Genomic DNA, 108,131 nt, shown 5'->3' on the forward strand with positions numbered 1-108,131 from the left:
GTCGAACATAGTCAAGGACAGCAAAAAGTCCGGTCTTGCAACTTCGCAGAAAACAACTTCATCGGTTGCAACTAGGTCGTCTGCAAAAGCCAAGAGCTATGATGCCAATAGGGCTGAAGGATCCTCTAACCAGGATATAACTACAAATTTAGATGCTAGTGCAGGTATGTCACTACCTCAACCCAGCTTGACTTTGGACAGCATAAAGGACTTAGTGACTGCAATGATGAATAGGCAACAAACAGAGATTGTTCAGTCTCTTTCCAATCAGGTAACTTCGTGGGTCGAGAAGAGTGTTGAGGTTAGTCTTGCTCGTTTAAATATTAATCAGGCTCCACAGATTGCTAACGCATCTTCGCCGGTAGTCAATAGAAACCGTCCCTCTATGCTGAATGTAGGTGAGGTTGAGCAGAGGACATTAGAGCAGTTGCTGGGGTTGCCATATTCAAATAATGAACAGGTGAATAATGATTCTGGTAGAAGTAACCATGATGGTAATTCTGCAAGCCGATCTCGATTTAGTGCCCCAAATTTAAGCCATGATTTAGCCTTTCGTCCTGATAAGGTTAGCCAAATAATTGCCAATTGGAAGATTAAGTTCAATGGTAGTTCGAACAGCTTACCTGTTGATAATTTTATTTATCGTGTTGAAGCCCTAACTAGACAGACATTAAATGGTGATTTTGACATCCTTTGTCGTAGCGCAAGTGCACTTTTTGAAGGCAAAGCCAGTGACTGGTTTTGGAGGTTCCACCGTACTGTACGTGTTGTTCAGTGGTTCGATCTTTGTAGAGCATTACGTCAGCATTATAGGGACTCCAGAACTGATATTGACATAAGAGAATTAATACGCGACAGGAAGCAAAAGCCAAACGAACCGTTCGACACTTTTTATGATTCAGTCATAGACTTGGTCGATAGACTTGATAAGCCCCTTGATGATAAAACGCTGGTTGAAATCTTACGTCGCAATCTACAACCAGATATCCAGCATGAAATATTAAATATGTCGATTAGCTCGGTTGGTCAATTGCGTGAAATTTGTCGGCGTAGGGAGTTCTTCCTACAGGATATGAGTCGTAAGCATGGATTCTCCGGTAGCAGGCATAATCATTTTTCAAAGCGTGCAGCAGAAGTTGAATTCAATGAAGTTAACGAGCCTGAATTACTTGAGTTTGAAGAAGTTTCGGAGGTCTCATCTGTGTGTTGGAATTGTAGGCATACAGGTCATAGATACCAAGAATGTTTAGCTGATCGCAGTGTTTTTTGTTATGGTTGTGGTACTCCACAAGTATATAAACCCAATTGTAGGAAATGTAATGACAATCCAAAAAACTTCCAGAGCTCTGCACTGAGAAGTGCACCCAGACCGAAAACTTGTCAACAATCCTCACAGACCATGTAAAAATATTTTCTCGTTCAAATTTTCCTTCGGATACTCAACCTGAGGAAACCCATAATACTGAATATTCAAATAAAAATTATGATACCCAGGATAATACTGTGATTCAAAGTACTTGCCCTACTACTACAGGACCTCGTCCAATAATACCTTTTCATGTGAGGTTAAAAAATTATCTCAAGGTCAGAGACAGGATATTCAATGAAGAGCCTAGGGTTGCCAGGTCAAGCAAAAGGATGAGAAAATTTTGGAAAATTGTCAAGAATTTAAAATGGAACTTTAGTGTTTCAGTACTTGAGAGGCCAGGCGATGTTCGTCCTTATGCTGAGGTGCGTTTGTTAGATAGAAATGTGATAGGTCTTTTAGACACTGGTGCCTCCGTGACGTGTCTTGGTGCTCAAGCCGCTATAGATTTTCTAGGATCTCAGATTCCTTATAAGAAATTAAACACCACTGTCAATACGGCAGATGGTAAACCTCAAAGGATTGCGGGTGTTTTTACGACTGAAGTGGTTTTTAGAAATAAAAGTGAGCCCATTACTATTTATGTGGTTCCTAATTTGTCACAGGATTTGATACTTGGCATTGATTTTTGGAGGAAATATAACCTTCTTCCTCAGTCTCTTTTAAATGGAATTTCCAGTTTATCGTTCTCAGTAGGCGATGCCCAAAATTTAGACCAGAAATATCTCTCGGTGGATCAGAAGTTTCAGCTGCAATGTGCTATTGATTTATTTCCTTCGTTCGCGAAAGAGGGCCTAGGGAAAACGAATGTTATTTGCCATACTATTAATACGGGTGGTGCAACCCCGATAAAACAAAGGCATTTCCCTGTCTCTCCGGCGATTGAGAAGCTAATCTACGAAGAGCTTGATCGCATGTTGGCTATGGGTGTAATAGAGGAGTCCACTAGTCCTTGGTCTTCACCGATTGTTTTGCATAGAAAACCAGGCAAGAATCGCTTATGCTTGGACAGTAGAAAACTTAATGCTGTTACAGAGGGGGATGCTTATCCACTTCCACATATCGATGGTATCTTGAGTCGTTTGCCTAAAGCTGAATTTATATCCAGCCTTGATTTGAAGGATGCATTCTGGCAGATACCGCTAGATGAATCGTCGAAAGGTAAGACTGCATTCACGGTTCCTGGGAGACCCCTTTATCATTTTAAAGTTATGCCATTTGGCTTATGTAATGCCCCGCAAACCATGTGCAGGCTTATGGATAGGGTGATACCGGCATCTCTCAGAGCTGAGGTTTTGGTCTACCTGGACGATCTTCTAGTGGTATCTCCCACATTTGATCGGCATCTAGAGGTACTCAAGGAAGTGGCTAAGTGTCTTCGTAATGCTGGACTTACAATAAACGTAGGAAAAAGCAAATTTTGTATGACAGAAGTCCGATATTTAGGCCATGTAGTTGGGGACGGGACCATTCGTACCGATCCAGGAAAAATTTCGGCCATTACTGAATTCCCGGCACCGAGATCGGTTAAACAAGTCCGACGATTTCTAGGTATGTCAGGGTGGTACAGAAAGTTCATCAGGAATTACGCTGCTATTTCTAGTCCCTTAACTGATTTGTTAAAGACTAATCGAAAATTCGTATGGACCGAGGAGGCCCAAAAATCCTTTGAAGATTTGAAATCCATTCTTAGCTCAGCCCCTGTTTTGCACAGTCCTGATTTTTCACAGCCGTTTTTTATACACTGTGATGCCAGCAAAACAGGAATAGGAGGAGTCTTGGTGCAAAAGAATGCGGAGGGCGATGAGTTTCCTGTGGCGTTTATGTCTAAGAAACTTAACCAAGCCCAACGTAACTATAGTGTCACTGAACAAGAATGCTTGGCAGCAATGCTTTGCATTAAAAAGTTTCGAGCTTATGTCGAGGGACATGAGTTCACGGTGATTACTGATCACGCCTCTCTTAAATGGCTCATGTCCCAAACTGACTTAAGCACGCGGCTAGCTAGATGGGCCTTGAAGCTTCAAGGATACCGGTTTAAAATTGAGCATAGAAAAGGGTCGCAGAATATAGTTCCTGATGCGCTTTCGCGTACGAATACCGATGACTTGTCCGAAATATGCGGTCTGTCCGAGATAAGAAATGAACGCGGGGTTTTTGTTGATTTAAAATCTGAACATTTTTCCTCTGACGACTACAAGGACTTATTGAGAAGGGTTGAAGATAATATCGATTCCACTCCCGACTTGAAGATTATCGATGGTTATTTATACAGACGAACGGAACACGCCGTTGGAGAACAGCTTGCTGATGACATGATTTGGAAGCTATGGATTCCTAAAAGTATGGTTCCAGAGGTATTGCAGAAACATCATGATGACCCCTTGTCTTCGCATTGTGGGATTAATAAAACATTGGAAAGAATTCGCAGATACTATTTCTGGCCTAACTTAGTTTGGGATGTTAAGAATTATGTTAACTCGTGTGAAGTTTGTAAGAGTACAAAGCACCCTAATGTTGTTATGAGACCACCCATGGGTGACACTGGTTCATCCCATAGATTCTTTCAGCGCTTATATGTTGATTTCATAGGACCTTACCCTCGATCCAGTTCAGGGAATATTGGAATTTTTATTGTCCTTGATCATTTTTCAAAATTTTGTTTTCTCCGCCCGGTTAAAAAGTTTACAGCTGATGCTGTTATTAAGTATATGGAAGAAGATTTGTTTCACACATTTGGTGTACCAGAGAGCGTTATCTCGGATAATGGAACGCAGTTCAAAGCAAAGAAATTTAATGATCTTTTGAATTTTTATAAGATTTCTCATACTTATACCGCAGTTCATTCGCCACAGGCTAATGCCTCTGAACGGGTGAACCGATCCGTCATTTCTGCTATTAAAGCATATGTAAAACCCGATCAAAAAAATTGGGATGAAAAACTAAGCCACATTGCGTGTGCTTTGCGTTCGACAGTACATACTGCCATTGGGACTTCCCCTTATTTTATGGTTTTTGGTCAAAATATGGTGACTAATGGTTCTATTTACCAACTGCTAAGAAAACTGAATGCTTTAGAGGATAGGGCGATACAATTTAATAGATCGGACACCTTTGATGTTGTTAGATCTAAAGCTGCTAATGTGATGAGAGTGCAACAGGATCGTAATGAAAGACAATACAACCTACGTTCGCGTGAAGTGTCATATAATGTTGGTCAAGAGGTGTACAGGCGAAATTTTAGCCAAAGCAGTTTTGAAAAAGGATACAATGCTAAACTTGCACCTACGTTTATTAAATGCAGGGTTCGTCGTAGAATTGGTACTTGTTATTATGAACTTGAAGATCTTCAAGGCAAGTTGGTTGGTACATATCATGCAAAAGATATGAGGCAATAGATTACATCTCCATGCGGTATCAGACTTAATCTCCAATTTGTCCATTAAGCCTGATTTTGGCGGGGGGTATTTGTAGTGGCGCATGTCGATGTACCCAATATGAATATATTTCTTGGAATTGGCCCGCCTGATAATAGATATGGACATTCCTGTTTTTTTTCCAACCCCAACGCGAGTTAACATACAATGTGGATGCTAGAGTATTTTTGTTGTTGTGATTGCTTGTCTCATGTTGTTCCCTTATTGGAACATATTTGGAGCTTTGCCTATGCTGTTTTTCTTCTTCTTCTTCCTTGTAGCACTGTTACAGTTGGATTCACTTACATTGACCGCTGTTGATGATTCAAAGCTTAGTGTGATCATGTGTTATAATCACTTAGCTAACAGAGACGCATCATAGGCGGTAGCCTAGGGGAAGCGTTACAGCCTACGAACCGGTGAGCGTGAGTTCGAATACCGGCAGCAGTGTTTCTTTATACATTTATATTTTTTATTTATTTATTTTTTTTCTTTGTTTGTTTCATTTCATTTGTTTTCTTTTTTTTTAATCATTTGATCACATCAAAGTTCAAATGAGTTGTTTAATTTTTTTTCCTTTTGGTTTTCTTTTTTTTGACAACTATTGGATAAGGTGGAAAATGGTTTTGGTTGTTAACATCCACACATATAAGTCCGACCAAATCATAGGTTTAGAGCACTTTGTCTCCATATTGAAAAGTTGCTATAATTTCCCCTTAGCCATAGTGGTGAATGTTAACTTCTTTTCTATGTTCTTTGTAGCTTTTCTTTCGCATTGGAGTTCCCATACACTCACAAATGGATTATTATTGTATTTGTGGCATGTATGTAAAAGAAGACATTTTTGGTTTTGAGAATTTTAATTTGTGGTAGTAATTCAGCAATTTGCCCCATTGTTTAGGTCAAGGCTACAAAAGGTGGTAGCAGACTGATTTGAGATCCATTTTGCTCCAACCTTGCAACCGTGTGCACCCAAAAGTTTAAGTTTTTGTGTCGTAAAGGACTTGAGATTCTTTAAAAGTGTAAAAGCGTTATCCTTGCTTTAGTAAAAAAGGGATTAAATTTTTTTTTTGTTGGTGGCAGTTCTCCTCAATTTTTATTTTTTTATTGTCCTGCAGAATCGATGTTTATTTATCAAATCGCGGGTAAATAATTGTTGCAAGTGTTGGTTTCCTGCATTTTCTTTTTGCTGAGGGTTTTATCCCCAAAGCTGGAGTGTTGGTCCCCTGTGATCATTTAACTCCTGGATTAATACATTTGGTAAGGTTGCATTTTTTCTAAACAATTTCTCAATTTCTTTTGAGAACTCATTGTTCTGTGGGCCTTGTTTCTCTGATTCTAGGATTCCCCCTTTCCCTGTGCTCATATGGATTTCTCTGTTTCAGCTGTGCAGATTTGGCTGCCTGAGAGAGTCTAACAGAAGTCTTTTCATTTTTTTTGATCAGTGGATTCTGGTGTTTTAAATGGATCGTTTGTCTTGGTTTCAAGTACAAGAAAAAAAAAGAGCCGTCGGGATTGGTGCAACTCATTTAGTTTTTGTTTTTCGGGAATCGAAACAAACGCGTTTTGGTTGAAAAATCACTCTCGAAAAGGAAAAAAAACTCTTGCGTGCTAATTCTTAGGTTTTGTAACTTGCTAAAAAAAAGACCTTAAAAAAATAATTATTTTTCCGTATTTTTGCCCATGTAATTTGCCTCAAGTGTTATATAGTTTAATTTTTGCTCATTTGTAAGGCAGAGATGGAGAACCGAATCGGAAGTGAAACAAAAAGTTAATGCCTAATTGAGAGTTTTTTTTGGTAAAAGTAGTTTGGCAATCCAATGTTTTAGAAAAAGGCGAATATAAAAAAAACCGATAGAGTGAATCGTATCAAATGTTAAAGACTATATTGAAAAAAGTGATTTTTTGTGTATGCCGCGTATTTTGTTAAAAACTTGCAATTGGCTGGAGTTTGCTGGTTTGTTTTAATAACCCCTCACCCCTCGAAAGGCCTTTCAACGTGGGAGCTCCAACAAAAACCAAGTAAGTGCAAACTGTTATACTACCACTGAGCAAAGCCAAACAGATTTATTTTTTTTCGGAGAGTGAGAGAGATGCCGTTACCTCTCTCAGGTAATTTTTGTCAAATTAAATAATTTTTTTCTTTTAAATTAATTTAAAAATGTTTTAAATCTTCCCCCATAATTTTTAAATTGGAATTTTTGCAAGTTGGCAACTTTCAGATGATCTGTTTGTGTTTGTTCAGTTAAATATCCTGCATATACATATATATCTGATTCTGTGCTGGTGGATATGTCAATGCTAAAGTGTTAACATGCTATTGGAACCTCTGTTAACTATGTTGATTCGCTGTTAACAAGACTCTCAGAAAATGTTCTTGGGTCTGAAAAGCACTGCTTCGATTGAAATAGCTTTGATACATTTTTTTTGGCAATATTTTTTATATGAATGTACGTTTTGTGCCTTTTGATCATTGACATATCTAGCCCAGTATGCCTATAAAATATTGTTTTTACATTTGATACCATTTTTATTGAAATTTGGCTGCATATTAGTCAAAACTTCGCGATTTAAAATTAGTTTTTCGTTTTATACAACCGAGTGGGTTGTGTTGATGTATGTGTGATTAGAGGAAAAAAATGAAGTAAGGGAAAAAAGGGGTCAATGCACTCACAGCTGTTTTACTTTAACAGAAGTACAAATGGAAATACACTCACACAGCTACATATCATTTTTTTCATAATGAGCCTTTTAAATGAAGTTTGTTTCACAGCCGATTTAGTTTTTTTTCTGCCGTGCTATGAATTCAAATAAACTCGCCTATTGATTCTTATTTGATATATTATATAAATATTTTTTTTCATGCCGTGTTTTTTTTTACCCTTCTTGTTAAGTTTTGAGATTTAATTTAAATGATTAGTTTTTTTTTAAGAGTTATGAAAATAATTTTAGTAAATTAAAGGATCAATTTAGATATACAAAAAAATTGGTTGTTAGCCTTGACTTTAATATTTCTTTTATTATATTTTTTTTGTCTGTTTTTAAAGTATGATGTGATTCATCTCTATAGTGAGCGACCGGATTTGATAATGAACTTTTTCTTAATAAATTTAATGAATTTGTTAAATATGGAGTAAGCCCAAACCTTTGAGTTTGATTTGTAGGGTCGGTAAAGGAAGGTAGGGCAAATATTATGGGTTTACCAACCAAGAAGCGATTTCTTTGGATGCTTTTGGTAAACAGGAAGGGAGGGCATGCTGTGCAGCTTACACCTTAGCACAGCCGATCGAATGATGTCGGAAATAGATCCTCTGGTGTTGTGACCCCCTTATACTTTGTGTATTTGTCTATTCTATCTGACTTTCTTTTGTTTTGGTTTTGCTATCATTCGTGCACGCATTAACATTAAAGCTGGTAGTTGGTAAAATTAAACGATGAACATTGGCAAGATCCCCCCCATCCGACGAGCAATAAGGCCGGTGAAATATGCGTGCCATGCCGTTTTGTTTCATCTATAGACATTTATGTGGAGTTTTGCTCAGACTAGACCCTTGCACACTACAGCCATCTTTCATGCTTCTCCAGTTTTTTCGCCTACATTCGTCTTCTTGAAGAAAAAATAAAGGAGTTTATGGAATTGAATGTTAATTTTTTATAATTTGTACTTATCGCTTATTCCTGTGGCATTCGCCACCAGATCCCACGTCTGCCTCAATGCATTGCAGTTACAATGCCCTTTTTCTGCTTTCCCCATTAAATTTTATGTCCTTCTATGGCTTCTATTAATTTTTTTTTTGTCACTCAAATGCACTTTACATTTATTTTCCATTAAAAAAAACGATGAGCAATTCAAAATTAAAATCAAAAGACAAAGCTTCTATTAAAAATTAAATTAACGATTTGTTGAAAGCAGCTGATTGTCACTTTTCGCTGCATTTACTATCCATGTACATGTAAAACCTACGAAATTTGAATTGTTGCTAGCAACATGTTGAAATCATTTCGTAAAAAGAACTTAGTACTGCTTATTTGGAAAAACTTCATAGTCATTTCGCAAAAGTTTTTTTATAGGGCGTTTGGACAGTTGTTCGGACGAAAACCGGAAGTCACTACTAGACTTAAGAATTAATGATCTGTTTGGATTTGGTGCAGAATACTTATAAATGTTATTAAGTTTTTAATTCTCATCTTTATTTCTCTTTCGATACGATCTTTTGCAATGGAAAAGCTAGAAGATAGCACAACACCTACCATAGTATGAAAATACATGCATTACGGCAGGCTTGGAATCTGTGGATCAAAAAAGATGGGTCAGCACAGGAACATCTAAAGGGGGTGTACTGTCTTCTCTAATTTGGAATATAGCCAAAAGGTATTTACCCGGTAAATACCAAAAGATATTTACCCATGATTTTAAAATCGTTCTTGGTGATTTTAATGCGAAGATAGAGAACCGAGGAACCAAATTGATTACGTTGTGATACATGGAAGGCATTCATACAGCGTGTTAGATGTACGATCGATCCGTGGAGCGAATATAGATTCGGATCATTACCTTCTTGCAGCAAAGGTTCGTCTCCATTTGAACATGGCGAGGAAAGTACGATTTGACGCTGCACGGAAGCTTGACATTGAAAAGCTGCAAACACAACAGATGGCAGCGGCATACTCCACTCGACTGACCCAACTGCCTTATGAAAGCACTCCATGTTCCGATGATATAATGGCGCAGTGGCAAACTATTACCCACTCCATGGAAAATGTCGCGAAATCAGTACTTGGATACCGGAAGCCTTCTCCAAGAAACCCATGGTACGACCAAGAGTGTCGAGATGATACTGAAGCCCAGAATGCGGCACATAGAGCAACCTTGCAATCAGTGGCAACGCGACAGATGAAGCAGAGGTATCGGGAGAAAAGGAGAGAGAAGAAACGTCTTTTCCGCAGAAAGAAAAAGGAAATGGAAAGACGTTAATTTGTGCGAATTGGGATGTACAGGAGTCAGAATGAAGTCCAGAAATTATATCAAAGAAATAAACATCAAACCGATGGCTTTGGTGCAGCCACATCCTCCTGCAGAGACAAAGAAGGAAATCTGGTAACTGACACAGACAACATGCTGAGGATATGGAAAGAACATTTTACCCAACCGCTAGTGTCCGAAGTTGACGGTGAAGAGGATACCGCAGAACCAATCAATGATGATGGTATAGAATGTTTACCTCCAAGTCAGAATGAGGTCCAGGTAGCAGTGACCCGACTAAAGAACAACAAGGCAGCAGGAGCCGACGGATTACCCGCTAAACTATTTAAGACTAGCGGCGACACGCTGATAAGGCGTGTGCATCAGCTTATCTGCGCAATCTGGCTAGAAGAACGCATACCCGATGATTGGAACCTCAGCATACTATGCCCCGTACACAAGAAATGAGACAAGACGGAATGAGCCTAATACAGAGGAATAAGTCTCTTCCCCATCGCATACAAGATACTCTCGAGCATATTGTGTGAAAGATTAAAACCTAAAGTCAATGCAATAATTGGGCTCTACCAACGCGGCATTAGGCTTGGTAAATCCACGATGGACCAAATATTCACACTGCGCCAAATCCTGGAAAAGACCCGAGAAGGACAAATCAATACCTATCATCTCTTTGTTGACTACAAAGCCGCTTTCGATACTCCTTTACATTCGAAGGTATTTCAAGTCATGTCCGGGTTTGGTATTCCTGCAAAATTCTTCAGGATGACATTTGCTGATACGCGTTCCTCAGTAAGAATAGGAAAGAATCTCTCCGAACCATTTAATACCAAAAGAGGTTTCAGAAAAGGAAATCGTATGATCTCTTTAATATCCTGCTGAAGAAGATTATACGAGATGCAGATGTTAATAGATATGGCACACCAATCACAAGAGAGCACATGCTTCTCGCCTATGCCGACGACATCGACATCATAGGTCGGTAACCGGAAGTAGTACCTGCTGCCTTTGAAAGAATCGAAAGAGTCAGTGAAAATGGGTCTGGCAGAAAATGGAGAAAGACGAAATGGATGGTTTCAACTCCCAAAACGCCTTGTACAACCGAGCAGATCAAGAAAATGGAGAAAGTTGGGAACCACAACTTTGAGAAAGTCAGTAACTTTATCTACCTCGGCACCGCCGTAACCGAAACGAATGAAACCAGTTTTGAGATAAAACGAGGAATAATACTGGCAAACAGATGCTACTTTGGACTAAATTGGCAGTTTAGAAACAAGGCCACCTCTCGACAGACGAAGAATTCACTATACAAGACACTGATACTACCAGTGTTATATAGTTCTGAGGCATGGGTACTTGTGAAAGCAGATGAGACATTGCTTAGAGTACTTGAAAGAAAGATTTTTCGTAAAATATATGGACTAGTTTGCGTTAATGGAGAATATAGGCGACGTATAAACCACGAGCTATATTAGCTGTATGACGACGATAGCATAGTTTCACGCATCAAAATACAACTGCTGCGTTGGCTAGGTCATATTGTCAGAATGGATGAAGAAGCTCCAGCAAAGAAGTCCTTTGAAGGCAAACACGGTGGTACACGAAAACCGGGACGAACAAAAGCCCGATTGAAAGATCAAGTGGTGGGAGACACCTTGAAACTTTGTGTCAGAGATTTTATAATGAGCGCAGAAGATCGAGGCGCTTGGAACTCTATTCTACGTTCGGCTAGTGGAACAAATGTTCTGTCATAGCCAATTAAAGAAGATAATTATAAATCGTATTAAGTTTATAATTCCATCTTTAGTTCTCTTTTGATATGATCTTTTTGCAATGGAAAAGTAAAGCTAGAAGATAGCACAATCATAGTATGATGAATTATGCATTTAACGATTACGTTCATCATCGTATTCCAGGCTTCGTAGAGTCGGCGGTACCGGTTAAAAACTCATTCTATATCACCCTGGGGTAAAAACTCAACCCCGGACCTACTTTTGGATTACTTCGAGACGAACTCCCTAATTTGGTGCTTAACCATCTCCTTCACATATTGTCTGATTTTGTGTATGTTACTAGTTCGCTCCATTTTTCGTTGTTTGATGTGTTATGGTTATTAACTATAATAATGTTATCGGTACACTATCGGTCTATTGGCCGCCTAGATCGTGCGATTTAACGCCTTTAGACTATTTGTGAAAGCTGATGTCTGTACAGACAAGCCCGCTTCAATTGACGCATTGGAAGACAATATTGAAGCATTTATTCGTGGGATACCGCCCGAAATGTTGAAAAGAGATGCCATAAACGGACTAAGCGGATGGAACATTTGAGGCGCAGTCACAGTCATCATTTAGACCGTACTATCGATTCAGATAAAGATTTCATGCATTTTTCTAATTTTATGTGTGTTTTTGAAAAACTTTCCTATAGCTTTTAAAAATTACCCTTTAATTTCGAATACTATTGCAGGCCTTCAACTTTAGGTTGCGTCTGCGTGGTAGAGGTCCTTCGATGTTCGGCATTAATCGCCCTAATGGTGCAGTTATCTTCGCCGTTTTTGTTGCCGCGAACTGCATCTGGGTTGTAAACGTCAATTTGGTGGTGTTTTTCACAAAATTTTCAACACAATTGATCGTCATTTCGCAAGGCGGATTTAAAAGGTGGTCTCACGCGAACAGCTGTTAACATCCGGCCAGCTTCGACTTGCCTACTTGCATGAATCTGATCTATGCCACTTTTACTATATTAGGAATACCAAGCAGGTGGTATGTCTTGGTCTACGGTCTTTGGAGATTACCGTTTTAATTAAATACGCCTTGAATTGGAAGTAAAACAGTAAAAACTTAAAAATTTATATTATTATTTCATTTTTACTTTGGTTTTTTATTTTTAAGCAAAATTATATGACTTGTACTGTTTATTCGATATGTTCTACTGTATAGTACAAAAATTTAAGATTTGTTACCCTGCCACTAAATATTAGCAATATCTACACTCTAACTTATTACAACTCAACAACTCCATAAACTCTCACTTGAAATCCATGGGAACAATTTTAATTCCACTTCAAATCGAATAACGGACTATAAAGTATAGTTGCCCTGCCATTGAATATGAGCAAAATCTACACTATAATTTATTACAACTCCATAAACTCCCACTTGAAATCCATCCAACCGTTTTCATTCCACATACAGTTCAGTACGTATACTACAACAAATTGTACTGTATAATACAAAAATTAAATATTTGTCACCCTGTCGTTGAATATTAGTAACTTCACCCATCTACACTTTAAATTATAACAACTCACAACTCCATAAACTCCCACTCGAAATCCATGGGAACCGTTTTCTTCCCACTTTTCCAATCGAACAATGGACCACGGTACATCATGTGTGGAAACTCCAGCTGCTCCCGAATGGCTGTCCAAATTAGAGGATAGGAGAGAAAAGCTAAAATGTTCAAAGTTAGGCCACGAAGCTGGCGCTGGAGCCCCATGCAGTGTGTGCAATGATAAATGTCCCGGTTTGGATTTACATTTTTGGCGAAAAGTTTGCCGAAATTGTAAATGCAGAAAAGATCAACATATGTGCCAAGACGATGACTCGTCAGGGTGGGCGCAGTTTGAAATTCTTGGCCAGATACGTTCCAAGCCAGCGTGTAAGTACGACGAGAATTTGTATGTACCCTTGTTTTTCGATAAATTTTATTATAATTTTATTTGCCAGTTATTAAAATAAAAACGCTAAGCCAACAGCCTGTCAAAGTGGATTGGATACCTCCAAATGTGGCTCCCGATGTATTAGCTGACTATTTGGATAAATTAGGTACCAAAAATGTGCCCGTGGCCGGTAGTGAAGCCGCTGCGAAACGTAAACAACAGTTGGAGTTTCAAGTTCCTCCACACGACTTGGATGCCGGTTTTTGTGACAATCTTACGGAGGCCGAATCCAATCAATTGCTGCAATATGTGCAAAAAATACGAGAACACTGTGTGGGCCAGGGTAATGTTGTAAGAGTGGGTAACTATGCGCACGCCACAGTATCTAAAATACATAATTCACCCTTAATGGGAGAATCATCCATATTTGACGAAGAGAAGTATTGTAAAGCCATGTCTGCTTTAAAAGAGCCACCTGTCTCCGATCCAGTATTATGTGCCTTACTCAGTAATGACAAATTGGCAAAAGCTATAGTAGAACCGGTAATTTGCGCATATCCAAAAATATTTGTTGCCTTCTCTGAACCCTTATCGGAGGGTCCGCCATTGAACAAGAGCATTACATTGTCTCCGGTAACGAAGCAAAAACTAAATGGGCTCAATGAAGCTGCAGTGGAGAGTTTAGTTTTAAATGGACCAATTTATGACAAAATATTTGCCGTTTTAAAAGTAAGCTATGACAAGATAGTTAAAATAATTCCTTCCTATTCCAAATTTGATTATTACTTTTGTTTTCAGAAACAGAATTTGGATATATCACGTGACCCACGTTTAGGTCCACTTGTGGACTTACGCAAAGAATATGTGGCAAATCCTGCGGTCAAAAAAGATATTGATTCCATGGTCTATATGCCTAATTCATTGTCCTACAGTTCACCTCTGAAAACTCCTTCTAAATTTATAAATGACTTGGCCTTTAACTCTCCTCTTCCTCTAAAGGGTTCTTCATCCAATAAATTAAAATTTGGATCTCAAATGCAACAGGAGACCCCAATGCGAAAAGTTCATTTTGGGAATATATCAATGGCCAATACGATTCCGGATTTTTTGCCAACAAATGTAGATTATGAACGTGACCCTATCTTTGCCAATATTATTCATTCTGACTCTTTGAAGAATGCCATACAAAGTGCCAATCAGAAATTTCGTTCACCACTGCCGTTAAGTATGGGTCAGCCCAAAGGCGATTCAGATATATCTGAAGGCGATCTAAGTGATGCAACTAAGAGAAAACTTCAATGCTTGGGTATCAATCATAAAGAAATGTTGCAAAGTGCTGTCCTCAATGCTCCGTTTTATGAGAGGCTTTTTAAAAATCTAAATGATATGAAAATAAATTACTCCTCATGTCAACAGCTGAAGCCATTGGAGGAATTGTCAATGGCATTACGCACTGACCGCCCTTTGTACGAAGAGGTCCGTGAATATGTTACGGCTTTACCCGGAAGCTTAGACATTGCGTATGCTCCAATAAACATCAATTTGGGACAGGCCATGAGTATTTCCCGCAGTACTGACTCTGGATTTGAATCTCCCAGCCACAGTGCAACTACAAGTTATAATCCTTATGTGGATGATATGAAAGCTCTGCCTGGAAAGCTTGTGAGTGTGCCAGGAATCCAGGATATGAATATGTATCCATCGGTGGCACCATCACCAGAAGCTCTTCAGATGAATATGCACAATTTATCGCTGCAGGAAAGCGATGCCAAACAAGGTTTCTATTATTGGGCCTTTATTATTTAGCCCCACTATAAAATTTATTTCGTTTCCTAATGCCCTTTCATTGCAGGTGCTGGACCCTTGTCAAAGGTTGCTCTTAATTGTCGCCATTGCAGCAAGCCTATTCATTTTGGCGAAGTAGCCGTTAAAGCCGAACGAGCGGGTAAAGAAATTGCCTGGCATCCAGACTGCTTCCGTTGTCACGAATGCCAAGAGTTATTGGCCGATCTCGTTTACTTTTTCCATGGCGGTCAAGTTTATTGTGGTCGAGATTTGGCTCTAAAATTGAAGATACCCCGTTGCAAAGCTTGCGATGAACTTATATTTACAAAAGAATACACAGCCGCTGAAGGTTCTACATTCCATATTAAGCATTTTTGTTGCTATCATTGTGACGAGCCTTTGGCCGGACATCAGTATGTACCAGATGAAAAGACTAATATGCCACTTTGCCTTAAGTGCTATGACGAACATTTTGGAAATCCATGCCAGAGATGCCTACAAATCATTGGTCCCACAGAGAAGGGTGTTTCCTGGAACAATATACACTGGCATGATTCATGCTTCCTTTGTGCGGGTGCCAAGTGTGATAAGTCATTGATTGGAGGGCGCTTTTGCGTTAAACAAAATATGCCTTTTTGTAGTCCGGCCTGTGTGCATAGTAAGATCAAATAGAAGCTATCGATCGAACCACTGACATTTATGCACACAAACACGCACACAATTATTTGTGATTAGTATTATGTGAATGAAAGTAAAAGTATTTTTATACAATCATATACACAATTTATAAATATTTTACACATTTTTATACATACATAAGTATTCGAAGAAGGCACAATATTTGCATATGTATATTTACACTTTTTTTAAATAATTATATACGGCGCACAAATAACAATAAAAGCAAAAGTTGGTGTTTAATAATCCACCAGGCTAAAGGTTCGCGAAATGAATATGAAGAAGACGTATGTAGGTAAAAATCCTAGAATTATTGTTGTTGTTGGAGCAGATTATTGTCTTCATGTTGTTTTAGATATGCGGAGGGGTAGCGGTCCTTGGTCAGGAATGATCCTGGTACGTAGCCCCGACTGGAGAGAGGATCATCCCTTATTTGCCTGCTGGAGGCTCCCGATTGTAGTTCTGAGCCGGATCTGACTAAGGTTGTGCATATGAGAAATGAGAACATACCCCGTCGCAGTTCATAGGCCAACATTCTTGCAGATATGGATGTTAGACAACAGCGTGTCGCTAAGCTGGCGAGTCCGCACTGGTCTTTGTTAGGACCTCAATTCTTACTTTGTCCCAAATTGCAGTAGCATGTTAGGTGTTTTTTTTTTCGGATAAGTTGGTGTTCTAATCGCTGTGCAATCGACTCTTGCATTCAGCTGCTGATATACTTCCAGCACAATCTGACAGCATCTCCCAAGCTATCCAGACGCTCCTTGCAGCTCCCGATAAGCTTCATCTTCACATGATCCGCAGCCAAAACCTTCAGGCCGGACTGTCCACATATATTGTGATAGTCTTACAGGGCCGGCAACGCCGAACCATGATCGAAAAAAGGCAGTGCACCCGTTTATGCGACTCCCTTGGACCACCTGTATAAACACGAGGCCCGAGAGGGGCGGGACGCTTTCAGCCCAGGCTGATCCCTTTCAGCAGAGGTCTCAGACCAAGATCGCACGGGGATAAAACGACTCCCTGTGGTGTCCTTCTGGTTACAATCTTGCTAATCAAGTCCTCAGCTAGAGAAGCATTGATTATTCTGCTTTTCAGCATAGCATCAATCCAATACTTGAGGAGAGGTGGACCCTAATCGGGAACTAAAATGTTGTCTAGACCCGCTTGATCTAGAGGTTCTATCTTGTAGCGCTGAAGCTCACGCTCTTGATCATGTAGATCTAACCTTAAGGCTTCTGTGCGGAGGATATCTACGATAACAGCCTAAAAGGTATTGCTTAGACTTCTGATTGACAGACGTCCGGCGTTCAGAGATTATGAAGTCGGGTGGTCGGTCGATGGTGAAATTTTTGGGAAGGTGGTTTTGGGATCCCAAAGAAATGATGGCTTGCCAGGATTCGTCACTCAGGCTATCAGGAGATGCAATGGAAATGTCTCGCGAGCTGCTGCATATCGTAATTCTAGTGGGGGCATCCTCGTTCACCGTGCAAAGCGTGGAGCCTCTCCCATAACGAACACGTACACAGCTCTTGCCGATCACGATACCATCGTGTCAATCCGGTGAGTACAACCGAAAACCATAAGATTGCAGTCAGTGGTACGCACCGATTCAAGGTTATAATTCGTCCGGGCGCTTCTCAGCAGGCCACTTAATTTGATCACCTCCACATTTGGACAATTTTTCGGCTTGCCACATTTTTTGCACCAAACATTTTTGTAGCCTCCTCCACAGCCAATTTACTAAAGAATGACGATTTTGGAACCATCTTTGCCCGAAATGGGTATCTAGGTATTTTGGTTAATGAATACATGTAGCCTTTTCTTTTGTTTTTTTAAGGACAGTTTTATCTGCAAAACCCAAAATTTTCCTTTTCAGAAAATTGAAAATTTTAAAATCGGACCACAAATCAAGATTTGATTTGGGGGCCTGCCAAGAGGTGCCCGCTCAACCTTGGGCCTTCAAATTCTGCGTATAATTACGGTACGACCTGAACTAGTTCCATTCAAAACTTCAAAGAGTTGCATCCGTTCTCCCACCCAACCCGTTCTTAAATGGCAGACTTTTTACTATTTTTTCGATTCCCTAATCAAACTAAATTTGGGTTAGTTTTTCTATAACGTAGTACTTCGTCGGTCCTCAACTGCTACATTATAGAGAAGTTTGAATGAATTTTCAACTGTGAAAAACGAACATAGTACCAGCCTTAAGAATCAAAAAATGGAGCAACTTATAGTACGACTGCGTCCGCGTCCCTTAAGTCAAGTGTTGCCCCTCCACCCCATCACCTAGATTGTAAGAGAGAAAAAAAAACATTTTTTTTTACTTTAAATTGGTTAGTTGATTTTGGTGCTTTAATTCATCGCAAGTTTATTTGATTTTTATTTGTATTTGAAAATGTTCAATTCTCATTTATTCCTTAACAAACAAAATCACATTTTACCAAAACTTAAAACTAATGTAATGTTTATCTATACTTAAAAATTATATATGTATGTATATATCATTATACATGCATGTATATATATATATATATATGTATACTCCTTTCGCTGAAGAAGAATAAGAGAGAGAATGGGATGGGCGGGGATATGGATGGGGGGATACGGGCGATGACGGATGTTTGGCTGATGTATGTCGTTTTGTGGTATGTATGTTATGACAGTATGGAGGAAAGGGATGTGGGTGGATAAGGGTGTTTGAATGGTTGCGATTACTACATGTTTAGTTTAGTCTATTTCTTACTTGTTTCTATCCCTATGCTCGACCTGATGCTGATGCTGCTACGTTTTCTTTTTTCTTTTGAGGACGAAACTCAAATAAATTTACGCATTATTATTTATTAATTATTTTATATATATATATATATGTTATTAGTTTGCATTGAATTGTTTTTGTTTTGTTTTGGAATTTATGAGTAGACTGCAAGAGTTCTTTATAGTTTAGTGTGTATGATGAATTGATTATTTGTTACTTTTCCCGTTTGTTTGCATTGGGGATTAATGCACACCAAGAAGGAGTTGGTGTTGGTTGGTATGGGGCTGGCTTGTTGTTTGTTTGCAAACTGAAAATGAATTTTCAAAAACCTATTGCCGAGCCTATATAGAGAAACAGCTATGGAAAGCTGGCTAGCTAGAGAATTCAAAACGAGAATTGACCGACCACATTATTTTGGCACTGTTTTTGGTTTTGCTTCATTCTGCAGCAATCAAGCATTGAAAATTCATTACACTTGGCTTTTGGAAAATGGTGAAATTTTAAATAAAACTTTAAATTTATGTGGTGTTTTCATTTAAAAAAGACAAGCAGTTTTCATAAATATTTACTCTCTTTTTTTTATTATGGTAAGTATCCTTATTTGATTTGTATTCTTCTTTGTTCTTCATTCTTCTTTTTTTTGTATTTTTATTATATTCTTTCTACATTTGTGTTTTGTTTATTATTTTATTTTAATACTTTTGTTACTTCATTAGTTTGTTTTTTTTTCTTCTTTTCTATAGCAGTGGCTGAAAAGAATTTGTTCGCTTTTTAGTATTTTTTTCTCATTCTATTGCAGTGCAACCAAAACAAAAAACAATGTGAAAAACAAAAAAGTTTTAAACTAAAAAGAACATATTAAATAAAAAAATGTATGATATATATATCTAATAATAATTAAATAAAAACATACACTAAGAATTAAACTATTACACACTAAATAAAATTATAATGAATAATTCAGTTTTGTTTTCTTGTTTTTTTTTTTTTTCATTTATTAAATCATAGTTATTTAAGGTAACTCTGCTGAACATTTCAAGGATGACGACGAGGCACACAGACGCAATTGTTTGTTGTCGTTGTGGTTCTGTTCCTACCAGAGAATATGATCAAATTGCCTTTGCATTGATGCTTGGTTCACAACATCAAAGAAATTTTTAATTGAAATCGGTGCTACGAAATTTCAATTAATACTTTCTAGTTTTGTTGCACACATCTTAAAGCTATTCATTCGGAAAGAGTTTGGTGATTAAGATTAGTATGTGAAGAGATGAAGTGTATGAAGAGGTGACGACCGTCGGCCAGCAGCTAACAGCAGCTGCTGATGATGCATTGATTTTGGCATTGTTTGTGGTAGAGGCTTAGTGATGAGCTCATCAAAGAGACATGTTTTGTGTGGTAGAAAAGACAAATGTTTCAAAACGTTTTCTGGCTTTATTCTGCAGCAGTAGGCAGTCATTTTGATAATCACAAACTATACAGCAGTAAAAAACTTTTTTTTCATCATATATTCCCCGCCAAGCAGTCCGTCGATCTCCAGTTTGTTTTTCTCGTTTTTTTCCTATATACAGTGTATCGCACTTCTAGCCTTTGAACATATTTTTTTGGGCTATTAGATGTAATACATTTTATTTACCATCACCAGCGTCTGTCAACAGTTTGTGTAGGCTCCTCGTGTATAGTAAAGTTGTGTCATACGCTCCGACAAGGTCGTATATAAATTGCTTATCAACTCCATGGGAACGCGGGACCACGCTTCACGTATGCGAAATATCAAATCGTCCTTGCGTGAAAATTTGCGGCCGCCATCGAATACCTCTCGTATAAGCCAGCCCCAAATGCCTTCCATTATATTTAGGTCATGCGCCACCGTGGGCCATTTTTGTGTCTTAATGCTCTCTGCATTTAACCACTCCTGCACCGAGGGCAATGCGTTTGTTGTCCAATTATGATCTTGCAGGAAAAACTCACTATTGCCTCCTAATTTCGAAACAATGTTGGCTCTTTCCCTAAGTATTGTTTCGACACACGATTCTATTTTGAATTTCGCCGTAGATACCTCTAAATGGATGGGGCCACCAGCCGTTAACACTAGGTAAATGTACACTGAATTGCCGCGGGGTCTTTGGGAGAGCGTGCGTTCATAGTTTCGTAGGTCATGAAAGTAATAGGAGAAACCATCGGGGCCATCTAAATTAAATTTGCGCTCATCTTGAAAGACCACACGTCTCCAATGATCCTCAGTCCAATTAACATGTGAGTTGGCGAACGAAAGCCGCTCTGTTTGATGAAATTGCGAAAGGACAGGTTCGATTTTTAACTTTTTGGCACCACTAACAACGCTACCGCGTGAACTTGAGCCTGTGGAGGAGGATGAACCGCTGCTGTTTGAGCCGGAGGAAGGTGTAGTTCGGGCGCTGGCATTTGTTCCTGGTGGCGATAAACTTGATCCTGTGGTATTTGACTGCTGAGTGGGAGCGTGACTAGATGCTGTCCCTCCTCCAGTGCTGCTGCTGGCTGCTGAAAAATTTGAATTCTGATTGAGAGCATGTACCGGAACTGAATGGCTGTAACTGTTGTGGGTTGTAGTGCTGTGGGTGTGGGCGTGGGCGGGTGGTGCAGGTGTGCTGTGCTGTTGATAATATGGATGATGAAAACTGGCTGCATGCTGATGATGATGTATAGTGGGCTGTTTCAGTTGTAATTGTTTAAGCTGCGTTTGCGATTGCGCCAGCAAATGATGATGTGCATGGTGGCTGTTATGGCTATTTGTTACACCAGTTACACCATTATTGCTGCTAACTACTACACTGACGCTGGCAGGTTGGCCATTATTGTTGTTGTTGTTGCTACTACTATTATTATTGTGTGTGGTGCAAGGGGTTACCGCTGCTGCTGTTGTTGTAAGAAATGTTGGAGTCTGGGGATGCGAACGTTGGATATGGATCTGAGACGTTACAGTAGCTGTTGCCGAAGTCGCTGCCACCGCCGCTGCCGCTGCTGCTGCTGTACTTGTGTAATTTCCAGGATGTTTAAGATAGTATTGCAGGGCCATCAAGTTGGCGTCCTCGGTTGAGGCGCCCAAATTCGCAACTTTTGGATCGTAAATCAGCTTACGAAAGTTTTGAATATCGTCTGAGCTTAGGAGTAACGTTTTCATTTGGAGTTTTGCCTGGCGAGGTATGTGGTTGGTAATGAGTTAATAAATGTTTAAAATCGCAAAGGATTTTAAACGAAAATATTGATAGGCAGCTTTGCCGTCAATTCTTCCAATGATTACTTAAAGTTATCTGTTGAAGGATTCTATTTTGTAAAATGTGTAATGTGGATTTGTTTGGCACAAATTGCTTCTCAATTTTTAACTTGTTTTCTCTTAATACAAATGTGGGTTGGTTTTTAACTTCTGGGAAGAATTGATTATTCCAAATTTCTCGAAATGCAAGCAGATGTTTTAGATTATATTCGATTCAGTCAGTCGCCTTCGTTCGATGCAAAAGGAACATAATATTATTTGCAAAAATTCTCTACACACGTCGCAGTCGTAGTCTGCCTTATGGCTATAGTATGTGTGTGTGTGTGGGTATGTGTGTATAGTTTGATATCGAATTTGGCAATTGGCAATGCTGTGTTGTCGCTAACGTACCTCGTCGTCAGTTGCGACAATATTGTTGGATTTGGTTTGTTGTATTGAATATTCAATATAAATTTTGTTTGTTGTTACGTGCACCCCAGAGCTGTCTAGTGGTACGGCTGTATGGCTTTGTGTGGTTGTTGCTGCTGCTATTGTTGTTGTTGTTGGTTTTTCGTTTTATAGCTTAGTTGAATTTCGCAAGTTTTTCTTGTTGTTGTTTTATTTGTTGTTATTTTGTTAATTTTACTTCTCTCGGAATGTTTGCTTTACGTAGTATAGTGAACTAATATGAAATGAAAAAAGGAACGAATGAATAAAACGAAAACGTTGAAACAGCAACGACAGCAAATCTCACAACATGCGTATGTTCATTGTGCTGACAAACTGGTTCACTCGCTAGCTAGCTAGCTGGCTGGTAGATATAGGTAGGTAGGTAGTATGACAAACTACTGACGGAATGGCTGACTAAGTTGTGTGGAAGAAGAGAGCCGAGAAGCGTGCACGATTGCACGCACTTTCACATCGATTAACTTGATTTGCTGCCGTGTTGTTCTCCCTTTACAGTGCCTTATCAATATCGGAGTTTACACCGCACTGCGCTGCACTGCTCCGCTCTCCGAATATTTGAAATATATGCTTGAGAGTTTTATTTTTAAGTGAACACCACAATCAGCTGACACCAATGTTGTTCAAGCTGTTATATGCGTGAGCAGATCTTTTTTGTTCACTTAAATGTCTGCCTCTCTCTCGCTCCGAGTTTATTTCTTTTGTCTCTCGCTTTGTGTGTTTATGATGTTATTGTCTCAACTTCGCCGTTGTCTTGTATCTTGTGGATGGATATTTTTGTTGTTGTTGTTGTTGTCTCAACTTCGCTGAACCTTGCTGCAGTTTATTTATAGTATGACATTTCCCTGTTCTGCAGTCTTCTTCGTCATTGTTAGCCTTTTCTTCTTGATGTTCCCTTCGTCGTCGTTGTTGTCGTCGCCGTCGCCTTCGTTGCTTCTTACCTAAAAAGAGTGTAAAAATACGGAAAAAATCAATGATGTGTATAAGATTGTCTGGCGTTTTACATTGCGTTCTTCATGGCATATCTTTTGCTCTTTCTTTAGTTTTTGTTGTTGCTGGTTTTCTTTTTGTATTTTTGTTTGCTGTTGCTACCAAAAATAGGGTGAGAAATCGCTCATACATACTGTTGGGATGTGAAAGTCGAAAGGATTCTCTAAATTTGATATCTAAAAAATTTCGCCAGGTGCTCAATGTATTTGTTTACAATAATAATAATTTTATACCTATGTAGGTAGAGATGTACATAAGTATGTATGTATGTATATCAACGTGTGGAAGTTTAAAAATGTACTGAAAATTTATGTTTCGGGTTCATTGAATACATACGTAGGGTGTTTAAAAACTAGCAAAATAATATAATGGTGGCATGTATCCTTAAAGTTCAGTTCATTTTCCATTTTCTCAAGCGTTTACGTTTAAACCAGTCTCTAGCACATAAATGATGATGATGAAAAACCCAATATGGGTTGGCTGAGAAATTCCTAGTTACATTGGAGGTAATAGGCCAGTAGAGTAAAGCCGTAAAAGCTTTTGATATTCTCTGGCTAAAACATTTAATGATATTTTCTACATAACACCCCCACCAAAGATCACCATTTTATAAATTTTCTGTACCATAATACCTAATGGTTGCCGCTTTAACTTTTGGTAAAAAGTAAATTTTATTGGAATAAATGTAAATATTACCACTCAACATTAATTTGTATACCCTCCACCATAGGATGGAGGCATATTAATTTCGTCATTCTGTTTGTAACTTCTCGAAATATTCATAAAGTATATTTATTCATTTTAAGTCGATCTAGCCATGTCCGTCCGTCTGTCTGTCGAAGCACCCTAACTTTCGAAGGATTAAAGCTAGCCGCTTAAATTTTTGCTCGAATACATACTTCTTATTAGAGTAGGTCGCTTGGGATTGTAAATGGGCCATATCGGTCCATGTTTTGATAAAGCTGCCCCATAAACCGATCTTGCATCTTGACTTCTTCAGTCACTTGAGAGCGCAATTCTTATCTGATTTGGCTGAAATTTAGCATGGGGTATTTTGTTATGATTTCTAACAACCGTTTTAAGTATGGTTCAAATCGGTTGATAACCTGATATAGCTGTCATAGGAACCGATCTGGAGTCTTGAGCCTCTATAGGGGCTTTTGCAATTCAAATCCGATTTGGCTGAAATATTGCATGAGGCGTTTTGTTATGATTTCCAACAACTGTGCTAAGCACGGTTTGAATCGGTCTATAATCTGATATAGCTGTCATATAAACCGATCTTGAATCTTGACTTCTTGAGCCACTAGAGAGAGCAATTCTTATCCGATTTGGTTGGAATTTTGCAAGAGGTATTTTGACTTCCAACAACTGTGCCAAAAATGGTCTTAATTGGTCCATAACTTTATATAGCTACCATATAAACCGATCTGGGATCTTGAGCATCTAGAGGTCGCAATTATTATTCGATTTGGCTGGTATTTTGTACAACGACTTCTCTCATGAACTTCAACATACGTTTCAAGTATAGTCTGTGTCGGCCTATAGCTTGACACCGCTCCCATATAAACCAATCTCCCTATTTTACTTCTTGAGCGCAATTTTTATTCGAATAGGCTGAAATCTTACACAACGACTTCCAATATGGTCTCCAACATTCATTCAGTTCAATTATGGTCCGATCCATCTGTCTGCCTATCCATGCTAATTTGTGTATTTGGAAGGGCATCGTTTTTGGTCTAGAGACAAAGCCTTTTGGAATTGGAAAAAGTCGCTTCAGTTTTGGATATTCCTTCCATAAATATGTTCGTCCGATTTGATCTAAAACTGCAATAGTTCCGGTTCTCACGAAATTTAGCAAAAGGAATTCTCCTATGAATCTCCACATTACTGTTGAATTTGTTAGAAATACAGATATTTATTTATCGGCCGATTTCAACTTCTAGAGCCTTTGCAAGCACATGTATCAACCGATATTCTCAAAACTTTGCACTACGCTTTCTTCTACGACTACAATCCCATGGCAGCCGGTTGTACGTACCGGATTGACCCGATAAAGTCCTTCATCGGCATAGGCTGCCGCCTCAGTGTACAACACACTGCTACAACAACAACAACTACCACAAAACGTATTTATCGAAATCTGTTCAGATTTTGATATAGCTCTCGTATATATATTCGTCCGATTTGAACTATTATTGCAATAACGTGGTCACTTGTTAACCGATTCGCATGAAATTTGACACAAAGGATTCCCTTATGAGTCCCGATTTGGCCCGAATGGCCGTAGTAACTAAAATTTTCAACCAATCGGCACAAAACATGGCACGGAATGTTTAAGATATCTGCAAGATTTCATCAATATCGTTTAAGATTAGGATATAGATCCCATATATATTTATCGCCAGATTTGCAGTAGTAACAACAATTTTCAAACGATCTGTTCGAGAAGGGGCGGTTTGTTTTAGATATAGCTCTCATATACTTATATCTATTAGCCAAATTTATAACTGTAGGATAGGTGTAGGGTATTGTATAGCCGACTCCGCCCAACTTTTGCCTTTCCTTACTGTTTTTTTTTTTTCCTTTAAAGTTGTGTCAACCAAAAGGGGAGTATAGCTTTTGTATTAAGTTACCACCTGATTATAGGTATTTTGAAGGGAATGCCACCGTAGTAGTTAAGAGATTGAAATGTCCACCGGAGACTACTCGGCAACAAAAAAAGCTCCGTTATTATTGAGCTTATACTTGAATCGGACAGCACTCATTGACATGTGAGAAGTTTGCCCATATTCCTTAATGGAATTTTCAGGCGAAAATTTGCGATTGTACCTCCTTTACAAAAATGTTTATATATGTCAACATTGGATGGGATCATACTAAACAAATCATTCCGTGTGAAACACATCGAAATGTTTATTTGCAACTCACCACCACTTTTATTGGTGGTGAGTTCCTAAGACTTGGCCCGAACTTAGCATGTTTCTATTTGTTTTCTCTTGAACCTACTTTTAGGGCGCCGGACCCAAGGTCTAACCTTGGATGTACCCAGTCGCTATAAGTGTGGAGGCTAGAATCTTCCGTCTCCAAGAGGCAAGTATACGGAGCTGCAGACTCTATCCCGTAGGTCATACGCTGGCCTAGGATTCGAGATCCGAGCTCCTTTAGGGAAGCACATGCATGTGGACTTCTGACATACGTGATTGCTTCCAACTATACTCCTATACCGTCTGTAGATCTAATCTTGGCACTTCTACCTACTTAAAATGGCTATAACGGAACATTTGTCCGAACGTAGAAATCGTTCCAAGCGCCTCGGTTTTTCTGCACTCCTTCGAAAACCTGTGACACCAAGTTTTGAGGTGTCTCCCAGCACCTGATGTTTCTATCAGGTTCTTGAACGTAACGGTTTGTGTGTACCACCGTGATCGCCTGCAAAATATTTCTTTGATGGGGCTCCTTCATTCATTCTGACAATATGGCCTAAGCTATCGACGTCATACAGCCCATAGAGATCGTGGTTCATACGACGCCTATATTACACAGGATTTTTTTTCTCAAACACTCCAAGAACTGCAAGTACCCATGCTTCGGATAGTATCAGTGTCTTGTATAGTGTAATTTTCTCTGTCGAGAGGTGGCTTTGCATCTGTAGCCAATATTATCCTTTGTTTTTTTCTCAAAACTGGTGTAATTTTTTTCAGTTACGGCGGTGCCGAGGGAGATAAAGTTGCTGACAATCTCCAAGTTGCAGTTCTCAATTTTCTTTATCTGATCGGACTAACGGACTTATCTGGTTCTTTCAAAGGCTGTAGTTACAACTTCTGGTGACCGAACTATAATATCGATGTCTTCGGCATAGGCGAGTAGAATGTGTTCTCTTGTGAGTAATGTGCCATGCCATTAAAGAGATCGCGCGATAGGCTGCATCCGTGTCTGAAACCTCTTTTGGTATTAAACGGTTCGGAGAGATTTTTTTTCTATTTAAATGAGGAACAAGTGTCATACTGCAAAGTCGTATCAGTTTTGCAGGAATACCAAACTCAGTCATGGCTTGAAGTTAGCTTGAAAATATAAGTCTGTCGAAGGCGGCTTTGTAGTCAACGAAAATATGGGTGGTTTTGATTTTTACTTCTCGGCTCTTTTACAGGATTTGGCAAAGTGTAAATATCTGGCCTAAAGCCACACTAAAGGGTCCCATTATTTCGTTGACTTTAAACATTATTTTTTCACACAGTACGCTCGATAGTACGCATCTTGTATGCAAGGTGGAGGAGACTTATTCCTCTGTAGTTGGCACATACCGTCTTGTCTTCTTGTTTACGGGACATAGTATATTGATGTCCCTATCATCCGGTATGCGCTCTTCAAGCCAAATTGTGCAGACAAGCTGATGCATACGCCTTGTTAGCATGTCCCCCTCCGGTCTAAAACAGTTCCGCCGGTAACCCATCGGCTCCTGCTGCCTTATTGTGTTTTCAGTTGAGTTACTGCTACGTGAACCTCGTTTTGACTAGTTGGTACACATTCTATTACATCATCAGGGATTGGTTCCGGGATATACTCATGGCCACCATCATCAGATACCAACAAAAAGGCGATAGGTGTTGATTTGTCCTTCTCGGGTCTTTTTCGAGAATGCTTGGGTATAGCAATGGGCTAATACTGGCTTCCGGGTGAACTCACCTTTAAGGTGGGCTACCCTCAGCCTATACCTAACCACACTCACGCAAAGATCGCTCATGGCGATTATTTTACAAGTTAAACTTGAGGTTTTCTATTACAACTCTCGTGCTTCGCTCTATTGAAAGTGGCATAAGTAGAGATGGGTGATGGGTAAGTACCCAAAAGGTATTTAGACGGTAAATTGGGTAAATATCCAAAAGGTATTTACCCGGTAAATTAGGTAAACATCTGGGTATTTAATAATAATAATTTTGCAGATATCTTGGGTATAAACATATTTTCCAAATAATTTTTGATGATTTCCTATTCTTTGTGTATAAGCCTGTTCTTCTGATCTCATAAAATCGGATTTTAGTTACATAAAATCGCTATATAGACCGATCTCCAGACTTAAAGTCTTGAGGCAATAAATTGGTAATTTTTCATCTGATTTCGATGAAATTTGGCACAGTGAGTTCTAGCAGACGCCTACCCATTTCTGTGAAGTGTGTTTCAGATCGGATTATATTTGGATATAGTTGCACTTAGACCGACCGCCCGATCTCTCAATATATGGTATTGAAGCCATAAAAGATTTTTGCCCAAATTCGATGAAATTTGGCACAGTGTGTTCTGGTAAACCCTAACCCAAATGTCAAAACCCAGTCGAATGTAGTCCAGATAGGACCATACCCAAGCCTTGGGTATTTACCCAGCAGAAACCCATATCTAGGCATAAGCTCAAGAAAATCCTCTTCATTGCGCTACAACCTTTTCACATTCTTATATTTTTCAATACTTAATTTTTTGTATGTTTGTACGTTTTGTTTAGTTTTTGCCCTCCAATCATTTGTTGGCTAAGATGACATTCTATGTACTGTAAAAATAACAGGTCAAATATTTTCTCGACTGAAAAAATTATCTTTCCTTTGTTTAAAAGATTTTTTTTATATAAAAAATCTCTTTTTCCTACTCTAAGACAGGGATGAGCCATGCACACACATACAAATAAATATGTACTCGGGTTTGTTAAGTAACGGGGGTTAGTTGATTCGAATGCTTTGCTGCTTGTGAAAACAATTTATATGTGTGTATGATTTTACCTTAGTCCTCTGATGCACCTGACCCTTGCTATTGTTTCAAAGGTAAAGACGTTGCAAAGATCTTCCCGCTAACAGGGCAACAAAACTGAAATGTAAAAAAATCGGGGTCATGTAGCTTCAAACTACATAATGCAAATAAAATAAAAACCGGCTGAGCCAGGTGATTTGAAAAGCGTAGGTCGTGATTTGAAAAGCGTAACTTCGATATAAATACAACCTACCAATATATGACCTTTGAAGTCTTTGTAGCCAAAGGTATCTGAGGATGACCTGCATAACGCGGAGGTCGAAACGCGTCATACCATGGTTGGTGTTGGGGTACCCTTTGGTAAAAATGTTCGATGGTGTAGAAAGAGAAATGAACATGTCATGAAAAATAAATCTCGCCCTAAAGCCTAGTACTGACTCCATCCGCAGCGAAAATGCCTATAAAATTATTGCGAAATCCGACGGACTCGTTTCTTTGTCAGAACACAACAAAAGTCAAACAAGAACACACAACAAAGACAACATCATTGAAACAGAGTTGATTGGTGCCCATTTCGTGAGCATTTAATTACATTGGCCATTAATTGAAGCGAAATTTGTATTAGCACAGCGACATGTCGCTACTATGTTGCTAATGGAACTCAGTACCACTTCTCCGATATGTGTTCTTCGCCACCATTTTTATACCCACCACCGAAGGATGGGGGTATATTAATTTTGTCCTTCTGTTTGCAACACATCGAAATATCCATTTCCCCCCATATAAAGTATATATATTCTTGATCGGCGTAAAAATCTTAGACGATCTAGCTATGTTCGTCCGTCTGTTTGTTAAAACCATGTTCGTCATGTCCGTCTGTTTGTTAAAATCTTTAAAAATAGGGATATTGAGCTGACTTTTTGCACAGATTCTTTTTTTGTCTATAAGGAGGTTAAGCTCGAAAATGGTCTATATCTGAATATATATTGATATAGCCCCCATATAAACCGATCGGCCAATTTAGGGTCTTGGGCCAATAAAAGCCACATTTATTATCCGATTTGGCCTAAATTTCGGACAGTGAGTTGTGTTAGGCCCTTCGACATTTTTCTTTAATTTGGGCCTGATCGGTACAGGTTTGGATAAAGCTGCCATATAAACCGATCTCCAGATTTAAGGTTTTAGGCCCATAAAATGCTGATTTATTGTACGATGTCGCCGAAATTTGGGACAGAAGGTTGTGTTAGGCCCTTCGACATTCTTCTTCAATTTGGCTCAAATCGGTCCAGATTTGGATATAGGTTTTGGGGCCATAAAAGTCGCATTTATTGTCCGATTTCGCCGAAATTTGGGACAGTGACTTATGTTAGGCTTTTCGACATCCGTGTCGTATATGGTTCAGTTCGGTTTATTTTTAGATATAGCTACTTAAAAAACCAATATGCGCGGCATCTCTTTTTCGGCAAACAAAGAATATTGAATAAGAACTGTTGTGCTATTGGAACTATATCAAGTTATATTCCGAGTTGGACTAAAATGAATGCTGAACATTGTAGAAGTCATTATGTAATATTTCAGTTCCTTCGGATAAGAATTGCGCTTTGTAGGGGCTCAAGAAGCAAAATCAGAAGATGGGAGCTGTATCAAGCTATTGATCGATTCAGACCATATTAGAAATGAATGTTTAAGGTCATGAGAGAAGCCGATGTACAAAATTTCTGACAAATCGGATGAGAATTGTGTTATCTTGAGGCTCAAGAAGTCAAGATCCCAGATCGGTTTATATGGCAGCTATATTAGGCTATGTACCAATTTGCGCCATACTTAGCAAATTTATTGAAAGTAACATAACAAAACACCTCATGCAAAATTTCAGCCAAATCGGACGAGAATTGCGCCCTCTAGAGGCTCAAGAAGTCAAGACCCAAGATCGGTTTACATGGCAGCTATAGCAAAACATGGATCGATTTGAACCAAACTTAGGGAAATTGTTGGAGGTGATACCAAAACACCACGTGCAAAATTTCAGTCAAATCGGACGAGAATTGCGCCCTCGGACGGAAGGACAGAGGGACGGACATGGCTAGATCGACTTAAAATGACATGACGATCAAGAATATATATACTTTATGGTATCTCAGTCGCATATATCGAGGTGTTACAAACAGAATGACGAAATTAGTATACACCCATCCTACGGTGGAGGGAGGTTGTTGTTGTTGTAGCAGTGTGTTGTACACTGAGGCGGCAGCCCTTGCCGATAAGGGAATCCATCGGGTCAATCCGTTACGTACAACCGGCTTCCATTGGATTGGAATGTTCATGAGAAAATTTACATTTGCTATCCGTCTGAGGACACATTTCAATATTTAGCTTGATTATGCATTAAAATATGTATAAATATTAGCTAACCGTATGTATTAAAGTATCAAGCTTTAAGTACACATCATCTGTAATAACGAAAATATGCATTTTAAAACTTATACATACCCATAATGCATGCATATGCACATATATATATATATGCTATTTACATGTTTTATGTACTTTCTCCATAAACCGTGAGTAACTACAGTGCGACCTGAAATAATGCAACCTTAATTATAGATCTACCACTTCCGCAAAATTCAAGTTGCTGATTCATTTTGAAATCGAATTACACCCATATGTGCATATGTTCATAAATATGGATAAGACATTTGATGTTATTCCTCTCAGAATTTCACGTCTCTTAATTTTTTTTTCATTTTGCAATGTTTCTCATTATCAAGTTGTAAATGTGCGAATGTAACTCGTTTGACGATATGTAGTATTCATTATTTTCCATTGAAATTTACAAAACGAATACATCTACAGAAAAAAATTAATAAAATATTTAAATATATATAAAGCCTAACGTCTCTGTGAGGAGTAAAACTTCAAGACCTCATTGTGTTATTGCTTACACTATGGAACACAAAAAATACGGGAAAAAACTGATATATTACCTCGGGAAATAAACTTAATACGTATTTACAAAATTTGCAGGATGTGAGAGATTTATACGGAAGATTGATTCAAGGCATGGCACAGCATTTGAACCGCCCGTGGTATATGAAGAAAGATTAAGAAACCGACAATGCCTCTGCCGAATTTGATAGCCTACCTTCGATGTGGTCGAATTATATGTCTTAAAATGTCTCACCGTTTCTAAAACAGTCTAGTTTGTTCACAGCGATAAGCAGTCGAAACTCCGTAGAGTGAAACAGAGAGTTTCCCAAGGTGTTGTGATCAGTGTTGACGTTGTTGGAAGGTTCGTACCAGAATTGGTAGGTTTTTATTCTCTTGGTAGGTTGGTAGGTTCACCTCAATTTTTGTTAAGTTTTCCAACATGTAAATATCATGTTGCAATGCAAATTTTGCCCATGAACATTCCACTAAGGAACAGGGGCAAACTTCTCACATATCAATGAGTGCAGTTCGATTCAAGTTTAAGCTCAGTGATGAAGGGCCTCCCTTTTATAGCCGAGTCTGAACGACATATCGCAGTGCGATATCTCTTTGGAGAGAAGTTATAGATGGCATAGTACCTCACAAATGTTGCCAGCATTAGGAGGGGAAAACCACCGCTAAAAATATCTTCTGATGGTCTCGCCGATTGTGAGCTGAGACCACATGACACACGTCACCTATTTAACTGCCCAGCCAGGCCAACTCGACCCAGACTCAGATCCCTCTGAACGCATTCCACCTTAGTCGCAGAGTTCCAGGATCTGGATATTTTGCCAGGATTAGGAGTGGAAAACCACCGCTGAAAATTTTTTCTGATGGTCTCGCCTGTTGTGACCTGAGACCACACGACACACGTCACCTGTTTAACTGCCCAGCCAGGCCAACTCGACCCAGACTCAGATCCCTCTGAACGCATTCCGCCTTAGTCGCAGAGTTCCAGGATCTGGATATTTAGTAAAACCAAGCGAAATATAAAACTCAACACACTGCTACAACAACATAACTCCTGTCAGCAGTCTGAGGTCATGCTTTCTCAGTGATAGGTTAGGTGACCACCTGATCAGCGTAAAACTCATCGGCAAATCTTTCGCACGGTCATCGTAGAAAGCATCCATGCTACCAAGGTTATGGGAGTGTTTTGATTCAGTGGCACAGTCAAAACTCATTATAGATCCAGTTGTTATTGTTGTTTCTGCCATGGGATTGCATAGCTCCCGGTTTTTACTAGCTTGTTGGTCACCTCTCCTTGGTGGCTCAGAACTAAGGGGAGACTGATAGTCATACCTATGCTTCGAAGAAACTCTTTACTTCTCATAACCAAACTCCACACCTGACTGTGCACGTTTATCACGATAATCCGATCGGGCAAGGATCGCGAAACCTACTATTGCTACTATTTTTACGTCGCTTAAAAATTTATGTAGATTTTCTAATTACAAATTCATGGGAATTAACCAATACACAAACTTTCCTGACACACATTTTATAGATCAATCAAAAGGCATTAGAAAAACAAGATTAGTTTTGAAATGCATTTACAGGAATGGTGGATGAAATTTCTTGTTTGAATGTGTAGCGATATAAGAACTACATGCCTATCCAAATTATAAAAATTACCCCTTTCACAAAGAACATGCTTTGTTTTCAGTTCTTCTTTTCAAAATATAAGGCGGTAACAAAGGTTGCGTAGAAATGAAGCGTGTACCATAAAAAGGGAAGGGAATCAGTTAAAGGATTTAAGTATTCCCAGGTACGCTACGGTTTATTTTAAAGCTTCCTAACACACTATTCCCAGTCTAGTCTAGGGCCACATGAGAAAAGATAGCAGATCTTGGAATGGTCTATCGAGTAAAGTAAGCCTTTGTTCCTCAAAGATTTCTTCATATGCAGTTCGATTATGGCCATTTATGAAAAACAAAACATGGAAAAAGATTGCTTTTCCAAATTTGGTCAGAAGACGGGTGTTGAAAAACTTTATCCTGTGGTTTAAGACATAATTCGCAGTAAAACTCTCGACTAGGCGGATAATGGCTTTTAAAAAATGCTTATGGTAAACAATGTGGCCATCATCCTGGCACGGGATAGCTGTGAGCACCACACAGGCTGGAACATTGAGGTCTGTTCTGTGTAGTATTCATTGCTGTCACGAGAAGCTTAATTGCGTGCTACCGGGCGTGTCCACAGGTTGCGGATAGTGGAATGCTTCATACGGAGCAGCTGCAACGGCAGTTGCGGACAATCAGCGATATCAAGCGAAGAGTGCCAGTAAGAGGCCGGGTACCACCGGCTCTTGCACAAATACTGAGTGCCTATGATATGACAAGGCGGGTTATTGGCACCTTTAAAAAAAAATAACAAACTTGTTCCCCCAGCGATCGGTCCTTTAGACCGGAAAGAGCTTGCTCACCTACAGGAGCTTCACGAGGGTCGCCACCTTCACATGGAAATGTGGCTGCAATAACGACAACATGGGCCGATTCCGACCATACTTGGTTTGGATGTTGGAGTCAATAGTAGAAGTCATTGTGCAAAATTTCAGACAAATTGGATAAGAATTGGGTCCTACAACGATACAGAACTAAAATCTGGAAATCGGTTTATATAGGCGCTATGTCAGGTTATGAGCCGATTCAAACCATATTTGGCAATTCAAAATTTGACATGCTCGAGGTGACCAACTTTCAAGCCACATATATCAGCCCTTAGAGCTACTAGGGTCTCCAAACTTTGAATACTTATTGAAACACAGGTTAGGTTAAATTTAGTGTATACATCTTCATCCGTTCAAAAATTCTAGATTTATTTCCAAGATTTTTCGATTTGGAAACACTGTGGGTTCTGGCTTGTTGTCCCCTAAGCTTAGCCAAGCATCGAATTTTAGTTTTCGCAAAGAATTTTTATCAAATTCAACAATGATAAGTAGGGACAAATCGGTTTTGCGTTGCTAAAATAATCACACCTATATCGAGGGAATAACCACTTCTAAAATCGATATTGCATTAAAATTTACAATAGCCAGTTGTTTCAATTTTCCACATAATATCTATTTTTCCAAATCTCATCATATTGTTTAACTGCAAAATATTTTATCACTTAGATTATAAAGTTTTCCTTAATTGATTTAGTTTTTTCTCATCTACAAACACCAACAAGATTCGATGTCATACAAAGAAATCTACAGCAGGTGATAAATCAGCTGATTCGAACAACAACCATCGTCACTAAACGACTAGAAACAACAAACAAACTTGTAACGTATGCAATATATAGCGGATATAATGCTGACTTAAATGCCATGTCGTACTGTATTTACAGAACTCTGGTTTCCCCTTTCCTATTTTGTTATCTTGAAAATAAATAGGTATAGCATAGTATTTGTATATAAATGGTCCTTGGTCCTTCCGTGTCAAATACTATGTACACGAAAGTTATGTATGTACATCTGCTATGTACATAACGGTATGTGATGAACATTAACAAATTAATGTGTGTGTCTGTGTCTTTTTTTAATAAAAGGACGCAAAAATCAATTTGATTGTTTGTTCTGACAAAGCAACAGCAGTGGCGCAGAAAAATGCTGTCCTGGCATGATATCCGTACTGTGAAATAGCATCTAAACATTTGGATGGATACATACACTTGCTGCATCATACAAATTCGAATGCAGCAGGCTGGCTGGCTGCTGGGACTCAAAGAAAAGGAAAATGCAACGTCTTCGTTTTGCGTGTGTGTGTGTGTGTATGAGCGTATGTGCAGTGTACTGTAATCAATACAATTTCAGTTCCTAAAAATATAGATTTTTTAACTTCGTTTAAAATTGAATCATTCAATCGTAAGCAGTTCGCTTGCCATACGAACTTCTTGCACACATACAGTACAAATTCTCTAGAATAATGGATTGGGGATTGGACGATGGTGGTGGCGCTGATGGCAAATGATGACGACGGTGGTCTTGCCATTTTACACAACGAACCGAACATAGATTTTTTAACGTACAATGGATGGATGGACTGGTGAGCACTGACTGACTGACTGGTTGGTTGGCTAGCACATCCACAAAATGTTCATATATATACATTTAATTTCAGTACATATGTATAGCGAACATTTATTAGATGGTAGCTTTTAGCTGGTCGAAGTACATAGTGTATGCATTCTAAATGTCCAAACTACAGGTTCGTTTATTTTTTATGTATGTAATGTCCTTCTACCCAACTACACTGCTTGCCAAGCTCCCACAATCACTCTCCATAGGGAACCATTCACAATGATTTAAGCTAAAATTCATAAAAGATGTGAAGAACCTTTACCTGGATCATAGAGAACCCCTTTAATGAAACAATTTTTGTAGAAATGACGATTTTTATAGTAAAATATTAAAGACCCTTGACAACCACTGTTCAAACTACAAGAGTATTTGCTGATTGATGCCTCGAAACCTCCAAGTACAAATTCAATTGATTAAAGAAAACCTACGATCCGTGTAAGGAAAGAGTTGCGACATGGTTTTCTCCATCGAAAATTTTTGTTTGTATTTTAGTGTCATTTTTTACATGGAAATTGTAAATGTCATTTGAACTCGCCACTCGTCGTTATTTTTCTGCTGTTTTATTTTTACACACGCATATACATCCTTTCCGTATATACGTACACCCATACATACACACACAGTTTTATACATACACATACAGCTAACGCATCATTTTTTGTTCAAAATTCAACTTTATGCCTACTTCCTTCCTTAGGCTCTTGCGATTTTATTTTTGGTATTCTTAAATTCAATTTGTTGTTTTGAGATTCGTTTTTCCATGTACAATTATTTAAATAAAATTGCTCAAAAAATTTTCTTTGTGAAATTTCATCTTTTTTCTCTTGATTACGCCATTTTGAGATGGTCGTCGTGTTGGATGTCTATAAAACGTGTTTTTTCTCAATTACTTTTTCAATTTTCCGTTGTCGAAACGCTGTAATCGTGTGCAGGAGATTTTTTAATGGATTATACAAATATTCCTTCTCCTCGCGCTCGCGACCGTGGATTTAATTAAATAAAATTTTTAAAATATTAAGAAAAAAATATCCACACAAAGGGCGAGACAATGATACTGTTACTGTGGTGGTAGAAAATGGTCGGAACTCAGAGTTGTTATTTTCGGCATGATATTTGTGCTGTGTTTAATATTGTTTCAAATGCAAATCTGTTTTCATGGGATGTTCGCACATTTTGATTGTATAAATCAGGGTATTTTGTCACATTCTTTTATAAATACATAACTTCATGTAATACTATATTCAGAACAAAGCAGTTTTGAGCAAACGATTCCCTTTATAAAGCGCTGAAAACGACTCGTTTTTTCCTTTACAATTTATAAGGGCCACAAGAACTAGTCATTCAATGCATGTGAGTCGAAATAAATACTTAAATTGTGCTAAACAAACACAGCCTGAATACAACATTAATGTTAAACCCCGTTTACACTGCTCATTAAATCCGGATTTAAGTCTCTAGTCAGCTGATTTTATAAAGGGGAAACAGATGATCGCGCCATTAAATCCAGATTTATACAGCAATGTAAACGGGGTTTACAATGCACTATTATCAAAGCGGATTTGAAAAGGTGATCTCAAGCAAACAGCTGTTAACAGCTGATCAGGTTTGATGGTATTAAGATATCAAATGTTTGTTTTCATTCTCTTTATATATCTTCTTTCTCGCATATTCTCTGCTCCCCACACGTTTGCACACACGCACACAAGCTTCTTTGTGTGTGTTGGCAAAACGTGGATCAGCTTGATGACAAAATGACGGATTGCACCATATGATTTGTGGTTGTTGTACAAATGAGGCCACCTTTGATTGTTTCGCCATGCACTACTGTTAGCATTTATTTTTTCATGCATTATCTGTAAAATTTTGTTTATTTTATAATTTTATTTTTGAAAAAAAAATCGATTTTTTAACATTATTCAGGGTTGTGTTTATTTAGCACAATTTAGGCATTTATTCACATAATATGAATGACTCGTTTTTGTCGTTTTGTCTTTCAATGCATTATAAAGAGAAAACGAGTCATTTGCTCAAAGCAGCTTTGGTCTGAACAAAATTTAAAAGGTTTCCAATCAGAAATTTCTTTCAGGCATTATTGTTCAAAAATTCTATTCGGACAAGGCATGTGTTTATTCCAATATCAATTAAAAATACCCGGTTTGATTGAATTGGATTCTCTAATACAACAGTGACTCCAAGCGGTGAGTTATCTCATATAAAGTTGTATCCATCTAGCTTAATTCATCTACTCCTTTTTAGATGGCATTCTTGTATGAACCCGATATTGATTTTATTGCCACACAATGTGTCTTTAAGATCTATTTGACGGCTGATGTCAAAAATTGGTCTCACATTGAAGGTTAACTAACTTTATTACACAGTCGCAAAAACTCAGATTTGGCTTCGGTCCAAAGACCGATGTTAGAAGAGTCTGAGAGGAAAATGTTTACCTCTTGCTCCAGCGTCAGCTCTTTGTGTTCGAGGAAAGAAACGCCTGTTTCAAAAACTGATCAATTATTTGAAATCTTTGTTGCTGTACATTATGCTGCACTGGGCGTTGTTGGAAAGAGTTCAATCTGGGCATAGCATGGACATGCTGACTGCCTTGTTCACATTGGCCTTCGCAAAGATAAACCGTGCGACCACCTGCCCAATGATTATAGGCCAAGTAATCCCTCTTTTTTTCGTCTTGAAGACACATTAAAGACTGTTGGACCCGTTAATCACGAATCTTCTTGACCCATAGCTGGTGAACAGCTACCAGCATACCTTCACCAAGGATTGCACGATTGATAGCCTTTCCGACGCGTTGGGTAAAAAAGTATAAATCTCCCCTCTTCTGGTGAATCGGATTTATGCTATGCCGATTGTCCGGAACTGCAATTGCAGCTACTCTGTACACGAAGGAAAATTAAATGCTCTACAAAATTTAATGAATTATAATATGAGACGGAATTTTCATAGCCTTAAGCCTACCATTATATCCATTTACTACGCTTTTAACTTACACACATTGGATTTTATCTATTAAACATCTGACCCAATGTAATTTGTATAAATAATTTAGATACTATTTATTTCAAATAATTTTTTCCCAGATCACACAATGTAGTACAATTTAATCGGTTGGATTCTGTATGACAATCAATATGAAGTCCTTGTCAGGTGCAACCATAATTTCATGTTTCTTTGATCGTACACGCAAAAAAGTTAAATCATTTGATGGATCCAAGTCACGTACAACACTACGAGCCTTATCGGACAATTGGCTCATCAAACCAGCATATTGAACAGTGGTGGTATTATCCAATGTGGATTTTACTGGAATACCTGTAATTAGAATGTATTAATCAATGCCTTAAAAAAGCCAATAATAATTTTGTTCTCTATTGGTGGTTACTATGGTATTAGTCATAGACCAAGCTTAAACAAAAAAAAAGTATTGCTATTAATATGGAAATGATGAGCACCTACCTTCGTTGTTCACCACAATTGTACCGACAACACCTTTATGGGCTTGTATGCGCTTTAAAGTTTCTTCCACTTCTTGTGACTATTGAAACAATTTGGGAAGATTTTTAACATTTTATTACAGGTATTGGCTTTTTCTTACCATTTTATTTTATACGAATTGCTGTGGAAAAACAATACTAATAGTCTTGTCTTCGAGTCTTGAGATGACAGCTGAAAAGTTGTTTTTTCTGTCGTCATACGGCTGAATAACGAATAATTGTTGCTTTGAATAACCATGTTTTCAGTTAGTCTCGTCGTTTTGTTATTAAATATTCTGGTGCGACTTATTGTACAATAAAGCGTCGATGAATTTCAATCTAATATTACGTTTACGTTAGGAACAAATCTAAATCGATAACATGCAATAATACATAAAAGGAAACGAGTAATAGTGTGCACTGTAAAGCTATGTATTCTGATCAGCTTTTCAAGCGGAATGTTGTCAAACTCCATATAAGAAACGTCGATGAAACGTTGGATGAAAATAGGCTGAAAAGTAGTACTCTGTTTATAGTGAGAAAAATGGCAAAAAACTGCTATAGTGGCAAAACTTAAAACTATTTTCGGCACCATTTTAGTTTAATAATTAATAACCGCGAAAAACATGTGTTTTCACCGGTGAAAAACATGTGTTTTCACCGGTGAAAAACAAACATAGTACACGTGAACAGTTGTCAAACTCCATATGAAAAAAACGTATAAGCTAAAAACAAGTGAAATAATTGAACGCCGTTTTTACGCTAAAGGCTGGTACTGTATTCGCTTTTCGCGATATTTTTCGCCAATTACTTTTTTTAGACAAAAGATTTTAAAAACGAACAAGGTACATATGGGTTAAAAGGAGCATCTAAAAAAATAATTAATCCTGGTGTAACATGAATGATGAAAGATTCAGATAGCACAACAAATTTCATGAAATTATGTTTAAAAAAATTATGATATTTTGGTAAAGTTTTTTTCCCAACATTCAACGTACACTGAAATTCTGTCTAGAAAATTTATTTGAACAAATTGTGCATCTCATCGCCATGTGGGAAGATACCATCGTGGCCCTAATTTGAGTTATAACGTATACAGAGTGACTAACGAGTAATCAAGTACTAAATACTTAATAAATACGTTCACCACGGAAAAAAATTATCGTTATCTCTCAGTGAGTAAACTTAACAGGCCAAGTGCGGACACAGAAAAACAAAACAAATTTAATCATAACAATTTTACGATTTGTGGTTTAAAATTAAAAGTGTACAAAGTAACTCAAACGTTAGAATTTAGTGGTAGTGAGTTAGATATGAGTGCAAACATTAAAGAAAACAATAATTAAAAATTTCAATTAATAATTCAAAACAATATCAATCTTTGAAGGAATGAACGATTAATTTATTTAGCTTAATGTAATACAAACCTTTTTTCATGATATTTACGACTCGAAAATTTCTGACATACCTAATTTTTGGTTTGTTTTCATTTTTATTTTGGATACTATTCACAATTTCATTTTTGTGTTTTGTGTCCTGTGTATATTTTGAATTTATTTATCAATTTTGCATTATTCATAACCGAAATATTAAAAGAGTTCTAAAGCTTCCTAAAGCAAACGACATAGCTTCGGCAGTTTTGCATTATTTTTCTATGCGTGGTCCTACATCCTCATTCCTTCGTTAGGCTGCTAACTAAAATGGAGCTTACGTAGTTGACGACAGCCAGAACAACGCCCGCTGTTATCGTTTCTATATGCACCATAATATATTTTAGTACACATAAAATACTAATTATTAAAAGAAAAATGTTGAAAATTATGCAGTGAAAATAAAACGAAACATTATAACACCAAAAAATAATTCATGTTTTTCATATAGGACTTATCTTGGAATCGCTGACGTTCGGCTGTGGTTTGACAGCCGTCAAAGAGATAAGTTCTTTATTAGGTTCAGCCTAATTCGCTGATTGTCAAACAAACAAAATCAAAATCGCAAAAAAATAAAAGTTGTTATTAGTTAGCTTTAGTAGCTACTACAAAAAATAAAAAATAGTAAAAATACCGAGAAATACCGTAAAATCTGCATAATACCTCTTTGTGAATAATGAAATGTGCATTTAATCATTTTACAAACCGACAAAATAACGTCGACATCAAAAAGTGAAGACAAACTTGTGTACAGGAAAGTTGAAGTTGAAGGTGGAAAGCAAGACAAGTGTGTAGTGAGTGTCGCGGAAAAAGTGAAAGAATACAATTCAACGGACGAGACAGGTAAATTACATCAAGCAAATGGATTCAACATTAATACTTACGCCAGAATTTTAATATAAAGCATCACATATGGTATAATTGGCAGTTTATAGTAGTAAGAACATGTCATTATTGTACTGTTCCAAATTTGGAAGAAAAGAAGTTCTGCTTCATTCATAAAAAGCGGGGAGTGACGGCAGCTGCCCCTCTCGCTCTCTGCGTCGGCGGTGTAATAGTGATGTTGCGCAGTTTTCATTTCTGTCTCTCCTCTCCTCGTCCCATTTATCTTCTTTGCCCAAACAACAACGCCGACCAACCTTAATAAACAACAAAACAATAAAAATTTTTTCTTTGAGCCATGAAGAAAAGTGCCAACCACAAGCTCCTACTAACTATAGAGTAGTAGCAGCAGCAGCATGCAGGTTATTAATCTCCCCAGTTTCCCTTTATGCATTTTCCATGGCTTCGACTTTGTCTGCTGACATGGTCTAGATAGATTTTGCCAAAGAAATGTCCAAACAATTTTTATGGGATAAAAAAAGAAAATGAAATCATTAATGTGATGTATCGCCATCGCCGCCACCGCTACGACAACAACACGAATACACCTTTCACGTACACAATACATGTCTATTGGTGTGTGTAGGTATACATGTGCCAATGTATATGTTGTGTTTAGAGAAAAGCGTTGGGGAACAGCAAAAGGCATAAGTGAGACTGGATGTTTATATCTGGTATGATTTTTTTAAGTAAATAAAAATCTATTGCATATTTGCCTTATCAGCAAAATCAAAGCGTCTTATCCATGGGACAGAACATTGCAAGAATAAATGAACGAAGATGTTAGTTGGTAGAAACAAGTTTTACGAGGCCACGGATGCTTCTTTGCCTACAAGTACATACCTGAAATGAATGTCAGTTGTTTTAAATTCCTGCTTGCTATAATTCTTTCCATTTCAGGACAACGAAGAAAAAAATAGTTTCTAAAAAAAGAATAGAGGTACATATTTGAAATATCAATGAATTACCCCATTACTTACACTCAACTGATTTCTTATCAGGCATGTGTATGTTACCTAGTATAAAATGTAATCCTCAATGAAACACGAAACGATTCTAAAGCAAAAAATGATCATTGTTAAACAAAATAGAAAGAAAAAGGGTGATTGACTAATGATTTCATATTTGTAGACAATAAGTCGACAGAAACTAAGAGAAAACAAAATGACTTTAAAAAGGCAATGTAGCCGTCTTATGGCCTCGTTTCAGAACATCAGAAAAAAATTTGAACGACATCATGTGTCGCCTTAGGTATATGATCTGAATCCTCTTCCATTCCTACCAGATTTCCTATCGTCGCCTCAATTATACCTGGTCCTATCCTCTATTCATTCTCCCATTGCCTTAAGTCTCATAGCCGCAGTGGATGCCTCACACTTTATCTGCATGTCTGTGTATTTATTCCATGGTGTCTGAGGGATTACACAACCCCCCAAAACTACCCATCAGGGCATATTTACCGGCGCGGGATAGCTGTGAGCACCACGCAAGCTGGAGTTCGGATCTATGTGGTGTTCATTGCACTTACGAGAAGCTTAGCTGCGAGCAACCGGGCGCGTCCACAGGTTACGGATAGTGGAATGCTCCATACGGAGTAGCTGTATTTGCAGTCGCGGACAATCAGCGGTATCGAGTGGAGATTGTCAGTGATAGGTCGGGTGGCACCGCCTTTTGCATAAATGCTGAGTGCCTATGATGCTCGATATGACAAGCGAGTTGTGTGCGCCTTTAAATAACCAATGGCCACCCTGTTCCTGCGACGATCGCTCCTTTGGACCGGAACGAACTTGTTCACCTACAGGAGTTTGACGAGGATCGCCACCTCCTGGTGAAAATGTGGTTACAACAACAACAACAACAAATTGGGACAGTATGAATATCAAATGAAAAGTGTTTGGAAGTTGAGTACACATCTGGTATAAGAATTTGCTCCAAGATGTCTACGGGGTCCCCCAAACCCCAAAAAAACCTTAAGCGGACATGAATGTCCAACGTCACAAAATGGGTATCAAATGAAAGCTCTTTGGGAGTTGACTACGAATCTGGTATAGACATTTGGGAAAGAATATAGGACCGGCCCACCAACTAAATATCCTCAATAGAACGTGTATTTCGAGCGGGTTAACATGTGAATTAAAACAAGTAAAAAGGCGTTAAGTTCGGCCGGGCCGAACTTTGATTACCCACCACCTCGGGTATATATGTAAACCACCTTTCATCAAAATTCGGTGAAACTTTCATACCTTATGCTCCATATCAGTTATTGGACCGATTTGGACCAAAGTCTAATAAGTACAGTAGCTATATCTAAAAATAAACCGATCTGAACCATATTCGACACGGATGTCGAAAGCCTATCATAAGTCACTGTGTCAAATTTCAGTGAAAGTGGGCAATAAATGCCTCTCTTATGGGCCCAAAACCTTAAATTTAGAGATCGGTCTATATGGCAGCTATATTCAAATCTGGATCGATCTGAGCAAAATTGAAAAAAGACGTCGAAGAGCCTAACTAAACTCACTGTCTCAAATTTCAGCGACATCGGACAATAAATGCTTCTTTTATGGCCCCAAAACCTAAAACCTAGATATCGGTCTATATGGCAGCTATATCCAAATCTAGACCGATCTGGGCCAAATTGGCGAAGGATGTCGATGGTTCTAACACAATTCACTGTCCCAAATTTCAGCGAAATCGGATAATAAATGTGGCTTTTATGGGCCTTAGACCCTAAATCGGAGGATCGGTCTATATGGCAGCTATATCCAAATCTGGACCGATCTGAGCCAAATTGACAAAGGATGTCGAAGGGCCTAACACAACTCACTGTCTAATCGGTCGGCGGATCGGTCTATATGGGGGCTATGTGCAAAGTTTCAGCTCAATATCTCTATTTTTAAAGACTGTAGCGTGATTTCAACAGACAGACGGACGGACATGTCTAGATCGTCTTAGATTTTTACGCTGATCAAGAATATATATACTTTATAGGGTCGGAAATGGATATTTCGATGTGTTGCAAATGGAATAACAAAACGAATATACCCCCATCCTTCGGTGGTGGGTATAAAAAAGTATGTGAGTAGAGTTCGAATCTAATGTTGATATAAGGATTCAATAATTTGGGTCACCTCCAGCCGTACTGACGTTCAGCAGGACATGTTTATTGCAACAATAAAGAACTCAAATAAATTATCTTTTAGGTTCTAGCGTCGGGTTGACCGACCTTCTCCTCCCAATAAAAACAACACTAAACTGTCGTATAGGACGAACGAAAATATATTGTACTCGAATAAAAAAATGTGTCAGAGGGCAAACCCCGTCCCCCTATCCTACAAAAAAAAAGAATTAAAAATTATATATGAAGGCCGATCAGGACAGAAAAGGACGGCAATAAAACGTTGTTGTTGTAGTAGTGTGTTGTACAATGAGGCGGCAGTCCTTGCCGATGAAGGACTTCGTCGGGTCAATGCGGTACGTACATCCGGCTGCCATGAGATTAAGCAATAAAAGGTCTTTGGTAGTAGTGTACACTTTTGACCCTCAAATTGGGACTGACACAGGAGAATCTACGGAACTCTAAAAATGTGGTATCCAAAGTATGGTATTGGTAGTGGAAATCGAGCTCTAGCACGTTGCTGATATTATTTTAGCGTCCTCCCCCTAAACTCCCTTCAAACCGGCCGGCAAAAATTAATAGGTATTTGATATAACCACTTTTCTCTATAATGAGAATAAAAGAGAAGCTTTACAATGACGGATATGGTAAATTTTTAAAAATTCGGTCAACATATCACAACAAAATCAAAAATGCAAATGCATATTTTGCCTATGAGCTAAGGAACAGGTGCAAACATCTCACATATTAGTGAGTGCAGTCCGATTCAAGTTTTAAGCTCAATGATAAGGGGCCTCGTTTCTATAGCCGAGTCCGAACGGCGTGCCGCAGTGCGACACCTCTTTGTAGAGAAGTTTTACATGGCATAGTACCTCATAAATGTGCCAGCATTTTACATGGCATTTTACTTCACAAATGTTGCTAGCATTTTACATGGCATAGTACTTCACAAAATGTTTTCTGATGGTCTCGCCAGGATTCGAACCCAGGCGTTCAGAGTCATTGGCGAACATGCTAACCTCGCTACGGTGGCTTTCCCAAATGTCTGGTTAGTAATATTTAGTCCAAAATCCCTTTTTCATATTATTATTTATATTAAATTTTTCGTACGTATCACACGATGTGTGCAAAAACAACAGCTTTTAGAGTTGCCATATTTGGAAAAAAAACTTGAGAGTAATAGCGTGTAATATCAGCTTAAGTTGGATTCCTCAATTCAAATTCGGACCCAGCTTTAAAAGTAATTTAACATTACATAAACAAGGGCTGCTAGAATTAAGGTAATTGGATGCTTTCGAAAGCAAAAAGCACAAAAAAAGTTATTATCAACAACCCAGTTAACATGAATAAACTGACGTCACGTTATGTCATTATAAAAAAGTAGGAGGAAACTTAACTAACGACATGCAAAAAACTATCAATCTTCCGTTCCTGCATAAGGGGAGCACGATTAAAGCAAAATTCTACATTTGCCAAGAACTGTCGCATAATATATGCTAAATAATAAGTGAAAGGGACAAACATTCATATTTAGGGGCATAACAATTACCATTCTTCCAGGCATTTAGAATATAATGACATACCCAAGTGAAGAGCATGCATAGATGCTTGTATTCGTGTGTGTTTGTGTATGTTCTGCTAACCACCCTGCAAACATTTTGAAGTGAATTTCTAACTCTGTTCCTGAATTGGAAATTTTTAGAAACTTTCGTATAATAGTTTGTAGAGATTTCACGGTTTAAAATTACAAAATATATTTCTTTTGCAATTTTATCATTAATGTTAGATTAAAATAAATTTTTTGTTGATGCTTCTGACGCTAACTCAAAACCCCGAATTGAAAGAGAAATAAATTAGAAAGAGAATTAAATAAAAGCTTTGTCTTAAAGGACGTTATTAAGTTCATTCACTGTGGAAAGTTTCCACAAAATATTGTTTCAATTACTGTAGAAATCCTTAAAAATGCGGGTTTTACAATAAAAAGACATATAGGCAACCCTATAATATGTTTTACCAAAAACATTTATATTTATAAATTGTGTAGCTTGGGTATTGTTATCATAAATAAGTAAAAGCTTGCTAAGTTCGGCCGGGCCGAAATTTATATACCCTCCACCATGGATCCCGGTATCTCTTTTTAATCAAACATATGACAAAAGAAAAGAAATAGGGAGATCGGTTTATATGGGAGCTGTATCAGGCAATAGACCGATTCAGACCATAATTGACACGAAGTTCATAAGAGAAGACATTGAAAAAAATTTCAGCCAAATCGGATAATAATTGCGACCTCTAGAGGCTCAAGAAGTTAAGATCCCAGATCGGTTTATATGACAGCTATATCAGGTTATGAACCAATAAACACCATATTTGGTGCAGTTGTTGGAAGTCATAACAAAACACCTCATTCAAAATTTCAGCCAAATCGGATACGAATTGCGCTCTCTCAAGATTCAGGATCGGTTTATATGGCAGCTATATTAGGTTGTGGACCGATACGAAACACAGTTGTTGGAAGTCATAACAAAACACCTCATGCAAAATTTCAGCCAAATCGAAAAGCAGTTGTAAATTACGTTCAAAATCGAATTTAAACTTTTTTAGTCCCTACTTAGCTTCTAGTGGAGTTATAAAGTGAAGAGGCATGTATACTCCCGTACCGCGACACTTATTAGACCAAAAGGCGATATCGCCTGCGATGTTTCCCACTTCTTTGTGTGTCAATTTTGTGACTCGCGCGATTAAAAATGTTTGCAGGGCATATACACATGGCAGTCATTCAACAGCTTGACAATCGCTGCAAAGTGCTAACAGCATGTATGCATGTTGCTCGTCCTTTGTATTAGTAAAGGGTGATTTTTTTGAGGTTAGGATTTTCATGCATTAGTATTTGACAGATCACGTGGGATTTCAGACATGGTGTCAAAGAGAAAGATGCTCAGTATGCTTTGACATTTCATCATGAATAGACTTACTAACGAGCAACGCTTGCAAATCATTGAATTTTATTACCAAAATCAGTGTTCGGTTCGAAATGTGTTCACCCTCTGTGCAGACACAAATGTAGCCCGAATTAGAAGGGGATAAACACCGCTGAACATTTTTATACCCTCCACCATAGCATGGGGATATACAAATTTCGTCATTCTGTTTGTAACTTCTCGAAATATTCCTCTGAGACCCCATAAAGTATATGTATACATTCTTGATCGTCATGACATTTTAAGTCCTTCCTGGTCTCTGTACCAAAGCGATGTGACTGTACCAAAGTCATTGGTTTAGTTCATTCTTTAGGAGAATTTTCGGATTTCATTCTGAAACCTAGTACCGAACAACTCAAAACGCATTATAAAAAGTAATCCGGTGAAAAAGCTTTATCGAAATAACGTCCGATTTCGACCAAATTCGACAAGGATATTGTGAGGTCTAAGATGTACAAGTCATTGATAAATTTTGTAGAACAAAATATTGGTCTTTTTGGTAGCCATATCCAAATATAGACTGATCTGAACCATATATGACACGGAAGTCGAAAGCCTTACATAAGTCATTGTGTTAAATTTCGGAGGAATCGGGTTATAAATGTGCTTTTTATGGGGCCAAGATTTCAAATCGAGAGATCGATCTATATGGCAGCTATAGTCAAATCTGAATCGATCTGGGCCAAATTAAGAAGGGCTGTCGAAGGGCCTAACACAACTCCCTGTCCCAAATTTCGGCGAAATTTAAGGTTTTATTGTCATAAAACCTTAAATCGAGAGATATGTCTTATGGCAACTTTATCCAAATCCGGACCGATCTGGGCTAAATTGAGAAAGTATGTCGAGTGGCTTAACACAACTCACTGTCCCAAATTTCAGCAAAATCGGATAATAAAAATGGCTTTTATAGGCCTAAGACCCTGAATCGGCGGATCGGTCTATATGGGGGCTATACCAAGATATAGTCCGATATAGCCCATCTTCGAACTTAACATACTTATGGACAAAAAAAGAATCTGTGCAAAGTTTCAGCTCAATATCTCTACTTTTAAAGACTGTAGCTGTATATACTTTATAGGGTCGGAAATGGATATTTCGATGTGTTGCAAACGGAATGACAAATTGAATATACGCCCATCCTTCGGTGGTGGGTATAAAAATGGTGACGAAGAAAATGGTACTGAGTTCTATGAGCTAAATAATAGCGACATGTCGCTGCGTCAGTATAAATTTCGAAATAGGCACCAATCAACTGTGCGTCAATCCGTTGCCTTTGTTGTTTTTTGGATTTTTGTTTGGGTTCAGCCGAAGAATAGAGTCCGTCGGGTTTTGTAATAATTTAATGGACATTTTCGCTGCGAATGAAGTCAGTACTAGGCTTGACTCTTTAACATCTCAATTCGTTCACACTCATGTCTTTCTATTTCTCTCATTTTCTGTAAGTTTCTTCACTTTCCTTTACTTGGTACCCAACGTTTCCCTCAAATTAAAGTGCTATCACACGACATGTGCGTTACATATGTGCTGTCTGTATCCAGAAAACTTTAGAGTGCGCTCTAATTGGCATGTATTCTCATATGTTTTTTATTTTTTATAGACATGTGTTTACATGTATATTCGATGCAAATGGAGCGAGCTTTGATCGAAAAACTTGCATATTTTTTCGAAAACCATTATTCATATTAAGCTTTTCGTACGTAGCTCACGGTGTGTACAATTTTCAAAGTTGCTGTCTTTGGAAATACATATGACAATATATATTGATATCATTATATCGCTCAATTTACACTTATAGTGTAACTGTAGGGTATAATATAGTCGGCACTGCCAGACTTTCGCTTATTTGTTTGTCATTTATTATTTATACCAATTAATGTTATCTTTAAAAAAATTTCATAAACAAATTAAGAATAGTTAAACTTTGTATGGGCGAAAAATCTTTAATGTGTTGGTGGGATTTGTTCTTGGTTGCCTCTTTAAGGTATTATTTTATTCGATAGACATTTTTGTATCGTTTGAACCTTTCCAAGGTCATACAGCTGTCTAAGAATACCGTTTGTTTATTGAATTCAATGCTTGTTTTAGTTCATTTAAAGGGATTCTTTTTCTTCATTATTGCTGGGCTTCTTCTGCACTATTATGGTCTACATTTATGCCTACCTACTATGTATTTATAAATCATTATAGTAGATTGGGCGAAAGAAACGATTTTATGTATGCCTTCTACGTCATGTTTTTAGCAGACACATTAACATATAGCTAAATACTGTGTGAATCACAATGTGTTTATATGAAACTTATACTAATTAGATACAAGATCAAACAGCGGGTCATTTCATTTCCATGGTGGAAAGTACACCTGTTTCCACGAAATAATTTTGCACACCCAACCACACGCATGTACAACGGACTATCATCGTCAGTGTTATATTTCGCAAAGAGTTTAAAACATCTGAGATTAACCAGTTGGCTTGATGGCGCTGTTGAACATTCCATAGCGGCATCACCATAGCCATGCTAATATTATTTGTGTCTAATAGCGTCGTCGTAGTCGCATTTTGTTTAATTCTAAAATTGGCGATTACTATAAATGATGTCACCATCTATTTTGATTTTTTTTGCCTTTTGTTTAGTCAAAATTCAAAAAAAAACCAAAAAGAAAATAAAATATTTCTAATATTTTTGCGTTATATTTGCTTGTTTTGTTTGAACGAGCTCTCGCGCCTCTTTGTTTACGAGCGTTTGTTTGTGTGTTGGCGGTAATAGATGTTGGTGGTGGCTGTGTGTAAACTCGCACATATTTTCTACAGTAATCACTAATCATCATAATAAAACAATAACAATGATGTGCATTCAGAATGCATGCGGCATGCTAATAGGTTTTTGTTCCATGCCAAATAATAACAACTGGGCAAGGGTCAAAAGTTTCAAAGAATACAATTTTGTACACACAAACTAAAAATATTGGGTTGCCCAAAAAGTAATTGCGGATGTTTTATATAGTCGGCGTTGACAACTTTTTTCACAGCTTGTGACTCTGTAATTGCATTCTTTCTTCTGTCAGTTATTAGCTGTTACTTTTAGCTTGCTTTAGAAAAAAGTGTAAAAAAAGTATATTTGATTAAAGTTCATTCTAAGTTTTATTAAAAATGCATTTACTTTCTTTTAAAAAATCCGCAATTACTTTTTGGGCAACCCAATACATATACATATCAATTTATTTGTGGTTATGTTGTGCCAAGCATATATGAAAAATTGCCTGAACCCACCATTTAAAGGATTTCTTATCGATATGGCAAACTCGCTTCGTAAAAGCTGTTTAACGGTAATTACCACAAGTAAACAGGGTTCTGCCATTTAAAGGTTGTCTTATAATGAAAACTACCGATCCGGCAACCTTTTTTTTAAGCTTTGTTTAACGGTTGTTGTTGTTTGAAGAAACAGGGAAAATTAGTTTTTTTTATAAAAGAGAACCTTCGATTTCGTCTAAAAACACTAAATAATTAAATGTGGCCTCGCAAAGGTCTCTTGATACAATGCGGCAATGGATAAATATAAGCATCACATGGACTGGAACTTTGAGCTCCGACCAGTGTGGTGTTCATCGTTATAACGAGAAGGTTAGCTGGAGATACCTGTCGTGTTCACAGGTTGCCGATAGTGGAATGCAGATACGGAGTAGCTGCAATTGCAGTCGCAGAAATCAGCAGATTTGAGTAGAGAGTCTCAATGAGAAGCCGGGCGGCAACGGCTCATGTATAAATACTGAGTGCTTATGCTCAATGTTGCCTTTTTTCGTAGGTTCCTACCAAAATTGGTAGGTTTTTATTTTCTTAGTAGGTTGGTAGGCTTACCTCAATTTTTGGTAGGTTTTTACCAACATAAAAATTACTTAAATTCATTTTACCTTCCGTCGTTTCTGTGTATTCGTTAAGAGTGCAGAATCAAACCATGAATGTCGAGAAGGTAAATACTGTTACAACGGGTCTCATTGCTTTAAATTTCCAGAAAAGGGCGTAATATCTGATATTGACTGTAACTGGTACGAATGTTAAGGGAACTCTTCCAAAGTTTGTAAATTCTGAATAAGAAATAAGGCTTTTGTGCGTTCAATGCCTTCATTTGGGCAACAGCATACAGACCTGGTCCATACTCAGATGTGGAAGGGTTCATGCAACTCATTCTAACGACGTTCAAGGCAATAATACAATTGTTCATGGAAATCAAGGCAATAATACAACTTTTATGAATTTAAGAGGAACGAGCTTGCTCGCCTATGGAGCTTGACGAGGATCGCTACCTCCACATGCGAATGTGGCTACTACAACTACAACAACAACAGTAAATGTGTTTTTAAGTATTTTATGTTAGAAACTAATGTAACAGAACATCCATCTTGGTTAATATATTCATTGTGTATTGTAAATATTTTATTTAGCATCATTTAACACATTAAAATCGACAACGAAATAACCTTATTAAACTGATTTTTTCATATTATTTAGAATGAGTAATGATGCTCTTTGAACGTGACAGCAAAACAAAAGTTTTCTTGGTCAAAAACGTACAAATAATTTCATATGTCAAAACAAAACCTATTGTTTTAATGCTTATGCCTTTGGTCTATGCACAAATATTTAAACCTTCCGAGAAATACCTACGAGGTCTGATCGAAAAATAATCGCTATTTTCAAATTTAGTGAGTTACGTATGTTCGATTTTCGTTTTTTTTTGTTATGCTGGTACATATGTCTGTTATATATGTTGGTAGTATTAGCCATTTTGGATTGTCAGTTTGTCATATTAGTCGTGTTTTGGTTTTTCGATTTTCTCTATTCGAAAAAATGGATCAAAGAAACTGTAGGTTAACCAAAAAGCGCGTTTCATTAGTGTTTCAAGGATTGGAAAAAACGGAAAATATTGGCAAAATACTTTGAAGGCACACAAGATACCTCTATACTTTGTTGGTTTTCAGATCATTACTTGGTTGAGTTACAAAAGAAAGGACGATGTTAGTATTACTTTGAAGGAGACTAGGTAGTTATTGATAATTGTTTTGCTGGTTGATCTGCGAATTATTACCAATTCCAACAATGTTTTTCGATTAAAACTTCTTTGACAGTTATAGTTTCGGCATGATGACCAGAAAGATGCCATTTGGCTTTCCTTAATTTATTTACTTAATCTTTTACGTTATTACACTAATTGGGGCATTTCTACTTTTCATGTTTATGTATTTGTATATTTTTTGTATTATGTATTTTGTATATTACAGTTATAATTTGTCTTTGTCTCTTTCATAACCTATTCCTTATTTTTATCGTATTATATTTGTGTACGCGTACTCAAAAAATTGTGCAAATTTGTACAAATTGTTACTGGAAGTCGTTCGCGTACTTTAGCGGGAGAGTGCGTGAGAGCGAGCACATTTTTGAGTGTTTGGTAATTGAGAGCTTGCAAATTTCTACTGGAGTTTTTTTCCAGTAGAAATCTTCAGCATCGAACAGTTGTTTTATAAAATTCTGATGTTTAATTCAAATAAAAAGCAAAAGATAGTAAAGGCTGTTCTTACTCTTCTGCAAATTTTTACTGGAAAAGTACTCGAATTTCAGGCCGATTAGGCTTAGTATTACTGAATTTGTAAAAATTTTTAAGTAAATACTATTTTTTGATCAGACCTCGTATGTAGGTATGAAATGAAATACACAGCGATATTGTTGATATGCACAGACGTACCCACAGATGTTTGTAGTGGGTTGTGGTGGCTACACACTTTTTTTTTGTTACATAAATGGTCATGCCAAGATAAGATTAGAAACTTGTTGTGATAAAACAAACGCCCAAACGTCGTCCCACGTCTTTAATGAACATTTGATCGAAGCTCTACCAAATGGACAAACAAATAAACCTTTCAAGTATGTGTACTCGTCGTTTAGTGTACATTAATTGGAAGTCTATTATATGTAGATCAAATCATGTTCCACTTTAATTATAGATCACATCTGTTCTCAATGTTAGAATGCCAAAATGCCGAGTCTAATTGTTACTTCATCTAGGGGGTGGGGTTTCTTGTTAGCATGGCAACTCATTAAATGTTTACTGCTTGTGAGCAAGTGTGTGTAAGCATTTGTCAAAGTAACGTTTCGATGGCGTGTAACATCTGTGAAATTGGGTGAGCAATATAACAATTAATTTTTGTTCGATTTGCCAGGTACGATATGATGATGCTCATTTCATTGGAAACGTAAAATATAAACAAACGAATGCGACCGCAGCGGAAACAATGTGCGTGCCAGCCGCGGTGTATTTGATATGGTAGCCAAACTATTGCCGAAAGATAACTTGATAAATAAAAATATTAAATTTTATAAAAGCTTGCTATCTATCTACTTGCCAAAATGCTATATACAAATCGTGAAAAATAAAATCAAATTAAGAACCTTTTTTTAAAGATATGCAATTTTAGCCAATCAATCCATTTTGGTTTCGGCTGGCACATTAATGGTTTATGTATGTATGCGCGCAGGTCCAATAATATACAGTGATAAATTGCGAAAACTGAATTTTACATTTCTGTCTCAAGTGAGCATAGTAGTGTGACCATTCTACTTTAGTTTCTTTCTTAATATAGGTTTGAATTTTACCATCTTGTATATTTATACATACATATGTACCTAAAATTCACAACTCGCTCTACCGCCCTTCAATGTCTTCTTTGTAATGAAAGTCTTGTGAAAGGTAGAAATATTACAAAAATATGTCAATTGCATAAAATATAATGCGATTTGCATTTGTGCTGGAGGTCTTACTGGTCTACATTTAGACATGTGAATATCTATATTCACACATTCATGCAGACATACACATGTATGTAAATATAAATGTTCAAACAACATTAACGAACAGACATCTTTTCACACAGTGTTCAGAATCGTTTGTAATTGTAGGTATACACAAACAAATTGCAAACTATGTATAGGTACCATTCATACCACCAAGCAATCGATTTTGCACCCACCATTAATTAATGCAAGGAGAAATGCAATAGCAAAAGTTTCTTTTATGATTAGTATTAGAATTATGATTTGAGTAAGTTTTTACCACTCAATACTAGCACTGACTTCGATTGTGCGGAAAATGTTGCTAAACATCAATTAAATTTTGTGAAATCTCACAATGTTTCCAACGGTGTTGCTAATTTGTTTAATTGTAATTAAACTTTTTTATTTGGTGTGTAAAGCGTTGTTTTTAGTAGAATGTTGACATCATTGTTATCATATGACTGTCAACCGAGCTAAAAAAATGTTTCCTACAAACTGGTTGTTTTAAGTACAAAGCCATCCATGTAGAAGTTGGAATGTTGGATTTGAAGTTAAATTTCCTGTCTAGCCAAACACACAGGTATTTTGCGTTTTCAGTAAATGGGACATTCTCTCCTCCAAAGAAGACAGATGTCACTGTAAGTAACTTGTATATTTCCTGCTGAAAAGACCTACTTCTGCCTTGTACGGATTTACGCCTACACCACTTTCGATAGACGATTTCGCTGTCGAACCTAGAGCTTCCTGAAGACATTTCTACTTGGGGCGACTACATGGCATTAGCATTGCCAAACTGATCTTTCGTGGCGACTTAGAGTTTGTCTTCTCGGCGAGGAAGCTTTGGCCTGGGGACGCCCCGAACTGAATATGAATGAGAGCACTGGATCAGAGGTTTTTATTGAATTCGTAGGAATTAGGGAGTCACATAGACTTCTGGTCGGGTGTAGTGTCTTTCATATCCCCAAAATCTCTACACAAAATAAAAAGACAATATTTCTAAAAAATTGGAAACTAACAATTTTTGTAAAAAGATGATTGTCATTGTTCGCTGCATTTAATAGACATGTACATTTAAAATCTACGAAATTTGACAATGTTGCCAGCAACATGATGAAATAATTTTGTAAAAAGAACTTAGTACTGCTTATTTGAAAAAATTCGTAGTCATTCCATAAAAGTTTTTTATAGTGCGTTTTGACAACTGTTCGGGCGAAAACTCGAAGTCAATAATAGGCTTTAGTGTCAAAAAAGGACATTTTTACCTGTAGACCAAAATGGTAGGTTGACCAAAATTTTTGGTAGGTTTTTCCAACATATAAATACCAAGTTAAATGCCGAAAAAATCGGCATAGTTCACTTTGTGTTGTTTCTGAGTATTTGTTAAGAGTGCAGAATTAAGCTAAGGATAGCAAGGGGCAAGGGAGTTAAAAAGGGTCCCATTGCTTCAAATTTCCAGAAAAAGGGCGCAAGTTCTGATATTGACCGTAACTGCTGGTACGGGTGTTAAGGGATATATTCCAAACTTTGTAAATTCTGGATAAAAAAATGAGGTTTTTGTGAGTTCAATGCCTTAAGTCGGAAAACAAGGCTATGTGGGAGCTGCATTCAAAATTTGAGTATAGACTCAAAAGTTGAACGGTACATGGATCTCGGTGTAACGGCGAATATGGGAAGTAAAAGCGCATTACTGAGCTCAAACACTTAAATCGGTTCATCGCTTTGTCCAAACTCGGCACGGTTGCATTGAAATCGGAGCAAAATACTACTTTATGAACTTAAGAATAGGCCATCTTTGAACTTAAGGCTGTAGAGTGATTTCAGACAGACGGACATGTCTGGATTTTCGTTATTCATACGCGACGAACTAGCCTTTGTAGCCTTGAAAATGAATAAGTTCATATGTTGCAAATGGAATGCCAAATGACCAACTCTTCGGCGGTGGGTATAAAAACATATAACCCATTTTTGGCTAGTAGAATTTTTGGTAGGTTTTGCTCGAGTTTGGGAGGAAATAATTTTCTTGAGTGGCAACACTGGTTAGCACCATTGTGATTACTCATCGAAGATGAGTAGAGGAGAGGATTGAAATTGTGGTTCTTAGATTAGTGTTGTTGTTGTTGTAGCCACATGTCTATATGTGGAGCTGGTGCTCGTCGTCTAGCTGCTATAGGTGAGCAAGCTCGTTCCGGTCTAAAGGAGCGATCACCGCGGGAACAGGGTAGCCATTGGTTATTTAAAGGCACCATTAACTTGCCTTGTCATATCGAGCATCATAGAAACTCAAGATTTATGCCAGAACAGGGATCTGGGTGCCGCCCGGCCTCTCACTGAGACGTATAGACTATTCCACTATCCGCAACCTGTGGACGCGCGCTGTAACTCGCCGCTAAGCTTCTCGTGATACAAATGAACACCAAACAGATGGGAGTTCAAAATTCCAGCCTGTGTGGTGCTTATAGTTATCCCACACCTGGGTTCCAAGATTCATCCAATAGATGTGAGAATGAGAGAAAAGAGAATTCGTACAGCACTAGACTTGCAGTGCTGCCGGTTATACGTAACGGATTGACCCAATGGAGTTCTCCATCGGCAAGGGCTGTGGTCTCAGTGTACAACACTGAGTAGCGGACAATCAGCGGTATCGAATGGAAATTCTCTGTGAGAAACCGACCGGCACCGACGGTGATGCTCGATAAGACAAGGCGATTTATTGACCCATTTAACACTGGAAAGAGCAAACATTTTTAACATTAACCAAAGTGACAGATATAATTCTTTTGTGGAAAACTTATAAAATTTTAAATTGTTGTTTTGAAACCTACAAAATTCATAAAAAAAATTAATTTAGATTATTATTAAAAAAAAATTAAATATGTTAAATTCAAAGTGGCTCTAACCACTCTTTTTGACCGGCATGGAATTTGTAGTGCTAAATAACCGAAGGGCATTGGCCCACGACCGGAAAAACGATCGGTTCTTATGGACCGGAACAAGCTATTTGCAAATTTGGCTACAAAAACAACCAATCACTCAGTTCAAAAAATTATTTTTTTTTTTTTCATATTGAGAGAATTCGAAATACTTAAGGGGAGTATTTCACACATACAGTCACATTTTTATTTTGGTCATCACTGATTAAGAATAAAAGCTTTCGAAAGTTTTACATCGTATCCCTCGTATGCTGTATTTGCTTGTATATCCCTAACTGCCGTACTGCCATATCCAACGAAGAAGGTGAAGAAGTCAGCAGTACTTCGCAACACTAAGTACTTCGGACTAATTTTCTTTCTTTTTCTTGTATTTTTTTTTTTTTTTTTTTTGATTAATCAGGGCACAATTAGAAATGCTTTGTCTTTGCGTTTTCTCATTACAGTAGACGCCAGCAACTGCGGCAGCAAGCAATGGCAGCATTAAATTGGGAAAATCTAAGGCAGGCATGAGCAATATTTCCACTGCTTTGTTTTTGTTGTTCTTTTTGCTTTTTAAAGAGAAAATTTTCTCATTGTTGTAATGAAGTTGTCTGTAAAGAACATGGGTAAGGGACGATGGCAACGATGTCAACCTAATTTCACAACATACTGTATAGGTGGGTGACATGTGCGAGGAGGTCTATTATGGGCGATGGATGTATGCATTTGAGTGGAACATTACAAACAGACACATACAAGCATACACGCACACACACACACCAAGATATGGCAATACCCACCCACCTACTTTAGGGATAATGGGAGAAGTGTTTTTAGGTCAAATTACATGCTGCGCGAAGTTCGTATCTGTAGCGTTGACTATATGCGTGTGTGTGTGATTATTATTAATGAATGAATGACTATAATTAATATCCACAAAATTGCATATATTACAAGTATTCATACTGCTTTAAGTATGGTGTTAAAAATAATTCCTCTTGCCTGCCTCCTCTGGCCTAAGGTTGCATCATAAAATAAAAGTTGTGTTCTTTTCTTTACCAAATTACTAAGCAGGCACTGTGACTATCACATATAACTTACACATATATGATTATTATACTGGATTTGGCGACGTCAGGACTGTATTCTTCATAACTATGCAAAGAGCAAAAGACACAAATTCGCCATATAAGTACATATGTATATAATTTGAAATATATTTCCACAAACACAAAGCCCATACATACATATATTGACGCGTGTATCAAATTTATTGCTATAAATAATAGTAAAATATTTTTTTGCTAGGAAAATATGTAAAAATCCATTGGTTTTTCTGGTGAAAGGACATGCGAATTTCAAAAATCTGTTTAAACCACAAATTCCAAGGCCTATCATCAACCGTCAACGTTGTTTTGTTTTGAATTGTGAAAACAGCTGTTGTTGTTTTTCGTACACAAGGCAAACATTGAAAACTTTGCCAAAAAGTGGCAACTGTCAACGGGTGGGTATGATTTATTGATGGATGGGTGGAAACTATCCTGCAGTTGATTTCAATTGTAGTCGGTAAATATATTTGGTTTTCTTTAATCGAAAGCGTAAAAATCTTAATGTTATTCTGAAAACACGGTTCCTCTACAAAACGATTTCGATATCCGAAAAAGTCAAATACTTTATGGCTACATGGCACATCTGATGTATGGTCATTGTAATAGTATTGGTGAAAATAAAGGTGTATGCGCCACATGTGACACAATGGACAACCCCAAAATATAGAAGGCAACACCCGTATGTAATATGAGCCAGCTCCTTGGCGATGGAAAAGTGGATAGAATATAGAAGCATACAATAAAGGCGACTAGATTTGAAGAGGTTTCGGAAACGAGATGTTCAGCTGAGAGCGTCCACAGTTTGCTGATAGTGGAATGCTCGAAGGGCGCCGTAGCTCAGAGGTCTCTTATGATGCTGAACCACTGCATTCGAATCCTGGCGAGAACATTAGAAAACAATTTTTTTTCAGCGGTGGTTATCCCCTCCTAATGCTGGCGACATTTGTGATGTATTGTATCATTTGGTATGGCAGCACAGCGACATACCGTTCAGACTAGGCTATAAAAAGGAGCCCCCTTATCATTAAGCTTGATCGGACAGCACTCATTGATATGTGAGAAATTTGCCCCTGTTCCTTAATGGAATGTTCATGGGCAAATTTGCATTTTGCATTTCTTAAATGCATCTGTATACGGAGTAGCTGAAACTACAGTCGCGGACATTCAGCGGTTGGCACCGACTCTTGTTTTAATAATGGGAGCCTGTGATACTCGATATGACAAGGCGAGCTATTGGCGCCTTAAAACGCGGCGATTGCTCCTATGAACCGGAACCAATTTGCCCACCTATGGTGCTTGACGAGGATCGCTACCTTCATATACAAATTTGGCTACAATAACAATAACAACAGTTTTCGGAGACAGCACTTGCGGTCGAGTGCGGGACACAGGTGCCAGAGGGGATCTTTGGTAATGTCATCTGAGAGTTCATGGTACACGTATGGCTTAAGGCTAGAGTGAAGAACCGGGGTACATTGAGGACTCAGAGCCCGAGTTCTGCTTGCGGCTGCCCAACCATAGTACAGTTCTGAATCCCATGGCAGCTGGTTTTACGTACCGGATTGGCCCGATGGAGTTCTTCATCGGCAAAGGCTGCCGCCTCTGTGTACAACACACTGCTTCAACAACAAGGGTCCTGACGTCAGAAATCCGGGAGATTCTGCCATTAGGCAATTGAACAACGTTAAGTTCACGCACCCACGGTCTTGTAGTGTAACAAGGGGATTGATGCCTTCTCTTAGTAAGGCACAGTCTGCATTATCTTAGTTCCGGTGGACTTTGGGGTATACTCTAGAACTGGTCATATCGAAGAGGTTGCCCGACCACTGCAGTGTGTATCAAGCGGAGATCCTTGCATTTAAGGAAGTGGTGGAATGGCTACGATATTATGTCTTTACGACGATTGGCATAAATATCTTCTCAGACAGCCAGGCAGCCATTAAATTCCTAGAGAGCGTATTTTTGAACACAAATCCCACCCTCGTCTGTCGCAGATCTCTCGACAAGATGGCTGAACAGTTCAAAATTCACCTATTCTGGGTGCCGGGCCACAAATATCCCAGGGAATTATAAAGCGATCGACTTCGCAGATCTCTCAACGAGATGGCTAAACAGTTCAAAATTCACCTGTTCTGGGTGCCGGGCCACAGAGATATCCCAGGGAATTGCAAAGCGGACGAGGAACTACCTAACACACTCTAGGGACACTGGAATCTGTGGGTATTCCTCTAGCGACATGTAAGCTAAGTTTTCAGGACCAGGGTCGAAGGGTAACGAATTATAGATGGTCACAAAGAGGGGGCTGTGAGCATTCCAAAACTATGTGGCCTCATTGAAGAGGTCTACTACTTTGCTGCCATTGGCTAGAACAGATGTGTCCGTCATGACAGGTTACTGTCTAATCGGAAAACATGCTAACAGAGGTTGCCAGCAACGACTTTTGCAGAAGCTGTAGGGACATCGAGGAAGAAGAAACTATAGAACACCTTCTGTGTGTGTGTCCCGCACTAGTAGTTAGAAGGAGTTTCACTTTAGGTTCCCATTTCTTTGGGAACCTGTCTGATTTGGCGGATGTGAACATTCGCAAGTTATTGGGCTTTTTTAAGCGACCTGAATGGTTCAACGGTAGGAACAAGAAGGTATCTTCCTTCTTCTGTTCCTGTGGTATCACAATGGACGAAAACGTCTAAGTAAGTCTGATAGCAGACTGCCACTTAAACCTAACCTAACTTTATACAGTGGTCGGGTAACCACTTCGATATGACCAGTTCTAGATCTTTAGAGTACACCCCAAACGCCCACCTGGTCGTTTAGTTTGGAATCATTCGTATTGAAATCTATGTAACTTCTGTTACCAGGGATATCGTAGATCCAATCGGTTCTATTAGTAATTTTTATCAAAAAGCGGCTCAGGAAGGCTGTAATCCACACTGCCTGGAACATCGGATATTGTATCAAGTATAACACAGTATCCGTAAATCTTACGTCAGTGGTCGCTGCAATTTGGCTAGCCACAATGTCCAGGGGCATAAGATTAAATTCAGTGCATCAGATGGTGTCGTCCTAAGTGCGGCTGTGATGTACAAACAAGCCATTCTTTGAATCCGGTTAAGTATTGAGCAGTAGGTAGATTTTGAAGCGTCGTCCACCAGACCACAACACCATATAGCATAATAGGTCTGACAAATGCAGTATATACCCAATGCATGACACGCGGTCTAAATCCCCAATGAGTGGGTAGGTTCCGCATTTATTTCGTATGAAATGCTGGAATTCATCCACCTGAGATCAGAACTAAAAGTTTATGACCTTTAATGGAAATGTGTAGCTTTTAGCAGTGGCTTATGGGGTGTTGAAAAAAAAACAAAAATAAGCAAATGTAACAACGTGCAGCTACCTATTTGCCTCTCTTCAGTTTAAGATTACTTGGCTCAAAGTGGTTTGATAAGTTTCTTTTTGTTTTTGTGTTGTTCACTGCTGTATGGCTGTATGTATTTCCAATTTTATATTGGCCCTGTTCCACTTTCCTGCCATACATACATATAAACAATAGAAAATGGTAATAGAAATGTGTGTTTTTTTTAGCTATTTGCTGTTTGTCGTCGTCTGCGACAATATCATTTGTAAGGCTCCAGTGAGTCATGAGACACATATACTACAATCCCTTCCCTTCCGCCCTTTGATGGTGATGGGACATATAGAGTTGTGAGTTGGTTGTGTGTGTGTGTTTGTGTTTAGTTTGATGTGTGCCTTAGGACTTTAATGGAAACATTACATAAAAAACTTTCTTCAATAAGGACTGACATTGCACAACGACGTCTAACCAAACAATTTACAATATTCTTTACTTTCTAGCTACTGCAGCTCGTAATTAGTATCCATGATGGAGCTAGAACCACGGGTGGCTTTATTGCAAGATTTACGTTTGCAGACATTTGATTCGATACGTTTTGCCTCATATCGCACCGCTTCGAAATTGCGTTACATTCAAAAGTCCACAAATCTGCACTTGGTCGATATTTGGAATGTGATTGAGGCATTTCGAGAAAATGGTCTAAACACTCTGGAGCCCCAAAGCGATGTGAGTGTGGCGCGTCTGGAGACATTGGTTTCATCACTATATCACAATCTGAACAAACGACTGCCAACGGCACAACAGGTTCCTGTCGACTCAAAGGCTGGTTTGTTACTTAATTGGTTGTTAGCAGCATATACCACCGATAATTCGGGGAAAATTCGCGTTTTCTCCATAAAGGTGGCCCTGGCCACCATGTGTTCTGGCAAGTTGGTGGATAAACTAAGATGTGAGTTTTAAATATAGACTTATTTTGGTATAGAAACTGAGTGAATCTCTACTTTATATCCTTTCCAGATATATTCTCACAGATCTCAGATGGTGCTGGCCAATTGGTTAATTGGAAATTGGCCGAATTCTTGAAAGAGGTTCTTGCTTTACCTGCCGCTGTTTATGAATCTCCCACATTCCACTATAAAGATGGCCTGGAAGAGCAAATATTTCCTTCGGAAAATAAAATTACTGTGAATGATTTCATGGCAACACTTATGTCCGAGCCGGGGCCATCGTGTCTGGTGTGGCTGCCGCTTTTGCATCGTTTGGCCACGGTTGAAACAATTGTGCATCCCACAATCTGCTCTGTCTGTCACAAGGAAAACTTTACTGGCTTTCGTTATCGTTGTCAGCGGTGTCACGCCTACCAATTGTGCCAGGAGTGCTTTTGGCATGGCAAGACATCGCTGAATCATCAAAACGATCACGAAGTCAAAGAGTACTCAAGCTATAAATCACCCAGCAAGCAGATTGGCCACTCGTTGCGCAAAAGTTTCCGATGTGTGCCCGAAAAGACGACCCAAGTGTTGCCACGATTTCCAGAGCAGCCGGAGAAGACATTGAATTTGTCGCATATTGTGCCACCCTCACCATTGCCTTCGCATAATGGTTTCGCTGATCCCTCACTACTGCACGGGTTGGGTGGTCCTATACCAGGCGGCGGAGGAGGAGGTATTGGTGGTCTTCTGTTTGATCGTTCCAGTACTCTAGACTCAAGAGCCACCGGTCGCAGCATTGACAGTGCAAATGGTACTTCCACTTCGCGTGTAGCTGCAGCGTCCGCCAATGATGAAGAGCATCGTTTAATTGCCCGCTATGCAGCTAGATTGGCTCAAGAAAATCGTGCGGTAAGTAGTATCTCTGAAGGGTTTGTTACACATACTTTGGAGGGCAATCTTGATGGTTTATGCGATGTTTATAACACAATCATTAAAATCTTGGTTAAGGGTTAGTAAGAATATGGTGCGAACATTCGACCAACGGCGAAAAATTGTTTGACCCATATAAAGAGACTAGCTGAACCGGGCCCGCTCCGTCGCTCCTCCCTCCATCATAGGATGGGGGTAAACTAATTTCGTCATTCTGTTTGTAAAATCTCGAAATATGCGTCTGAGAACCCATAAAGTATATATAATCTTGATCGTCATGTTATTTTTAGCCATGTCCGTCCGTCCGTTTGTCTGTCGAAAGCACGCTAACTTTCGAAGGAGTAAAGCTAGCCGCTTGAAATTTCGCACAAATACATGTTTTGATATAGCTACCATATAAACCGATCTTGGGTCTTGACTTTTTGAGCCTCTAGAGGGCGCAATTCTCGTCCGATTTGACTGAAATTTTGCACGTGGTGTTTTGGTATCACTTCCAAAAACTGCGCTAAGGTTCTATGTTTTGGTATAGCTGCCATATAAACCGATCTTGGGCCTTGACTTCTTGAGCCTCTAGAGGGCGCAATTCTCGTCCGATATGACCGAAATTTTGCTCGTAATGTTTTGGTATCACTTCCAACTACTGTGTTAAGTATGATTTAAATCGGTTTATAATCTGGTATAGCTGTCATTTAAACCGATCTTGGATATTGACTTCTTGAGCCTCTAGAGAGCGCAATTCTCATCCGATTTGGCGGAAATTTTGGATGAGGTGTTATGTTATGACTTCCCATAACTGTGCTAAGTATGGCGCAAATCGGTGCATTACCTGATATAGCTGCCATATAAACCGATCTGGGATCATGACATCTGAGCCTCTAGAGGGCGCAATTCTCATCAGATTTGGCAGAAATTTTGTAGAACGTCTTCTCTCATGACCTTCAACATACGTGTCTTATATGGTCTGAATCGATCAATAGCTTGATACAGCTCCCATACAAACCTACCTCCCGATTTTGCTTCTTGAGCCCCTACAAGGCGCAATTCTTATCCGAATGAACTGAAATTCTTATCCGAATGAATCTGCAATGTTCAGCATTCATTTATGGTCCAAATTGGACTATAACTTGATATAGCTCCAATAGCATAACAGTCCTTATTCAATATTCTTTGTTTGCCTAAAAAGAGATACCGCGCATAGAACTCGACAAATGCGATCCATGGTGGAGGGTATATAAGATTCGGCCCAGCATCGCGTCTTATTCTCGTGTATCTATATATCATTTATTTGACCCCATATTGCCATGGGCTTCGTTTTCTAATCTCAAATACCATTATTGCAAAAGTCAGCAAATATGTCCAGTTTGGGGTATGGGCCCCAAAAACTATCAATATCGAGCTCCACTGTCTTGAAGATCCAAATTGTCTTGGCGAGCAAACACGTCCTATTTGGGAGTTGTTATGGTGGGGGGGCCATCCCCTAGACAGTTGGTCCCGAATGTTGATATCATATTCATGGTCTACTTCCAAGTACCTTTCATTTGAGCCCCATATTTCCATAGTCGGCAAACATGACCGTTTTTGAGTCTATAAGGAACACACAAACAAACAAACCGACAAACAAACACAAATTGATTTTTATATTGGGTTGCCCAAAAAGTAATTGCGGATTTTTTAAAAGAAAGTAAATGCATTTTTGATAAAACTTATTGGGTTGCCCAAAAAGTAATTGCGGATTTTTTAAAAGAAAGTAAATGCATTTTTAATAAAAAGCTTAGAGCTTCTAAAGCAAGCTAAAAGTAACAGCTGATAACTGACAGAAGAAAGAATGCAATTACAGAGTCACAAGCTGTGAAAAAATTTGTCAACGCCGACTATGTGAAAAATCCGCAATTACTTTTTGGGCAACCCAATATATAAGATTCTTTGTTGTCATGACATTTTCAGTCTATCTAGCGATGTTTGTTCGTCCCTCCGTCCAAATCCATGCCCACATTGGCCCATGTTTAAATCTAGCTCCCATATATACCGAACTCTTTATTTGACTTCTTGAGCTGTTAGATGATGAAATTGTTATGCGGTTGGATTGGTGTTTTTTTATGAGTTCATTAGCTTAGAAAGACCTCTGAAAGACACGATAACCCCATATAAACCGATCTTCCGATTTGACATCTTGAGCCGCAAGAGGGCGCAATTATTATCCGCCAAATCTGTTTTTGTTTGACTGGCCCAATCTGCCTATGAAAATTCGTCTTGAAAAATGTGATTCATAGTGGAGGTGGTGAAATAAGATTCGGCCAGTCCGCGTTTTACTTGTTACATTTCAAATTTATATCCCCAAATAGATTGAATATGGTGCGAACATTCGAATCAAAATAACGAAATCGCCTTTGAATTTAATAAAATTTGACTTATTCTGTTTTCTTTTCTACAGCCCAGTAATTCAAGCAATACCGACAACATAGCCTCGGACAACTCAAGAGCTCAACGCGAACTTATATCTCAATTGGAGTGTAAAAATAAGGAAATAATGCGAGAAATAGCTAGACTCAGGCGGCAGCAGGAAGCTGAACAAATGGCTCCAGAAAATCCAGCACTGATAAATGAGCTGAGAGCTCTGCGCCAAAGAAAGGGCGAGCTGGAGGGACATTTGGGAGCCCTACAGGATTCGCGACGCCAATTAATGGAGCAATTGGAAGGTCTCATGCGCATGTTGAAAAATCAACAGACCTCATCACCCAGATCAACACCAAATTCTAGTCCTCGCTCTGGTAAATCGCCACCCATGCCAATAGCCGGCGCCCCAGTGGGCAGCGGTGGTCTCAACGCCTTGGGCACCTCACCCATGGGCTCTTTGCTCAATCAAGTACCGCCTCATTCAATGCTAGCAGCTGGCAATGTTTTGCGTTTGCAGCAGCAGGCTTCTCCCATGAATCAAAACCAGTTCGGTCCAAATCCTCTGGATCCCATGAATGTCGGTGAAGTACGAGCAGGTGGTTTCAGTAGCAATGGTAGCGGAAGTGAGTATAGTATTGTTGATATGTTATAAGTTCTTTTTTGTTCTCGTAAATTATATATTTGTATTAAACGAACAGCAGGAAATGTTAGGGTGAGAAAAGGGACATATTTGGATAATTTCAAAGTAGAAGAAAGTATTTTAAAATTTTCTGCTTTGCTTACTTTCACCAGTTATTTATTATCAAACAAGAAGTTTAGCTATTATTTCTTGTTGATGTTGATGTTTAAATTGCACTACTTAATGTTTTTACCTCAAAGTTGATACCACCGAATATTTTCCTAATGACAAAAATGAAGAAAATCTTCAAGCCGAGTTTAATGCCTCAAACGATGAAGAAGCACTTCCTTCCATAGATATGTTGTCGACACTTCTTAATGATCTGAATACAGGTAAATAATTGCAAATGCCTTTTGCGCTCATCTGCTATGTAATAGTTGACTTTGATGTAATCATTTCATTATGCCCATTCTTTCCTATTTAGTGCCTTGATTTGCAACAATAAAAAAATCAAATGAAAACTCTCTTCATTCTATGGTGTAGAAATAGTTTTCGAAAAGTTTTATTCCTGACTAAGAAAGGAGTCGTAATTTTCCGAAAATTGAAGTGAAAATTGGGTGAAGTTTTCGAGATTTTTAAATTTTGGAATGTTTGTTAACTATTTTTTCAGAGATAGGATGGGGGTGAACAAAATTGTCATTCCGTTTGTAACTCAAAAAATATTTGGGAGAGTTGTTGTTGCAATTCTAATTATAATACGGTATAATATAAGGTGATTAGTAAACCGGTTTAATCTTAAACCCGGTTTTCTAACTATTCAAAAAATTAACTTTTTAAAACAACCGGCTTAAGTTTTCGAGATTTTTAAAATTCAGTGTTTTTTTCTATAAAAGTAGGTTAGGTTAGGTTTAATTGGTCCGTTGTGATACCACGGGAACAGAAGAAGGAAGATGCCTTCTAGTTCCTATCGTTGAACCATCCAGATCGCTTTTAAAAGCCCAATAACTTGCGAATGTTCACATCCGCTAAATCAGACAGGTTCTCAAAGAAATGGGAACCTGTCTGATGTCCCTACAGCTTCTGCAAAGTCGTTGGTGACAACCTTCAGTCTGTCAGCATGTTTTCCGATTAGACAGTGACCTGTCATGACGGACACAATGATTGAGACGTCTGTTCTAGCCAATGACAGCAAAGCAGTAGACCTCTTCAAGTCTAGATGAGGCCACATAGTTTTGGAGTGCTCACAGCCCCCCCTTAGTGACCATCTATCATTCGTTACCCTTCGGGCCTAGTCCTGAAAACTTAGCTAACATGTCGCTAGAGGCTTACCCACAGATTCCAGTGTCCCTGGAGTGTGTAAGGTAGTTCCTAGTCTCGCAAGCTCGTCCGCTTTACAGTTCCTTGGGATATCTCTGTGGCCCGGCACCTAGAACAGGTTAATTTTGAACTGTTCAGCCATCTCTTTGAGATATCTGCGACAGTCGAGGGCGGTTTTTGTGTTCAGCAATACGTTCTCCAGGGATTTAATGGCTGCCTGGCTCGCTGAGAAGATATTTATGCCAATCGTCGTAATTCCTTAATTGCAAGGATCTCCGCTTGATACTGCAGTGGTCGAGTAACCTTTTCGATAAAACCAGTTCTAGATCTTTAGAGTACACCCCAAAGCCCACCTGGTCGTTTAGTTTGTAACTATCCGTATAGAAGTCTATGTAACTTCTGTTACCAGGGTTATCGTAGTTCCAATCGGTTCTATCAGGTATAATGGTATAGTAATTTTTATCAAAAAGCGGCTCAGGTAGGTTGTAATCCACAGTGCCTGGAACATCGGATATTGTATCAAGTATAACACAATGTCCGTAGCCGCCACATGACCAATGAGAAAGCTCCCTTAACTTCACGGCAGTGGTCGCTGCAATTTGGGTAGCCACAATGTCCAGAGGCATAAGATGTAGCTTTAAATTCTGTGCATTAGATGGTGTCGTCCTCAGTGCGGCTGTGATGCAAAAACAAGCCATCCTTTGGATCCCGTAAGTATTGAGTAGTAGGTGGATTTTGAAGCGTCGTCCACCAGACCACAACACCATATAGCATAATAGGACTGGCAACTACAGTATATACCCAATGCATGACACGCGGTCTTAATCCCCAACTGGGTCTCTTGCAGGTGTATAGGGCAAGAGTGGCCTTTCTTGCCCTTTCCACAATGTTAGAGCTCCCATACAAACCGATCTCCAGATTTTAAATTTAAACTCAATTTTAATCCGATTTTACTGATATTTTGCTCATAGCGTTTTCAAATGACTTCCAACATCAATGGTAAACAGGTTCTTAATCGGTCTACCAACTTCTTACATAGATCCCATATGATCCGATCTCCAGACTTGACTGCTTGAGGCCACAGAAGATGTAATTAATATCAGATTTGGGTGATAATTTGGATGTAAAATTTTGTTGTGACCCGCCCAAAATATCGTTTAATGAACGGAGAAGGGTACATCGATACGATCCGAACGAACTGATCGCGCTCTTACTTGTTTAGATTTTTAAACTACTAAATTTCCCTTGTATATTAAGGAACAGGGGATACTTCTCTCATATCAATGAATGCAGTCCGATTAAAGTTTAAGCTCAACGATAAGGGCCTCCTTTTTTATGCCGAGTCTGAACGGCGTGCCGCATATCGACACCACTTGGCAGAGAAATTTTAACATGGCAGGATAGCTAGCCAGCATTACAAATGCCAATTTGCCCATGAACATTCCATTAAGGAACAGTGGGAAACTTCTCACTTATTAATGAGTGCTGTCGGATTCAAGTTTTAGCTCAATGATAAGGGGCTTACTTTTTATAGCCGAGTCCGAACGGCGTGCCGCAGTGCGATACCTCTTTGGGGAGAAGTTTTTACATGGCATTGTACCTTATAAATATCGGCAGCATTGCAAATTTGCCCATGAACATTCCATTAAGGAACAGGGGCTAACTTCTCACATAACAATGAGTGCTGTCCGATTCAAGTTTAAGCTCAATGATAAGGGGCCTCCTTTTTATTGCCGATTAGGAACGGCGTGCCGCAGTGCGAGACCTTGAAAAAATTTTTACATGGCTGCCATACCAAATGGTACAGTACCTCCCCCCTAATGTCTCCAGAGGGGATAACCACCGCTACAAATGTTCATGATGTTCTCACCAGGATTCGAACCCAGGCTTTCAGCGTCATAGGTGGACATGCTAGCCTCTGCGCCACGATGGCTGTTTAGTGATGTTAAATTCATTTATTTATTATTTTATAATTTTTATACCCTCCACCATAGGATGGGGGTATACCAATTTCATCATTCTGTTTGTAACTCCTCGAAATATTCTCCTAAGACCCCATAAATTCTTGATCGTCATGACATATTAAGTCGATCTAGTCATGTCCATCCGTCCGTCTGTCTGTCGAGGGCTCGCTAACTTTCGAAGGAGTAAAGCTAGTCGCTTGAAATTTTGCACAAATACTTCCTATTAGTGTAGATCGGTTGGGATTGTCGGTCCATATTTTGATATAGCTGCCATTCAAAAAACTGATTTTGAATCTTGACTTCTTGAGCCACTAGAGGCCACAATTCTTATCCGATTTAGCTGAAATTTTGCATGAGGTGATTTTATGAATTCCAACAACTGTGCTGAGTATGGTTGAAATCGGTCCATAACCTGATATAGCTGCCATATAAACCGATATTGAATATTGACTTCTTGAGCCACTAGAGGGTGTAATTATTATCCGATTTGGCTGAAAATTTGCATTACGTATTTTGTTGTGACTTCTAATAACTGTGCTAAATATGGCTCAAATTGGTCCATAAGCTGATATAGCTGCCTTATTAACCGATCTTGAACCTTGACTTTTTGAGCCACTAGAGGGCGTAATTATTATCCGAATCGGTCTATAGCCTGATACAGCCCCCATATAAACCGATCTCTCTATTTTACTTCTTGAGCCTTTAACGGGCGCAATTCTTATTCCAATTGGCTGAAAGTTTACACAATGAGAGACTATCAACATTTAATTCAATTATGGTCCGAATCGAACCTTAACTTGATATAGCTCCAATATTAAATCCATTCTTTTCTTTTATCTATTGTTTGCCAAAAAAGAGGTATTGAGAAAATAACTTGACAAATGCAATACATGGTGGAGTGTATATAAGATTCGGCCCAGCCGAATATAGCACGCTTTACTTGTTTATTTATATATTTATATAGTTTTTATCTATTTATATCTTTTTATTTTTATAAATTAATTTTTGACGAGCATTTTTCTTTCATTGTAAGACGATTTTGTCCACTTTATTTGTCTTTAATTTTTTTAAATAAATTGGAACAAGTTTTTAATTTATTATGTACCATCTACTATTTTAGCCTAGAACAACATATTTATTGCAAGTTTTTCATAAAATGGAAAACATTACAAAGTGTTTGCAAAAAAGGCTTAGAACAAAAGCATTTGTTGTTGCATAATATTTTCTTCAATTGCCACTTATGCTTATGGCCCCAAAATCGTATGTAAAGCTCACTTGCTCATTGTGGTATTGCCAGTAGGCTGTAATAGCCTAAAATTATTATTGTCCTCTCTCACAAATAACTTGTATATTTCGTGTGCTCTTCTTGTGTGTCTCTGGATTTTCTCTGGCTCTTTGTGTATATATGTGTGTGTGCGTGTCTGTGTTCAATTATGTGTCTTTGCAGTACAAAGGTTAAGCCCTTCGCAGGCCCGCTTTATAATGCCTTTAGGTAAGTGTGGTTTCTACTCAAAACTATTCCTACACACACACACACACCAGCACAGACCTCTTTCCCAAAAAGATCTCCTCTATGCTCTTGGTTGGCTATGTTGATTGCAATGTTTTGTTGTAATGGAATTTCTGGCTTTCTTTCTTTTTGGATTTTTTTACATGATATTTTAGATTACTTTCCAAATAGACGTAGGAAACACAGACATCATCACAGCAATTGTTAGACTGATTGATTATATGATCTATTTTCTACCGACTATTCAATGTGCATATTCTTGTTATCGTTGTCGTTATCGTTCGTACTTGTATCCTAATTAAAACAACACAAGCAAAATAGCCCTCAAAACCTTGCATATGCGTGCATGGGCGGGCATCTACATATAACCACTTATCTATCTTATTGGTTTTTGATTTGCAACAAAACTACCACTACTACTCTTTGATTGTATCTTAAGAAACCCCTTTAACTAATACCTTTGAATGCCAGTAGACATACTTCGTCACATAGAAGGTGATGAATCGGCCGAGGAAGCGGACGAGGCTTACGATAATTTCGATATGGATTACAATTTTGGCCTTAGCCTAGGCGATAGTGGCATATCAAGTATACGTCTACAACAACAACAACACCAGCAGCAGCATACTGGCGATATTCCCGATCACCATCACCAAACACCAGGAGGAGCAGGAGGAATGTGCCCCTCCAATTTGAATTTTGAATTTCACTTTGACCACGACACCGAAGAAGTTGAATTAGATTCTGATTTCGATATTGATGAGGAACATGCCCACATTAATCGTGTCATGGGCTATAAACATTATCCCGAAGTGCTTATAGACGATGCAGATGCTGGCTTTCCTCTGTTGCATGAAATCGGTGAGACAATCGATGAACTGCAGTTGATTATGCACGCCCATCTTTTGAAATATAGTTTGAGTTTATAAGCAAAAAAAAAACCAAAAAAGAAACCAAACCCATCTGTTACTACTATTTGTTGTTGTTATTTGTTCCAAAAAATCAAAACCAAAACAAAAAAAGGTACAAATTTTTATTTGTTTGTTCGTTACCCCTTCCTACCACTCAACCAATCATCGACTGCATCTCAGTCAGTGTCAATTTCAAACAAATTTCCCATTGACTCTCCGCTTAGTTGACATAGTTGCCATATCAAAAAAAATATATACAAGTGCCTGTGGATCATATCACAAGACCCGGCCAATCACTCAGTCACTTGGGGTCTGTTTTATTTTTGCACTTTGCTTTGGATTGCTATCGAGCAATAGCACCGTTAGTTCTTAAATAAAACGGACACCTTTATTGGTATAGATATTGGTGATGTAGTTTTATGCCAATCACACAAACCTTCAAAATATTAAAAACATGAACTCATTCTTTTTAAAGCTGCCTTTAGCATATTTAGGTTTGTTTGTTTGTTGGCCGGTTGTACATATGTTGATGAATTATTTGCCTCTTCTTTTCTTATTTGAATACCATACCATTCCATATAGCATAGCAGCGCCTAATCGACCTTTTTCTTTAGACATTCTATGTAAAATGCCATAACCTAAAAGTGAAAAAAACAAACCAAAATTTCATGACGTTAGAGAGAAAGATTTTGTTGAGTGTAGTGGTAATTAGTAAAAATAGTAGTACATACCCTCCTAAACTACATACATACACCTAGAATTGTGCAGTTTTTTCTCTTTCTTTCTTCACTTATGTTCTATATGATGATAATGATTTCTTAATGGGTCATAAATATGTTGTTTCATACATTTTTTCTATACTTTTTTCTAATACATATTTACAGATTTTGATGACCCACAATCAATTAATGTCGACTGGACGGATAAGGTAAACAAATAATTCTTTATCCCAACTTAAAAAGTTTGTGTTTATTAGGGTGTAGTACATAAATTGTTTCGAAATATCGTACAACGAATAATCAAACCATTCTAATACAGGACATTTGTATGTAAATATAATAAATATATTGCATTTAAAAACGGAAACTAGGTTTTATAACCTCATACATGAAGCTATTGGTCAAATACGGAGTAGAAAAATATGAAAACTAGTATAATCCATTATTCCAGTGAATTCCCATGAATATTAAGAGTGTATTAAAATGATATTTTATAAATGCTTAGGTTAGGTTGACAAGGTATTGTGGATCTAAATACGCTATATGGTAGGTCCCAGATCCCTCTGGACGCACCCACCTTAGGTTAGGCTAAGTTAGGTTCAATGAGGGTGCAGATATTAATCCGCCCCATGCCACTATGGGCATACACCTAAGCCAGTAATCGGCTTGTTGTGCGATCTAAAAACTATAAAGTAACCTTTAAAAGAAAAATTTGAAGTTAGGAATTCCGTGCTACTTACAAAATCCTTAATTGTTTTCAATACCACTCCCCTAAGTTGCTTGCCGCACCAATTTTACATAAGTGAGCTCGTAGTCCTATGTGTCCCGTTATGATACCAAAAGCTATGCTGACCTCCTTCTTGCTTCCTTTCAGTAATAGCCGCGTCTTCTCATAGTTTCCAGTGCCCTAGTGGGCGTAGTCCTCATCGCTCCGCCTATGCCATGACAACATGTTCTCTGAACCTGTTGTATGGTCCTTAAGTTGCACTTTTTCTCCATAGCAGTCCACCAAACTACTGAGGCGTAAGTAGGTATTGGTCTAATCACGTTCCTGTAGAGCCAGTGGACGTTCCTCGGATTCAGGCCCCATTTCGAGCCTACGGCCCACCTTCGTCTTCCTCGTGAACAGGCATATTTGCAGTCTTCTCTGTTGTGTTAACATTGAGACCTCTGGGTCTAGCCCAGTTATATGTCATATTCAAGACCCTTTCTGCCCTTCTGCGTAGCTGGTTCGGATCCTTACCCCTTAGAAGTATTATAACATCGCCTGCGTAGCAGACGGGTTCAAATCCCTCCTCAGTCAGCATCCGTAATAGGTCATTTATGGTGGTCGCCCATAGGATGGGCGATAAAATGGCCCCCTGTGGCGTGCCCTGTGCCACTTTCACCCTTATATTTATGCCATAGGACACACAATTTATCCACCTGTTCCTTAGCATATGGTTTATCCAGTCTCTAAGGACCGGGTCCACCCAGTAGTGGTCTAAGGATTGGATCAGAGTGTCGGTCCGCACATTGTTAAAAGCCCCCTCGATGTCAATGCATACCGCCAGTGTGTACGTTTTGGCATCGAAGTATTCTTCTATTTTATGCACAACCTCTTGCAGGGCAGTCTCCACCGACCTTCCCTTGACATAGGCATGCTGTTTGCTTTTGAGCAGTTCGCTGGATGTCCTACTCTTTATCATGGTGTCCACAATACGTTCCATAGTTTTGAGTAGAAAGGACGTAAGGCTTGTGGGTCTGTAGGCCTTTGGTGTCGCATAACTTGCCTTGGCGGGCTTGGGTATAAACACCACCCTTGCCTCCTGCCAGGCTTTCGGAGTATATACAATTCCTAGGCACGCTGTGAAAATTTTCGCCAGACGAGGCGCCAGATAGTCTGCCTCTTTCTGTAGTAACTCCGGAACACCCAGGTCCGGGTGACATAAATGGTTTGAAGCTCCTCAAGGATTCCTTCACCATAAATTCCGTTTTTTACGGCGAATCTCCCCGGTCATCCAGGGTTTTTCTTGGGCTGACTTCCTTTCCCGAAGAGGACAACTATCTTCGAAGGACCCCACCAGTGCAGTCGTAATCCTGTTGACATTTTCGTCAATGTCTTCTATTTCTTGGACAATCTAAATTATCTTGCCCAAGTCTTCTTCTGAGTAGTCTTTCGAATTTTTTCCAGTTGGTTTTCAACGTATTCCGGAAACTTATCGGATTCGGGGCTGGCCGTGCTATTCTAAACCTAATGTAGCGATGGTCAGAGAAAGAGTGATCCATGGAGACCTTCCAATCCTGAACCTCATCGATTAGATTTTCCGAACATATCGTCACATCTAATTCCTCCTCCCTAATCCTATTACCAAAGGTAGCGGTGTTACCAATATTAAGTGTTATTAGGTCGTTAGTATTCAAGAAGTGCCAGGGCCTGGCCCCTCTTATTAGTGTTGGTGCTACCCCACGAAATGTGGTGAGTAGCCGATCGCCACGAGTACAGGGTGGCTATTGGTTATTTAAAGGTGCCAATAATTCGCCTTGTCGCATCGAGCATCATAGACACTCAGTATTTGAGCAAGAACCGGTGCAGCCCGACCTCTTACTGAGACTCTCCGCTCGATACCGCTGATTGTCCGCGACTACCGTTGCAACTACTCCGTACGGAGCATTCCACTATCCGCAACCAGTGGACGCGCCCGGTAGCTCGCAGCTATGTTACTCATGACAGCAATGAACACCTCAATGTTCCAGCCTGTGTGATGCTCACAGCTATCCAGTGCTGAGGTTCTTGTTGTAGCAGGGACAAACATTTTCAATTACCTGTGAATGCAAAAAGTGACATGTCATAAGACATCTACATGCCGTGTAATAGCGCATTTAGCAAAGCCCTCACTCACACCTGCTATTATCCCGCTGACTTCATCTCTTGATTCGTTTTTGGCGTGTGTGTGTATGTGCTTATTTTTGGAGAAAAGAAATGATTTATTTAATAGTTTGGTAAACCTTCTCTATAACAAGTGTTGGTGCCATCATGCTGCTGCATGTTGGTCCAGCATAGCTTGGCTAAAATCATAAGATTTCTGAATCATTTCAAATTTTAAAAATAAACTATGATATACCTATGGTATATAGAGTCGCCTATATGTTCAATATAAATTCAGGGTATAGTCTTAGTGTTTTGGGGAAATTTATGTTTACTAAGAAACGACTTACGGCTAATGAAATGCAGACAATTTTGTCAATTAGTATAATAGCATTCCTTTTTTCTTTCTTCAGTACATAACAATACCTATCTGTATTAGTCATAGCTAGCTATTTGTCAGTGCCTCTTTGGTCGCTGTCATTTTTTTTTTTTGTTTATAATTTATGCGATAAACTCTTGCCAATTTAGAGATAAATGTCGTCATATTTTTCTTTCTTTTTTAATTCTAATCTATTGCAGACCAACACAGCAGCCAGTAGCCAGTGGCAGGAACAGTTTGCCCAGTGGTCTTTGCACACGCAAAAGAACTAATTCCATGTTTGGTGTTTTAAAACAACACATAAAATTCAACTAAACTTTAGATATAACACAACAACACATCCATGCATACATGCGTCGTTGTCAAAAAAGGAAACAAACATAACGTACGTCATGGCAGGCAAAAAAAGAAGATATACTAGAGATGGAACTTCAAATAAATTGATTAAATATATACATACATGCATACATAATATGTAAACTTAGTTCAAATATACGATCTACATATTTATTATTATTAATATAACTTTTATCCTAATTTTTATCATGAAACAAGAAAGAAAGCAAAAACACTAAAACAACAAAATGTGAAATGATCCATATTTTTTAATAGTAACTAACTATAATTATTATCTATAAATACCATATACATAATAATAATTATTATTATTGTTTAATTATTGAATGATGAATGAATGTCGAGGATGATGACAACCTTAGCGCAAGAGAAGAAGCAAAAAGCTTAGATTTGTTAAACTAATGGATATTATTATTAATTTTAATTTTTAAGAACCAAAAAACAGAAAACCTTAAAACCCAACTAATTATGAAGAAAATACCAACTCATTTGCAAAATGTTTGATATACTTTAATATATACACATGCATACATATATGAGAAACCTAAAACATAACAAAAAAATATATTTAATATTTAATAATTTCTTTGTTAAATCTAAAAGCAACAACAATACCCCTAAAGACTAATATAACAATTTTAAAAAATGCCAGAAGAAGAAGAAAAAACAAAGAAAACTGTTAACACAAACCAACAATTCAATGCTAAAGTCTTGTCAGTAAAACAACTCAACTAAACATAAAACAAACAAATAAACACCAACACCAATCACCGCCATTATTAATGAAAAACCAACTGTTTTCCTAATTTTCGAAAATTTTAAACACAAAAAAAAAACATTCTAAAACTATTTTCGACGCTCGGTCTTCGTGTGAAACCAATAAACCAAAATCATATAACAAGTTTACAGCCATGGCGAAACAATTAAAGGTGGTCTCATTTGTACAACAACCATAAATCATATGGTGCAATCCGCCATCTTGCCATCAAGCTGATCGACGTTTTGCCAACATACACAAAAAAATATGTGTGCGTGTGCGTACATGAGCAGAGAATGTGCGAGATAGAAGATGACAACAAAGAGAATGCAAACAATATCCTGGCATCTTAATACCGTCAAACCAGGCCAGCTGTTAACAGCTGTTCGCGTGAGGCCACCTTTTTAAATCCGCTTTGGTTTACAGCACTAAAGTACGACCTGGCCCAAATTACGGATACCCACCACCCTATGATTTTGACAAAACTAGAAGAAATTTTATGAACTTACAGTCACAGCCAATAAACTTGTGTTACTCGAACGAACGGTTATCATTTTTGAAAGAAAATTCCAATTGTTTTAGAGAAAATTTCAATATTATTTTTAGTGAAGAAATTTTGTCTTTAGGGAAAATGTCATTGAAATTTTGTCTTTATAGAAAATTAAAAATTTTGTCTTTAGGGAAAATTATTTCTTCGCCTAAACTAAAGTCAAACAACAACACACAACAGTAATTTATTTACCCATTAAGCTGAGTATTCTGTTCAGCTTTTCAAGCGGAATGCTGTCAAACTCCATATAAAAAACGTCGACGTCACGTGGGCTGAAAAAGGCGGAAAAATAGTACTCTATTTATAGTGAGGAAAATTGCAAAAAAAAATGAAAGTGGCAACAGCAATGGTGTCAAACTCCATATAAAAAAACGTCGGCGAAACGTTGGCTAAAAAGGGCGGAAAAATAGTACTCTGTTTATAGTGAGGAAAATTGCAAAAAAAAAAAATAAAGTGGCAACACTTGAAACCATTGCCGGTATCATTTTAATTGGTTTCAATGGTTCGGTTTCCTTTATTTATTTGAGAAAAAGTATATAAAATAGAGAAAACAATAAGTGCATATAAAGAAACGTGTTTTGGTATGGAAATAAAAACATTTGATTCCTATCAAATTTCGCTCGCGGAACAATTACAAATCTCAGCGGCTATTGCGAAAGTAGAATAGAATACCAAACCTTAGTTTGTTATGTAGAAAAAAGCTATCCCCGTTTAGCTAAGCGGCTAATCTTATAGCCGTTTACTAAAAGATATGGTGTAAACATTTAATTTGAATGACAAAACTAAAAGAGAAAGAATGTAACATATTTACTCATTGAAAGCGTGCGTCGAATGATACACGATATATTCATTTACAGGTAGTGGCAGTTGCCCAACAACAAAATATTGAGTGCACTATCCGTCAAAATCAGTGATTAGTGCAACTCTGATTTTGTATACGTTACTAGTTCGCGCATTTTTTCGTTGTTTGTGTGTGCATGGTTCTTAACTATAATACACACACACAACCAAAACTCGTTGACAGATAGTGCACTTCGTGAGAAAAAATTGTATTCAGCAGTTAACGGTACATTACCTGGTAATTATGTCATGCTCTCAGCTGCCTTATAACCATGTCGGATATGGTGCAAGTTTGGTGCTTAGAACTTTCATTAAAACTGAAGTGTGTGATAAGAAGAGCTTTGGACAATATTTATGGTAGTGGGTATTCAACGTTCGACTCAGCCAAACTTAAAGGGCTTTTGCTTGTTATTTTTTTCAATAAAAATATTCCCAAAACTACTTTCGTTAGGATTATTAAAAACAAAAAAAATCAATTTTAGTTCAATTATTACATACATATGCATACAAAAATACAAACAAGCAACACACATAGTACACACAAAATACATACATACATAAAACAAAAACAAAAAAAAAATAAACATTTCCTTAAACTCAAGTTAAACTGCTTTAAAACAAAAGAAAAACAAAAAAGGATATAAGTAAAAACAAAATTAAAAGAAACAAAAACGTTTAAACTCAAGTAACATATACATATTTACGTTTAGTACATAGGTACGTATGTATATACATATTAATACATACCTAGAATGGCATACAAGAAACATAAATACATACTTCATATTTATAGTAATCCAAAATATTAAATTAATCAATGAAAAGGATAAAAAGAAAATGAAGTTTATTGAAAAAACAAAAATGAGAGACAAACGATTTAATAATTATTCCACTATACATACATACATACAACATATATAGTATGCTGCGTACTTAATCCTTTTTAAATAGAATTTATAAATCATAAACATACAAGCCCACAGCGCCCACACGCAGACAGACACCCACCCCCTACCACCACCACCACCACCATTATCACACAATGACCCGATATAAATGCGTATGTATAGACCAACATCCAGCAAAAAAACCAGTGCAAATTAAACAAAAGTTATTGAAGCCATGCATCACACTCTGGCATACATACATACGTATAACATGAAATATTAAACAAAATAAAAAAAACATGAGAAATTAAAACAGAAATTTTAAATGACCAATGTCTTTTATTTTATACAGGCAGTAATTGGTGCAGAAGAACTATTTTAGTGGGAGATCACCGTAGCGCATAGGCGATCTTCTGTCACGTTGAACGCACTCGTTTAATCTCCATAACAATAACAACTTTCCAAGCATAAAAAACGCGAAGAAGTCTTGTATTTCGTGTGACACACACGAAACGAGGCTCTGCGTGCGTTCAATTTTTTGTTTTTGCAAACACACTGAAGTGGGTGGTTATTATCTTGCTTTTGTAGGCACGACCACGGTTGCCAGACTTTTTTTGAGAGAGATCCCAAAAATTTCTCCAAAACATCCCCAATTACAATGTTTTTCCCCTAATAAAATTCCCAAAAGGAAAGTCGAAAGACCACTTTAAATGGGAGCTGTATCAAAATCTGAACCGAATGGCCGAAAATTTAAAGAAGATAGTTTCATTCTTTCGATCGCTATCGTAATTTCGACAGACAGACGGAGGAACGGATTAAGAATATATATACTTTTTGGGGTCGCAGATCAATATTCGATGCCCTTGACAAACCTAACGTTGTTGAAAACATTCCTGCTTAAGTACGATTGTCTAAAGCAGAGATGGGCACACTAACACAGTTAAAAATAAAAAATTGTGTTTGCATGAGGTGTAGTAAATCCCGACCAATAAACCAAGTGTCAAATAAAAACAACGCAATGTACGAAGGCACACGAGTTACTTATACTGTCCGTGTGTGTTTGTTTGTTTTTTCTATGCTCTATATATATAATGTTCATATAAAAATTCGTATCCCGGGAGATGCGTTTCTGCAGTAAACACCAGTCACACCAGCTTACTATTCATTCACACCTAACCAAGGGTATTGGCCAGCAATAAACATAAAGAAAATTCTTATAATTCAGAAAATAAAATTATAAACTGTGCTGATAAAATGTCTCCAAGAAAATCCCCAATTTTCCCCCCATTAACACTTCCGTACCTCAAATAAGAAAAAATTTTCCCCGATCACGAAAAAAAGTCCCCTGTTTGGGGAAATTTCCCTTAATGTGACAACTGGGCACTAGAGCTGGCATACTATCGTTAATCGCAACATTCGATAGTTTTAAAATAAACATCGATACTATCGTTAATTTTAGATCACCTGTATTTCAAACGAAAATGAGAAGTAAAAATCTGGTGATTGATCTCCTATCGATCTCATATAGAAGCAATATCAATGCACAGACCAAATAAAACCAAGGATAATAAAGTCAGTTGATAGTCATGAGAGAAATCACTGCACAAAATGTTAGTCTAATCGGATGAAAGTTACGCCCTCTACAAGCGCAATGTATCTTAAAGGACACATTCAGTGTCGGATTGTCTATTTCTGTACAAGTACAAGTCATTGTTCAATTGTGTATAACAAAACATTGTTTTGTAGTAGCTATATCTAAAAATAAGCCGATCGGAACCATATACGACACAGATTTCGAAAAGCTTAACATAAGTCACTGTGTCAAATTCCAGTGAAATCGCCTATTGCAGAAAGTTGTCGAAGGTCTTAACTTAACTCTCTGTCCTAAATTGGGCCCAAAAACCTTAAATCGAGAGATCGGTCTTAATGGCAGCTATATCCAAATCTGGACCGATTGAAGAAGGATTTCGAATGGCCTAACGCAACTCACTCTCACAAATTTTGGCAAAATTGGACAATAAATGCGTCTTTTATGGGCCCAAGACCTTAAATCGAGAGATCGGTCTATAAGGCAGCTATATCCAAATCTGAACCGATCTTGGCCAAATTGAAGAAGGATGTCGAAGCGCCTAACGAAACTCACTGTCTCCAATTTCAATACAATTGGAATTGTTGCATGATCAATATATTGTAATTTATCTATGCTTATATTATTTTAGAGTTGCCACATGTTTGGTTTTAGGTTAAAGGCAACTTCATGGCATATTGTCGCCTGGTAATGCAAACAAATATCTCGACATTTTGTTCATCTTTATTATTGACAAATATTTTGCAAATTATATGTACATATATATATATATGTGTATATAAATTAATACCTTTAATATAAATAAGATTCTTGAGTTTTTTTTTAATTGACTTCTGCTAACAACAGAATATAACTTCGAGTGTAATTCGAGGGAGGCATATGTTTGTTTGTATGTATGAGCATTTGTTTGGAGCAAGCGCTAATACTGCTGCTGGTGATGCTACATAACAACAAAATTGACTGGAGTCTTGTGCGAAATTATCCTATTAGAGTGCCAAAGGGTGTCTTCTATAGGGCTGGGTTTTTTTTGGGGGGTATTGCGCAGTGACATATCTATTGTTCAACATAGATTTCGAATTCCTTGTAGGCCAACTCTTCACCGCCATAAGGAATGTAGCAACAACCATGGGAGGGTTGTACCTTGCCAACAGTAATGGTGCCGTCGTGGGTGGCACGGCCAATAAACAAAGGTTCGCCATCGGCAGAGTTACCAGCCTGCACGGCATTAGCTGGAATGTTGCCATCGTTGACGGGGACCCACAAGCCATGGCCGTCGCATAATACTTCATATTGATTGTGTCCATGTTCGCCACCGCCATAGGCTACATAGCAGACACCATGGGAAGGATGTAGCTTGCCGGGAACAAGATCGCCTTCGTGTTGGGCACGTGCAATATACAATTGCTCGCTGCCATCGAAACCACCTTGCACAGCTTGGGGAGGAACATTGCCACCTTCAGCTGGTACCCAGTGGCCACTGCCACCGCCGGGCATGGGTGCGGAAAAGCCCATGGGAGCAGATACCGCGGCTGCTGGAGGTTCATCTACGCGAATAGAAAATAATGCATATTTATTTTAAGTCCCCTTTAAAGCATTTTAAAGTTTTCAAAGCTTCTTACCATCAATCAACCAAGTGCCGCTAGCTCCCCAGCCGGTGCAAATACCAACGAATTGTATGGGGAACAAACCGGGATCGGAATGGGTCATGAAAGCCAAAGCCTCACCCTCGCGACCAACCGCGATGACATTGTCGTGCCAACGGATCCAGAAACCGCGGAATTCGCCAGCATTGCAAATGCCAGGAGTGGGGGCTTCTACCACATCGGGCTTTTGACGATTCTTACGAATGACAGACTTGCTGTTCTCCCAGCCACCAATGAAGACTTCATACATGGGATCAGCCTCAACGGGGGCAGGGGCCAAGGCCAAATGGGCATCATGGCCACAGCGGACTTTGAAAGTAAATACTCCTCCGGACACTGGGAAGAATTGGTAGCTCAAGCTATCAGGTGTGTCGATTTCTGAAAAAGAAGAAAAAAATATTTTTTATATAAGCTAAAAACGAGCAATATAACTGTACCCCCTCCTAACAATAAAGAACAAAAAGAGTTTTGAAGAATAACAAAACAAAAAAAGAAACAAGGTAGACTTAGATAAGTGTCTCTGACTTAAAAAAGAAAAAAGGTAGACTCAAATGAGTGCCTGCGTGTGTATGTTCGAGGGAATGGGAATTTGGGGTCGTTTGTTGCTCTTGCCCAAAGTTTTGTTTCGCGCTATGTTGTTAACAACGACATGACAAACAATGGATCTCAAAACAACGTAAATTAGTTTCCCCTTTTCTGCTCTCTCACTCTCTATCGTTCACTCACCAGCACTTATACTCTTGCCTTTGTGTTCTAGTATATTTACACTGGCTTACAGCTTCAAACAAGCGCGAACCCTAGGAGGTTTTTGTACATAAATTAAACGTTCATTGATCTTTTTGTTCAACTTGAATTAAATTAAGAGAATGCGGGGTTGCGTGCTAAAAATTAAGAGTTTCCTCTGATGTGCTATCTAGATGTAATTAAAAATTCTATTTGTTATGTTACGCATTTCAGATTAAAGCAAGTATTGACAATCAAAAGGCATGTTCGAACTCTGCCGTCATGGTTACGTTAAAGCTGACTTAAATCAACATGTTGAAAGAGGACGGATATGGCCACAGTTCCATTCTGGATACTATATATGCCGAGAAGAAGCTGAGGAAGCACCTGGCACCGAAACCGATCGCTTCTCCGAGAGAGAACATTGGCTGGCGCATACTATGCTTGAGGAGGTTGTTGTAGCCGAAAGCTACCAAATATTCTGCAAGTGAACTTAATTAAATTTTTGGCGATGAAGCTCCATCAAGGACCAGGGACCTCATGTAAGCACAAGACGTGATATATCCCCGGCGTTTTTCCAGTAATAAATATTGGAGGACAGTCTACCAACCTGCCAAGAGAATAAAAATCTACAAATTTTGGTAGGAACCTACCCAAAAACGCGAAAACTGACTACAACAACAACTTAACATAACCCACAATTTTGATACCCTCCACCATAGGATGGGGTGCACTAATTTCGTCGTTCTGTTTGTAACACCTCGAAAAATGCGTCTAAAAACCCATAAAATATATGTATTATTGATCGTCATGTCATTTTAAGTCGATCTAGCCATGTCCGTCCGTCTGTCTGTCAAAAGCACGCTTACTTTCGAAGGAGTAAAGCTAGGCGCTTGAAATTTACTTTTTATTAGTGTCGGTCGGTTGGGATTGTAAATGTGCCAGATTGCTTCATGTTTTGATATAGCTGCCATATAAACCAATATGGGATCTTGACTTCTTGAGCCTCTAGAGGGCCCAATTCTCTTTCGATTTGACTGAAATTTTGCACGTAGTGTTTTGGTATCACTTCTAACAACTGTGATAAGTATGGTTTAAATCGGTTCATAACCAATAACTGTGCTAAGTATGGCGCAAATCGGTACATAACCTGATATAGCTGCCATATAAACTGATCTGGGATCTTGACTTCTTGAGCCTGTAGAGGGCGCAATTCTCATCTTCCATGACCTTCAACATACATGTCCAATATGGTCTGAATCGATCAATAGCTTGATACAGCTCCCATATAAACCGATCTCCCGATTTTGCTTCTTGAGCCCCTACAAGCGCAATTCTCATCCGAATGGACTTACATGACTTCTACAATCTTCAGTATTTATGGTCCGAATTGGACTATAGCTTGTTTTTAAATAAATTTTAAACAATTTTATAAAAAAATTAATTAAAACCAAATCCTATTAAAATTATATTTTGAAGAAATTATTGTTAAAAATCAATCAATAACATCGTGACACTCTGAGAACGAAAAAATTTAAACATTTGAGTTATCTTGTTGTTGACATTTCTTCATCAGCTGACCACGTAACACTCTCGTCACCCCGAGTCACTGTTTAAGATATGCAAATTGGAATACAATAAACAAAAAAACAAGACGAAATCAATTGTCTACCTGTTATGTTTTTTTAATTTGTTATTGTCTGGAATTTCTAGAACATGATATAATATAAAAACAAATATTCTTATACATACACATACATACACACATTCATAGCATTCTTTGTAAATCTCTGAACTGAAAATAGTGATTATGTCTTAGATTGGCGCCCAAATTTTATACTGCATATATGAGGTGCGCGCGTGTGTGAGCACCACTCACTCGCTTTTGAACACAGCTTTAAAAAGCTATATTTGAAAACATTTTGTTACGATCGGATGTATAGAAAACAGCAGGCTGTGGCAAACGCCCAAAACAAAATCACTAGAGCGTTGCAATCAGGTTATTCAAAGAGCTTCAGCAATTTTGTATTCTATGGCTGTACGCACCCTAAAAATTCTTTGGGGTTTTGAAAAAAAAAAAACAAAAATTTATAGTGGTGAATTAACAATCAAAATTGAGCTACCCATTCCAATGTTTTTAGTTGTCGTTCATTTCATTATTGAATCTACGAAATAAGCAAGCTTGCTGATTTTTTAAAAAAATATTTTATGTGAATTTACTGCAACCTAAAATTTTCAATCAAATCAACATAAAGAAGAAGAGCTTTCAATAATTAATGAAGCGTCAACATTTTGATATTTCTTACTACTTCATTACCCCGAAAATAAAATTGTAAAATTGTATTCCTCCTCTCGTATCCGTAGGTATTCAACTTGTGTTTGGCTTACCACACGCGAGACTTACTGAATTTCAGACAATCAGTTACAGCGATTTGTGCGACAAAAAAATTCCCAAACTTTCTTTTTTTTAGTTAATAGAAGGGAAACAGAGGGAGAGATAAAAGGAAAATCGAAGATTTTTTTCTGATACTTTGATGTCAAATTTCTGTGTATTTTTAGCAACTAAAAGAGAGACCTAGTAAAACAGATAGAGAGAGAGAGAGAGACAGAGAAGAGGGAATAGAGCAAATTCGATATTTGATAGAAAAATTGTTAAAGGAAAATGTAAGAATTTTTCTGATACTTTGCTGTAAAATTTCTGTGTATTTTTAGCAACTAAAAGAGAGCCCTAGTAAAACAGAGAGAGAATGAGAGAGCAAATTCGATATTTGATAGAATAATTATTAAAAATCAGATATTTTTCACCACGCTGAATGCCTAGAGGGAGAGCGAATCGAATCGATGGAATCGACAGCGAACCTGAATAGTTATACGGAAAATTGCCCTCTTAGGGCTCGCAGACTTTTTAGTGAATCGGAGACTTAGGAAAGCTGTAAAATAGGGCATATAAAGACAAGCTGCGTGCAGACTGGGACCTGTGCAAGAAGTCCCTAAACAATTATAAGGTCTTGGGGAAATCGGCCAAGAAAACCTCTTAGGTTAATTTTCCAAACCAATAGATCGGTTTTATAAGTCCTTAAGGTTGCTCAGTTAGCTCTCTAAATACTCAAATCTTTTTGGGAGTATACTGACTTTGTTGAGCCTATATTAACTTATACCAATGGGTTTGTCATAACCTCCATAATTACTGAGCAAGTTCTATTCACCAGAAGGTCGCGCCCGGCACGTGATAACTATGAACACCACACAGGCTGGAATTTTGAGCTTCGATCTGTGTGGTGTTCATTGTTATCAAGAGAAGTGTAGCTGCTGCGAGCTGCTAGGCGCGTCCACAGGTTGCGGGTAGTGGAATGCTCCATACGGAGTAGCTGTATTTGCAGTCGCGGACAATCAGCGGTATCGAGTGGAGAGTGTCAGTGAGAGGCCGAGCGGCACTGGCTTTTGCATAAATACTGAGTGCCTATTATGCTCGATATGACAGGGCGAGTTATTGTCGCCTTTGAGTAACCGATGGCCACCCTGTTCCTGCGGCCATCGGTCCTTTGGCCCGGAACGAGCATGCCCAAATATAGGAGCTAAACGAGGATCGCCACCTCCACATATAGAAACGTGGCTAAAACAACAACCAGAATTTTGCAGATAAAATAGTACTTAAAAAACTGAAAATAAATTTGGCCCGAATTTTTTCACAAAAATTCCCAAAGTACTCATTTCGGGCAAAAATGATTTCAAAATCAGCATTTTTTGAAAATTTCCTGTGGACTCTTTGGGTTTTCAGCTTGGAATTTTCAGGGGTAAGGATGCCGCTGCCGATTTGTGCGACAAATACATGTACGTGATGCTTTGAACAGAAACTAAACTGGAGACTGAACGTAGCACAGTGGGATCGAACCGAAAAAAACTTGTCAAAAATCTGTCGTTTGAAAACGGGTAGAGATATATCTTTGAAATTGTAAATGGTTAGAGCTGTGATGTATGGAGCCCATCGTGGCAAGAGGTTTGCCTATAACGACGAACGCCTGGGTTCAAAACGCGGCGTGAACATCAGAAACATTTTCAGCGATGGTTAGCCCCTTACTTATTTTGGTTCCATTTGTAAGGATCCTGCCATGTTAAAACTTCTCTAACGAGTTGTGTCGCTATGCGGCAGGTCGTACTGACATTCTGAGTCGATGTAGCTGCACGTCTGTCGAAATCACTATATCGGTCGAAAGAATAAAGATATCCGCTTAAAATTCTGTTTAGTTACTTCATATTGATGTCGGTCGTTGGAGATTGCAAATGGGCCATATATCTGGTCCAGATAGAGATATAGTTCCCATATATAGTGATCCTTCGATTTGACGTCTTGAGTCCTTAGTAGCCTCAATTTTAGTCCGATTTGGCTCACAAATCGAGGAGTGTTTTTTTCAGGATTTTTAACACTTACGGTAAGTTTGTTTTAAATTGGTCTATAACATGATATAACAGCCATGTGAACCGATCTCCTAATTTAACTTCTTGCGCCTCTTGAAGCCGCAGTTTTATTCGATTTGGCTAAAATTTTGCAGCAGTGTTTTTAGCGACTTTCTATAACCTGATATAGCTACCATATGAACCGATTTCCCAGTTGAAGGTCTTGAGACCACGGAAGCCACAATTATTGGCCGATTTAACATTTGTGGTAAATATGGTCCAAATTGGTCTAAAACCCGATCTAGCTTCCATTTAAACCGATATTCCGATTTGCCTTCTACGGTCCGCATGTGCTCTTTAACCAAGATGATTTGTTTAAATTTTAAGTACAATCCATGGTGCTGGGGCTCCCAAAATTCGGTCCGGCCGAATTTGGCACATTTTTATTTGTTAAAATTTCTAGTTTTTATACACTCCACCATAGGATGGGGGTATACAAATTTCGTCATTCTGTTTGTAACACCTCGAAATATTCCTTTGAGACTCCATAAAGTATATAAATTTTTGATCGTCATGACATTTTAAGTCGATCTAACCATGTCCGTCCGTCTGTGTGTCAAAAGCATGCTAACTTTCGAAGGAGTAAAGCTAGGCGCTTGAAATTTTGCACGAGTACATCTTATTAGTGTAGCTCGGTTGGGATTGTAAATGGGCCATATCGGCCCATGTTTTGATATAGCTGCCATATAAACCGATCTTGGATCTTGACTTCTTGAGCCACTAGAGAGCGCAATTCTTATTCGATTTGGCTGAAATTTTACAAGAAGGGCTCCGTTATGACATCCCACAGTTGTGCCAAATATGGTTTTAATTGGTTCATAACCTGATATAGCTGCCATATAAACCGATCTTGAATCTTGACTTCTTGAGCCACTAGAGAGCGCAATTCTTATCCGATTTAGCTGAAATCCGGTCCGGACCATCGGACCATATAGCTCCAATATCGTAGCAATTTTTTTTCTTTTATCGTATGTTTGCCTAAAAAGAGATACCGGGAAAAGAACTAGACAGATGCGATCCATGGTGGAGGGTATATAAGATTCGGCCCGGCCGAACTTAGCACGCTTTTACTAGTTAAACATTATATTAACTCTTATTGGCAACCCCTTTAAAATTGACTTATTTTGAAATCTAACTCTTAGCTTATAATTGCGCATGATGTGGGTTGGTTACGAAAATCATTCTTTGGAGACAGGTATAAATTTCAAACAAAATTTATTTTTAGGTAAACCATGTTTTAAAGAAATAAAAGCAACATCACTTCAAGAATTCCAGAAAGTGGAATAAGAATTATAAAAAACAACTTTATTTTGTTTTTATTTCATGCAACGAACAAGGCTAGCACTATGACATCATTTTTTAAAAGTTTTCTTCCAATTCCATTGTTAAGTGTATATATGGATGGTTGTAGAAACCAAAAAGTAATACGAAAATCTCACAATTGAAATGATCATTATGACGATTACCATGATGATAATTAAAACATTGTGATCTTATGGTGCTCGGGCTGGGCGGGTTAGGTACAGGCCCAGCAGTCTGATGATGCTGTAAGCTGTACTCGCATGAATGTTTGAGGCCATGATGAATGACAACAACTATTGCTAGTAGCTAAGACCGGCAGGAGGTTGGGACAAGAGGCAGGCAATTCTACTATATACTTGTTATTACAACAATAGATGATAATCAGATTTGTTCGTCTATTTAATTGTAAAAATTGTGATATGACATAGTCTCCACTATATTTTAAATGGAAAAATTCCTTTTTATTTTTAAATTTAAAACAATTTCTGTTTTGTTTCTGTAGGCAGTGTAATATATGAGGAGGCAGTGAAAAAGAAAAGCAGCTGCCCGGCAACCGTTGATTTCTGTGTTTAAACACAAAATCTGGAATGTTGTTGTTATTTGTTTAGCCCGGGGGAATAGGTATATATGAAAGTTTTATATTTTTTTTCTTGGCTGAATGTTATATGGAAGACATTAATTTCTCCTTTTCCAGTTGTTTTCATTAGCATTTGTTTTTCGTTAGTTCTTGGATCAATGCCAAAAACTCTTTGCTTGAGGTCACAACTTCCTTCTTAATGCTTAACACACCACACTTCTTTAAATCACATTATATGCATATGTAGGTATACGTAGGTAGGTTAGGCCACTTTAGATATTTCTATATGTACATATTTAGACACTGATTTTTTTTATATGTATGTTATATCCCACCAAAGCAAATGCTTTAAAAGAAACCATAAATACAAACTTACGGCGTGACATTATTAAAATTTCTTTTTCTTTGATTTTCCTTGGATCTTGTTGCTTTCAAACTTATGTCTTCACTCTGCGGTATTCACCATACGACTGACTGTACTGTGTTTATAAAAACAAACTCTTAACATGGTCGAATAGAAATTACTTTAGCGCCCTCTCTCACTCTTTTCTCCACATCTCAGCAGAGAGAAATACTGACATCACACAGTAGGACGAAAAAAAAAATAAGGGGAACTAAGTCTGCCATTTTCGAACGGATCAAGACATTTTCATGAAATTTTACATGGTTATAGCTGAGGTGTTAACCTGCTTATGTGCAGAGCCCTACTGCGCCCGAAGGTCCATTGATGGGCCTTCAAAGTTGGTCATCTCGGCCCTACAAAATTTTGTTCGGGCTGGAAAAAGCTCATTTATGGTCGGATTTTCAATTTTTATTTGATGGAAAGGTCAGGACGTGTATTATAATTAAAAAAAAAACAAGTAAAAGCGTTCCGAATCTTTTATACCCTTCACCATTGATCGCATTTGTTGAGTTCTTTTGCCGGCATCTCTTCTTAGGCAAAAAAAGAATAAAAGTAACGTAGTGTCCGATTCGGACCATAATTAAGTTATATGTTGGAGACCTGTGCAAAATTTCAGCCAATTCGAATAAGAATTACGCCCTTTGGGGAATCAAGAAGTAAAATAGAGAGATCGGTTTATATGGGATATAGACCGATTCAGACCATAATAAACACGTATGTAGATGGTCATGAGAGGATCCGACGTACAAAATTTTAGAGGCTCAAGATCCCAGATCGATTTATATGGCAGTTATATCAGGTTATAGACTAATTTGAACCATATTTGGCACAGTTGTTAAAAGTCATGACAAAACACGTCATGCTTTATTTCAGGCAAATCGGATAAAAATTGCGGCCTCTAGAAGCTCAAGAAGTCAAGACCCCAGATCGGTTTATATGACAGCTATATCAGGTTGTGGACCGATTTGAAGCATTCTTGGAACAGATGTTGAAAGTCATGACAAAGCACGTCATGCAAAATTTCATCTAAATCGGATAAGAATTGCGCCCTCTAGTGGCTCAAGAAGTCAAGATTCAAGATCGGTTTATATGGCCGTTATATGAGGTTATGCACCGATTATCATTTTGTAGATAAATACCCGAAAATACACATGGAAGTGAGACCAGCGTCAACGTAGGACAGGTTGAGGCTTTTGATGAAAACGCATTTTCCACAGGCTACGACGGGACTAACGGAGACACCGGAATCTTGAAATAATGATATTGATCGAAGGCTTATCATTACAGAATTAATGGTGAAGGAATTCTTGAGGAGCCTCAACCCATTTAAGTCACCCAGACCTGATGGAATATTTTCAACGTTACGACAAAAAGAGGGCGACTATCCTGCACCCCATCTGACCTGTATTTTCACAGCGAGCCTAGGACTTGCATATGCTCCGAAAGCCTAACAGGAGGCAAGGGTGATATTTATACCCAAGCCCGGCAAGGTAAGTTATGCGACTCCAAAGGCCTACAGACCTATAAGACTTACATCCTTTCCGCTCAAAACAATGAAACGTATTGTGGACATCATTATAAAGTGTAGGACATCCAGCGAACTGCTCAGATACAAACAGCATGCCAATGTCAAAGGAGGGTCGATGGAGACTGCCGTGCACGAGGTTGTGCATAAAATAGAAGAATCCTTCGATACCAAGATGTACACATTGCCGGTTTGCATTGACATCGAGGGGCTTTTAACAATGTGTGGACCGACACATTGATCCAATCCTTAGACCAGATTCGGATGGACCCGGCCCTTAGAGACTGGATAAACCATATGCTAAGGAACAGGTGGATAAATTGTGTGTTAAATGACATATATATATATATGGGAGAAAGTGGCATAAGGCACACCACAGGGGGGCACTTTATCGCCCATCCTATGGGTGACCACCATAAATTTGAACCCATCTGCTACGCAGACGATGTTATAAAACTTCTAAGGGGTAAAGATCCAAACCAGCTATGCAGAAGGGCCAAAGGGTCTTACAGATGACACACGACTGGGCAAGACCCTAGGGGTCTTTCCAGTCAGAGAAGACTGAAATCTGCATGTTCACGAGGAAGAAGGCGTTGGGCCAATTTGATGCGCCACGTTAACCCAGAGAATACTGAAATCTGTCTGTCTACCTGTCTGTCTGTTTCCTCAATAAAACAATTTCGATATCTGACAAGGTCAAATACTAGGAGCGATCTTGGACAGGAAACTGAATTGAAAGTGTCACATTTAGGAGCGTACCAAGAAAGCTTACAGATGTTGAGCACTATATAGATGGGGCGTAGGGTTGAAATGATTAGACCAATACTTACTTACGCCTCAGTAGTTTGGTGGGCTGCTGGACTATGGAGAAAAAGTGCAACTTAAGGATAATACAACAAGAAAACAAGTTGCCTTGGCATAGGCGGAGCGATGAGAACCACGCCCACGAAGGTACTGGAGACTATTCTAGATATCCGACCCATAAACATACAGATTAAGTGCGAGCCAGCCACTGCGGCATGAGAGTTAAGGGGATGGGAGAATGGACTGGGGATAGGAACAACTCACACCATCGCGGTATAATCGAGGTGACGATAGGAAACCTGGAAGGAAGGGAAGAGGTGTCTGATCGGAAATCTGAGACGACACTTGAGGTCGAGTGCTAGGCAATGCTACCAGCGGCACAGGCTTGGATTGACGGAACCTTAGTATTGCCATCTGGAAGATCATTTTACAGGGATGGATCAAAGCTAGAGGACAGAGTGGGCCCGGGGGTCTACATTCAGAACCCAGGGACTGAGATCTGTTTTAGACTGCCTCACCATAATACGGTCCTGCAGGCGGAGATCCGGGCGATCATGGAATGCGTAAGATGGTGTGGTGTTAACGCGAGGACGTCGAGTATGAACTTCTTTATGGACAGTAAACAGGCCATAAGGATAATAAGAACAGTCTTGGAATGTAAGAAGGAGATTAACGCCTTCTCTGAGGATGGCACGATCCGCATCGTTTGTGTGCCTGCCGGGCCATACCGGAGCAACTGGGAATGAGAAAGCAGACGATTTGGCAGTGAAGGCCAGAGAACTGCCGTCAATAAACTTGGTTAACCCGAAACCTTTCGGGTCCTCTGACTTAAGGGCGTGGGCGACAAATGTGCATGTAACCCTGAGGAACAGCGAAACAGTCGGTGGGAAAGCGAAAATCCTATGGGGAGATCCATATCATGAGAAGGCTGTTACTGAAAGAAAGCAAACAGGAGGACAGTATAGCTTTTGGTGTCATAACGGGACACATAGGACTACGAGCTCACTTATGTAAAATCGGTGCGGCAAGTGATATCATGTGTAAGGCATGTGGGGAAGATGATGAGACATTGGAGCATTTCCTATGTCATTGCCAGGCTTTCGGGTTTAACAGATACCGGCACTTATTTGGGGACACAATACCAGACATAAGACAACTCAGGGGCATGGCATGGAAAACAATTAAGGATTTTGTAAGTACCACCGAATTCCTAACTCAGATTTTCTTTTTCGATGTTACTTTTTTGTAGTATTTAGAGCGCACAACAAGCCGATTACTGGCTTAGGTGTATGTACTTACAATGCAGTAAGCAAAATTGTTAGTATTAGGCCAACTTTTCTGTATAAAGACGAAATTACCTTTTTTTACAAAAAAAATGCCCAAAATTGTCTTTGTCGCGACATATACCAGGGGATCAGCCCTTGGTATATGTCGCGGCAAAAATATAGTAAATTTTATCAGGTTTAGAAATGTCTCCACTCGCAACAAAATAAATGAAAAACCCTGCGAAAATTTAAAAAAAAAAATTGTTAGTCGAATTTCTAGGGCGCTGTAAAGATATCCCGCACATTTGAGCATGCTTTTTGTAGGGTTTTTGAAGCGCTCTTCAGCAAAGAATGCAAAGCTGAGATCCCCAACTTTATAACATATTTTCATTGCCCCAAGTGTTCCCTAATAAAATGCCAAAAATTTGTTGCGCCATCCAAGGATTGAGGTCTTTAAAGATATTTTACTTAAAAAATTCCATTTTTGCAAACATTTTCCCCATAATGGGGTTATTGGGTATTTATCTACAAAACGATATAAAAATTTAAACGATAACTTTATTGGTTTCGATTTCATAGCCATTTCAATTATTGGGTTGCCCAAAAAGTAATTGCGGATTTTTCATATAGTCGGCGTTGACAAATTTTTTCACAGCTTGTGACTCTGTAATTGCATTCTTTCTTCTGTCAGTTATCAGCTGTTACTTTTAGCTTGCTTTAGAAAAAAGTGTAAAAAAAGTATATTTGATTAAAGTTCATTCTAAGTTTTATTAAAAATGCATTTACTTTCTTTTAAAAAATCCGCAATTACTTTTTGGGCAACCCAATAGAATTTTTGTTTTCACAAAATTGCATATTTTGGGCTCATTTCAAGTTTTTTTTTTTCATTTTATTATAATACACGTCCTGACCTTTGTATCAAATAAACGTTGCAAATCGGACCATAAATGCGCTTTTGCCAGTTCGAACAAAATTGTGTAGGGCCCAGATAACCAACTTTGAAAGCCCCCCAATGGGCCCTCGATCGCCTGAAATTTTGCACATAAGCAGGTTAACCTCAGCTATAACCAAGTAAAATTTCGTGAAGATGTCTTTATCCGTTCGAAAATGTTATTTCCACTTATTTTTTGTTTTCATCCCACTGTGCATCATTTCGTTTTAGCTCCCCCTATCAAATGGAAGAGCACAAAAATACTGGTTTTATTATGGGAGTTGTTGCTGTTGCTGCTTGGGCAGTTGTTGACAACGTTGTCAAATGATTTCTAATGCATAACAGATGAGCGCGAGGGATAATATCTGACATCATCACCTTAATGCAATATGGGTGTATTGGACACAGCAACGTCATCACTATAAAAGTTTACTTGTGACTCAGAGAATCATGATGATGGTGTGAACAGATTGATTGCTATATGGTGGTAATAATCTCTTATAAGCAAATTTTTTTTTACCTAGTGTGATGTTGATGATGAATAAAAAATATAAAGGTGCAAAGAAATTGGAGCAAAATTAGTCATTCATTAGAATGAATATGGAGATTGAGAGAGTTGGATTAGTTGTAACATTTTGGTTGATTTCTGGAAACTATCAAATTTGATCAATGGGTTTCCTATGGTGGATCACTGATAGCTGCCATTATTACAAAAAAAGTAAAAACTTGCTAAAAACGGTCGGACCGAACCTAGGGTACCCACTACTATGTATTAACCACGAGATTATTTTGAAGAAGGCTCACTTCACGACGCTATAATCAAGGAAATGATAACTAAGGAGAGGCTTGTGAACGAAGATAGTGACCTCACGATTTCACGATACGTACCAAAATCTTCAACATGATATGCCTCCTTATATTTATGATTATTACCCACATCAAATAATGAGTCTGATTTTTCAGACAAGAGGTGGTTTACTTGACATAAATGCTAGAGCTTTTCAAGACAATGTACAATCTGTAACCTTAACGAACCTGAAAATACATATCACTTTATAGCTAAATGTCCAATTTTCGCTTTTGAAATGAAAAACATGTTTTGGTAAAGGCTATTGACTCTAGATGAGTTTTTTACTATCTTGAACGGCAGCAATTTCACTCAACTTGGCAAAATATTAACAAATAGCTTACATTACAGAAATCTATTGAAAAACGAAGTTAATAATTAACAAATACAAAGTAGCGCGTAGTGCTTTTGAAACTCATGTATATTAAAAAAAAACAAGTAAAAAGTCGTAGCTACATGGTAAATATATACCGATTTGAACCATATACGAGAGCCAAGACTTTAAATCGAAGGATCGGTCTATATGGCAGCTATATCCAAATTTGGACCGATCAGGACCAAATTGAAGAAGAATGTCGAAGGCCCTAAAATAACTAACTGTCCCAAATTTCTGCGACATCGGACAATAAATGCGCCGTTTAAGGGGCCAAGACCTTAAATCAAGATATCGGTCTATATGGCAGCTATATTCAAATCTGGATCGATCTGGGCCAAATTGAAGAAGGATGTCGAAAAGCCTAATATAACTCACTGTCCCAAATTTTGGCGAAATCGGACAATAAATGCGCCTTTTATGGGCGCAAGACCTTAAATCGAGAGATCGGTATATATGGCAGCTATATCCAAATCTGGACCGATCTGAGCCAAATTGAAGAGGAATGTCAAAGGGCTTAACTTAACTCACTGTCCCAAATTTCTGCGACATCGGACAATAAATGCGCCTTTTAAGGGCCCAAGATCTTAAATCGAGAGATCGGTATATATGGCAGCTATATCCAAATCTGGACCAATCTGAGCCAAATTGAAGAGGAATGTCAAAGGGCTTAATAAATGCGCCTTTAATGTACCCAAGACCTTAAATCGAAAAATCGGTCTATATGGCAGCAATATTCAAATCTGAACCAATCTGGGCCAAATGGAAGAAGGAAGTCAAAGGGCCTAACACAACTCACTGTCCCAAATTTCAGCAAAATTGGATAATAAATTTGGATGTTATGGGCTTAAGTCCCTAAATCGGCAGATCGGTCTATATGGCAGCTATATCCAAATCTGGACCGATCTGAGCCAAATTGAAGAAGGATATCAAAGGGCCTAACACAACTCACTGTCCCAAATTTCAGTAAAATCGGACAATAAATGTGGCTTTTATGGGCCTAAGACCCTAAATCGGCGGATCGGTCTATATGACAGCTATTTCCAAATCTGGACCGATCTGAGCCAAATTGAAGAAGGATATCGAAGAGCCTAACATAACTCATTTTCCCAAATTTCAGTAAAATCGCATAATAAATGTGCCTTTTATGGGACCCTAAATCGGCGGATCGATCTTCGAACTTAACCTGCTTATGAACAAAAAGAAATCTGTGCACAATTTCAGCTTAATATCTCTATTTTTTAAGACTATCGTGATTTCAACAGACAACCGGACAGACGTGGCTAGATTGTCTTAGATTTTTACGCTGATCAAGAATATATATACTTTATAGGGTCGGAAATGCATATTTCGATGTGTTGCAAACGGAATGACGAAATGAATATACTCCCATCCTACGGTGGTGGGCAAAAAAACTGAAATTTTATTATACGAGATTATACGAGTATAAGTCAATCTGACACACAACAAGTATGTTAGATTGACTAGATTTTACATATATTAGGTTAGGTTAGGTTAAAATGAGGATCCGGAAATGAAAACGTTCCATGCCACTTTGGACATATATCTAAGCCAGTAATCGGCTTCTTTTGCGCTCAAAAATTAAGAAGTAACCTTGAAAAAGAAAATTTTAAGTTAGAAATTCCGTGCTACTTAAAAAATCCTTAATTGTTTTCAATACAACTCCCCTAAGTTGTTTCAAATCTGGTATTGTGTCCCTAGTTAAGTACAGGTGTCTTTTAGCCACGAAAGCCGGGCAATGACATAGAAAATGCTCCAACGTCTCATCGTCTTCCCCACATGCCCTATCACTTGCCGCATTTGCTGCAAAAGTGAGCTAATAGTCCTATGTGTCTCGTTATGATACCAATAGCTATACTGACCGCCTTCTTATTTCCTTTCAGTAATTGCCTCGTTCTCTCACGATCCCGATCATCCGATAGAATTTTCGCGGTGCTACCGACTGTTTCGCTGTCCCACAGTGTTACATGAACATTCGTCGCCCACCTCCTTAGCTCGGACTGCGTCGACCCGAAAGGCTTCGGGTTAATCAAGTTTATTGATGGCGATTCTCTGGCCTTTACTGCCAAATCGTCTGTTCTTTCATTCCCCCTTACTCTTTTATGGCCCGGCACTCAAACGACGCGGATTGTGCCATCCTCAGAGAAGGCGTTAATCCCTTTCTTGCACTTTAAGACTGTTCGTGACCTTACTTTCATGGCTATTATTGGCCTTATGGCCACTTTACTGTCCGTAAAGATATTTACATTCGACGTCCTCGCGCTAGTACCACACTTCCTCACGCATTCCGTGATCGCCCGGGTCTTCGCCTGTAGGATCGTATTATGGTCAGGCAGTCTAAAACAGATCTCAGTCTCTGGGTTCTCAATGTAAACCCCCAGGATCACTCTGTCCTCTAGCTTTAATCTATCAGTGTAGCATGATCTTCCAGATGGCAATATTAGGTTTCCGTCAATCCAAGACTATGCCGCTGGCAGAAGTGCCTCGCACCCGACCTTAAAGTTCATCTTAGGTATCCGATCAGAAACCTCTTCCCTTCCTTCCTGGGTTTCTATCGTCGCCTCGATTATACCGCGATAAACTGCTCCCATCCTCAATCCATTCTCTCATCGCCTTAAGTCTCATTGCCGCAAAGGCTGCCACACATTTAATGTTTATGTCAATGGGTCGGATATCTAGAATAATCTCCAGTGCCCTTGTAGACATGGTCCTCATCGCTCCGCCTATGCCAAGACAACATGTTATCTGAACCTGTTGTATGGTCCTTATGTTGCACTTTTTCTCCATAGCAGTCCACCAAACTACTGAGGCTGAGGTGAGTCTGTTGGCAGACTGCCACTTAAACGCTATCGCTCTGCTGTTGCTGGCTAGAACAGATGTCTCAGTTATAGTGTCCGTCATGACAGGTCACTGTCTGATGGGAAAACATGCTGACAAACGGAAGACTGCAAGTAATGACTGCTGCAGTAGCTGTGAGGACATCGAGGAAGAAGAGATCTGCTGTGCGTGTGTTCCGCACGGGCAGTCAGAAGGAATCCCACTTTATGTTAAAATTTCTTTGACAACTTGTCTCATTTATCGGATGCGAGTAGTAAAACAGGTAGCCCGTAGAGTAAAACAGGTAGTAGTCGGTAGTCAGGGTGGTTGTTGTTGTTGTAGCCACGTTTTCATGTGTAGTTGGCGGTCCCCGTCAAGCTCCCGTAGTTGAGCAAGCTCGTTCCGGTCCAAAGGACCGATCACCGCAGGAACAGTTTTGGTTATTTAAAGGCTCCAATAACCCGCCTTGTCATATCGAACATCATAGGCACTCAATATTTGTGCAAGCGCCGGTGCCGCATGGCCTCTCAGACTGAGACTCTCCGCTCGATATCGTTAATTGTCCGCCACTGCCGTTGCAGCTACTCCGTATGGAGCATTACACTATCTGCAACCTGTGGACGCGCCCGGTAGCTCGCAGCTTAGCTTCTCGTGACAGCAATGAATACCACACAGATCGGACCTCAAAGTTCTAGCCTGTGTGGTGCTCACATCTATCCCGTGCCGTGCATTGTAGTCGTATTTCGACTATCGTTCCGTTTTGTCGTACTTCGACTTTACAAGCCAGATCGCGTCCGAACATGCACCCAATGGTGAATATGGGCCGAAGCCCCTGGCTGATGAAGATTCTACTGGGCCAATTCAGTGCATAGAACCAGTGCCATGGCGCCTAGAACCGTGTCATGAAGCATATGATCGGTTACAATGGAATTGTATCGATCCTTAAATGGCAAAAATGGACAGATACATTTATGTTTTTCAGTTCTATTCACTCTACAGCGTTTAAACATAAATAAATTGTGTTCAAGTTCACGCACTAAGCGCCAGGATTTTTTTACGAGTGATCTTATATGTCAGACTTTATCAATCATAAATAAAAACTCATCAAGATATGATACAGGGATATGAGTTTGTAAAAAAGGCATCACCCTAACCTTTGCAATGAACCTCTTAATAAAATGTACATATATTTAAATTAACATATTTTTTTCAAAATTTTCAACAAAAGCTAAGATTGTACTTAATTTTTTTAATAGAAAGAATTGTTGGTGTTTATCACATTTTTTATAAAAATTTACATAAATGCAAAACATATACTGTAAATTCGCAATTAGATAATATTTTCGTTACAGCCGTATATACAGTGTATATTATTCACTACGTGAGCCAATAAAGAGAATTAATTAACAAGCTAATATCCACTATTAGGTCTTGACATTCAATTTCAATGCTTAAATTAAAAATCGAAAACGATTCGTCATTTATATACATAAAGTACTTCTTGAATGATGACACCCCAAAAACAAAACAAAAAAAAATAATTTGGGAAATGATGTGTCATCTGGTCACGTGTAGTCCTTGCGTTAGCTAACTTTGTCCTTAAGCCAAGTAAATAAACTATGTTCTCATCGGCTGGAACTCTAATGGACTACGTTAGCTTATAAAGTACTCTGTTACTCTTGCAATAGTCTCTCCAAATGACGCAGTATTAAAACATTCATGCGAAGAGAAGAAAAAATCGAATTCTCTTTACTTTGGCTTAGTCATTCGCGTAATGCATGTCATACCGGTATTTAACGGCTTAGAGAATTGTGGCTTTTTGAATTTTGCAATATATGGCAATACCTAAAACAGAGCTTTTTTTTTGATGTTTGGCAATGCTGTTGAAGGCATTATCAATGTTGCCACTGGAAAAAACAAATTTTTTGCAAAGACCTAGAATACAATAAGATACAGCATTTGCAAAATCGATTAGGGATAATTTTGAACGCATAGATGGCATTGTAGTCATTGGGATGAAGCCACTTTCACATAACCTGTAAAAAGGTGCACATATATTAGTCCAATGCATGTGCATGTATTAAATTAATCGATAAATATATTTATTTAAGGGCTTACACATGCAAAATTAGGCATAAAATATAAAATTTCAGGAAAATCGTTAAAAAGAAAATCGACATAAAGATATAGTGTTTCAATTGCGCCTTTTGGATGCAAGATATCGTTAGTAAAAATAGGCCTGATCTTTCAGTTATATTTTAGTTACAAGTTATGGTCAACAGGTGTCGTTAGTCAAAATTGACCCAATCTTTTTAGAGATTTTCCTAAAACTTGACATTTTAAGTGTAATTTTGCATCTGTAAGCCCTTAAATAAATATATTTATCAATTAATTTAATTCGCACATGCATTGGGCTAATATATGTGTACTATTTATAGATTATGTGAAATGAATACTATGTCATCTGTGCGTTCAAAATTATCCCTAATCGAATTTTGCAAATGCCGTATCTTATTATTATTAGGCACATTTACATTACATCGCTGAAATTTGGCACATTGACTTATGTTAGGCTTTTCGACATCCGTGTCGTATATGGTGCAGATCGGTCTATATTTGGATATGGCTGCCAAAAAGACCACTTAATAGACCACTCAATATCCGTGTCGAATTTGGTCCAAATCGGACCATATTTAGATAAAGCTGCTGTGGGGCATAAATAATATTTTATAAATTATAAATTTTATAAATGTGGTTTACATATATACCCAAGGTGGCGAGTATCTAAAGTTCGGCCACGACGAAATTAACGCCTTTTAACTTGTTAAAAAATAATACCGAGTGTAAAACGTTAAGTACCGTTTGGTATTGAATAGTTATATCCAAATTCGAACCGATATATTTTATGTGAGAAACTTCTATGAAAGGTTAATGTTCTCAGTTTCGCAAAGGTGCTATAAAATATACGGAGGTCAACGTGGCGCAGAGGTTAGCATATCCGACTATGACACTGAACCCCTGGGTTCACATCCTGGAGAGAACATCAGAAAAAATTTTCAGCGAAGGTTATCCCTCCTAAAGCTGGCAACATTTGTGAGGTACTATGCCATGTAAAAACTTTCCCCCAAAGAGGTGTCGCACACCGTTCGGACTCGGCTATAAAACGGAGGTCCCTTACCATTGAGAGAAAAAAATGTAATCGGGCAACATTCATTGATATGTGAGAAGTTTGGACCTGCTCCTTAATGGAATTTTCATGAGTAAATTGGCATTTAATATAAGATATACACACTTAAGCATTGGATGGATGGGTTGAATCTTTTATACTCTCCATTTTTCAAGATCTATGCACGGTGTTTATACCCGGTTTTAAACTACGGTGGCCTTCAACCGCTGAACACTTTCTGATGTTCTCGCCAGAATTGGAACTCAGGCATTCAGCGTCATAGGCGGACATACTAACCTCTGCACTACGGTGACCTCCAACTTTGAAATACGTATATCTAAAATATATTAAGAAATTTCATCAAAGAAATCAGAAAATATCTTGAACAGACTTTAATAAGATTATGCAATTTCTTATTAAAAAGAAGTTTCAACTTCAATTCATCACGTTTATTATGATTAAGTTCAAAATCTACCAAAATCGATTTAGGTCGTACAAGCGACCAAATCCTATAATTTTTAATCCAATCGATGAAATTTGGTAGAAAAAGCTCAAAACGGGCAACACTTGTTTTAACTTCATTTTGTGTTGTCAATCAGTTTGCTTCTCTCTTTCTTTCTCTCTCTCTCTCTCTCTTGTAATGGGTGTTGAATGGTAAAACCTTGTGTAACTATGAGCACCACAGAGGCTGGAACTTTGAGCTCCCACTTTGGTGTCCATCGTTATCACGGCAAGCTTAGCTGAAAGCTACCGGGCGCGTCCACAGCTTGCGAATGGTGAAAAGCTTCGTTTTCATGCGGAGTAGCTGCAAATGCGGCCGCGGGCAGTCGCGATTTTCGAGAGGAGAGTCTCAATGAGGAGTCAGGTGGCACTGGTTCTTAATTAAATACTGAGTGCCAATTATACTCAAGATGACAAGGCGAGTTATTGGCGCCTTCAAATAACCAATGGCCAAAATCAGCGTCTGTTTCCAGATAAGGGGCGGCTGGGGGCGAGCGTCGGATCTTGGAGCAAGCGGCTCGCCACAACGAGAGATACATGTGCAATCCCACAAAACCCATGCGGTTGGGGCGCTGGGCCAGTAACCGGCCCCCGGAAAACTATGAGTAACAAAGGAAAAGTAAAAACGAACCCCTCCAACGTTGACGACCCACACAAACGAAAAAGGACCATGATTTGCGGATCTGCACCTGGAATGTCCGCACTTTTTAGAGAGAAGGGGTAGTATAGAAATTCGCCCAGCAGTTATCCTTCGCAAAGGAAGACAAACTGAAACAAGGCCAGATCAAACAGAAGACGGCGGGAGCCATGAATTGCTAGCAAGAGTCGGATTTGGGGGGGTTCGTGTCTTCTATTCACTGCCTCTGGATAGTGACAAACTGTTTTTATATAGACTTCCTAGTAAACTAAGTATAATTCGCTATACTCCAACTGGAGCGGAATAATCATAGTTAACAAAACAAGCAAAACCCTCTCTATGATTACTGAGATTAACGCCTCTTAACCCACGCCTACCATTTCCTATCGGCCCTCAAGAAAACTCATTATATCATCCATTCGGGAAAACAAGGTACTTACTTACCCAATCAATTTTAATAAATTCATTATATTTTCAAACTGCATGGTTATATAGTATTATAACTTATTAGAAAAAAAAACATAATTGGTTGATCGATGATTCATTATATTTCTCCGGCTTCTGATTGGTCACATTCACATGTCAAGTTTGATATGATGTTCGCCATTTTTAATGAATGTTGTTGGTCTTTCTTTCAAGTGTGAGGCAACTTTCTACTCTCTCTCTCTTGATGTTGCGCCCCTGAAATGGCGGATCCGATTTTTCTTCAAAAAAAAAATTATGGCTTCCGACTAAATTATTCCTGGCAGAATTCTCCCTGATTCGGTTGGATTCTAATGGCAATAGAATTTATGAAAATTTGCGTCTAGCTAATATGGACATCTCAATAACCTCTCTTGATTTCAATTCCATTTGGTGTAGAGGTTGATCAATTTAGGCCAGTCACCACAGGTAAACAGTATGACCCTGAACTTTCTGCACGCGGCAGGGCGAAGATGGAGAGAAATGTTCCTAAGGAAACATATATTTCAATTTTTACACAGTTTCACAGATTCTGGTCACATGGAAGCCTACCACCAACGATTCCCTGCCTATATTTGAATAGAAAACTCGCGTTTTGATGAAAAAATCAGCGTGTTATGTTATAAAGTTAGCTATGAACGACCATAGTTACGTCTCTTCAGTTGGGAAGTTACCTATTGACCTATTGAAAATTATAAAATGTCTGCACTCTGGATTACTACAAATTTTCTACAAATTATAAATACCTTCGCAGTTTTAAATAGACGTTGACACAGGTTTCCATATCGTGGAACAAATTTCAGAAAGGCTTAGTCGAAAACTTTAGATTAATCAACTGAAATTTCCAATGTTTACTGGTCTAAGTTTCGCACAGAAAGGAAGTTAATAAAACCACTTGGTTAACGCGAGACCTTTATGAGTTTCAAGTACTTAGACTAGCTGTCAAGTCCATGCCCGAACCAACTACTTTATAAAAAAATTATATTCACGCTTTGCCAATTCCTTCTCAACAGCACTATCCAAAGTTCCAATTTCTCAGCTAAGCCTACAAACCGGTTTGAAACATTTCCAAATGGACGAGCAACATCTTGAGTGTTGCGCAACAATGTTGCGAAGCTCAACTCACTTTTCTTCTGTCTCTCTTACACTCGAAGAAAACCTACTGTTTGCTTACTGGAAACTATGTCCCTATAATGTCAAAGCTAATTCTTCAAATCAATTTATGATACACTGAGAGAAAAAAAGTCTTCATAACAACCCGAAAAGGACAAATCAACACCTACCATCTCTTTGTTGGCTACAAAGCCGCTTTCGATTACCCTTTACGTTCAAAGGTATTTCAAGCCATGTCTGAGTTTGGTATACCTGCAAAATTAATAATATTTTGCAGGATGATACTTGCTGACACGCGTTCCTCAGTAAGAATAGGAAAGAATCTCTCCGAACCAACCAAAAGAGGTTTTAGACAAGGAGACAGCCTATCGTGTGATCTCTTTAATATCCTGTTGGAGAAGATTATACGAGATGCAGATGTGAATAGATTTGGCAAACTAATCACACGAGAACACATGCTACTCGCCTATGCCGACGACATCGACATCATAGGTCGGTCACGGGAAGTAGTAACTGCTGTCCTTGAAAGAATCGAAAGAGAGTCAGTGAAAATGGGTCTGGCAGTAAATGGAGATAAGACGAAATGGATGGTTTCAACTCACAAAACGCCTTGTTCAACCGAGCAGATAAAGAAAATGGAGAAATTTGGGAACCACAACCTTGAGATAGTAACTTTATCTACCTCGGAACCGCCGTAACCGAAACGAATGACCCCAGTTTTGAGATAAAGCGAAGAATAATACTGGCAAACAGATGCTACTTTGGACTAAGTAAACACTTTAGAAACAAGGCCACCTCTTGACAGACGAAGATTACACTATACAAGACACTGATACTACCCGTCTTGTTATATGGTTCTGAGGCATGGGTACTTGTGAAAGCAGATGAGGGAGGCAGTGCTTGGAGTATTTGAGAGAAAGATTCTTCGTAAAATATATGGACCAGTTTGCGTTAAAGGAGAATATAGGCAACGTATGAACCACGAGCTATGTGACGACGATAGCATAGTTACACGCATCAAAATACAACGGCTGCATTGGCTAGGTCATATTGTCAGAATGGATGAAGAAGCTCCAGCAAAGAAGTCTTTTGAAGGCAAACACGGTGGTGCAAGCAAACCAGGAAGACCAAAAGCCCGATGAAAAGATCAAGTGGTGGGAGACACCTCGAAACTTGGTGTCAGAGATTTTAGAATGAGCACAGAAGATCGAGGCGCTCGGAACGCTATTCCACGTTCGGCTAGTGGAACAAATGTTCTGTCATAGCCAATTAAATGTAAAATAAGTTGTTACGTTATTTCGCATTTGAACGAATAACCATATCAACACGGATATTTGAAATGCATTTTTGTGGTTTGTGTGCATAAAATTAACGTGGTTTACACTCAGTCAAGCCTGTCACAAATACGCCGAGGGAAACGTGAAAGTCATACATACAATGACGTTTTAATGTGAGGGAAAGAGAGTGGCTAATAACGGCAAATATACATATGCATGGCAAAAGGGTTGCCATTGTGGCGAATTTTGAGAAAATATAATAATAAATTTCAATTATTTAATAAGTTGTTATGCACATAAAAAGGGAAGTGCATTCCAACGTACATATCGCAATTGTCAGGTTTAAAATTAAAAATATATAAAATTAGCGCACATTTATATATTGTTTATCCTCAAAGTAATAATTTTCGAACAAATCTCACATCTGGTGACAATCACTAACTTCGCTTTGATATTGAACATTGGCGCTGTCAGTCACCCATTTGCTTCCATGAGCAGTTATTTATATCTGTTATTGTTGTCGCAATATTTGAAACCGCATGTGTATGTATGCGCACCTACATTCCTACTTTTATACTTAAGCAATGATGCTATCGAATTGATTTATTTAAAAACTGAAGCAAAACAAATCCCACAGTAAGAGTAGAGTTTTTAATTAAAATTTCCGGCCTCAAATCCGAGCTTGCTTGTAACTTAAGTATCTGAACAATTGCATGTTTGCACTTATTTGTGATGGTTTACTCCCATATATATGTAAATATATATATGTGTATATGCATCAGCATCTACAACCACAATTGGTGGTGACATCTGCTAAACTGAGAGGGTTTTTTTGAATGTAATTCAATTACACTGCATGTCAACAAACGTCGCATATACATAAGTGAAAATGTGACAGTTTATTTCTTGTAGTTCATTGGTGTTAATTAAATCAGTACAGTGCGCAACTCGATATGATTTGCATATAGGGGAGAGTTGCGGTGATATGAAAATAAATATAAATTATTATAAGAAGGGTACAGCAGGATCGAGCCGACTGTATATAAACTCTAGGCCACAGAATGTTCTTATTACTACAAACTACCGAGAGGATGACGTTCTTGGAAACCCTCTGCCGGCCATACAAATTGATAAAGTTAAATTTCCTTACCAAACCTAACTCAACTATTGGGTTGCCCAAAAAGTAATTGGATTTTTCATACAGTCGGCGTTGACAAATTTTTTCACAGATTGTGACTCTGTAATCGCTTTAGAAAAAAAGAGTAGAAAAAGTATATTTGATTAAAGTTCATTCTAAGTTTTATTAAAAATGCATTTACTTTCTTTTAAAAAATCCGCAATTACTTTTTGGGCAACCCAATATATTCCGCCCTAATTCCAATTAGGTTACGATTGATCCAAACTTGTACCATTTGTAACCACGGAAAAGATCTGTGACGTAGAACTAGATTTCTCGATAACGAGAAGTTTTCTGTTCAGTTCAAAGACGTCAAGAAGTTCTCCATCATGTCAGCTGCAATATGTAACATACATATATCGGTTATTATAAAGAAACTTTTCGAATTAATTATAACTCATTACATT

General features: G+C 38.4%; 5 protein-coding genes across 17 annotated transcripts; 2 read left to right on the forward strand and 3 right to left on the reverse strand.

The window, feature by feature from the left end:
- Nucleotides 1-13,062: 13,062 nt before the first annotated feature.
- LOC106080945 (uncharacterized) lies at nt 13,063-16,150 on the forward strand. Its single transcript, XM_013242573.2, has 4 exons — nt 13,063-13,426; nt 13,495-14,156; nt 14,226-15,204; nt 15,280-16,150. Exons 1-4 carry the CDS (start codon nt 13,141-13,143, stop codon nt 15,882-15,884), a joined length of 2,532 nt encoding a protein of 843 aa, XP_013098027.2. The 5' UTR covers nt 13,063-13,140; the 3' UTR covers nt 15,885-16,150.
- A 2,597-nt stretch (nt 16,151-18,747) lies between these two features.
- Nucleotides 18,748-37,163, reverse strand: LOC106080929 (probable serine/threonine-protein kinase DDB_G0280111). 3 transcript variants are annotated; one of them, XM_013242545.2, is made up of 2 exons: nt 37,001-37,163; nt 18,748-23,286 (listed from the first exon to the last, which is right to left on the reverse strand). In XM_013242545.2, exon 2 carries the CDS (start codon nt 21,806-21,808, stop codon nt 20,300-20,302), a length of 1,509 nt encoding a protein of 502 aa, XP_013097999.1. In that variant the 5' UTR covers nt 21,809-23,286; nt 37,001-37,163; the 3' UTR covers nt 18,748-20,299. The 3 variants fall into 3 exon arrangements, with proteins under 3 accessions (XP_013097999.1, XP_013098000.1, XP_013098001.1); XM_013242546.2 differs by having other exon boundaries at nt 36,746-37,163; XM_013242547.2 differs by having other exon boundaries at nt 36,373-37,163.
- A 1,990-nt stretch (nt 37,164-39,153) lies between these two features.
- Nucleotides 39,154-39,811, reverse strand: LOC106080919 (dynein light chain roadblock-type 2). The gene is made up of 3 exons (XM_013242525.2): nt 39,721-39,811; nt 39,582-39,660; nt 39,154-39,437 (listed from the first exon to the last, which is right to left on the reverse strand). Exons 1-3 carry the CDS (start codon nt 39,721-39,723, stop codon nt 39,226-39,228), a joined length of 294 nt encoding a protein of 97 aa, XP_013097979.1. The 5' UTR covers nt 39,724-39,811; the 3' UTR covers nt 39,154-39,225.
- Nucleotides 39,812-40,782: 971 nt separating this feature from the next.
- LOC106080927 (dystrobrevin beta) lies at nt 40,783-80,443 on the forward strand. Of its 11 annotated transcripts, none has more exons than XM_013242536.2 (10): nt 40,783-40,872; nt 41,480-41,871; nt 62,704-63,152; nt 63,221-64,044; nt 66,497-67,082; nt 67,339-67,470; nt 71,807-71,851; nt 72,341-72,730; nt 73,665-73,708; nt 76,927-80,443. In XM_013242536.2, the coding sequence occupies exons 3-10, from the start codon at nt 62,729-62,731 to the stop codon at nt 76,996-76,998; spliced, it is 2,517 nt and encodes an 838-aa protein (XP_013097990.2). In that variant the 5' UTR covers nt 40,783-40,872; nt 41,480-41,871; nt 62,704-62,728; the 3' UTR covers nt 76,999-80,443. The 11 variants fall into 11 exon arrangements, with proteins under 11 accessions (XP_013097990.2, XP_013097986.2, XP_013097988.2 ...); XM_013242532.2 differs by having other exon boundaries at nt 40,788-41,014; XM_013242534.2 differs by having other exon boundaries at nt 40,788-40,900.
- Nucleotides 80,444-82,412: 1,969 nt separating this feature from the next.
- Nucleotides 82,413-90,890, reverse strand: LOC106080941 (uncharacterized). The gene is made up of 3 exons (XM_013242570.2): nt 90,782-90,890; nt 83,325-83,726; nt 82,413-83,249 (listed from the first exon to the last, which is right to left on the reverse strand). The coding sequence occupies exons 1-3, from the start codon at nt 90,789-90,791 to the stop codon at nt 82,759-82,761; spliced, it is 903 nt and encodes a 300-aa protein (XP_013098024.1). The 5' UTR covers nt 90,792-90,890; the 3' UTR covers nt 82,413-82,758.
- Between the last annotated feature and the right edge of the window lie 17,241 nt (nt 90,891-108,131).

The sequence above is a fragment of the Stomoxys calcitrans genome, chromosome 5 (assembly GCF_963082655.1).
Source record: "Stomoxys calcitrans chromosome 5, idStoCalc2.1, whole genome shotgun sequence".
Taxonomy (NCBI): domain Eukaryota; kingdom Metazoa; phylum Arthropoda; class Insecta; order Diptera; family Muscidae; genus Stomoxys; species Stomoxys calcitrans.

What these genes read in the sequence shown, in the direction of transcription:
- LOC106080945 (XM_013242573.2), top strand. Translation starts at nt 13,141, where the DNA reads ATGGACCACGGTACATCATGTGTGGAAACTCCAGCTGCTCCCGAATGG. An exon ending in GATACGTTCCAAGCCAGCGT is followed by an intron (nt 13,427 to 13,494) that starts GTAAGTACGACG and finishes TTTATTTGCCAG; the next exon opens with TTATTAAAATAAAAACGCTA. An exon ending in AAATATTTGCCGTTTTAAAA is followed by an intron (nt 14,157 to 14,225) that starts GTAAGCTATGAC and finishes TTTTGTTTTCAG; the next exon opens with AAACAGAATTTGGATATATC.
- LOC106080929 (XM_013242545.2), bottom strand. Translation starts at nt 21,808, where the DNA reads ATGAAAACGTTACTCCTAAGCTCAGACGATATTCAAAACTTTCGTAAG.
- LOC106080919 (XM_013242525.2), bottom strand. An exon ending in AATTGTGGTGAACAACGAAG is followed by an intron (nt 39,438 to 39,581) that starts GTAGGTGCTCAT and finishes TTCTAATTACAG; the next exon opens with GTATTCCAGTAAAATCCACA.
- LOC106080927 (XM_013242536.2), top strand. Translation starts at nt 62,729, where the DNA reads ATGATGGAGCTAGAACCACGGGTGGCTTTATTGCAAGATTTACGTTTG. An exon ending in TGGCTCAAGAAAATCGTGCG is followed by an intron (nt 64,045 to 66,496) that starts GTAAGTAGTATC and finishes TCTTTTCTACAG; the next exon opens with CCCAGTAATTCAAGCAATAC. An exon ending in TCCTCTGTTGCATGAAATCG is followed by an intron (nt 72,731 to 73,664) that starts GTGAGACAATCG and finishes ACATATTTACAG; the next exon opens with ATTTTGATGACCCACAATCA.
- LOC106080941 (XM_013242570.2), bottom strand. An exon ending in CGGCACTTGGTTGATTGATG is followed by an intron (nt 83,250 to 83,324) that starts GTAAGAAGCTTT and finishes CTATTCGCGTAG; the next exon opens with ATGAACCTCCAGCAGCCGCG.